The sequence below is a fragment of the Mustela putorius genome, unplaced genomic scaffold (assembly GCF_011764305.1).
Source record: "Mustela putorius furo isolate JIRA1106 unplaced genomic scaffold, ASM1176430v1.1 tig00000596_pilon_pilon_pilon, whole genome shotgun sequence".
In the NCBI taxonomy this organism is placed as follows: domain Eukaryota; kingdom Metazoa; phylum Chordata; class Mammalia; order Carnivora; family Mustelidae; genus Mustela; species Mustela putorius.
In genome coordinates, this window is record NW_025421428.1 from 9,535,224 (window position 1) to 9,636,963 (window position 101,740).

Genomic DNA, 101,740 nt, shown 5'->3' on the forward strand with positions numbered 1-101,740 from the left:
GGCAATTGGGTGATCTGGCGGGGCGGGAACGGAGCGCGATTGGCGGACGGGGCGTGGGGCGGGACTCGCGGGAAGCTAAGGCGGCTCAGGGCGCTTGGATTGGTGCGCCGCGCGGCTGGACCCGCCTCCTCGGTCCGGACAGAGCAGAGGGAAAGGGAGAGGGGCCCCGAGAAGGCAGTGGGAGGTCGCGGGGCGGGAAGCCGGGGCTGGTCCGGCAAGGAGGAGGGCGCGAGCAGAAGAAAGGAAGAAACAATGAAGAGAAGAAACGATATGAACACCGGCTATAACGGCCCTCCAGCGCACCCCCAGACGTGAGCTCGTTAGCCACTAAATCAAGGCCAGAGGCAGTGAGTCCCATTTTCCCAAAAACACCCAAAGAGGTGGCCAGGACCAGACCAAGCAGGTCTTTCGCTTGGGAATCTGTGGTTCTGCGCACGGAGAAGGAAGTGTCTGCAAAGGCTTCGCCCAGGGAGTGACTTGGAGAGCAGTTCATCACGCAATCTGTGCGAGACCCAGCTTCTCCCCCAAGCTGCTTTCCAAGCCTTTTGTTGTCGGTTAGCTTCTTAGCTAGTTATTACTGTTCTCTCTGACTACATTAACTGCCCTGGATAGAGACCGCTTCCAGAGCCTCGTACCTCCTAGGCCCTGGACACATTGTAGTTCATTCATTCAGTCTCCAAATGTTAGGGCGCAAACTGCTTGGAACCAGGCTCAGACCCAGTAGTGAGCTCCTGGTGGCCCTCCGGTCTCCAGCCTAAGCCCAAGATCAGATCCAGGACGGCGCGGCCAGGAGCACACGCAGCAACAAATTTGGTAGCTGAGAACTGTGACAGGCACTGGAGGAGCTCGGTTGAGGGAGGATGTATGCCCTGAGTTAGGCAGAGGCCATGCAGAGGGAGCCTCTAGAGGCCTGGAGGACAGAGATGGAGGTCCCCACAGAAGTTGTGAGGACTTCATCTGGCTGCATTACGATTTGAGAGAGGCAGGGGCAGGGGATGCGGCTAGAAGGCCTCCTGTAGTGGCTGCATCTCACTGGGTCTTGTCAACCAGAGTAAGGAGGGGGGCCACTGACACATTTTGAGCAGGAGAATGAGCCAAGCCTGTTTTTTGTTGCAAGAAGCTGGCTCTGGCAGCCTGCAGTGTGGAGGAGAAAATATGGGAAAGAGGGCTGAGGGGCCTCGTGTTGATCCAGGCAAGAAATGATGAAGGCAGAACCTCAGAGCTGAGAGAAGACGAGAGGATGGATTTGAGAGGCATTTGGGAGACAGAAATGGATTGGACTTGGGGCTGAGTCCGATCCAGATGTGTAACCGAGGGCTCAAGTTTCTGATTTCCTTAAAATGAGGCGGTGACCTCTACTTCCCTCCAGTTGATCCCGTAATTTAGAAAACACCATTGAGCCAGACAGGTGAAAAATGGCAAGAGCAGCTCCCACTGCTATTCTGTATCCCCATATACAGCCTGGGTAGTTGAGGCCTAGAAAGTTTAGATCACTGGAATGGGGTCTTAACCCTGGAGCACTAGAGGGCTAAACTATGCTACCCACTCTGTGGGGTGTGTTCTCCTTGCCGATCCTGGCTGGGCCCACTCCACGGGAAGAGCCTGTGCCCACCTGACCCCAGGAGGAGATTTCAGAGGAGAAGACCAGCCAAGGAGGTCTCAAGGCCTGCCTGGCTCTTCAGCTGTGACCACGAGTAACCCCAAACTGCTCTAACAGGAAGCAGGGTGGGCCCGGCCGCCAGACTTAGCTCGGGTCTGGTATTTATCTCTCTGAGGCCTCAGGGCTGGGAGCCCAGGAAGTTTCCCTTTCCTCATTTCCCAGATGGTGCCTGGGGAAGGGAGAGAACCTGGTGCTAGTTCAGGATGCTTCATTTGGGGTGAGACAAAGCCATATTGGAATCCTGGCTCTGCTGCACATGGGCAGTGTGGCCTTGGTTGGGGACACTGAGGCTTGGGGACTCCTCATGAGAGGGGGTTCAGTGTGATGTGGCTAGGACCACTTGCCCTGAAGCCATCAGAGCAGGATTTAAAATCTGGCTGACTTAACACTACCAGCTGTGTCACACAAGCTTTGGGTGTACTTTTGCATGCATAGAAAGGAATCTTGGGGCTCCTGGGTGGCTCAGTGGGTTGAGCCGCTGCCTTCGGCTCGGGTCATGATCTCAGGGTCCTGGGATCGAGTCCCGCATCGGGCTCTCTGCTCAGCAGGGAGTCTGCTCTCTCTCTCTCTCTCTCTGCCTGCCTCTCTGTCTACTTGTGATCTCTCTGTCAAATAAATAAATAAATAAATCTTTAAAAAAAAAAAAAAAGAAAGGAATCTTGAAGGATACACCCCCAAAACATTTTTTTTTTTTTAAATCTCTGAGTCATAGTTTTTCACCTGTAAAAGGGGACTAAGAATACCAACCTGGGGCGCCGGGCTGGCTCAGTCAGTAGAACATGCGACTCTTGATCTCAGGGCCATGAGTCCAAGCCCCACACTGGGTGTAGAGCTTACTTAAAAATTAAAAAATAGAAAACCAACCTTTTCAGAATGTTGGGAAGACTTCAAGAGGCCACACCTGTAAATGGCTTAGGCCTGAAGGGACATGGAGATCTGAGCAAGCAGTCAGACAGAGGCCCAGGCCAGCACCCCCAAATCCCCAAGCGTAGCCTGCCCTCCCTACCTGAGGCCCTGAGCAGACGTAAGGCAAGTAGAACCTCACAAGATAATTCAGACAAGTGGCCTGGAGAGGAAGACCCAGGAAAATGTGAGAGAGGATGTGAGGTTGGGGTCCCTGGCTTGTGTGAGGGATTATCTCAGCCTAGGCCTACATAATAAGGAGGACCCTTGGAATGCCTGGGTGGCTCAGTTGGTTAGGTATCTGCCTTCAGGTCAAGTCATGATCCCAGGGTCCTGGGATTGAGTCCCAGGCTCCTTGCTCAGCAGGGAGCCTGCTTCTCCCTCTGCCTGCTGCTCCCCTGCTTGTGCACTCTCTCTCTCTCTCTGACAAATAAATACATTTTTAAAAAATCTTTAAATAAAGTAATAATAAGAAGGAGGAGGAGGAGCACCCAAGCACAGGAAACTCTGCGGGCAGAAGCAGGGACTGGCGTGTTTGGGGAGCTGCGTGTGAGGGGACGGAAGTGGGTAGAAGGAAGGGAGAGAGGCATGGGGTCAGGCAGGAACCTGCTGACATGGGCTGCGTGAGCCTGGGAGTTTAGATTTTATTCTCAGCCCAAAGGGACACCCCTGGAGGATGTAAGCAGGTTAGTGACAAGATCCAAAATGCCTCTTTCAAAGTCCTTTCTGGCTCTGTTGGAGAATGGATTGGTTACCAGCGGGCAAGACCAAGCCAGGCACACAGGCGAGGAGTCTAGGACAGCCATGCCAGCAGGAGATGGGCAGCTTAGACTAGCAGGGTGCCAGGGCTCTCGGAAGGGAAAGGGGACACGTGGCAGAGGAAGAGCTCAGCACTTCCTGAGCAACACTGGCCGTTTCTCAGGTAGAGCTTTCGGAGTATCCCCAGGGTTTCGAACTTGACTCTGTGCCACCTGGTTTGCGAAGTCAGGATGTAAGTGAGCATAAACACTGGGGTGGGAATGGGGAAGGAGGAGGGAACGGAGGGATCTAGTGGGACTGCAACCTCGAGACTAGAATCACAGCTGCAGAAAACGGGAGGCCTGAGAGACTCCTCGCCCTTGTCTGACCTTGGACAAACTCTTGGGACGCTGTGGACCTCTCTCTCTCCCCTCGACTGCAGCACGCACTTCACAGGGTCAGACAGCTCATCCAGGTGGCTGGATGTCCATTTCAGGGCCTGCTACATGCAGACACTCCACAAATGACTGCCTAAGGGACAGATGCCCAGACACACACGTGACGTATGTGTGTATATGTGCACGGGCGCTTGGGTGGATGGGTAGACGGCTAGATGGGTGGGCGGATAACTGTAGATATAACCACACCACCTCCTACTCTAAAACTCAGTACTGCCAGTAACTAGCAAAATTCAGTGTGCATAATTCCTTTTTTTTTTTTTTTTAAGATTTATTTGTTTATTTGAGAGAGAGAGCATGTGCTCACACAGGTGCGTGAGCAGGGGAGGGACAGAGGAAGAGGGAGAGACGGTCGGTCTGCAGGCAGAATTCCCGCTGAGCGTGGAGCCCAAGGCAGGGCTCAACCCCAGGACCTGGAGATCATGACCTGAGTTGAAATCCAGTGTCGGCTGCTTAACTGACTGAGCCACCCAGGTGCTCAGAGCATATTTCCTTTTAAAGTAAGTTATCCAATAACAGCAGTCACACATGCAGGCGAAGATACACCTGCAAGATGGTCCCTGCACCCTTGTATATTACACAAAATTACTGAAGCAGCCTGATGTCTCCCAGTAGGAAGAGGGAAGCCTTGAGGGCAAAACTGCATTTTGTTCTTTGCCCCATACTCGGCACCCAGAACAGTGTCTGGTACACAATGGAGTTCAATCAGTGTTTGTCAAATGAAGGCAATTGTGGTCGATGAGATGCCGCATGGCCACCAAGAAGACTGTAGGAGATGTGTGTGTGCCGAGGGGGGAAATGTCCAGCCTGCCATGGCAAAGCAGGTCACAGACCAGGATGTAAAGAGTGAGATTATTTTCGTCTAGAAGAACAGATGCATTTATGTATGCATAGGAAAGAATCTTGAAGAATACGCCCTACACTGTTACCAGAGGCTTCCATCTGGGAAGAGAGTTTAGAGGGAAATTTTTCCTTTATTTATTTATTTATTTATTTAAGATTTATTTATTTATTTGACACAGAGAGAGAGAGACAGTGAGAGAGGGAACACAAGCAGGGGGAATGGGAGAGGGAGAAGCAGGCTTTCTGCCAAGCAGGGAGCCCGAGGCGGAGCTTGATTCCAGGACCCTGGGATCATGACTTGAGCCAAAGGCAGATGCTTAACAACTGAGCCACCCAAGCACCCCCTTTATTTTAATGGATATTTGGGGTATGTATGTTTTGGAGTGTGATGAGTTCGTTTTGTAATTTAGTAATATGTCCTTATAAGGATTATGTCCTTATAAAAATCTTGCTATGTTTCTCCGTCACACCTTGGATAAACTCAAAGGTCCTTAGCCTGCCATTCAAGATGCTCTTGGAGCAACTGCTCGGCCTCTCACTGCCCACCTCCCTACAGCCCTGCCCCAAGACTCTGGCCTTGTCCCCTGCCCACCTGGTAACATCGACCTCGTGTTAAACTTCAGCTCAGGCATCTTACCCCCCCCCCCGTGTCAGGCACAACACTCGCTCCCCGCTCTGCGCCCCCAAGTTACCGGCCATCTGTGTCCAGGGAAAACAAGGGTTCTGCCTTCTGTTTGCTGTCACATTAAGTGGTGCGCACTTGGCACTCAATGGAAAGGGACGGAGAGAGGGAGGAGAGAAGAGAGGAGAAAAAAAAAAAAGGAAAAGAGACAGGGAAAGAAAGGGGAAACTGAGGTGGGGTGGAGAATGACTCTTGACCAAATCACCCTCAGGGCAGCTACCCAGCTGGCCTGCTCTCTGTCACCTGACACGCAGTCCAGAGTGCCACGCCAAGCCGCCTTCCCGGCCCTGCTTGCCAAGGGCGGTCAGTGCTGATTCACCGGTGACTGGGCTCCAATTATTTGCAGAACTGGAAGGGCAGCTGAGCCACCACAGCAGCTGGCCAAGTGCGTATTGATCGGAGCTGGGCCCCTTGCTAATATCGGAGCCAGTCACACAAGCAGATAAAGGCTCCAAAGAACTCGCCCACGGGGATCCATCCTGCTTAAACCTCCCACAGCCAAGTCCACAAGTCTCCCCATTGACCAGTGATTCTGCCCTTTCCAACCTAAGCCTATCACTCATGGAGAATAGTCATGGCTCAGAGCACGAGACCCGGAGTCAGGCGGCCTTATGTTCCCGCTCAGGGATTACTGATTCAAAGAGAATTTACATATTTACCATTGAAAAATGTGGCCAAACAGCCTTCCAAAAAGGTTGGACCCATTTATACTTGGGTATATTCCCACCAAGGGTATAAGATAGCACCCATTCCCACATTTTCTCCATCTTTACCAATCTGTTTGACCAAAAGAAAAAAAGCTATACTGTAGACATTTCTTTCACTAGAATCTTTTTGGCAATTTTCATTTCTTCTGTAAATTGCCTGGCCTATCCTTGTCCTTTTTTCCAGTCAGTCGTCATCTTTTTGTTATTTATTTGTGGCAGCTTATTACATATTATGGATATTAACTTTGGTTATAATTCAACATTAAAGTATTACTTCTACTTAATCAATTGTCTTTAGACTTTTTTATGGTGGGTTTTGTTTGTTTGTTTTTTGTTTTTTGCCTCACAGAAGCCCCTTATGAAGCCCCAGCTAAGAGATAGGAGTCAACCTCCTTTGGTAGAGAGAGCCCAGGCTGGGAGTTGGGAGCCCAGGTTTTGAGTTCCACCCCTATCACTGACTCACTGTGTGACTTTGAACCAGTCTCTGATCTCTCTTTATGTGTTAAATAAGAGCATTGAATTAAATGGTCTCTGACGACCTAGCCACCTTCGCAGTCTAGACTGGCATTATTAGTAGAACTTTCTGCAGTGGTGGAAATGTCCAACACCTGCACTATCCAATATGATAACCACTAGCCACCAGGGGCTATTCAGCACTTAACATGTAGCTAGTGTGACCGAAGAACTGAATTTTAAACTCCATTTAATTGAAATTTAAAATTGAAATCACCAAGGTGGCTAGTGTGACCGTATGGGACAGGGCGTAGAAGATCTAGATGGTCTAGAAAGTGCTGACCTCTGAGTGAGACGCAGTGCAGAGCCACAACAAAGGCAGGGATAGAGAGTTCCTGTGTGACCTGGGGCAGTTCACTCCACCTCTCTGAACCTCAGTTTCCCCGTCTGTCCAGTGGGGCCCACAGCCATCGCTGTCTCCTGGGGTCACTGAGGAGATGCAATCAGCGAGTGTGGGAAGGCCGAGGCCTAGTGCCTGACCCGACAGGGTGTGAAATCAGGCCAGATGGCCAGGCTGAAACAAGGCCATGTGTCTACTCCATTTCCATCGTGTCCATTGTGTCCAGAGACCCGTAGGTGGCCTCCCCCAGACCCACCCATCTTCCCCTATGGCTTTAAGGACAGCCCTAACTGCTTAAACCATGGCTTCGGCTCCAACATGCCTTAAGCCCAGAACTCCAAATCACTAACCAGACAAAAAAGTACAGACTGCAGCCTATGTTCTGGATTCCGAGCACTGGCTGAACTCTGAGAGTCCTGCCTTAGTCAGGGCAGCCCAGCAGCCTCACCCCCTTGCTCTTCCTGTCTCTGAGGTCTCCAGCGTGCCAAGCAAGGTCTGCCAAGCATTTCATTCCCTCATGTTTCATTCACAGGTGTTTATCACACCATCTGCTCTGGGTCCAGGGCTGCAGGGGTGGGGGGCGGCGGGCGGGGGTGGAGAGCAGACAGGTGTTTTGGGCCCAAGTGATGAGAGCTGGAGTACATCTGGGGGCCAAGGAAAGTTCGGGGAGTGGTGGGAATGCAGGGTAGACCTGACCTGGTGTGTGTGACCTGGGCAGGCCTTCCTGACTGGGAAAGGCATGTAAGGCCAAGCCTGATGAATGTGCAGAAGTCAGCCAGGAGAGAAGGGAGTTGGTGGAAAGTCTAAGCCAAGAAGATGTAGGAGCCCAAAATCTGTGAGAGGCAAGGGCAGGGCTAGGAAAGTAGGCAGGCCCCACCCCACAGGAGGGCCTGGCAGGTGACGATAATGATGTCATGCTTTATCCTAAAGGCAATGGGGAGCCATGGAAGGTGTTAGAGAGAGGGTGATGTGATGATCCCAGGTCAGCTCTTTACATGGTCTTTGTCTCCCTGTGAGAGTCAGGAACTTAACTCCTTTCACTTTCCTTTTTCTGCCTGTCACTTGGATCTGAAGGTATTTCTTGAGCACACAGTTCCCGGAGCCTTCCTTCTGCCTAAAGGGACCTGGGTTCAAATGCCAGCCCTGCCACTCCCTGGCCCTGTCGCTTCAAGCAAGTTATTAACCTCTTTCACCTTCATTGTCCTCACCCATAAAATGGAGATAATGACTCCTTTGCACAGTTACATAAAGTATGAGGGGAAAGTGCATGGCATAGAGCCACTAACGAAAAAGGGTCCCGTTGAACTCTTGTGCAAAGTCAAACAAAAGCCAGGGAGGGGGCTCAAGGGGGATCCCAAAGAACAGGCAGCAGTCCCATTTCTGGAAAGTGGCCCTGTAGTCTGGCTGGGTCGGCTGAGGCTTTGTCCGGGCAGCTGACCATATGGGAGGTGAGCTCAAAGAAGAACTCCCCACCACCACCCGCCCAGGCCTGCCAACCCCCTGGAGCTCGACTTCTGGACTTTCTTAGACCCCACCCAGGGGGCCAGGAGTCGGCAGGTGAACACAGCTTACATAACTGGTCAGGAGTCCGACACCTTTCACCCAGTGATCAGGGTCATGTTTACCGAGAAGAGGTGTTCCCAGTCCTCCTCCCAGTCCTCCTAGGCACACACACAGCCCCTCAGCCCTGAATTTCAGAATTCTTAGTTACAATCCGAATGTTATTGTCAGCAACAGCTATGATTATTTATTTATTTATTTATTTATTTATTTATTTATCAGAGAGAGAGAGAGAGCACGCGCACGCGCACAAGCAGGGGGAACGGCAGGCAGAGGGAGAAGCAGGCTACCCGCTGAGCAAGCAGCCTGACTGGGACACAGTCCCAGGACCCCGGGGATCATGATTTGAGCTGAAGGCAGATGCTTAAGCGACTGAGCCACCCAGGCATCCCAACAGCTATGATTTTTGAATGTCAAAGTCATCAGTGGTGTCATTTAATGGTGAGGCATTGGAGGAGCAGTGGGGGGACAAGGCCTCCAGCAAGGACCAGAGAGCGGACCAGGGTATGCGTCCTAGACTCCTCCTCCTCTTAGCTCAATGACCTGGAGCCAGTCGCTAGGTAGGTCTCTTAGCCTCAGTTTTAAGAGCTATAAAATGGGTTTAGTGGCCGGACTTAACTCATGAAATTCTTTTGAGGATTCAAGGAGTGACATACCCAAAGCACTTTGCAAATTACCTCGCCCCTCAGAAGTGCTCCTCGAGGGTCAGCTACCAACATCACACCGTGTTTTGTAACCTGTCCTTTCTACTCAACTCATCATGAAGCTCTCTCCAGTGACAGTAGGAATCCCAAATTTCAATCTCCTGTTTAAAATCTGGGGTCCCACCTTCACAGACCTTAGTCCCCACTTCCCACTTATGGAACAAGGGGGGTGAGCGTGAAGACCAATGTGAGGTCAAAGCTGAGGCACAGAGCAAGGATACTGCACCCAGGGTCACATGGGTTGTCAGTCAGCGATAGACCTGACTCCATGTCCAGGCAGTATGGATCCCGAGGCTCTGCTCTCTGATTCTGCATTTCAGAACTACAGACACCAGAGTCCGCACATCACCCCCTCCTTCCTTCCTTCGACAAACATGGCCCAGGGTTCACATTCCGACTCTGCCGCTTTGTGGCTGTGTGACCTTGGGCAAGTTATAAAACCTCTCTGTGCCACACCTTCCTGATCTCTAAAAGGGGAATGTATTACCCACCTCCCAGAAATGTTATGAATAAAGAGTGAGTGGATATTTGTAAAGTGCTTAGAATAGTGTTTGTTTGACTAGAACAAAAACTGAGTACCCACACTGCCAGGCACCAACAGAAGCACCAGGACACAAGCGTGCACAACCAGACAGAGTTCTGACCTCAACGAGGAATCTGGAAGTGGGGGATTAGAAATCAATGCCAGGGATGAGCCCCAAGGCAAGGTGGTATTGGCCATTCTCCTGCAAGGGCATTGGCCTTAGAAAGGGCCTTGGTGGGGCGGCCTGGTTGACTCAGTCTATAGAGCATTCAACTCTTGATCTTGGGGTCATGAGTTTGAGCTCCCCAGAGGGCACAGGCCTCACTTTAAAAACTGGGGCACCTCTGTGGCTTAGTCAGTTAAGTGTCCCACCCTTGATTTCAGCTCAGGTCATGACCTCAGGGTGGTAAGACTGAGCCCTGCCTAGGTCTCCAAGCTCAGCCCAGAGCCTTGTTGTCCCTTTCACTCTGCTCCTCTCCGTACTTTCTCTCTATCTCTCTCTCAGGTAAATAAATAAAATCTTACAAAGATAGATAGATGATAGACAGATAGATAGATAAAGGGGCCTTGAATACTATGACTTTTCTTTCTAAACACTAGCTTCTGTTTGTTGACCTCACCCTGGGGGCCCATGCCCTGGGCTAAGCACTGCGTTCCCAAGATCCCCTCAAGTGCCCACAGCCTGCAGCCCGTGGTTATATCATTGCTAGAGACAGAACATGTCCCCCCCCAAATTCCTATGTTGATATCCTCACCACAAAGGTGATGGCATTACGGTTTGGGGGCCCCTCAGAAGTGATTAGGTCATGAGGGCATAGCCTCCGTGAATGGGAACAGTGCCCTTATGAAGGGACCCCAGGAGTCCCTCCCACATTGCGCCACAGGAGGACACCGCCCAAAGATGGCTGTCTGGGAACCAAGAAGCAGACTCTTGCCAGACACCCAATCTACTGTCTCCTTGACCTTGGACGTCCAGCCTCCAGAACTGTGAGATATAAATTTCTGTTGTTTATAAACAACCCAGTCCGTGGTATTTTGTGAAAACAGCCCAAGCAGGCTTAGATAATCATCATCCCCATTTCACAGAAGAGTTTACTTCTGTCCCCCTTCCCACCCCCATTGGCCCCAGGGCAATAGCACGTCAGGGAGGGGGACAGTAAGTGAGTGCTGAATGCAGGAGGGAAGGAACAAATGAACAGGGGCACAGACTGTCAGCAACCCTTCCACAGGTCAGGGCTTCAGGCCCATTAGGTCCTGCAGGGCAGTGAGCTCAAACGCACATGCTCGGGGCCATCACTCTGGGCTCAGCAGAGTCATCCCCAGACTGGGCAGCTGCTGGTGTCCTGACCTCTCCTTTTCCAACACCACAGGTGACAGATGTTTCCCTGAACGCTTACTGTATGTGCCCCAGGCACTGACCTTGGGTTTTCTTCATGTGAACTCTTTTAATCATCACAAGACCCCATGATGTATATCCATTTCACAGGTGAGGAAGCAGAGGCACAGACCAAGGATACCACACCCAGGGTCACATGGGTCGTCGGTCAGTGATGGAGTGTGACAACACCGTCCAGGCAGGGTGGATCCCACAGCCCGAGTTCCTACCCGCCGTGCTGCGTAGACATTTCTCCTCCACTCTTCACCCCTGCTCCTCCGACTTCACACATAACATGCGCCCTGCAAGGGGAAGACACTAGAAATCAATAGCAGAAGGAACACTGGAAAATTCACAAGTATGTGGGGATTATACAACACACTCTTAAGCAACCAATGAGTCAGGGAAGAAATCGCAAGGGAACTGAGTAAATGTCTTGAGAACAGATGAAAACAAATTCTCTGGGACACAGAAGTACACGCAAGTTTATGGCAGTAAATGCTTACATAGAAAAGATCTGAAAGCAAAAGTAAAAATTCAAGCATTGCATAATTTTATGCTATAGAAAGCAAAAGTTTAAAAAACGGAAGGACCCTGGGATGCTTGTCCCTGGGGATAACTTCTGTTTAACGGTGTGGTCTGGTGCTTTAAGATCGTTCTGTTTTGTTTTTTATTTGTCTTCTAACCTTGCAGGAATATTAACTTTAAAAAAAAAAAGGTGGGGGGGCGCACCTGGGTGGCTCAGTGGGTTAAGCCTCTGCCTTTGGCTCAGGTCATGATCTCAGGGTCCTGGGATCAAGCCCCTCTTTGGGCTCTCCGCTCAGCAGGGAGCCTGCTTCCCCCTCTCCGTCTGCCTGCTTCTCTGCCTACTTGTGATCTCTCTCTCTGTCAAATAAATAAATAAAATCTTTAAAAAAAAATAAAGACATAATTTTTTTAAAAAAGCAAAAATGAGATAATGCAATACACATTGTTTTGCCGCTTTTGTGGGTTTTTTGTTTGTTTGTTTTGCTGTACCTAACAGTGACTCTTAGAGGCTGCACCTGCTGGAACATTCTCTTCAGAGGCTGTAGTCTGGGATGAGGACTTCTGCACTGGATTCAGCCAGTTCCATCAGGATACGTCTGGGGTGTTGGCAGTTTTTAACTCTTTCCAGCCATTCTGCGGTGAGCGCCCTTGGAAATGGCCCTGTGTGCTGGTGGGAGGTATCTCGGCGAATAACTCCCAGAAGCAGAATCTCTGGGCCAAAGGACAAGAACATTTCAAATGTTCCCTCCTAGAAGGAGAAGCCAGCTTTGCCTAGAGAGTAGGAGAGAGTTGTGTCCCCTCCCCTCACTGTCCCTGCTGTCATCTTTGCCCAGCTGGCCAGTATGATCTCCAACCGTTATCTTGCCCAGCCAAGACGTGGCCCAGCCTCGAGAGTGAAACAGCCTCTCGTGGTGACACCCCCATTGCTGCCCATTAGGGTCCAGAAACTGACCGTTCTTGTCAAGACCATCCTTCAGATTGCTGAGACGGGAGCACTTTCTTAAAAACCCCAGAGTTTGCTTTTTCACTCATTTAGGAAAGCCGGCAGTGTCCAAAATAAGCCCTTGGAGAGAGGCCAGAACTGTTCGGCACAACCTGCCAGAACCCCGCTGTCCAGGCCAGTGGTACCTAGGCTGGCTTTTGATAAGCATCTCCACACGTGGGGAGCTGGGCTGGCTGAGTACCCGCCAGAGTCCGGCTAGTAGCATTTTCCCTGAATCATCATGACTCCCGAAACCTTATCACTCACGTGATCAGAGTCCTTCTGGGCCACCTGGTATCAAACATTTCCCCCCAAAATATTCATGGGTTCGTCCTACCGCCACCTCTGAGAGCTGCAGGCAGTCAACTATGATTGCCAGTGGAGCGGGGGGAGTGTGGGGGGTAGGACAGAGTCACAGAGAGCCTGGTCAGTCACCTGGAGGCCAGGGCAGGGTCCTTATCATGTCCTGTAACCTTTGCTGGGGTAACTTTCAGCAAAGCGCTTACCCAACATGGGGCACATGGTACATTCTGTTCCTTCTCACCTGGACATCTTCCTGCCCCACACACCCCCCCTCACTGCTTTGCCTGGCCCATTCCTTGTCACTCTGCAGACGTCAGCGTCAGCGTCACCTCGCTAGGGAAGACATTGCTGACCTCCAGGCAAGGACGGTCCCTTTCTAGTTACTCTTGGAGTTCCAAGCTTTGTAGCACTTAAAACAACAGTGACCGCTCATTATGTGGGTCATTGCTATTTATGTCTCTCCCCACCCAGGCAGTGAGGCCCACAAAGTAGGGTATGTGTCTCGGTCTATATCCCATTGCCCAGAATAGGTGCGTATCAGTGCCTGGTGGGCAGTGGTTACAGCTGTGACGTCAGAGCCAGGCTGCCCAGCTTTGAACTCTGCCTCTGTGAACTAGGACAAGTTACTGAACCTCTTTGTGCCTTAGCATAGCCATCTGTAAAATGGGGGATGATAGCACCTAAACCATTACACGAACAGATCTAAGTAAGGTCTGTTCTAAGTAAGGCTTGGAATGGGTGCCTGGTCTGTAGAAGATGCAAATCAGTGCTAATGTCAGCATTAAACACTAGCAGTTAGACAAGGTTCTCCAAGGTTCAATCTGGAGCAGGCACTGGTGTCTGCTACTCAGCACGGCCCTGCATGGAAACTGCTTAGTATGTTGCAGACGTGCCTTTTCTTGTGCCTTCGTGGTGGTGGCTGTGTCAGTGTTGAGCTACAGGACTGTAATTCTGGTGACGGTGGTGAAAGCCCCTCGGAGTCACCGTTATTTGGCCTCCTCTGCTCAATCCGTGTGTCTGTCTGTCTCCATCCCTGCTACTCCTGACAAAGCCTGACCTTCCTCCACAGAACCTGGTTCCGATTCCTCAAAGGACTTTGCTGAGACCTTGTCGGGGCTGAGCTCGGCTGCCCTGGGGCAGGGGTCTGAGCAGCTGTCTTCCGGGACAGTGCTATGGCAGAGGGTGCGGAACACCGCTATGGAGGGGGCTTGAACCAGGCTGGTTTTCTAGAGCTTGGGTCCCTCCGGAACAGCTGCATCACAGGGAGGCACCATGCTGTCTGGGGACTAAACCACGCAGTCAGATTTTCTCTGCTTGCAGGACAACGTGCACAGCTTTTAGGGAGCAGCCCTGCCCCTGCTTGCCCCTCCTCTGAGAAGCCCTTGTGAACCCCTTGGAAGACACTTTATTATATGGGGTCCCACCCCATTGGCTGACGGGCTTACTCACATGACCCAAGATAGACCAATCAGATTTTAGCTTGGCAAATCGACTCAGAACGGGTCTTCGCTGGCACGTGACCTACCTACCAAGGTGGAGCAGTCTGTCCCGAGAAACAGGGAACCGAACAGGTGGCCCTTGGCCCTAAGAACTGTGGATCGGCATGCTGGTTTCCCAGATCTCCATTCTGGTCCCCATTAAGCCAGGCAGCGCTGCTTCCCTTATACTACAGACCTTCTTACCCCTTAGAGCCAAGCGTGGGTGGGCGCCCCTTCCTTTGCCACCCCCCCCCCCCAGCTTGTATTTCCCGGCCACACTTGCCCTGCCTCTGCAGAGGAAACCCTGCGGCCCCTTCCGCCGCTGATTTACCGTCTAGCTCAGGCTGACCCCCGAGGCCTTCCGGGAAGCATCTGCAGGGCTGCTCTCGTCACTGCCCTTGGGGCCGCTGTGCGTGGGGACCAGTTCACAGGAAGCCCTGGAGTCTGGGTCAACGGGTGCCTCGGCTCCGGCTGGAGAGGACCAGGCGGGGGGGGGGGGGAGGAGCTAGGCCCTGCCCCTGCGTAGGGCTCTTGTTTGGTTTTCCTTTTGCGAAATGGAAATTGTTTTACTTATTATAAACATAAATTCAGACGTGTGGTTGTACGCAGACACAGAAGAGTTTAAAGAAAAGTCTACTTCACGTCCGATCTGTCACCCAGTAAATCACACACACAAAGGCTTTCCCCGCACATCCCCACGCCCCCGGAAAGGAAGTCAGACTGTATATACAGCTGGAACCTGATTTTTTTTTTTTTTTAAGAGGCCATCTTTCCTAAAGTATAGCTTTATTGGAGTATGATTGACATGCAATCAACTGTACATATTTAAGGCATATGGGTTTCAACATATGTGTACCCCCATCACCACATTCACAACGACAAGCTGATCTATCCCTCCTGAAAGTTTCCTTATGCCGTTTTGGAATCCCTCCTGCCACCCTCTCCCTCAAACACACACACACACACACACACACACACACACACACACACACCAGTAAACCCTGATCCTGCTTTTTTGTCCTACAGATTAGTTTGTATTTTCTAGAATGTTATATAAACGGAATCACACACTGTGTTTTCTTTTTTGTCTGGCTTCTTTTATTTTGAGATTCATCCCTATTGTGTGGATTGATAGTTCCTTTCTTTTTATTGGTAAGTAGTGTCCCATCGTGTGAATATACCGGTTTGTTTATCCATTCACCTGGTGATGGACCTTTGGGTTTGTTTCGTTTGGGGCTGTTAGAGATAAAGCTGCTGTAAACATTTATGTATCTGTTTTTGTATGGACCTGTGCTATTATTTCTCTTGGGTAAATACCCTGGAGTGGAATGGCTGAATCACATGGTAAGTGTATGTTTAACTTTTTAAGAAACTGTTGTCTAAAATCATTATCCCGCCCCACAAGCACTGTATGTGATTTCCAGTGACTCTACTTCTTTGGCAATATTTGATATGGTCTACTCTTTTTCATTAAGAGTATTCTAGTAGGTGTAGTGGCACTAATGATGGCTTTATTTTGTGATCCCTGGTGACTATGGAGTGGAACTTCCTTCATGGGCTGCTTTGAGGCTGTCTTTATATACAGGTAAATGGAGAGCTACATTATTCTTAATGACTATGTAGTACTCTCACACTGGATCCATTTTCTATTTCATCAAGACCCTACTGGTGGGCATCTTGGTTGGCTTTGATGTTTTGCTGTTCCACATAATGCCTTGGTACACCTTGTATATGCATTTCTGCATGTTTGTCTATTTCCATCATGCGGCATTGATGGGTAAAAGGAATGTGTGCTTTCAAGGCTTTTGAAATACATTGATAAATAGCTCCCCTGGAAATCAGGACCCGTTATAGCCCTCCCTCATCGGCAACATGGAGGAAACAGCCCCTGCTTCTAATTCAGGCAGAAGCCTCCAGAGTGATGACTTGCAGGGTTTGAGGAAGTCTTTCAAGTTTGACCCCATGACTTGTGGCCACAAGCCAGAAATAAGGGCTGATTTGCCACAGGACTCCCTTGGCGTGTCCTTGGAAAATCATTAAGATGGTCTTGGGAGGGGTGGCTGGTGGACCGTCTGAGAAGGAGGAGAAAAGCTGGGATCAGGCTTGGGTTTGAGCACAGCAATATTCACTCCTGACCTGTAACCTTGGGACAGCCACTTGACCTTTCTAACTACGGATCTCTCAGATGTGGAGTAAAACAAAGGATACCAACTCCCGGGAATGTGAAAGCCCTTTTACAAACTCAAAAACATTCACAGAGGTGTGTTGTGAGGAGCCTTTGTTTCCTTTCCAGAAATGTGGGCGGCACACACTTCCCCCTGGGTTCCTACCTGAATGACTGGCTGGACCTGGGGAGGGAGGACAAGTGTGGTGGGCAGAACAATGACTCCCCCCATCAGAGATGTCCACATCCACATCCAGGGATTAGTGTGAATGTGTCAGGTTATGTAGCAAAGGGGATTAAACCGGGAGGTGGGATTAAGATTGCTAATCAGCTGACCTTAAAATAGGGAGATTATCCAGGATTATCTAGGTGGGCTCAATGTAATTACAAGGGTCCCTCAGCGTGAAAAAGACTGAAGGAAAAACAGATGGCAGCATGAGAAGGACCGTGTTATGTGGTTGGCTTTGAAGATGGAGGAAGGGGCCACAAAGCAAGGAATGCAGGAAGCTTCTAGAATTTGGAAAAGATAAGGAAATGAATTCTTTCCTAGAGCCTCCTGAGGAATGCAGTCCTGGAGACACCTTGATTTTAGCCCACTGAGATCCAGTTCAGACTTCTTACCTCCAGAACTGTAAGATTAAAAGGTTTATGTTGGGCGCCTGGGTGGCTCAGTGGGTTAAGCCGCTACCTTTGGCTCAGGTCATGATCTCAGGGTCCTGGGATCGAGTCCCGCATCGGGCTCTCTGCTCGGCAGGGAGCCTACTTCCCTCTCTCTCTCTCTCTCTCTCTGCCTGCCTCTCCATCTACTTGTGATTTCTCTCTGTCAAATAAATAAATAAAATCTTTAAAAAAAATAAATAAAATAAAAGGTTTATGTTGTTTTAGGCTGCTAAGTTTATGGTGAGTTGTTACAGCAGCCATAGGAAACTAATCCCGGAGGACAGGTGGGCCCCATGGGGAGCAGAATGCCTGGAGAAGGGAATGGAGTGTCCCCACTTCCCGAATTCCTCAGTGGGGAGTGACACCAGCAAATGCATAGCAGCAGGCTTCCTTGTGTCCTCTGGGGAACATCGAACAGTATTTCTTGCTTTGGTGGGGATTAATGGCAGGTGACAGAGAGTGGTAGCCCCACACAGGAGGCCTTGAAGACCAGGCTGTAGGTATTCTGAAGGTAATGTGGGCCATTGAGGGTTTCAGTCGGGGCAAAGAGATGATAAGAACTTGCTAGGAATGGGGTGAAACAGGAGGCACTGGGCTGGGAGTCAGAGAGCTGGGTTCAAATACCAGCATTGCCTCCCCAGACAACCTTGGGGCAAGTTACTAATGATTTCTAGATTTGGATTACATTTCCTAAAAACACTGGGACTATTTCTGGAGTCCTTTCCAGTCAAAGAACACAGCTGGCCCAGACCGATCAGGGCCTCTTGGGATCAAAGGAATTCCCTGGCCTATTACCCAGAGGGTATAGAAAGTTTAAAAATAATAATAATAATAATAATAAAGCAACATGGATTGAGCACTAACCATGTTAAGAACTTTACATAATGAGGACACCTGGGTGGCTCAGTGGGTTAAGCCTCTGCCTTCGGCTCAGGTCATGATCTCAGCGTCCTGGGATCGAGTCCCGCATTGGGCTCTCTGCTTGGCAGGGAACCTGCTTCCTCCTCTCTCTCTCTCTCTCTCTGCCTGCCTCTCTGCCTACTTGTGATCTCTGTCAAATAAATAAAATATTTTTTTAAAAAGAACTTTACATAATGAATCTCATTTAATCTTCTTACCATCCTCTCCATGACTCCCTAGTGCTCTCAGGTCAAAGGTCACCACCGTGACCCACAAGGCCCTACAGGTGTGGTCCTTGCTGACCCCTGGGGCCTCATCTCAGGCCTCTCTCTCCTTCACCATGCCCTTGTTTCTCTGCCCCAGAAACGAATGGGATATGCACCTTGTACTTCAGGGTCTTTGTACGAGCCATGCCACCCACCAGGAATGCAGTTATCCTGCTCTCCAGCCTCGGGGCCCCTCCTTCCTCCCATCTCAAGACGGTCGCCTCGTTGCCCCACCTTCCAGCTAAATCAGATTCTTGTGTCCTTGCACTTGATTTCAGATGACAGGGCCCCGCATACAAGTACATAAAAGTACACACTTACGTAGTCACCCATTCTTCCCCCTGGACCATGGGGGCCAAAGGGCCAGAATGGTAAATGTTCGCTGAAGGAAGGAAGGAAGGAAAGAACAAATTAATAAATAAGTTTTCCTCAAAGGGATGAATGAATGAATGAGTAAAGATATCTGTTTCCTGAAGGAATAAATAAATAAATTACCACTTGCTGAAGGAATAAACAACAGAGCCCAAAGGTTGGTATGGTGATCAGCCTCATCAAGAGAAGATCAAGAGAAGATCAGGTCAGAAGATCAGAAGATCTACCCAAAGTCAAAAGGTGAACCTGGGGGTGCCTAGGCGGCTTAGTGGGCTAAGCCTCTCTGCCTTCGGCTCAGGTCATGGTCTCAGGGTCCTGGGATCGAGCCCCGCATCGGGCTTTCTGCTCAGCGGGGAGCCTGCTTCCTCCTCTCTCTCTGCCTGTCTCTCCGCTTACTTGTGATCTCTGTCAAATAAATAAATAAAAATCTTAAAAAAAAAAAATCTGGAAAAAATAAATGGTGAACCCGGAAGGCTCCTCTCTTTGCAGGAGGCCGGGGCTGGCGCCAGGACCCATCTGAGCCAAAGGGTCACTGCAAGAAGAGGTCAAGGCTGGAGGAACTTGGGCTTACCATGAGGTAGGTTTGCTGGGGAAGCGTCTTCAAGGGCAGCACTCAAAGAGGATGTGCTGAGCACAGCTGCCTCAGCAGAAGAGGAAGGAACTGGCGGGAGGCGGTGGGGGAAGGGGGTGTGGGCTGGGGCCCCAGGTTCTGCTGCCTGCAGCCACAGCAGATCCTCCCCACGGTCCGGACCTCCACCCCTACCCCCAGCCCCGCTACTTCTGTAAGACTCTCACACGCTCACTCTGTCTGCTTCTCTTTAGCTGACTTTTTAAGCTGGATCACCCCAGGTCTGGACAAGGGTTGGAGGCCTCACCCACTTAGCCACCGCTAGCTGGAATATAAATTGCTGTGACCACTTTGGAGGGTGACTTGAGCAGTACCTGTGCAAACTTCCAAATGTGTACCCTTTGACCCAGCAGCTCTACTTCTGGGAATTTATCCTACAGACACTCTAAAGTCCGTTGGCAGTGATCGTCACACAAGGAGGTAGCACTGTTTGTCATGGCCAAGAACGTCCATCAGTAGGAGACCAGTAAGAAAACTATGCGTCATGGACTCCCCCCATGGAAAGTTATGCAGTCACCAAAAAGAGGCCCTCATCTGTATGAACGGACATAGGAGGATGTTCGTGATATATGCGTGTATTAGGATTTTTTTTAAGTGTCTGTATTTCTTAATATAGTGTCTATTTTTAAGTGTCTATATTTAACAGTCTATATTTCCATTATCTATAACTGAGTAACACGCCCTCCAGAAACTAGCCATTTGCACCGAGCGTCAGCAGGACTCAATCATGGGGCTGCCTTCACCTGGGAGCTTGGCTAGGCTGGAGCTTCCAAGATGGCCTGTCCTCTACCAGGGCCGTCCATGTGTGGGGCCGCTAACCATTCTGCAGTCTCGCTGAGCTGCCAGACAGCATGGTGGCTGGATTCGGGGAGTATTTCAAGAGGCTAAGCTTCCAGGTGCGAGTACTTACCAAGCTCCAGCTGGCATCATGCTTGCTTACGTATCCTTGCCCAAGACAAGTCATGTGGTCCGTCCAAAGTCACTGTGATGGGGCTATACCAGGGCACGGATGCTGGGAGGGAAAATGCATTGGGGGCCATCCCAGTAACTGTCCAGCACTATACATGGAATTTGATAATATTTTATTAAGAAACTACGTATGAGAGGCGCCTGGGTGGCTTAGTGGGTTAAAGCCTCTACCTTCCGCTCAGGTCATGATCCCAGGCTACTGGGATCGAGCCCCACATCAGGTTCTCCGCTCCGCGGGGAGCCTGCTTCCTCCTCTCTCTCTGCCTGCCTCTCTGCCTACTTGTGATCTCTGTCTGTCAAATAAATAAATAAAATCTTTTAAAAAAAGAAAAAGAGGGGCGCCTGGGTGGCTCAGTGGGTTAAGCCGCTGCCTTCGGCTCAGGTCATGATCTCAGGGTCCTGGGATCGAGTCCCGCATCGGGCTCTCTGCTCAGCAGGGAGCCTGCTTCCTCCTCTCTCTCTACCTGCTTCTCTGCCTGCTTGTAATCTCTCTCTGTCAAATAAATAAATAAAAATCTTTAAAATAAATAAAAAAAAAAGAAAAGAAAAAGAAACTATGTATGTCCTTACTAAAATATCATCTCATGTATGTGTTGGATAATACACATGTGTATGTGTGTATGTTTAAATGTTTGTATGTGCACTGATGTACAACTGAAAGTTCAAAAAATGCTAGCAGTGTTTAACTTTCAGGAGTAGAAATGGGCAGATAAAGGGGGAACTTTTGGTTTTTCCTTTATACTTTTCTTTAGGATTTGAATATTTAAAAAGTGAGATGTATTGTTTTTTTTCCTTAAAGATTTCATTTATTTGAGAGAGAGAGAGAGAGCAAGAGCAGAGGGAGGGGCAGAGGCAGAGGGAGAAGCAGGCTCCCCACTGATCAGGGAACCCGATGCAGGACTCGATACCAGGACCCTGGGACCCTGACCTGAGCTGAAAGCAAACGATTAATTGACTGAGCCACCCAGGCACCCTGAGATGTATTACTTTTGCATTAAAATGTGTGTGAACGTGCTGTGAAAATCTTTGTGGTCCAGCAGCTTCCAGCCAACTCTTGCCAGAGCAGCGCTTGGTTGGCCGGTGCCGATACTGCCTCCCATTGTTCTCCTTGGTTCTGCTGAACGTCTTCCCGGCCAACTTCCTCACAAATCCTCAGTTATTAATTCAGGACAAGTTCTGAGGAAAGGAACTGCTGAGTTGAAGGTTAGGAACATCTGAAGGACGCAATACCTTCTGCCAGGTTGTCCTGCTGACGGACAGACGGATTCTCCCATTCCGCCAGCCAGCTCGGGGGGCACAGTGTGGGCTCGTCTGGTGTCCACCCTCCTAAGTACCCAGTACCCACTTCACAGACCCTGGCCCGAGGCCCACACCATCATAGGCAGTCCAGGAGGACCAGCTCAAGCAGGGGCTCCTCTGCTTCCCATGCCACCTCCAAGCTCCTTGCCAGGCACTGTCTCCCCTTCCTCCTCCCCCTCCAGGGAAAGACCAACCTCCTCAGGACAGTGAATGATCTGGACCCTGCTCGCCTGCCTACCCACCCGCCCTTGCCACTTCCTGCCTTCACCCTCTGACTTCCACCTGGATTAACCTGTTTTCAGTTCCCCGAAGGACTAGAACGCGGCCTCATCTCTGAACCTTTGTACATGCTGTCCCCTCTGCCTAAAACATTCCCTTGTCATAATCCCCGCTCCCACACTTCCTCCTGGAAGCCTTCCCTGATCACCTGAGGGGAAGTTCAGTAACGTGGTCACATGGGGACTGCCAGAGTTTCCGTTCGTTCAGGTCTTCGTGTGTTCATGTATTCACTAAATGGTTACAGAAACGCTTGTCTGTGCCAGGAACCAGACTGCACAGCGGGGATCCCAGAGTGAACGAACCTGCCCTGCCCTGCCCTGCCCAGCTCACATCCCAGTCTGATCGGGGGAGGAGAGGGAACTGGGAGCGGGCAGATGGTGCCAGTCCACGTGTGAACAGTGCTGGGCTGGGCGTGGACCACAGGCCGGTGGGAGCCCAGTGTTCCTCCAGCTAGAATCACAGAAACACCCATCTAAAAAGGGAAAATCCCTCAGAGCTCCAGAGGTGACGTAGATGATTACAATTCCTCTGTTTCCTAAATATGTATGAACTTGAACTTGATAACCATAGCGGTCCCCATTTATTGAGACCCTGCTTTCTGCATCTGACCTGTATTAACTCACTGAGGTCCCCTTTGGGGAGTATCATTATCCCCATTTTACAGAAGAGGAAACTGAGGCTCAGAGAGATGAGTTGCTTGCCCGCGGTCATCCAGCTGGGAAGTGGCAGAGCTGGGATTTAGACACACATAGTCAGGCTCCCGAAGCCCGTATGCTTGGCCACTACACCACACAGCTACAAATTAAGCACAAACCATTCTACAAGAACAACACTGAAACGGCTGCCCAAACTGCGTGTGACATGGTTGTTGACAGGCGATGATGTTTTGTGGGAATGAGGTTGCCCCCTGAACAGGGCTGAGTTCAGCCCGTGTGTTCCCCAGGGGACCTTGGACTGCCTACTACTATTCTCTTTCCAAACCACTGAGAAATCATCAGCTTTTGTCCTCCACTCAGCATAACAGCACCTTTTTTTCAGTTTTACTTGAACTTTTGGAACACAAACTACTTTCACGTTGTCCCAGAATTTTTTAAATATTAGAGAGATATTAGATAAATAGATGATAAAAATCTAGATACACTTCCTACTCTTCTTCTCTAGAAGTCAGCGTTAGGAGTTTCTTGTATGTCTTTTCAGAGAGTACATATTCAGTTTTCTCTCATGAAGAGGAAAGGCTCACACCACATTCGAGGCTCTGCTCCCTGCTAGTTCCACTTAACAAGGGATCTCGGAGGTCACTTCATACAGACGGGGAAAGGGCTTCCTCATTCCTGTTCACGTTGTATGAGCGCATGTTGTGTCCCAGCCTGTCCTCCGCCTGTGCACGTGAGGGCTGCTCTTGACCTTCACAGTTGTCCTGGCTGCCATTAGTCACGGCAGGAAGCAGCCTCAAAGATGGTGCCAGTGATGTCCGTCTCCTGGATTCAGGCTTCGCTATCATCCCCTCCCCCGAGAGTGGGCAGGGTCCAGGGTCAGCTTTTGACAAAGAGACCTAGTGAAATTCCCAGGACGGCTAAGACGGCCTAGAAGCAGTGACAGTCTAGCAGCAACAGGCCCCTAAGACCCAGCACCCCATGGGGCCCCCAAGTGACTCAGTTGGTTAAGCATCTGCCTTCCGCTCAGATCATGATCCCAGTGGGATTGAGCCCTGCGCTGGGCTTCCTGCTCAGTGGGGTCTGTTTCTCCCTCTCTGTTGCTGCTCCCCTGCTTGTGTTCTCTCTCTCTCTCTCTCTCTGTCAAATAAATAAATAATATCTTTAAAAAAAACAAAAAAAAAAAAACACAAAAAACAAAAACAAAAATCCAGTGCCCAGGTCTTGGTTCCTAAATACTATCCCTCAATTCAAGACATCGGGGCTCCTTCAAGAAACGGCTGATTACAAAGTTAAAACAGGGAAGATATGAGCCTGGGCACATTGTGGTGCCAAGAAAGCAAGGAAATGCTCGAAAACCCCAAAGAATAGGGGCAAGTTAAAGGGACACAGGAGCCATCCTGAAAGATTTTCCAACAGCCAAAGCTGGAATGATTTGAGTAACAAAATATACAACATAGTATTGTATTATAGCTCAAAGCATAAAATAAACATGCATGAGTCCACACCGACATAAGGAAATGATTGAACAAACACGTACGTGGGAGAGAAGAGACAGATTGTCCCTATAGAAGAATTCCAAATAATTTATGATATTCCTCCCAGGACGTGGACTTTTTCATTCCGTACCCCTTCCAGGATGGGTGGGCTCACCGACTCGTTTCCAAAGAATAAAGTGAGGGAAAGGAAAACATTATCCCCTTACAGTGGAGAAACCTATCCCACACTACCTTAATCAAGAGGTGAAAGTAAAGTAAAAAAAAAAAAAGAAGAAGAAGAGTCATCTTACAGGTGATGTCACACAGGTACCATGTGCCCCAATATAATGGAAGGAGTAGGGCACTTCGTCCATTCTGGGGTATCCTACCCCTACCTCCGTAACCTTAACACAATCTGTGAAAGACAGAGACAAACCCAAACTGAGGAACATTCTACAAGATCCTTGGTCTTTGTTCCGCAAAACTCAAAGTCATAAAGAGCAAGCAAAGACTGGGAAACTGTCAGAGACCGGGAAAAAATCAAGGGGACGTGACAGAACGCCATGCGGTATCCTCAGTCAGATCCTGCTACAGAGAAAAGATATTAGTACAGAGTTGTGTGAAACACAAACATTGGACTCCAGTCCATCAAGACATAGCCGACTGGTTTCTCTTGACAAAAATATTCCATGGTAAATGAAGATGGTAACGTTCAGGAAAACTGGGCAGGGTGGGGAAGTACAGAAACCCTCTGTATTCTCTCTCTCTTTGAAGTGTTTCTGTGAATCATAACATTATTCCAAAGAATTTTTTAAAAGCCTATTAAGACACAAGTGATGAGATGTCACTTCTGACATTAGGTACCAGAAGACGCCATCTTGCATCTTACGTGTGTCCCCTGGATTTCTTATTTGCTGGCTCTGGTGAAGATCCTGCTGCGTTGTGAGCTGCCCCGTGGCAAGGTCCATGAGGCGAGGGGCTGAGGAAGGCCTCTGGCCAACAGCCGTGGAGGAACCGAATGATGCTGCAGACGATCAGGTGAGTGAGCTTGGAGGCAAATCCTTCCCCATTTGAGCCTTGAGATGGGTCCCCAGCCCCGGCTGACGCGTTGATTGCAGTTCCGTGAGAGACCTTAAGCTTAAGGTTCCTGACCTCCAGACACTGTGGGATGGTAAATGTTTGTTATTTGGCAGTGCTGAGTTTGGGCAGTTAATACGTTAGACGTCAATAAATAACTAATATAGTTACCTTCTCTGTTATTTTCTTACTGGCCTAGGGTCCTTGACATAGCCCTACTTGGCTCGGCCACGAGCAGAAATGCTGACACAGCCCAGGCTCTATGTGGTCCAGTATGGAGGCTGACACTTTTAGTGGAACATTGAGATAGTTCAAAACTTGCAAATGCTCAAGACTGCAGTTTGGAAAATATCACCCCCTTGCTTCAATCCTCCAAGAGTGTCTCACTGTTCTTCAGGTAGAATCCAAAATCCTTACTGTGGCTTGCAAGGCCCTCAGGGTGTCCCCCACCCACACTCTGAGCTCACTTTCCATGTTTCCCCTTACCCTTGTTTTCTAGACCCCCTGATCATACCAGCTTCCCTGTCCCGGCCTGTGCCTGCCTCAGGGCATTTGCACATGCCTTGTTCACTGCCTGGTATATCTCTCCCCGCATCTTCCCTGCTGGCTCCTAATCATTCAGGCCTCAGTTCAAATGTCACCAACTGCTAGACACTGACCCTGATTACCCACATGGAGTAAGGATTAGAAATACTGGCTTTGGGGGGGCCTGGCTCACTCAATCAATAAACACTGATCTCGGCCTTCTGATCTTGGGTTCATGAGTTCAAGCCCCACATTGGGCATAGAACTTACTCAAAACAAAAAGAAAAAAGAAACAATGGCTTTGGAGTCAGGCAGACCTGCCTACACTCTCTTTCCAGCCTTACACCTTAGGAGCTATGAAAACTTGGGTAAATGATGTCATTTCTCTGAGCCTCAGTTTCCCCATCTAGGGGCTCCTCAAAGAGTAGCTTGGAGGTCCCACACCCCTCTGCGGGGCAGGCCTTCAGCACAATGCTTGGTGTAGGGCACAGCCCAGGAAACACCAGTCATTCTACCTCTTGACCTTGGCACTGCTGGCTTGCAAATTCACACAGATGCACACGGCAGTTTGCAAACAGCTCCTGGGGCTCTGTGACCCTGGGTTCATCCTCAGACAGCTCCACCCTACGTGATGGAGCCCTGCCCTTGGGAGGGGGCCCCGGGAGGGGCAGCAGGTCGAAGACTGTGTTCCTGACTGGCAGACCACACTGGACAGGCTAAGCCACCCTCAGCAGAGTTAACATTTCCAGAATGTGCTGCATCAGCGCTTCCTTCCTCTGGGTGGCCAGCAGCATCTGGAGGAGCCTGACCGCCTGGCCTTGACATTCCTGTGGCTAAGGCTCTCAGCTAGGGGGCGTCTGGCTGGCTCTGTCAGTAGTGTGTGACTTTTGACCTGAGGGTTATGAGTTCAAGCCCCCACACTGGGTGTAGAGATGCCTTAAAATCAAATCCTGGGGGGGAAGAAGGCTCTCAGGTAGGAGAACACAATGAAATGGACGGCCAGCCAGGGGCGGGGGGTGGCAGGTGGGCAGAGGTAGATAGACGGTCCTGAGGTCCTCAAGCAGGAGCCATGACCAGAGAGGGTGACAGAATTTGGGGCAAATGGAATGTGAGCAAATGTGACTGAGCATCATTTCAGACCCGTCCCGCCAAAAGCCTGTCACTTCATCCTCTATCCTCTCGCTTCAATGTCTGCCGGCTGGAGGTCTACCTGTGCCCTGGGCCTAGATCAGCCGAGGAAGCCCCATGTTAAGACAAGGCAAGAGCAAAGTCCCCATCGGCCAGATCCCCGGAGGATGCTGACTGAACGTCACAAGATGAAGAAATTAACTCCTAATCTGTTAAACACTGAGATTTCAAGGACTATTGGTTATTGAAGCCAACTTATTATGCTTTTCGGGGCACCTGGGTGGCTCAGTGGATTGAGCCTCTGCCTTAGGCTTGGGTCATGATCTCAGGGTCCTGGGATTCAGCCCCGCATCGGGCTCTCTGCCTAGCAGGGAGCCTGCTTCTCCCTCTCTCTCTGCCTGCCTCTCTGCCTGCTTGTGATCTCTCTTTCTGTCTGTCAAATAAATAAATTATAAAAAAATCTTTATTATGCTTTTCTATCAGGCCCATCTTAGGTAAATCTTTTGAAAGTTATTGTATTTTTCCACTGGTTTACCAAAGTAAGACATGGTAAAAAGTTCAAACATCACAGAAATTAATGAAGGTCCCCCGTGCCCCCTCCCTGCTCTTCAAGGAGAGATAACTACAATTAATAGTGAGACATATTCTTCCAGATTTTTTTTTTTTGCCACACCATAATAGCATCTTTTTATACAAAAAGCAGCATTTGATAGATATCGCTCTGCAAGATTTCCTTTCACTGAGCAGCATACCTTGGCTATCTTTCCATGTTTGGATAGAGAGATTTATCTTATTCTTTTTAACATTGGTCCGGCATTCCAGAACACATGTATAAATGTATTTAATGGGGCCCTGGATTCCTTATTTATTGCTGTTTAACAAATTACCCTGAAAGTTAGCAGCTGTGAACAACAAACATTTATCACATGAGAGATTCTGAGGGTCAGGATTCCGGGAATGGTTCAGCTGGGCCACTCTGGCTCCGGGTCTCTGGGGTCGCTGAAAGCCATTGGGTAAGGCCACTGTTTTCTGAAGGGACCAGAGAATCCTCATCCGGGCTCACTCCTGTGACCATCACAGGCCTCAGTGCCTCGCTGCTTGTAGTGGGAGACGCCAGTTCCGTGGGCCTCTCCATAGGCTGTCTGAGTGTCCCCAGGATGTGACAGCTGCTTCCCCAGAGTGAGTAATGAGAGAGCCCAAGATGGAAGTGGCAGTCTTTCATAACCCAGTCTCAGATGCGACATTTGCAACGGCAGGCCACTCCGCCACTGGTCATTCAGACCAGTGCTGGTACGTGTGCGAGGGGCTTTCCGAGACCATGAGTACCAGGCATAGAGGAGGACTGGGCTCTCTTGGGGGCTGCCACCGTCGGTGCCTACAGGGGAGCGAGGCAATTTCCCCTTTCCTTCACTGCAAATCCTGCTGCAGTGAACATCGTTGTTCACCTACCCGTGCACACTTGTGGGAGGGAGGTCTTCTGCCAGATGAGCTCACCTGGGCAATCTATGGGCCTCGCTCACTGAGTTCTCACTGCACTGCAGTGAGGTATATGCAGTTGTGGTGCCCACTTTGCAGATGAAAAAACTGAGGAACATAGGGACCCCTTGGCGGGGTCCCATGAAGATGCTTGGCACCCTCAGGAACAGAGAAGTCTTGGTATGAACTTTCTAGATGGGCTTTTCTTATGGGAGAAGAGGGTCAGTGAAGCTGACCGTGAACCACAGTAACGTCAGTCTCCCCTGGAACCTACTTTAAGTAAATGAAAGGTGGGTCAGAGCCACTGCCCCCATCATACAGACAAGAAAACCAAGGTGCAGAATCGCAGGGACTTGCCTCCAGTTGCACTGCTGCTCAGTGGCACAATCAGGGATCATATCCATGTCCCCTGACTCCCAGGCTCTCCTCCCAGACTCTCCCACGAGGCATAGTCCCAGGCACGGAACACACATCAGCTCATCCAATCTCCAAAGAACCCTATGAAGTCAGCTTTATTCTTCCTCTCATTTGACAGGAAAGGAAAGCAAGGCTCTGACACATGAGGTGTGGAAATGCTGCAAAAGTCACAGGCAAGCCATGGCCATGTGCAGGTTGGGGGCTGGGGAGAGAGGAAGGAAAGAGGAGGCAGGGTTGTACATGAGAGATTAGCTCCTCATGCCGCACTATCGAAAATTCATCTCTTTGAGGCCGAACCGGAGACAGGATGTGGGTTTCCCTTTAAGGGGCTGGTGCCCCAGATAGGTGTGAACTATCAGATGTAATCACTGGGAAAGAAGCGGTATTGCTGGGGGGGGACAGCACGGGCTCTGGGGTCAGAGAGGCTCCTGGCTGTGTGACTACAGATGCATGGCTTGATCTCTCGCGGTCTCTGTTAGGAGGGCGGGTTGAGACACTGTAAATGGGGGAGGCAAAGCCCATGGACCACCTGGCTAGCTTTACCCCCCACCCCTTCTTCCATCAAAATAAGTGCCAACAGCCTTTTGCCCCAGCCACCCCAAACAAAGACACCATTACGTAAAATAGTGAGCTCACTGGGCGAATATAGCTTCCAAACAAGCAGGGAGCCTACTTCTCCCTCTCCAGCTCCCCCATGCTTGTGTTCTCTCTCTCGCTATCTCTATCATAAATAAATAAAATCTTGAAAAAAGAATAAAGATTTTATCTATTTGAGAGAGAGAGAGAGAGAGAGCATGGAGGGGGGAGTGTCAGAGGGAGAAGCAGACTCCCTGCTGAGAAGGAAGCCCTATGTGGTACTTCCTCCCGGGACTCGGGGATCATGACCTGAGCTGAAGGCCGTCACCCAAACGACTGAGCCAGCCAGGAACCCCGATTGAACTCTTTCAAACTAATCAAAACAGAGGTGACATACCCAGGAATCAGACAGCCCCTAGTTTTTGACTTGTGTCTATCACTTGCTGGGTGACATTAAGGAAGTCACTTAACCTCTCTGAGCCCCTATTTCCTCTTCAAAAATTTGAGTTATAAGGCAGGGTTGTTTAGAATACTAAAAAATATCGACAGGAAGCACAGTGCTTGACCCACAAGAGGAGCTCAATAAACAAGAGCTGTTCCTACTGGCTCATATTTTCTTTTAAATAATTATTTTATGAAAAGAATGCCAGGCTGGCTTAGTCAGTAGAGCATGAGATTCTTGATCCTGGGGTCAGGAGTTTGAGCTCTATGCTGGGTATAGAAATTACCTAAAAATACAGACATAAATACATAAATAAATGAGAGGAAAAAGAACACCATACTTCAGGGAACCCAAGACATCACCCTTTGCGACGTGCACCATTTCTTATGCACCATCAAGAGAAATCACTGCCAGTTAAAGCTACCAGGAGCACACTGACTGTAAGAAGATGTACCTTGATTTTAAATATGTTAAAATGTGAATAAATGGGCATCAGCCTCGATGAGATACAGCATGTACACAGAAAGCAAAATCAGCGTGAGCCGAAGGGGGATAAGACACAGCGGTTTCCTGTCTGCCCCTCCCTCTCTCCCCAAAAACAACCACTACTGACTCTCTCAGATGATTTTTTTCCAGCACTTACACATCTCCTATTTCTACATTACAAGCACATATGGCTATCTTTTGATACATTAATTTTAACCATTAGCTACACCTACCCTGTCTCCCGTATGCTACCTACTGACCACCTGTTGGGATGGAGGACTTAGCTCCTCCTGCATCACCCCTCCCCCCATTTCCTCTCCTCTACTGTCCATTGTGGAAATAACGTTGCATTTACGGGTTAAATCACACCATACTTCAGATTTGTACACTTCTTTTTTTTTTTTTAAGTTTACTTATTTAAGTCATCTCTATACCCAACATGGAGCTCGAACTTACAACCCCAAGATCAAGAGTCACGCACTCTTCCGACTGAGCCAGCTAGACGCCCCAGATTTGTACACTTTTTTACACAACTCACTGAATAAATTTGGTTTTTGCCTGTTGTGAACAATGCTGCTATGAACATTCCTGAACAAGCCTTTGGGCAGACCTATGTTTTCATTCCTTTTGGGTAAATACCTAAGGGTAGATTTTCTGGGTGTGTAGGAAGTGTAGGTTTAATTTTATAAGAACTGCAAGTTTGTTTTCTAAAGTGGTGATCCAGGGAACCTGGGTGGCTCAGTTGGTTAAGCATCTACATTCCAGTCAGGTCATGATCCCGGGGTCCTGGGATCCCTGTGTTGGGCTCCACGTTCAGCAGGGAGTCTGCTTCTCCCTCTGCCCCTCCCCCACCCACACCCCAGCTTGGGCTCTCCCTCCTTTTTCTCGCAAATAAAAAAAATCTTCTAAAAAAATTTTTAGGGGCTCTGTCGTTAAGCTCAGCAGGAAGCCTGCTTCTCCCTCTCCCACTCCCCCTGCTTGTGTTCCCTCTCTCACTCTCTCTCTCTGTCAAATAAATAAATAAATAAATATTTTTAAAAATTTAATAAAGTGGTATTCCATTGTACATTTCTATCAGCAGGAGATGAGAGTCCCAGTTATTCCACACCCTCATCAACACCTGGACTTTTCGGTCTTTTTAAGCGTGGACCATCAAGTGGGCATTAGAGGTCTATCTCATTGTGGATTTAATTTGTTCTTCCCTTACGACGAATGACATTAAGTGTCTTCTTACATGCTTATTGGCCATTTATATATCTTCTTTTGTGAGGAAGCTGTTCAAATATTTTGCCCATTTTTAAGTTGAGTTGTACGTCTTATTATCGAGTTGTAAACGTTGTTTGTATATTCTAGGTGCAAGTTCTTTGTCAGGGATAGGTACTGGAAATATTTTTCTCCCAGTGTGTATCTTGCCTGTTCACTCTCTTGACGATGACTTTTGAAGAGCAAATTTTACATTGGGATAGAGTCTAATTTATTAAGCTCTCCTTTTTATACTTTGTGCTTTCTGTGTCCCTTTTGAGAAATTTTTAAAAAATCTTACTGTGGTTTTGGTAGGGAGACAAATTGGGTGTGTATGATGGATCCATCATCTTGCCAAAGAACTTCTCTTCGCTCCTTTGCTTGGTGGGAAACTCACCTTGCTTTGTATTCCCTTCTATCACGGGACATGAGACGGACACGGCAGAAGCAGCAAGCAGATCGAGCTTTCACTCCCGACTCCAACCACCCACAGTTCTCTAGTCTTGGGAAAGTCACTGAATCTTTTGTCCCAATCCAGGGAGAAGGGAAACATCGTGACCTCAGGGGAAAGTGGCAAGGTCAGACAAGGTGAGAGCTGTCCCAGGCTTTTGGTAGGTAAGCCAGTGGCAGCCTTTCAGCCACCGCAGACTTTTACTGTCTGGGCTCAGGTCTGGCAGGCTCTTAACATCCTCACTGCAGGGGAGGGAAACCGAGGCCACGAAGAGAAGCGGAAACAAAATCACATAACTTGTCCAGGCAGGGAAGGGTCCCCAATTTCTGTTGGTTCCTAAGCTCTCTCCACACCCAGAGCTTCCTCTGGGCTAGATGGGCTGGTAGAACTGGCTATGTTCTCTCCCCCGGGGTAGCAAGAGAGCCTGCTCCTTGCCAACAGGACACTCCTGAGGCCCAGCCTAGAACGCACTGGGCTGGGCCTGACTGTGGTCTCTAGCGCCACCTATAGGGCACATGGATATAACCACTCGCCGCCCGGCTTCTCAGAGCGCAGATTCCTCCAACTTCGGGCTGGGACGGCGCCTGGGAGCAGAGCGCCCCCAGTGGCCGCCTAGAGCCCTGCGCCCTCCTCTGGTCTCTCGGGGAATTGCCCCACAATCCCATCAAGGTAGGAAGCGGCAGTACTAAAATGATTCTGAGATGGCTTCAGTAGAAAGATTCAGCATTGATTTCTGTGCCACTATAAAAGAAAAAAGCACTAACAAGTAAAATATGACACAGCATTTATCACTTAGAAATTTCATTTTCTATTTATTGATGGCTTTCTTTTAAACGTAGGTTTTTTAAAAAATCATGTATCTAATATTGTACGTACACACGATTCAAATAATTTAGTGAAGATGTTCCTGAGACTTTTGCACAGGCAGAGTCTGACTTTTCTGCATCACCTTTTCCTTCAGAGTCATTGAAGTCTGTGTTGTTCCAGACATTATTGTCCTTGGTCGTTAAGAGCATGGGCAACACCGTTTTCTTCAGGGTATGCTACTCCTGTCTCAGGATGTCCTTGCAAGCGCCAAGCTTTGACACATAGGCATAGGTATTCATGAATATGTCACAGTTGCTATCTTGCAGTTAAAATATATTCGGACTTCAGAGATGTTTAAATGTGTGGGGAAACACATCTTAGAATGGATGAAGTCTGGTGTCTGCATTACATGTTCAACAAAACTACAGGGGTCCCTGCCCTATGCCACACCTGTGCAAGGGGCCCAAACAAGACTGTCTCGTTTCTGCTCTCAGGGAGCTCATAATGTCACTGGGAGACAGAAATCAGACAAATAATCATGCAGACATAATTGTTTAATGACCACAATTGTGTTATGAAAGGGATAAGCAGCAGGAGTGACTGTGTCTGGGGTCAGAGAGAGCTTCCCTTAGGAAGTGGCATCTGAGCTCTGATAAAAGAATAGGACCTAGCTGGGAAGAGAGGCCAAAGACATGCAAGGCAGAGGCATCAGTGTGTGTAAAGGCCCTGGGGTCAGAAGGAGTAGTTTAGGGGGCTCCAGTTTGTCTGCAGTGTGACAAATGATGGGGAGAGTCATGGGAACTGGAACTGAGAGGTGGGAAGGGGCAGATCATGAGGGCCTTTTCCCAAAACACAATAGGAAGATGCTATAGGGCTTTAAGTTGAGATAGAAACTGAGGTTCAAAGAGGCTAGTCACAAAGAGTTTTAGAAACGAACTCAGGTCTGGCTGGTTCTGGCACCCATGATTTCACTCCTGCTGGAGGGGCCAAAGGGGACTATCTGCTCTACCTCCTCACTGTCCGGCTGAGGAGACTGGGGCCTAGGAAGGGAAATAGTTTGGCTCTACCTGAGTGGCACAGTAGGATAGGGACTAATCTAGAACCCAGATCTCCAGCCCCCAGCTTCCTTCTCACACCCAGCTCTTCCTGTCCTGACCCAGCTTTAGCCAACGCCCCACCTTCACCCATCCCCGGGAAACTATTGGTGGTTGGAGAGCAAAGGTCTGTCTCTTCTTTGGCCCCAAGTAGCTATGTCAACCAAGTGTTCCTGTTTCCCAGTTTGTGCTGGCGGTGGTTGGTTAGAACCTGAATCCTGGAGCTTCCAAGGCCACCCCAGATCTCAGTAGACCAAGACTCCTGATGCAATCGAGTGAAACCTGCATTGCACTTTCCTCAGGCCACTCTGCCAGGGATGGGTCAAACTCCAGTCCTGCTGACCTCCCACCCAGGCTTGACAGCAAAAGGGCTCTGAGCACATTGGGGCACACACAGTTCCAAGATATGGGGCCGACCAGCCAGGCATGTCTGCAGCCCCACCTGTCAGCACAAACCCCGGACGGAAGGTCCTGGGACAACTTAGTGCTTTCGATTTTTTATTTTTTCCAGGAAAAATTTCTGGAACTGAACTTGCCAAGTTAAAGAAACCTGCATTTAAAGATGTGATGAATGATCAACAAATAGTCCACCTAGGATTTTGCACCAGTTTCCACTCTTTATAACAGAATAGGAAGAGTGTTGTCCATTATCCATCACCAGTAATGCCTGAGAGCTCTCTTTTTGATTTTTGCAAGTCGGACAGCTGAGCCCCTCTCGTTACTGTTTGAATTTTGTTACTGTTTGAATTTGTGCTGTTTGTCATGGAAGAGAGGTTCTCAGACTCCATGTTCTCAAAGTAACCTATGGCATGTGTTACGAGAAGATGAAAAGGCATGCACCGAGTGAGAGAAAATATTTGCAAAAACTGAGTTAGCAAAGAACTTGTATCTGGATATAAAAGAACTCTAGGGGTGCCTGGGTGGTTCAATTAGTTAAGCCTTCAGCTCTGGTCATAATCCCAGGGTCCTGGGATCGAGCCCCGCATCAGGCTCCCTGCTCAGTGGGGAGCCTGCTTCCCCCTCTCTCTCTGCCTGCTGCTCTGCCTACTTGTGACCTCTCTCTCTCTGTGAAAAATAAATAAATAAAATCTTAAAAAAATAATAAATAAAATCTTCTAAAAAAAGAATTCCAAACACTTATTAATAAGAAGACCATTTAAATAGAATAGATACCCCATCAAAGAAGATCTACAGATGGCAAGTAACCACACCATTGGTCTTCTTTCATGCAAATGAAACCCGCAACGAGATACCACTTCACACAAACTGGAATGGTTAAAATGAAAATGCCACCGAATGTTGGCAAGAATATGGAGCGCTGGAAACTGTCAGACACTGTTTGTGGGGATGTGAAATGAGGCATTCGCTTTGAAAAACAGCTTGACGGCTTCTTAAACCACGAAACACACACCAACCATATGATCCAGCCGTTCCACTCCTAGGGATTTATCCAAGGGAACGACAGCATTTGTATCTACAAAGACTTGTACACAAGGGTCTGCAGCAGCTTTCTTTGTGATACTCGAATATTGGAAACAACTAAATGTCCATTAGTATGTGATTAGATAGGTCAGTGACTGTATAGCCTAGTCAGCAGTAAAAGAGAGAGCTCTGGATAAACATGTCGATATGGATACATGCCCAAATAATTAGACTGAGGAAAAAAAAAAAAAGCCAGATAAAGGAAGGGTGAATGCTGTGTGATTTTGTTTGGGTAGAATTCTGGAAAATGCACACCATCTATAGTGGCAGAAAACTGACCAAGGGTTGCCTGGGGAAGTGGTGGGAGGAAGCAGGGAAGAAAGGATGATTATAAAGAGGAACCAAGAGACTTAGCGTTGATGGGGATTTTCATGGCAATTCTCATTGCCTTAATTATGGTGATGGTTTCACAGATACACATACATACTCATCAATTGTTAGGGGCGCCTGGCTGGCTCAGTGGGAAGAGCATTGTGACTCTTGGTCTCGGGGTCCTGAATTCGAGCCCCAGATTCAGTGTAGAGATTACTACAAAAAATAAATAAAAATAATTAAAGATAAACTTTAAAAATTGTTAAATATATGGAATTCATTGTCTATCAGTTATACCTCAAAAAATCTGTAAAAAAAAAAAATACAGATAATTGGGCCCTATCAGACCTACCTAGTGATCACAGATTGTACATGGGAGGGTCCAGGAATCTGCATTTTAGACAGATCCCAGATCATTTTGTTCCCCAGGTCTTTTCAATGCATACCAAAGTGTGAAAGGCACTGACTGCTATAGCAAAATCCTTCTACCACCTATACCTCATGTTACCAAGACCTCTCCTGTAGGAAAGAGTCGTTGAAGCAGGGCCTCTTTGGTGAGAACCTGCTCCATATGGAGAGAGGGTGTCCTGAATCACAAAATGTTGGTCATTTTACAGATAAGGAAACTGAGACCTTGGGAAGTAAGTGAATTCTCAGGTAAGGGTCTCTTGGCTCCAAGTAACAGACATCACCGAGTTAGTTACCCCAAAAGTCGAAGGGGCTATAAAAACACAGGGGCACTGCAGGCAATGGGCAAGGGGGACTCACGGAGCCGAGATCAGGATGAGGAACAGTACGAAACATTGGTAACTTAGGTCGGACGCTCCACCTTGACTCTTCTTGCTCCTTCTCTCCTTCCTCTCCCTCTGCTGAGCACCCTTTTCTAGATCCTGGAGTGGGAGGAGGAGCGAGGCTCAAACAGCCACAAAGACTGATTGGGTCCCTAAGTCTCAATTCCAAATTTAGGGGAAAGCAAGCTGATTGGCTCAGTTTGGACCACAGTGGGATCGCGTGGTTCAGCCGGCGCGGGAGGAGAGCCGAAACGAAGAGCAGGGGTAAGCAGGTGTTCTCAAACTGGAGACTTAATAAGAACCACCTGGGAGCTTGTTAAGAGACCTCACCCGCCCCACTCCTGGCTGACACCCCAAGGTCTGTTTCAGTTGGTCGGGATGGGGGCTCAGAAATGTGCATTAACAGCGAATGAATGAATGAAGTTCCTTGGGTCAGAACTTGAGAAACAGCTAGTCTAGGCGGAAGCTCTGAAGGTATTTTGACCTAGAATCTGAATCACAGACTCTTAGGGTGGGACCCCGAAGGGCTCTTAGCTGCTCTTGACAAACGACAGAAGCAAAACTGGAGATTTGCTTATACTGTGCCTGGAGCCTGGAAGATAGATGCGGTTTCAGGAACTGCTGGATCAAAGTACTGGAGCCCCAGCTGAAATCCTTCTCCAGAAATCCTTTCTGGGATTGGTTTCATTCGTAGGTAGGCTGTCTCGATGGGGTGACCTCCCCAGGGCAGACTCTCATAGGTCCAGCTGGGTCACGTGCACACCCTTACCCAATCACTGTGGCAGAGGCTTTGCTCTCGGGGACCGGACCTGGACAACAAGCGTTAAGGCTGAAGCCAGAACTGGGCTCATATTGCCCGAACTCAGAGTGGAAGAGGATTGGTTCATCAGGACCAGACTGGAGGAGCCCTGGGTGCTGAGCAGGCACTAAAACCAGCCAGAAGAGATTGTGGATGTCTCTTGGCCCAACCTCCCATCCGGACAGGACCCTCTTGGAGGCCTGCCTGGAAACTGTTTCTGCCAGCCTCACCCTCCGCAGCCGTTCCCTCCAATGGCCAGTACCCATTTGTGCTTGGTTCTTTTTCTTTTTCTTTTCTTTTCTTTTTTTTTTTTTTTTAAGATTGTATTTTTTTATTTGACAGGGAGAGAAAGAGCACAAGCAGGGGGAGCAGCTGGCAGAGGGAGACGCAGGCTCCCTGTTGAGCAAGGAGCCGATGTGGGGCTCTATCCCAGGACCCTGGGATCATGACCTGCACCAAAGGCAGATGCTTAATCAAATGAGCCACCCAAGCGCCCCTGAGCTTGGTTCTTGACAGGTGGGTGGCGTCTGCATATCATTGCCACAAATCAAGACTGACTCAGCTTCCAGCAAAGCAAAGAGCCCAACCCAGACCCTCCCAGTGAGTCAGGCCCGGCCTGGGTAAAGGAGGGGTGTCCACACCGGGGACCATTCCCCTAGGACTGGCAACCCCATCGTGTGGATGGGGAGACTGAGGCACGAGAGAAACAGGGACCTGGGACCTAGGCCTCCTGCTTACCAACCTCTGCCTCCAGCTGCCTTCCTCTGGCTTCTCCCACGGGGTACAAGCTGGCCCCTAAAGGGTTAAGTGCAGAGCTCACAGGCTGGTTTCCGTGGGCTGACTCTAGCCCACAGGTGTGTTTTGTTTGGCTTGTACAGGGTTTACAAATATTTAGTCGTCAATATGTTTAAACTGGGAGATTTCACATAAAAGCCCAGATTTCTGGCTGGTTTTGTAAAAAAGAAATCTCTGGCAGGATGGGCCTGCATTCCTGACTGTCGGGCTTGCCTGAAGCTGAGTTCAGCCTCCAGCCAGCCTTCTGCAGGCCGGGGACAGCTTATCTGAGCCAAGGGACTCTCTTCTGAGTGGCTATAGGCAGGAGTTCAAGAGCTCAGGATTAGCAGAATCTTGGAGAACATGTAGCAAGGGGTCCTCAGGTGGGCCCCTTCCTGCCTTCTCATTTCTTTATATTCTTTACCCCGCTGTAAGCCAGGCCCTGTGTGGAGCCCTGGGGCCTCCCTGTCACCAGGCACTGCCCTCCCTGATTCATCCACTTCATTCTCCTCACTGAATCCTCTCATTACCCCCAACAGGCAGGGGCTATGCTGGAGAGGAAGCCTCACTGCCAGGTGTGGTGATGCGACCCCGCCCCAGGTCACAGCCCTCAGGTGAGGCAGGGCCTCTGGGGCGGAGTTCCTGATATACCTGTCCCCAGCCCTGGGTCCAGGCCACAGCTCTGGAAGGCTGATTCACACTCACATGCTCACAGAACGTTGACTCACAAAGAGGACCCTGCATAGACAGGACGTCTGGGGTGACCTCCCAGCTCTGCCATCAGAGTGAGTCTGATGCCATCAGGTGAGTCTTGCTTCGGTGTCTTTATCCGTCCAATGAGGGAAATGAAAACATCTACACTACAATAACAAAGGTTATCAGGGGTGCCTGGGTGGCTCAGTGGGTTAAAGCCTCTGCCTTCGGCTCAGGTCATGATCCTAGGGTCCTGGGATCGAGCCCCGCATTGGGCTCTCTGCTCGGCGGGGAGCCTGCTTCCTCTTCTCTCTCTCTCTGCCTGCCTCTCTGCCTACCTGTGATCTCTATCTGTCAAATAAAAATAAATAAAATCTTAAAAAAAAAAAAAAGGATTATCAAATACCCACTGGGGGGCTGTGCCATGTGCTTGAAAAGTAACTACCAATAAGACTGGTGTTGTGGCTCTAGGACAATGGTTCTTACGGGGTGGGGGGCATTCTGCAATGTCTGGGCACAGTTCCAATCATCACCACTGGCTCAGATGTGACCCTGGCATCTAGCATGTACAGTCCGGGAAGCCGCAAACATCCTCCAGCACATAGGCCAGCCCCCTGCCCCGCCATCCAGAGGAATGATCCCGTCCAAAAAAATAATTGTGGTGAGGTTGAGAAACTCTCCAAAGGCAGGACCCAGACATTTAAACATGCTGTTGGAGTATGTGGGAAGCTCACTGTGTGACCCCAGACGACTGCCTGGAGGAGGTGACGCCCACACTAAATCTGAAGGATGAGTAGAAGTTAGGAAAGTGATGAGGAGGAAGATTGTTCTGGGTAAGAGGAACAGCAAATGTAAAGGTTCAGAGGGTAGAAAGAGCCTGACTGATTGATTGATTGATTGATTAATTGATTGATTTGAAGGAGTACAAGCAGGGAGAGCCTCAGGCAGCAGGAGTAGCAGGCTCCCTGCTGTGGGGCTCGATCCCAGGACCCCAAGATCATGACCTGAGCAGAAAGCAGAGGCTTAACTGACTGAGCCACCCAGGCATCCCCTATTTTTTTTTTTTTAAGATTCATTTAGGAGAGGGACGCCTGGGTGGCTCAGTTGGTTGGACGACTGCCTTCGGCTCAGGTCATGATCCTGGAGTCCCAGGATCGAGTCCTGCATTGGGCTCCCAGCTCCGTGGGGAGTCTGCTTCTCTCTCTGACCTTCTCCTCGTTCATGCTCTCTCTCACTGTCTCTCTCTCAAGTAAATAAATAAAATCCTTAAATTAAAAAAAAAATTAAAAAAAAAAAGATTCATTTAGGAGAGGGGTGCCTGGGTGGCTCAATGGGTTAAAGTCTCTGCCTTCAGCTCAGGTCATGATCCCAGGGTCCTGGGATCGAGCCCCGCATCAGGCTCTCTGCCTCCTTGTGATCTCTGTCAAATAAATAAATAAAATCTTAAAAAAAAAAAAAAGATTTATTAGGAGAAAGAAAGTGCATGCACACCCATATGAGCAGGGAAAGGGGCAGAGGGAGAGGGAGACAAGCAGACTCTGCACCAAGCGCAGAGCCTGCCGCCTCGGGGCTCCATCCCAGCACCCTGAGATCACGACCTAAGCCTAAACCAAGAGCCAGACACTTAATTGACCAAGCCACCCAGATGCCTTGAGCCTGACATTTTTAAGGAAGTCAACTTTTTTTCCCTTGCAGTTTATTGAGATATAATCAAATGATAAGGAAGTAAACTTTCACTGTGGCTGGAATGAAGTAGCATCAGGCCACAGAAGGTCCCCTGTAGGTCACATTCAGGAGCTTATACCAGCCCGAGAGTTGAGGGAAGTCACTGAAAAGATAGAACAGGGAGTGGCCTGGTTACGTTTTCTTTCCAAGACCCTCCTTGGAAGGACCTAGAGGCAGTGAGGCCACCTTGCGGGGGGTGGAGGGGGGCTGCTGTGGGTAATGCAGGTAAGAGAAAGGTGGATGGATTTGAGGGATATCAAGACTCTTAACACCTGGAGGATACAGGGGTGAGGCTGTGGGAAGAAACAAGGATGTCACCTGGGCTTCTAGCATGGGCATCTGGGGCATGGGGTGGGGGTCACTCTCAGAGGTGGGCTAGAGCCAGGAACACAGGGGATAAGGCTACAGAAACCACGTGGCTCCCAGTGAAGGGATCTGTTGAAAAGCAAGCAAGTCCACAAGAGTTAGGGGTACGGTGTGAGGAGCTGTGGGGGTGCACAGCAGGGGAGAGCCTACCCTGGTGCATGGGGGGCTGGAAAGGGCCCTGCTCAGACAGGTGACTGTCATTTTACGCTCTGACCACTTTCGACAAAGCTCCCGTTGTGATCTCAAGAGACCACTCACTAGTTACCCCTTTGGAGGATCAAGACACTGTCATAATGACGACGGCCGATGTCCGTTGAGCACATGTGAACATGGAATGTCATCGGCACATGTTAAGTGTTATGGACACGATCTCATAAAATGAGTTTATACATCAGTGCTGCTCATGGTCGGTACTCAGTAAACGGTAGCTATTTCCACTGAATAACACCTTGTGACACCCCTAGCAAGTATGGGCTGTTAGTTATCATCCCCATTTTTACTTTAAAAAAAAAATTTTAGGGGCACCTGGGTAGCTCAGTGGGTTGGGCCTCTGCTTTCAGCTCAGGTCATGATCTCAGGGTCCTGGGACTGAGTCCCGCATCAGGCTCTCTGCTCAGCGGGGAGACTGCTTCCCCTCTCTCTCTGCCTGCCTTTCTGCCTACTTGTGATCTGTCTGTCAAATAAATAAATAAAATATTTTTTAAAGATTTTATTTATTTATTTGTTAGAGAGAGAGAGGGAGAGAGAAAGAGCGCGAGCACAGGCAGACAGAGGCAGAGAGAGAGGCAGGTTCCCCGCCGAGCAAGGAGCCCCATATGGGACTCGATCTCAGGATGCTGGGATCATGACCTGAGCCGAAGGCAGCTGCTTAACCAACTGGGCACCCAGTTGGCTCAGTAACCAACTGAGCCACCCAGGCGTCCCAATAAAATATATATATTTTTAATTTTTTAAATTTCATTTTGGAGGGGTCCTGGGTGGCTCAGTCGGTTGGGCGTCTGACATGAGATCGAGCCCCATGCATCGGGCCCTGCACTCGACAGGGAGTCACCCTGCAATTCTCTCTCCCTCTGCTCTTCCCCCCTTGCTCTCTCTCTCTAAAATAAGTAAGTAAATCTTAAAAAAAGAAAAAATTTCTCATTTTTAAGTAATCTCTACCCCCAAAGTGGGGCTTGAACACAGAACCCCAAGATCAAGATTCACAAGCTCCACCGACCAAATCAGCCAGGTGCCCCTTTCACCCCTGCTTTAGAATTGAGAAAACTGAGGTCCAGCAAAGTTGAGACACAGTGTGTAAAGGATGGAACCCAGCTCAAGCCCAAACCTGCCTGAGCTCAGGGCCTTTCCCGGCCTCTCCATCCTTCTCAGCCAACTCTATATAGAGTAAGAAACAAAAGGATCCCTTTGTGAAAGATTTCCATCAAAGTGGTTTAAAATGTAAAAGGCTTCACTACCTGCCCTGGCTTGGAGGATCTCCTTTATGTAAGATCCCACATTTTAGGAAGAACTCCCAAAAAGGCATCCCAATGTAAGTGACAGCTCTCCAGTAGCACCAACAGGGAGAGGGGAGTTCAGTTCTGTTAAGCCACCCTTTTCCCTCTTAATAGGAATGTCCAAAGCCTAAGGAGAGTTGGAGAGGTCATTATTTCCATTTCATGTGTTTCCTGGGCCTCCTCATTCGACCCAGAAACTCCAGGCCAGGTTCAAGTGGTCACTAGGTGGTTTCACATCTGACTGATAGCAAGCTCAGCATTGTTAAAAACAGGAGTTAAGGGGCATCTGGGTGGCTCAGTCCGTTGGGCATCTGCCTTCAGCTGAGGTCAAGATCCCTGGGTCCTGGGATCGAGCCCTATATCAGGTTCATGCTCAACTGAAAGCCTGCTTTTCCCTTTCCCTCTGCCTGCTGCTCCTCCTGCTGTGCTCTCTGTTGAATAAATAAATGAAATCTTAAAAACAAAAACAGGAGCTAAGGGCATGGGCCACCCCAGAGAATAAGGTAGCTGTGTGGTTTTAAGCAAGTTGCTTAACCTCTCTGATCCTCAGTATCCTCACCTGCAAACCGAGAATAGCATTATTGCCTAATTCACGGGACTGTTGCAAGGAGTAAATGAGGTAATGCTTATAAGGCCTAGTCAGAGCAGGGGCTTGATAGTTCTCAGCTTTTATTATTACTAACTATGAGAGAGAGTCCTAACTATGTCCTAGAAGGTTAGGATCCCTCCAGAATGAAGGCCAATCTTACGTGAGACTCTTTGCTGGGCAGGACTTCTCAACCATCAGAAGCAGCTCCTGGGAACCAGCCTCAATGGGGCACGATCTGTATGCTTCCATGATCCATGATTCCAGCTGAGTTTGTCTTCCAGGCTCTAAGTCAAAGTTCATAACCCTCAGGAAATACCAGAATTACCCAGAGAACTTGTTTATGAAGCAGATTCTTAGAGCTCTTCCTCCAGGAGTCTCTTCTGGTTGGGTTTGGGATATGTTTACCAGCCCAGGTAACTTTCATCCAGATTCTCAGACATTACTCCAAACCAGAGATAGGCAGGCTTTTCTGTAAAGGGCCAGAGGTCTCTGCCACAATTACTTAACTTTACTACTGTAGCACAAAAACAGCCACAGACTTTAAGTAAATGAAGGGGTGTGACTGTTCCAATAAAACTTTATTTACAAAGACAGGTGGGGGGCCGGTTTTCACCCATGGGCCGTGCTCGCTTCGGCAGCACATATACTAAAATTGACCTGTGGGCCATCTTGTGCCAGCCCCTGGTCTCTGCCAGCCCATATCTCTTTTATATATATAACCAATAAGGACAAAGACGCAGACACAGATATGTGTAAAAAAAGTGATATAGTTTTAATTTAAAATTATGACCTGAAAGAAGCGGTGAGTTTAAGAGATCCAGGCCTCCTCTTTATACCCAATTGGAACCGATGCAGTAGTGGCTCAGAATGCCAACCCCAGAGAAAAGCCAAACCGAGCGGCAAAGCCTCAGGAAGGCCCCAGAGCTTCCCTGCCGGGGGATCAGGCTCCATGGAGGGAGGAAGCTCAGGCTGCCAGGGGCTCCTGCTTTCCAGCCCCACAGGGGAGCTTTCCTTCCATCACCCACCTCCTTACCGGCCGGATTCCTCTCCATTGCTCCCTAGCTGACGCGACACTTGTCCTCCACAGAGAGGCTGGCCATACGACAGTCACTTCCCAACCGTCTTTGGGGGCATCTTCCCGCAACGGCAACAGTGGAGTGAGCCACGATGCCCAGAAGGGCAGCACCTTGATCGTTCAGCTGAGCTCTGGAGCCTCGAGCTATCACCACTGGTCATGTGCAGCCAAGGCATCGGCAGCAAGATGGCAGTCCTGGGGAATGATCTGGGAAAATGCAAGGGTCTGAGTGATCCAGGGCGATTCGGAAAATGAACCGGATAAATGCCACCTGGGTAAACTCCCTCCAGAACGGGAGAGAGCGTCAAGACAGAACAGGGCACGATACCTCCTTCGGCATTCCGAGGTCAGTCTGCTCTTCCTCGAGCACAGAAGTCAAGGTCCTGCTTCTTAGGCCAGCTTCGGCTCTCCCACCTCAAACATTCGGGCCCAAGCAGGCCTGGAGACACACCTCGCCAGTCAGTGGGGGTCTCGCAAGAACATGAGGCGCCCAATAATGTGAGAGGGAATCCGGGGCATGATGCCTTTTCCCCCACTTTTTTTTTCTTTTTCCCCCACGCCGAGTGTCGGAATCGTGCAGTCAGTAGAGAGAAGAGGACGGGTGTGGCTGGAGCTGCACCCCTTCCCAGGAGGGGTAGGCGTACAGAAATACAACTGGCCTGAAGCAAGCTTTCTGGAAGAAGCCACGTGGTCACCTCAGACCCACTGCAGGGGAGCAACAGTGTTCCAAGCTGGTCTGTTTTCTCTCAGATTCACAGCACCCAGAGCCTAATGCTCGTCCTGAGTCAAAAGCTGTCAGGCTGCCCCAGGCGCAGTGGAAGACCGGATGGGGGCCAGGCCGTCCCCAGCACACCCAGCATCCCTGAGCCCAGCGGGCTGCATCCTGGGTGCAGCTGCAGAGCTAGCTGGGGGGGGGGGGGGACAGCGAGGGCCCCCCTGCGAGGCCCGGAGAGGTGTGGGGGGTGGAGAGAGCACAGATGGACCGGAGTCCCCTGAGAACGGAGGCACAGTGGGAAGGAGAAAAGGGGTGGAGCTTCCTGCTCAGGCCCAGTGACTCTGCCTCCCAAGGCAGGAAGAAGGTACTGGGCCACTACCCGCTCCACGGACATTATCACATTGATGACACTGTGGGGTGGGGGAGCCTTTCAGCACAGGACCCCCGCCCCCAACCCCCAGCTGTGAGACAGCTCCCAGTGAGAACCTCCCTTCCAGGCATTCTAGACAGAGTGGCTCCTGTCGCAAGCCCTGGCGTGTGACACCATGTGTAGAATCACCAGCGCCCAACCCCCACCTAGCCAACCTTCAGGCTCTTCGCCAGGCAGCTCAAGGGGTGGTGGGTGGGGGTAGGAACAGTTGGGGTCCCAGGAGCCCAACAAGTTCTTCTCAATCTCCTTCACTTCTCAGAAACCGTGGACCCCGAACAGGCCATCCAAGAGAGGGCTGGCCACATGGCCTAAGGCCAGTCACAAAACCCACTTCCAAGACCACAGTGGTGCCATCCAATCACAGCAGAAGGTCGTCGCAGCCCCTGCCCTCACTGGATGATGCTGTCGGGCTGCCCGTTCTGAGCCACCTGTCCGGGCTCCGAGGGGGGCGTGGGGTTGGGTGTGTTGCTCTGCAGGTAGCGGCGGAAATCTTTGATCATGGGCCGGAGGACCTGGATGAGGACGCTCAGCGCCGCCTGGGTGCCCTCCATGGCCTGGGCCTGGCGCTCCTGGGCGCAGGCCTGCACCTCCTGGGAGCGGCGGATCATCTGCAGCAGGTCATTCTGCTGCTCCAGGTGCTGCGCAATCTCCTTCACGTGCAGATTGGTGACCCGCTGCTCCTGGATCAGCTTGGCCGAGTTGAGGGCGATGCGGCTCTTGAGCGCTTGGGGTTTGACCGAGGTGTCAGCGTGCTGGGCCATCATCTCCACGGGGGCCTCGGCTGGCAGCGGTGGAGGGGCCTCCGCTGTGCAGTACTCTACCACTCCCTCCTCGAGCGTGTGATAGGTGGTCTCCGTGGGGACTGTGGGGAAGAGCAGAGGCAGTGGCAGGTCACCTTCTAGAATGAACGAAGCGGGCCACATGGGGGCCGGGGCAGGGGGAGAGGAGGCCATTAAGCCCTGTTCCGGGGAAATTCTGGTCTCCTCCGGCTTTATAGCCTTCCTCATATAAATCTAGAGCCTAAAGCATTTAGAATCTGCTTGGTAACCAAAGGGCCGGCCCCAGATCTGGCAAAAGCAAAGCTGCTAATAACAATACTAGCAAAAAATTGAGAGCACCCACTGTGTGTCAGGCACTGTGCTAAGCCCTTTGCACTCGTTAACTCCTCACAATGTCACCAAGAGGCAGGTACTGTCATGCTCATATTTGGAGGTGAGAAAACAAACTCAAAAACACGCAGTGACTTGCCTAACTAAGGTCAGTTTATTCAGCAGGTCCAGGAAGCAAACCCAGGTCTCCAGAACACCGGAGTCCCACTTGCTCGTCACCACCCCAGTGGGATGCTTCCAGCTAATTAAGGCAGGGCCACACGCTCCCTGCAGGGCTGGCACGCAGCTACCATCTTGGGTGGGACTCTCCCAGAACTGATGGTAGCCACACTAGTCCTATCTCCCTCCTTTTACGCCTAAACAGAAGAGGAGGCCGGAGTGAGACAGCAGTTGCGGAAGGGACCAGTAAATGCTTCCCGTCTGCTTGATACCTACAGGTCACAGGTCCTTCTTGTTCTAGAACAGCAAGACATTTAGACCAGTGTTTGATCCTCTTTCCCACCTGGATATCCTTAGAAAATACGACCGCAGGGGGACGGGATGGCACTCACTCATACACCCAGTTCTCCCAAGCCCCACTGAGAATCACTGACCGATGCGGGTCATAGCCCAGCACAAAAGAGCAGTTAACAGTCACTGGTACAAACCCTTGTCTGAACTAAAAAGGCCAACCAAACCATTGTCATTCATAACTGAGAAGCTTTGAAAGGAATTCTGGGTGGGCTGTTTGGGCCTCCGTGGTTGTTTTCTCTACCCTTCGGTGCCAACATCGGCTCTGAGTCCCCACCCCAGCCAGGAAGCCCCTTCCTCTCCTGAGCCCTTCGAGTCAACTGACAGTCCAGTTATTCGTGTGTGTGTCTTATCTGTCCTATTTTGAACACCTTGGTAATCCCAGTGCCAAGCACAGGGTCTGAGGAGTAAGAAATAAGCACGATTGTCTGAGGAGGAAGGAGGGACTAGATGAACCCAAGGAAGCATGAGGTTTCTGGGCAGGGCCCGATGAATGTTCCCCACACTAAAAACCCAGAATGTCTTTGTCCAGATTCGATGTCTTACTTGGGTATTAATACTCCCATCTGTCTAGTCATTCGACAAGTATGTCCTGACCGCCTACTATGTGCCAGGCCCTGCGGTAAGTCCTGTGGGGACACAGACAGGTCCCTGTCTTCAAGGACTATATCGTTCCGTCAGTCATGACACGAATGGCGGCAAAACAGGTGAGAGCAATCCAGCTCAGCAGAAGCCCAGACTGCGTGCTGAGGAAATCCCAAAGAGAACAGGATCGCTTCTGTCCGGCGAGCTCTCGGAAGGCCTCTCGGTCTTCCAAGACGCCCGTCTGACCTTTGACCCCTGGCAGCCAACCTTCCCCAGGCCGCCCCGGCTTGTGGCTGGCCCTTCCCATTTATGCACGACAGACTGGGTGAGAGAGGTCACTCACTCTGTGTCAGGGTGACCGTGGCTGCAGCTGCAGTGGCTGTGGGTCCGAGGGCCACGGGGTGAATCTCTGTGGTAGTGGGCAAGCTGATGATGGTGGCCTCGCCCAGCAGGTTGCAGATGCGCTGTTGCATGGGGGTGAGCAGGACGGGGGCTACGGCTGGGCCACCGCCACCACTGCCACCACCTGTCCCAGGCCCGCCTGCTCCATCCTCCTCAGTGGGCCCTGGGGCCTCGCCACCCTCCACCGCTGCCCGGACCTGGGCAACCTTGCGACGGACCTCGGTCTTGAGGTCAGACCACTTCTTCTTGACCTCAGGCAACTCCCTGCGGCAGGTGGCCACAGCGTTGACCCTTCTCAAGATGCCGTGCCAGGCGGCACTCTTGGCAGCCAGAGGGACCCCGGCATTGAAGTGGTTCACCAGCAGGTGCTTCTTCAGTTCCAGCTCTTCCACGATGATCTCCACCTCTCGCTCAGAGAAGTTCATCTTCCTCTTCTTGGCTGGGACGGCCATGGCCTCTCCCCACCCCCCTTTTTAAAGAAATTATAATCCCTTCAAACGCCCCAATTCCCCGTCTCTTCCTCCCCAGCCTCTCCCCTCATCCACCACCCCCAACAGGGGATAGGCCGGGCTTGCCCCAGGCCAAGCACCAGGCCTTTGGTAACCCCCCTCGCTACGCAAAGTGCGTAGGGCCCAGCCCCGACCGGCCCGGCCGCTGCCAGCCAGCTGCGTAATGGCTTCCTGAATCTGCCTCTTCCGCCGGGGTGTGCGGAGATCCGCCCACTTCCCCTCTTCCCGCCTCCCAGAGCTTCTCCGGAGTAACCCGCCCTCCTGGTTGGTCGGGGCTCAAACGTCACTTAGATCACTGGTTCTTTTGATCTGTCTTTCAACCGAAGAGCACGCCTACTTACTGGAATTGGCCTCGTCATTGGTCTAAAAGTGTGTCTGTCGCTACAGAGCGCTCCGCCCACCTGCCTTTATTCACTTCCATTGGAAAATCATTCTGTCCTTCAATCGTCAGCATTACGGCTATTACGCCGTTAAATTCAGCTATTTTATTGGTGGTTTAGGGAGTTAGAGTACCAAAACCCGGCCTCCGGAGGATACCTGAGTGCTTTCGGCCTTGAGCCACTAGCCAATTTTTAATTCCACTCACGGAAGCAAACTCTGCTTTCGCAGCCGCAGCTCACGGTTGCTCCTCACACAAACCCTATTTCCCACCGGAGACTACGAGGTCTCTGTACACGACCGCTCCTCCCATCCTCACGATTGCCTGAGTCCAAACAGCGTTTCTCAATGGAAATTGGACACGGGGCCTTCCGCCGGCTAATCACAGAACTTCTGCCTATCGCAGCTTGATTTCCTCTCACGGGCCTGCTCAGCCAATCCCCGCCTCCTTCAGTTTGAATCGGCAGCCGGCTGAGCGGGGATCGCTCCGCCTTCCCCATTGATCCAGGCTGTCCGGCGCGGCGTGGGCGGTCCTCCAGGAGGCTCCGCCCCGGCCGAGTGGCCGTCCGGGCCTGTGACTGGCCCCCGCCCCGCCTGGGGGCGTGGCCAACGAGGCGGCGGGCGGTGGGGCGGGGCTCCCGGAAGCGGCCCCTCCCGCCAGCTTGCCGGCTTCTAGCAGCCCGCGCTCGCCGTCTGGGGACTCCCGCGTGTCTTCCGTGTTCTCCCCGCCGGCCAGCCGCCTCCGCTCCGCGCCCGGCGCCCCTGCCTCGCGCCCGATGGTGAGCAGTGTGTTGTGCCGCTGCGTGGCCTCCCCGCCGCCGGACGCCGCCTCGTCGCCCGCCTCGTCGCCGGCGTCCGTGGACCCGTGCGGCGGCGCCGTCTGCGGGGGCCCGGACCACCGGCTGCGCCTGTGGAGCCTGTTCCAGACTCTCGACGTCAACCGCGACGGCGGCCTGTGTGTCAACGACTTGGCCGTGGGGCTGCGGCGCCTGGGACTGCACCGCACGGAGGGCGAGCTCCGGGTAGGCGGCGCGCACAGTCCGCGCGAGCTGGGAGGGGGCCCCTTCGCGCCCCAGTTCCTCCCGGCGCGGTCGGGGTGACAGGTCTGGGCTGCTTGGTGGTAGGTGTGAACGACCCGGCTTCTTGAGCAGCACCTGGAGCGTGGCAGGTGTGGTGGACGGCCCCTTGGGCTGGGAGGGACCACCCCCCCCCCATGTATATACCCTGGTGGAAGTGGAGCTGCCTTTTGACCTCTGTGGGCACTTGGTCTGGGGGAAAACGCTCTTCCTAGGCACAGGTGGGCGCTCTCTGGGGCTATCTGATGAACGAATAGCTTTTTTGCTCAGTCTTTCCCCAGAGTAGAAGGCCAAGTCTCGGCAGTCCGCCTTTTGTCACCTCCTGACCCCAAGAAGCTAAGCTTAGTGCCCCCGCATTGACTATTTCATCCATCCTCTAGCGGCACCGCTCCCTTCCCTTCTCATTTCCATGCCAGCCGTGGGCCCTGATCTGGTTGCTCTCACAAGCATGTGGGAGTAGAAAAAATGGGAACTGGGGTTTCAGGCAGATCTGTGAGGAGGTGGCTGAGGACTGACAGTTCTCCTGGTTTAGGCTCATCCCCACCAACAGGCTTATCCAGAAGATGGGATCGTGATCTAAAGTGAAAGAATCCAAGGCAGGGGAATTCTTGCTAAACGTGGAAGTATTGCACACCTAGAAAGGGATATTGTTACTCCTGGAATGGGGTTTGGCCAGGAGGTATGGGGAGACAGAAGGGCCATCTGGGCCTGCTAGAAAGGGAAGTGCTGTCCTTTTTTTTTCTTTCTTTCTTTTTTTTTAAGGATTTTATTTATTTATTTGACAGATAGAGATCGCAAGTAGGCAGAGGCAGGCAGAGAGAAAGTAGGAAGCAGGCTCCCTGCTGAGCCAAGAGCCAGTGTCGGGGCTGGATCCCAGCACCCTGGGATCAGGACCTGAACCAAAGGCAGAGGCTTTAGCCCACTGAACCACCCAGGTGCCCCAGTGCTGTCCTTTCTTTATAAGAACCTGAAGCAGAGGCTCATCCCTTCGCCTTCTGTCTCTCCTGGTGTTTCTCCAGCCTGGTTTGGTAGCCGCAGGTACCCTTCCCAGATATTTCATTTATTGTGGCCTAACCTGATTTCCAGCCAGGGCTAGAACTTCCAAATAGTTGACCTTGTGACCTGTTTCTCTTCTGTGTTTGTTTGGTTCATTTGTGCATACAACAGAGAATCTCTCATAGCCTAGTATGAAAAGAATCTGATCAAACACCAGTGAATTTGAACTCATTTGTTGGTCAGGTGGGTGTATCTCAGGTGTTCTTAACTCCTGCCCACAGTATATTTGATCAACATCTAAAGTATTTAACTTACTTGGGATCAGCCTAGAAGACAGAGAGGAACACTATGTAAGACAGAATCTTTGGCCAAGTCCAAGAGGCTTAGAGACAAGTTTTTTCTCCTGCATTTTACACAAAACAGTGTTGTGAGCTAGATATATATATATGTTTTAAGATTTTATTCATTTGAGAGAGAGCATGAACAGAGGGGAGAGAAAGAAGGAAAAGCAGACTCCCCACTGAGCAGGGAGCCCAATGCAGGGCTCGATCCCAGGACCCAGAGATCGTGACCTGAGTGGAAGGCAGACACTTAACTATCTGAGCCACTCAGGCACCCCTAGATATTTTTCCATACATATCTGATGAATGTCGCCTGAAAAGATAGAATGGCTAAACTCAGAGGGTCTGTTGCTTTCAGGGCTCGGGGAAGTGTGAGCCTAGGTGAACCTTTCTGCGTCTGTGAACCCACCACCTGACATGCTGCCAGGCATATCAAAGGCATCTGGCTGCAGGCGTTATTCAATATTTATGCATGCTTTGTGCCTCAACTGTGATTCATGATACATGTAATACTGATGCTAATCCTTTTTTTTTTGGCAGTAAATCTGTAAGGGCAGATCAGGAGAAAGTGCTCATTTTTCTTTCCAGCGTTAAAAGGAAGTTTTTTTAAATTAAACCAAAGGGAGCTTTGCCCCTTTGGGTCACATTGTCACATTGGCTCTAAAGTCCTCCACTCTGTGACTGATCTCAGTTCTGTGATATGAAACCATTCTTCATCATTCTTTTGGTGTGTGGATTTCATGTGGATTCTGTTTCTACAACTCGGCTTTTAAATAAGTTAAATTATTGTGCAGCTTGAGAGAAATTGGGGATAATCCATTGTATTCATTTATACACAAGTTAGCCCTTGTGGCAAATGGTTGAAGTATTAGAGAACCTGCCTTTTTGTAAATAACTGGGCCACAGGAAGACAGCCCCCCTCATAAACCCCCCCCATACCACTTCCTGTTGAAATTCTGTCAGTATGAGCTACACATAGAAAAAGCAGTGCTGGAGTTGAGCGGAACTAGCAAAGCCAAAAGGGAATGGGGGGGCCCTTTGGTTTGAAATGGGTCATCCGCCGTAGGACTAGGCATTGAAAAACACAACATCAAACTTTGGTAGCTGTTTCGTGAGACCCAGAGGACCAGTCCGAGATGCCAGGGTTTGCGCAGGAACCCACTGTGAGTGCTGCTCAGTGGGTGGTGTGAACCCAGGCCATGTGACCACACAAAGCCTCTGGCCAGCCTACAAGTCAAGTTTTCTTTAGACATGAACCAGCTGTTTGGGGCACCTGCCTTTATTTCGGAAGAAATTGGAACAGTTGAGGAAAAATTACTTAAAATGGAAATGGGCAGAGAAACCATGGCAGCCAGCCAGGGAAATTTTCTTTGTGAAGGGCATGTGAGCCAGAAGCCCGTCCTGGGACAAAAGAGGGGCAGGGCTTATTAAAGAAAGAAAAGAGATGACGACACCGGTAGTGACTTTGGAGTTGAGGCTTCAGCTGGAGCTAATTTTAGATTGCCTATTTAAGGCAGTTTCATGTGACCAAACACAATCTTTGTTTTTTTTTTTTTTTTTTTTTTTTAAAGATTTTATTTATTTATTTGACAGAGAGAAACCACAAGTAGTCGGAGAGGCAGGCAGAGAGAGAGAGGGAAGCAGGCTCCCTGCTGAGCAGAGAGCCCGATACGGGACTCGATCCCAGGACCCTGAGATCATGACCCGAGCGCTTGTTTTAAAACAAATTTAAAACCTAGGCTAGAACTCAGGCAACCGACCGGAGAAAGAACACAAGCTGTGTGACACGCAAACAGTTGTCCCTTTAGCTGAGGCTCACGGGCCCTCATAAAGACTGGTATTTAATGCAGGTGAGGATTCTAGAAGATGGTCGAGTTTGCTTCCTCAGAGATTTGTCCATGTGCCATTGAGTCTGAGCTCCATAGTAACTTAGTGAAGGAAGCAAGACTATTTTCATGCCCATTTTACAGAGGAAGGAGCAGAGGTCCCGACAGACTGTGAAACAACCTCAAAACGGATTGGGCCACTAGGGAATCACACCAGAGAAGCAACCAGAACTGCCTTCTGATTCCTGCTCGACTCCGTAATTATACCAGGTGTTTATGAGGGACACGTGAAGAGTTCCAGCCCGGGGCTTTGGGAAGAACTCGAGAAAGATCCAGTTAGAACCACATCTGTTATTCCCAAAATAGATTTCAAGATTATCTGGAGATTATCTTATCAAAGATTGGGAATCCTCCCTGCCCTAATTCTCTCCTTGACCTGGACGGGAGGCAATCTCTGTTGACTTGAAAGAACAAAATAACTGAAAGACCATTAATGTCAAGTTGGTGTTGCTTAATCAGACAGTGCTGTTGAACTGTATACTTTGTAAATTTCTGGCCATTTATGGGGATGGTGCTCACCTACATAGCCAGACTTAGGTAAGAGCATCTGCAGAACAAGGGATAGGCAACATTTGGTGAAATATAATGGCCCATTAGAAAAAGAAAAATGCTACTCACAGTTTGGATTGAGTTCACAGATGAAAGTAATTGTGTTGTATGGTTGAGAAATTGGTTCCTGGCTTGAAGTAATTGTCAAGTCAAGGAGAAGGGTTTTTTCCATTAAGATATTTGGAATGGCAGAATCCGGTATCCAATCCTAAGACCAAACGATAAGTGGGAGTAGACCAGAACAGGCCTCGTTTGGAGCTTCTGCGGGACGAATTCCTGTGATGTTCAGGGGGTCCTTAACTGTTGAAGCCTCACAGGAACCACAGGGGATTGAGAGAAACAAAAGCTTTGCTCATTCTCAAAAACAAAAACAAAACCAAAACAAACAAGCTTTGCTCATTCTCATTTTCAGTCCTGCTGAGTACAGCTCCAGGATGAGTTTAATTAACAAAATTGTACTTATCCATATTGGACTAGTCTCATTAAACTTAAGTCTGAGTAGACTTTTCATTTTTAACCCTTTCTTATACTAATGTGAACTTGGCAAAATCAAAGAATTTAGTCTTGGGAAAGGTCACCGGCCATCATAGGCCAGCTTCACACCCAGTGTGGGGAGCTTTCCTCCTGTGGCATCCTTCACAGTTGGCCATCCACCCCATTCCGTGATCTGAAAACTGCTATCGGATCTTCCTGTGATCTCTGCGGCTGCTCGAACCAGGTTTCATCATGAATTTCTCATGTGATACGCTGTCCATACCTTTTGAGGTCCCTCATCTGAAGCAGGATATCCTGGGAGTACAGACTCCCATAGAAACATGACACTAAGTCAAAGAAGCCAGTCACAAAGACCATGTATTACATGATCCATTTTTATGGAAGCCCAGCGTAGGGAAAGCTGTAAAGACAGAAAGTAGACTAGTGGTTGGTTGCCTAGACTTGGGAGGGGAGAGGGGGAGATAGGCAGGTGATAATAGGAAGGGCTTGGGGGTTCTTTTTGAGGCGAGAAAATGTTCTACAGCTGACCATGGTGATGGTCGCATGTATCTGTGACTATACTAAAAACCATTGAGTTCTATAAATGAGTGATTTGTACAGTGTGTGGATTTTATCTCAGTCAAAATCCCAGTGCAGGGGTGCGGGGCTGGCTCAGTCAGAAGACAGCAGGCGACCCTTGATCTTGGGCTCTTGAGTTGGAGTGCCCTGTTGGGTGTAGAGATTACTTAAATAAATTAACTTTAAAATAACAACAAAACACCCAGTACAAGATCTGTGGTCTACATCTGGATTTGAATACTGTTTCTTCTGCAGCTTGCCAGCCCTGTGACCTTGAGCCCATTACTCAACCCCTCCACGCCCCAGTTTCCTAATCAGAAACGTGGCATAGGAAGACCTGCCTCATACAGTGGCTGTGGGATGAAATTAGACAGAGTATGTAACGAACCTGGCACCATTTCTGGCACCCAGGCGTTCAACAAAAGTGACTTTTGCACCCAGTCTTTGGAAATAAGATGACCAGAATTGGTTCTAACCACCTGCAGTTTTTCCCAGATGGTTTGGGTGAAGAGTGGGACAGAAGGAAGGAGAATGTGTGGCGGACCTCAGGGGTCAAGGTTGTGTAGTACCCAGGTGCGGGGGTGGGGGTGTCTCCCACCAGCTGGGAGGGCCTTTAGCAGTTGGGGAGCACAAGTGTAGGTTGTGGGAAGTCTCTCCCCTAAAGACATTAGGAAGATGGAAACAAACCCTGTAGCCGCAGATCCCTAGAGTCTCTGAAGGGGTAGAGTCACTGTATGCCGGAGCAGGTCTTTGTGTCTTCAGCCCTGGGACACCTGTGCAGCTCAGTTAGTTAATTGTCCTAATTGTCCGACCTTTTTTTTTTTTTTTTTTTTTTTTAAGATTTTACCCATTTATTTGCGAGATGGGGCATGAGAGGGGGAGGGTCAGAGGGAGAAGCCCACCCCCTGCTAAGCAGGCAGCTGGATCCTAAGCTCAATCCTAGGATGTCCCAGGATCATGACCAAAGGCAGTTGCTCAACCAACTGAGCCACCTTGATTCCGGTTCAGGTGATCTCAGGGTCTTGGGAGCCAACCGCCATCTCGCCCCCACCCCCACCCCTAAGGGTCTCTGTGCTCAGCGCAGAGTCAGCTTGTCCCTCTCCCTCTGCTCCTCTTCTCTCTCTCTCACTAATAAATAAATAAAATCTTTAAAAAGGAGGTCTTTGGCCCAAATGTTTCCCTGGATGGGACTGGGCCCTTATGTTCTCTCAAGAGCCTGTTGCCCGTATCCTGAGCCCTGGATGGCCTTTTCTCAAATCTGAAAGTTAACTATGAAGTTGTAAAACTGGAAGCTTCCAGTGGAGCTGCCTTCATACCTTCGAGGATGAGCTCACCAACCTCGTTATTTTGCAGAAGCAGGACTGAGACCCAGAAGTTGGGCTGGTTAGAGGCAAAGGCAGTCTCGGAGCCCAGGATATCAACTCGGCCCAATTTCGCTCTGCCTGCCCTGCCCCCTCGCTTCTGCGGCTGTATATACTTCAGCCCTCAAAGACTTTGCAACTTTTATTTTCACAGTTTCTGACATTGACACCAGCTCAGCATTTTAGGGCCCCCAATGGTGCTCAGGATGCAGAGACTCAAGTGATAGGCACAGTCTTCCTAAATACGGGATATAAAAGACCCAACACAATACTTAAGACAGGGGCACCTGGGTGGCTCAGTGGTTTAAGCCTCTGCCTTCAGCTCAGGTCATGATCTCAGGGTCCTGGGATCGAGCCCCACATCGGGCTCTCTGCTCAGTGGGGAGCCTGCTTCCCCCTCTCTCTCTGCCTGCCTCTCTGCCTACTTGTGATCTCTCTCTATCAAATAAATAAATAAAAATCTTTAAAAAAAAAAAATACTTAAGACAGACGAACAAAAAGTTGTCTTAAAGGTGCACCTTTCTTTAAAGTACATAAATGGAGAACAAAACTAGAACCCAAGGAGCTTCTTATCTCCTTTAAACTCTAGGCCCGGAAGCTTGAAAAGGAGGTGGAGTCATGACTCATTTTCTAGGGCCAAAGGGGAAACTGGAGATGGTGGCTGTCCCTGCTCCTGCTGCGGCATTGGGAAGCCTTTCAAGCTGTTACCGTCCACCTCGTGCCTCCTCTGCCCCAGCCCTCCCTCCTAGGCTGGAATCAGACATGAGACTTCTTACCAAAACACAAAGAAAACCACCTGTATTGTGTGGGAAAACTCTCAAAAGCTATTGAAATGCCATTGGTGAAAACGGGGGGGGGGGGCAGGCAGAGGAGAGTTTAGAATGGGCACAGACTGCGTCCTGCAGACACACTGGGAGTAGCGGGGGAGGTAATGCCCTTGGAGCACCCTTAGTGATGCATTTATGGACTCAATTAACTTTCCCTTTTTTCATTCACGTGGTGGGAGGGGGGTGTAGTCTTTTGCTGGAGGCTCTTTAACCTGTATAAAGAGTAAAGATAGCATCTGATAAATCTGTAGCTTTTAAAAAAAAAAAAGGCCTTTCTGAATTGTTTTTAAGATAGAAACCAGTTATGCTCCACAGGATTCTGGGCCGCCCTTCACACCCACAGCACCTCTGACGGGCCTGTGCCGAAGGCAGCATTCGGGTGGGTTTCCCACCCCTGTCCTGGCACTTCTCTGAAGTCCGTCCCCTCCGCACAGAGCAGACAGCTGGGGAGAGCTATTTTTGCACTGTTCCTTCGATCTCAGTTTTAGACTGTGTTCCTGAAACCGGCTTTAAGAAACTGAAAACATTTAGTGTTGCTTTAATAATAAATCTGCTGGTTTGCCTTTTCGAGGGGGAGAACGGAAAGTGTGAATGAAGATAAAGTGGGTGCAGAAGTGGGCTCAGCATGTGCGCTGGGTTTGGCTCCCACTGGTCCCTTTTGGATTGGTCGAGAAATTTCTGATCATTTCAAGTGATTGAGTTTAAACCTGCTGGGCTCAATACCACCATACTCATTCTGCCCCTCCCCCTTATCGCTGGGCACACATCTGATCTGAAGGAGAATCAGGCTCCTTCCTGCCTGTGCGAGCGCACACACAAAATCGTGCGTGGTTCCATGTGGCCTAGTGCTTCTGTAGACCCTTTAGGTGTCACATCTCAAAATCCTGTGCTTAAAATTGGATTAATTTTGTATGCCCCTGACTTTCTTTTAGAGAAAAGAGAAAGGCATCTAAGTAGGCATTGACCTTGAACCTGGTCCTCTATGGGGACTGGCTGGTCACCAGGAGTAGACAGAAGCCTCCCCAGGAGTTTTCTCCAGAGTGCACTTCTCTTTCCCACGGTCAAAGGAGTTTCCTTTGGGGACTTGTGGCCAAAGCTAGAATTTCTTTTTTTGGTTCTGGTTCCAAAAATGGAAATAAACTAGGGGATTTCACCTTCCTCATCACTGCAGAATGCTTATCGATGCCCTGGTTTCACTGAGGCCAGCCAATGTGCCTGGCTCCGTCTCCTTGCCTCCATATAACCTACTTGGCCCAGCCAGTCCTCATTTCAAAGCGAATCAGTCTGGCTTTCTGTCACAGAAAATCTGGCTTCATTTTTCAATGTAAAAAAAAAAAAAAAGATGTTGGGGCACTTGGGTGGCTCAGTTGCTTAAACGTCTTCCAGCTCTTGGTTTGGGCCCGGGTCATGATCTCACAACGGGCTCTGCACTGAGCTTGGAGTCTGCTTGAGATCCTCTCTCCCTCACTGCCCTGCCCACTCTGAATGAATGAATGAATGAATGAATGAATGAATGAATAAAATTTTTTTTTTAAGTGTTAATATTCTTCCCTATGACTACAGCTCTTCCGAATGGTAATAATTCTAAGACAGGTAGGAGGTAGGTAGACCCGTAGACATGAGACATGGGTCCTCACCTTGGACTCAGTCCTGGGAGATCTCGCCACCTTGTTGTTGTATGACTCTTCAGGAATGTCCGGCTGTCCTTCTGTGCCCTGCCCCGGGGCTTTTGCACTCTGGGCAGTTCCTCAGGGTAATTTGGAGTGGGTTCCTGCGGGGGCAGCCATTCCCTTAGAATCGCGCATTTTCTGTGCAGAGGACCAGAGATCCTGTTTTATCCGGCAAGTCTTGTTTCCTGGATTCTGGGAAGAGTGGGTAACTTCTGCTGGCAATTAGCCTTATCCTACCCAGGTTCTGTTCTGTGTATAAGCAGCAGCTACGGAAGGGTTACACTTGCCAGCCCTGTCTCTGGCCCTGGGTGATTTCTCGTATGCCAGAAAGCTAAGTGTGGGAGCGTTGTATTATAGGAATTGCTTGTAACCCAAAAGAAAGCAATGTTTCCCCAGATAACCACTGGTTTCGGTGATGCTGTGATACAAGGAAAGGGAGGTACTGCATTAAGCCACAGGGAAATCTAAGATACAAAAGAAGGTACTTCAGAATAACAATATCGACAAAGTATGCTATTGAACAAGTTTCCGTGTGTCTCTGTCTTTTTGATGCAGATTTTAAGATTAATAAGATTTGGTTACTTCTTTCGTCTCCTTAATTTCCTTTCTTCTGCCTAGTCTGGGTTTACAGATTTACATTGTTTTCTGCTTTCTTGAAGGGGAAGTTGATGGCAGAAGCTACTTGCCACAACTTTTCATGCGTTCTGCTTTCACACCATTGGAAATACTTTCTGATTTCTCTTTTGATTTCCTCTTTGACGCGTGGATTATTTTTGAGTTGGGTTATTTAGTTTCCAGAGTTTAGGTGTTTTCCAGGTATTGTTCTGTCATTGATTTTTAATTTAATTCCATTGTGGTCAAAAGCCAGATTCTGGGGACACCTGGGTGGCTCAGTCGGTTAAGCATCTACCTTTGGCTCAGGTCATGATCCCAGGGTCCTGGGATTGAGCCCCATGTTGGGCTCTCTGCTCAGCAGGGAGTCTGCTTCTCCCTCTCCCTCTGCTCTTCTACTTGCTTGTGCTCACTCTCATTCTCTCTCTTTCAAATAAATAAATATTAAGAAAAAAAAAAAACAGATTCTGCACATGTTGAATCCTTTGAAATTTAGTGAGACCTGTTTTGTGAGCTAGAATCTGTTCTATGTGTACTTGAAAAGAATGCATCTGCTGGTTCACACGGATAGTGGCTTAGAAGTGCCAGTTAGGGGGCCGCCTGGGTGGCTTAGTTGGTTAAGCCTCTGCTTTCAGCTCGGGTCGTGATCTCAGGGTTCTGGGATCGAGCCCAGCATCAGGCTCTCTGCTCAGCAGGGAGCCTGCTTCTCCCTCTCTCTCTGCCTGCTGCTCTGCCTACTTGTGATCTCTGTTTCTTTTTTGTTTTTTTCCCAAAGATTTTATTTATTTATTTGACAGACAGATTACAGGTAGGCAGAGAGGCAGTCAGAGGAGGAAGCAGGCTCCCTGTTGAGCAGAGAGCCCAATGTGGGGCTCGATCCCAGGACCCTGGGATCATGACCTGAGCCGAAGGCAGAGGCTTTAACCCACTGAGCCACCCAGGTGCCCCGTGATCTCTGTTTCTCAAATAAATAAATAAAATCTTTAAAAAAAAAAAAAAAAAGAAGTGCCAGTTAGATCAAGGTGGTTGATAGTGTTGCCCAAGTCTTCTGTATCCTTACTGACTTTCTGTCTTCGTGTCCTACCAGTTATTCAGAAAAGGGCTTGTCTCCTTTTCCTGGCAGTGTTGTTGGTTTTGCTTTGCGTATTTTTGAGGCTCTGTAATGTGGTACAGAAACATTTAAGATTATGTCCTCTTTCTGCATTGACCCTTTTATTATTATGAAATGCCCATGATAACATTCTTTGCTCTGAAATCTACTTTGTGTAATGTCATATAGCTGCTCTACTTTTCTTTGGATTAATATGATGAACATGGATCTTTGTCCTTTCTTTCATTTTTTTTTTTTTTTTTTTTTTTTGTGATTTTATTTATTTATTTATTTGAATGAGAGAGGAGAAGGTCAGAGGGAGAGGCAGACTCTTTGCTCTTTGCTGAGCAGGGAGCAGGTTGTGGGACTCAATCCCAAGGCTCTGGGATCATGACCTGAGCCAAAGACAGTCGGTTAATCAACTGAGCCACGCAGGCACCCCATCCTTTCTTTAATTTTTAACTTATTTGTATCTCTCCATTTAAAATAAGTTTCTTATAGACAACATAGGGCTATATTTTGCCTTTTTAATCCAATCTGATGTTCTCTACCTTTTATTATTTTTATTTTTTTAATAGTTTATTTATTCATTTGATAGAGATCACAAGTAGGCAGCGAGACACACAGGGTGGGTGGGAAGCAGGCTCCCCACTGAGCAGAGAGCCCAATGTGGGACTCGATCCCAGGACTCCCGGATCATGACCTGAGCTGGAGGCAGAGGCTTTAACCACTGAGCCACCCAGGCGCCCCCTACCTTTTATTTTTAATTTTTTAATTTTTTTTAAAGATCTTATTTATTTATTTATTTGACAGAGAGACAGCAGGAGAGGGAACACAAGCAGGAGAAGCAGGTGAGGGAGAAGCAGGCTTCCTGCCAAGCAGGGAGACCTGATGCAGGACTCAACCCAAGACCCTGGGATCATGACCTGAGAAAAAGGCAGACACTTAAAGTCTGAGCCACCCATTCTCTACCTTTTAAATGGGATGTTTAGGCCACTTATATCTACTGTTGTTACTGATATGGTTGGGTTTGAATCTACCATCTTGCTGTGTGTGTGTGTGTGTGTTGTGTTTTTGTTTTTTGGGGTTTTGTTTTTTTTTTTTTTTGGTCCGCTGCTTTGCTCTGTTTGTCTCATCTGTTCTTTGTTCCTTTTCTTTCTCCCTTCTTTTTGGTCAGTTGAGTATGATCTATGATTCCATTTTGTCTCTTTCCTTAGCTTACAAGCCAACTCTCTCTTTCCTACAGTAGCTTTAGAGATTATAATAACGTATACCTCTTTAACATATCACGCCGACCTTAACTGATACTCTCTTAATAGTTTAAGAATCTTAGTATACAGCTGAGCCTCAAACAAGGTGGGTTTGAATTGCACAGGTCCACTTCTATGTGGATTTTCTTGAAAAAAATAAATATAGCATAGTACTTTGAATGTATTATCTCTTCCTTATGATTTTCTTTCTTTTTTTTTTTTTAAGATTTTATTCATTCATTTGAGAGAGAGAGAGAGAGAGAGAGAGCGCACACAGGAGAGGGAGAGGGAGAAGTAGGCTCCCTGCAGAGCCAGCCAGGAGCCCCACATGGGGCTCAATCCCAGAACCCAGAGATCATGACCCAGAACTGAAGGCAGACGCCCAACCATCTTAGCCATCCAGGCACCCCTTATGATTTTCTTAATATGCTTTTCTCTAGCTTTATTGTAGGACTACAGTATATAATATATATAACAAACAAAATATGTGTTAATCAGCTGTTGATGTTATCAGTAAGGGTTCTGGTCAACAGTAGGCTGTTAAGTTTTGGGGGAGTCAGAAGTAGATTTTTGACTGTGCCAGGGTCGGTGCCTCAACCTGCTGCATTGTTCAAGGACCAACTGTATTTTCTTTTTAAAATATTTTTAGGGGTTCCTGGATGGCTCAGCGGGTTAAGCCTCTGCCTTCGGCTCAGGTCATGATCTCAGGCTCCTGGGATCGAGCCCCACATCGGGCTCTGCTCGGCAGGGAGCCTGCTTCCCTTTCTCCCTCTCTGCGTGTATCTCTGCCTACTTGTGATCTCTCTCTGTGTCAAATAAATAAATAAAATCTTCAAAAATAAAATATTTTTGAAGATTTTATTTTTTCATTTGAGCGAGAGAGACAAAGAGCACCAGCAGTGGGGAGAGGCAGAGGGAGAAGCAGCCTCCCCGCTGAACAGCGAGCCCCATATGGGGCTTACCCAGGGAGCTGGAGATCATGACCTGAGCCCAAGGCAGACGCTTAACCATCTGAGCCACCAAGGCACCTTCCCGCAAACTGTACTTTCGTTTCTATTCTTTCTCTCTATTTTTTTTAAAGATCTTATTTATTTATTTGTCAGCACAGGCAGGGGGAACGGCAGGCAGAGGGAGAAGCAGTCTCCCCGCTGAGCAAGGAGTCGGACACGGGACTCGATCCCAGGACCCTGGGATCATGACCTGAGCCAAAGATAGAGGCCTAACCAACTAAGCCACCCAGGCGTCCAGTGCATGTCAGTTCTGGGCCAGTTCCAGCTGCTTGATCTCTGTCCTCATAGTGGCTCATTTCCTGCTAGTTTGCATTCCTGTTCATTTTTTTTAGTGGACTTTATCTTGTTGCGTGCTAGACACACTCGTATTCCTATGAATATTCTTGAGCTTTTTTCTGGAATGCAGCTATTTGGAAACCGTCTGACCTCACGGTTCTCTGCTTAAAGCTTTATTCATGGGGCTGGAACAGCACGTAGCTGAGGGCCAGTTTTGCCCCAGTACAGAGGTGAAGTCCTCTACAAACCCTTCCTGACCCTCCCTAGATTATGAGGTTTTTCCTCTCTGGCTGGTGGGAACAGGATGCCTTTGGATAATTCTTCTGCCACCTTTGATCAGTGTCCTCACATACCTGCGTCATGACTGTAGGGCGCAGAGCTTGCTGTCTGTGCATTCCTTCCTCCCCAGTAGCTGTCCTGCTCTGGCTGCTGAGGGGGGACTGCTGGGCTCTGCCCGGGTACCCGCTCCCTGCGCTGTAGCCTGGAAACTCCAGCCAGGAAGCTGGGACGGTTGCAGGGCCTGCCTTATCTGATCTGTGTGGGGCTCTCTCAGGAGTCATGTCTCTGGTTGCCTGTGGGCAGAAAGGTGACTCCTCCATCCCTGTTACTCCATCTTGGCTGGAAGCCCCCGAGATTTTTACTCAGTTCTGTGGGGTGAAAGAGTCCGTTAAATGAAATGCCAATAATTTCCTACGAAAGGGATTTCTCTTGTGTTAGCAGGTGGGGGCCCAAAACACCACCATGTCCAATTCACCAGGTCTTCAGTGCCTAAAAACAAGATCCATCTACATGAAAGGATTACTTGTTTAGGGTTTGGGGCTCTGGGCTGACTCTTCTTTGGTATTAAAATGACATAATTGCATAATTATGTATAATTAAAACTACAAAATGAACTCACAGTCATTTTCTGGGTAATAAAATAGCTAGTATGGAGGCACTGGTTGACTCAGTCAATAGAGCATGCTACTCTTGATCTCTGGGTTGTGAGTTCGAGCCCTATGTTGGGTGTAGAGATGACTTAAAAATAAAAATCTTTTAAAAAATAAAATAGGGGCACCTGGGCCTACTTGTGATCTCTCTCTGTCAAGTAAATAAATAAAGTCTTAATAAAAATCTTTAAAGGGGCACCTGGGTGGCTCAGTGGGTTAAAGCCTCTACCTTCGGCTCAGGTCATGATCCCAGGGTCCTGGGATCGAGCCCCACATCAGGCTCTCTGTAAAGCGGAGAGCCTGCTTCCCTTCCTCTTTCTCTGCCTGCCTCTCTGCCTACTTGTGTCTCTGTCAAATAAATAAATAAAATCTTTAAAAAAAATTTTTTTAAATCTTTAAAAAAATAAAAAAGCTAGTATGTACTGTTTTTTAAGATTTATGGGGGGCAGAGGGAGAGAATTACCTAATTTAGGCTTTAACCAATTCTGTGAAGTAACAATACAGTTCTTTTACTATCCCCATCTTGCAAATACAGATATTAAAGCACAGAGAATTAAAGTAACATGACCAAGGTCATTCACACAAGGAGTAAGTGATGGCCAGGATTTAAACCTGGGCTCTGGCTCCAAAGACTATATATGCAGGCAATGCACAGAACTACTTTGAGATGACGTCATTCTATGTCCATGATGGGGCAGTTGACACTGGCCCCTCAGTTTTCAGACCAAGCTTCACCATCTTACTTTCACTTCTGTTTTCTTTTTAAGTAACTGTATGAATGTTCATATGTATGCATCCCTGGTCATACATGCGTGTGATTCAGTTTCACAAGATCTAAGGCTGTTCACTGAAAATAAATATCCCACCTGACTTTCTCCCCTCAAACCCACAAGGGCCCCAGACTGTCTCTTCAATTTTTAGTGTGTCTTTGCAGAGATGATTGTTAAATACACATTGAGAAATCAATGGTAGCTTTTATCCCCTTTTTTCTGCACCTTGCTTTTCTCATTTAAAAAGATATACATACATTTTTAAAGATTTTATTTACTTATTTATCAGTGAGAGAGAGCAAGCCCATGCACAAGCAGAGACAGAAGCAGGCGGCAGGCAGAGGGAGAAGCAGGCTCCCCACCGAGCAAGGAACCGGGTGTGGGACTTGATCCCAGGACTCTGGCAGGATCATGACCTGAGCCTAAGGACTCAGATGCTTAACCGACTGTGCCACCCAGGTGCCCCTGGTGTTTGTGTTTTTAAAATAATGGTTGTGAACACCGTATCAAAGAGTGACTTTTGTGAAGGATACTGGTCCCTGCATTTGTCAGCTGGTAAATTAAGAAACAGATGCCCAAAGATGAAGTCCCTTTTATTCATGAACATCGACTCAGTCCAGTCTACAGACTGCATCTGTGCCTGGTTCTGGGTCCTAGGGGTAGAATGATGTGGGACTCAGTCCCCCAAGCAGCTCATGGTGCAGAGGAAGACACGGGAGAAGGAGTAGCTGGTTTGGCGTGCATTGTGTTCCGCACAGTTGGAGAGAAAGGGATAATGGAGCCGAGAAGAGTGTCGCTAGATGGGTCAGGAAGTGTTGCCAGGGTCTCCTGATCCGGTTAATCAAGGGTGAATGTCGTGGGAGAGGAGGGAGGGGGGCTCCTGAGGGGCGCCAGCGCAGGGAGGACTCTGCGAGCTAGGAGGCTCGGCGGCTGGAGGTTGCCATCGGCACCTCCCTGCAGAACCGCCGGCCGCATGCAGGGAATCGGCGGCCCGTGATTGGAGGGACGTTGCCGGTGGGAGAATGAACTCGGCAGTGTCGGCCGAGGCGATTGGCCGCGCCCCGCTGCAGTGAGAATGCGGACGGGGTGCTCGGGTCCCCGCAGGGGTGATGATCATTAGTGGAGCGAGGACTGCTGCATAATTGGGAGCTCCAAGTTGCTGCTGCCTCCAGGAGAGATCAGTGGGGCTATTGCTTTTTCCTTTTGGAAAAAAAGCCACACATTTGATCACCATCTACCTGCAAAGGGGAGTTTTTATTGAAGAAGCTCGCGCTCGTTGCCAGCAGCCTGGTGGCGGGGCTCTCGCAGAGTGAGTGACTTCTCAGGCCAGGCAGGACAGCCGTGCTAGCAAATTTGAAAGAGCAGGAAACAGCCACTGCATGCAGAGCTTTCAGCCATACAGCTCCCCAGGCTAGCCTTCCAAGCAGCCGTGTAGCCAGAGATCTTTGGTATTGTGATCACATCCCTCCTCCAAAGTGGACAGTCACCGCCGGCGACACTGGGAGGAAGCCGTGATGCTGCAGCTGCTGTGGCATTTTCTGTCTAGCTTTCTCCCTAGCGCTGGGTGCCAAGGCTCCAGAGAGGGGACCAGTAATGAAGTCAGAGGCACCCCGGCTCCAGCTCGGGGAGACCAGATGTCGAGCTTTTTGGGGAAACAGGACGGAAGGGCTGAGGCCACGGAAAAGAGACCCACCATTTTGCTGGTGGTCGGACCCGCAGAGCAGTTTCCTAAGGTAATGGCAACCTCGAGGACCTCCTACTTTAGGGGCTGGTCCAGGATCGGTTTCCTGGAGAAAACTGGAGTGTGGGGAGGAAGAGAAGAATTAGAGATCAATCAGTTTGGTATCCGAGGCTGGGCAGAAGTATTAGACAATGAAGAAGCCTAAGTCTTCAGTCTAGAATTTTCCTGTGGCTACGGTAAAAGCTCTATCACCCTACCATGACTGCTTTGGTGTGGCCATTTGGGGAAGGAAGGCTGAAGGCAGTAGAGGATTTACGCTGGGATTTGTCACTTTGGCCCCAGAGAGCCATTTGAAAGGAAGGGACCAGCTAGGACAGTGTGTCTTACACGTCTTAGCCTGTCTGAACAATGCAGGGAGGATCTTCAGAGTTAGCCCAACTGGGAGGAGGAGTCAGAGGAAAGGCGGGAGTCTCAGGGTACCGAGGCCAGTGCCCCCATTCTGCGGGTCCACTGAGTGCTAGAACCTCCCGTTCATCTCACGCTCTGAGCGTGGGTTATCTCACCTCATCTCCCCAAGAGCCGAGGTAAGTAGTAAACACCCCTGTTTCATGGATGAGGAGACAGGTGCGGAAAGGTTGGGTAGTTTGCCCAGGATTAAACAGTTACAGAGGGGGTAGGGAGATGTCACCCCTGATCTGTGTGGGACTTTGCCCTGTACCTGCCTCACTTCACTTTAAGAAAGCAGTCTTAACGGGACCAGTAGCGTTCTCGGGATTAGACTGGGAAGTGCGATTTGCCCTGGATTTCTCCTGCCTGCATTAGGAGCGACCTTGCTGACCTCCTGAGTTCTGGTTATTTTGAATCTGTTCTCCTTAGGACAAAAATGAACTAGAAGAGGGAAAGAGGTTCTTCCCTGTGTCTGGCACATTGTAGATTTCCCCAAAATGTTGGCTTGAATTGAATTGTTATCCTTTGCTCAGCGGGACGGACTTTGGATGCCACAGCTTCTGTGGTCGTTTAGGTGTGAGCTTAGAGGAGAAGCCTCGGTGTCCGTGTGTCTCTGTGTCCCTGTCCGTCCGCTGTCCTTGTCGCTGCTCCCCTCCACCCACCTCCTCCCGATCAGCATGGGTCTCAGAGCCTGTGTTCTCCCTGACGTGTGCTTCGAACCCTGTCACTTTCTACCTTTCCGTCATCCTGGAACGAGCTCAGAAATGGCAGTGGTGCTCTCCTCTGTAAGGAGCTTTTATATTTCCAGACCTCCTTGCCTCCTGGCCGAGGGATCAAGGGATTGGCTGGCTCCCTTCTAAATTCGCCTATTCTGGACTTTGGGACTGCTCCATTTCCCAAACTCATCCTGGCATCTCTTGCCAGCCCTCCCCTGGGGTGGCCTCACATCAGGACTTGGTGTTCTGAACAGCTTCACAATCCTGGCCCGCCAGTCAAGGGCCCTGGGGCTGAGCCAGAAACCTACACCTTTCACTAACCCACTCTCCCCACAAGAGAGATGGATCAGCTTGGGGAGCGGGGGGGACGGCGACAGATCAGCAATTTGGTTTGAAGCAAGAAAGTAGGCACCTCTGGGCAATGTGGACTCTTGAAAAGCGGATAGACCGAGACCTGGGGTAGCGGGAGCCTTTTGCGGATAAACTGACAGTCAGACTAGCATGTCCCTGCAGTGTGTGGCCTTGCCCGCCGGCTGCAGTGACTCTGAACGGTGGGCTTGGGGGTTTTGATCACTGGCCAAGGGGACCTGGCCTCGCTGTCTCCTTCAGGAGAACACTGCGGAAACCGTATAGACACGTCCCCCTGGGTTCTCAGCTTCCCCTCTCCAACGGCGCTACTTTGTTTTGCCCTCACTTCCCCCTTTGAAATCTGTCTGCTGGTGAGTCAGGTTCCTGCAGGCTTTTATTCTAGGAACTGTTCCAGTTTTCCCCCTTTATCTTTGTCTTACAGTTAATCTGCAGTTGGAGAAGAAAGCCATTAGTGTGGAGCGAGAGGCGCCCTCAGCGGCATTCAAGCTTGCAAATCCTGAGGGGCTGTCTTCTCAGGAGCTCCGAGAGTTTTGCTCATTGTGCATCTAATTGCCAAGTGTAGGCAGGTTTCATTGGAAACTGGCTACCCTGGGCTGTCATGGCAACCCCATCATCAAATGACACTCCCGCGGCACTGGCCAGTGAGGTTCGAGAGCCTTATGGGTGGGTGGGGCTCCAAAAGCCAGAGCCTGGCAGGGCTCCCTCCCATATTAATATTTTTGGCTTGGTCTGAGTCATTGCAGGGGAGGGAGAAGATACCTTATGACCTAATGCCACACTCCCAAAGGTACTCTACCTGCCCTGTTCTTACTCATGGTGCTTTGCACGGACAGGAAGCACCTGTTTTGGCGCCTGAACCAGCGTGGTAGAACAGGGACGACTTGTAGTGGCATTGGTGGATTCAAGGGGGACAGGATGCCAGGCAGGGGACTTCTGTCTTAACAGAGGACATGGAACCTGATAGCACTGGATCCTCAGGGACTGCTTCTGTATGTTAGTTGTTACAGGAATGGACATCAGCAGAGACCAGCGAAAGTAGATCTGGGTCACAAAATTAGAATAAGCAAAAAGAGCAGAAAAGCCGGCAGGACGAGGACAGGGACGACACAGGGCGCTGTGAGCTGGCATTAATCGGGAGGAACCGAACTCGAGCCTTGCTTTAATCTTTCATATTGGTATTTTCCCTCTGTGCGGTCAGAAGCTGTGACACTGATGGGCTCTTGTGTTGTTTGCTAGCTAAGCCTAAGCCTGAACCTACTCCGGTCACACCTTTCCCACATACCTGCCACCTTCCGGTATGACCTTTGCGTACTTACTGTAATTCTCCGCGTCAGGCTTACAGGCTTTCTTTGGAAACCGACTTCGAAAATCTTTTTGCAGTATCGGGTTTGGGCGCCGTTTTACATGGACGTAACAAGAGCTGGGTCCTGCGTGAGCCAGGTCACCTCTCCGAGTCTGTTTGCTCATCTCAGCTTAAGGGGCGACCCAAGGACCCCCTGTGGGCCCCGCTGTCTATAACCTCAGGAATACAGCATTCACCATGGATCCCAGGTACCTAGAGATTGGCTCACTTGGGCAGAATTTCCAGAATTTCTGTGTGCAAGTGGAATTCTGCGTGACCTGTGAGACTCAGGAGGAGGGGTGGTTTAAATAAATAAGCAAACACCAATTCACGTTTGTCCAATGAAGACCGTCTGTTGGACTCCGTCTCAGTTGCACAATGAAAATATGTTTGCACCCTTAAAATTAACGTTGGAGTAGAATTAACGTTAGCATTGTAAAATAACATTTTGACAAGCACACACAGAGCTTTGCGTAGGACATTTCTTGACCCCATGATGCCATTGGTCTGTGGCGTAATGAGCTTTATTACAATCAGGGTTTCATCCTGGTTTTTTCCCCCCGCTAGAAAACAGGTGCTCTTATTTGATAATGCTTTAGTAAGTTTCTCCCAAAGTACAGAATATAGGTTTCACTTTTATTTGGTATTGTGATCTCTGTCTGTCAAATAAATAAAAATCTTTAAAAAAAGAAAGAAAGAAAGCTCAGTAATACACAAAGAAAAATTCAGCGTTGCAGTTCTGTTTACCAGAATGATTTCAAAAATACAGTTTATTAAGAAACAAGCATCTCCAAGTTGAAACAACTTTTCAGTCAGAATGCTTGCCGTATTGTGTTGGAATGACTGTAGTCATCAGTAAAATGAGATACCTTCAGCATCTCTCTAGCTTATTTTATTTATTTATTTATTTATTTGACAGACAGAGATCACAAGTAGGCAGAGAGGCAGGCAGAGAGAGAGAGGAGAAAACAGGCTCCCCACAGAGCAGAGAGCCCGATGCGGGGCTCGATCCCAGGACCCTGGGATCATGACCTGAGCCGAAGGCAGAGGCTTTAACCCACTGAGCCACCCAGGTACCCTCTCTAGCTTATTTTTGTTTCAGAGGCAAACACAAATAATTTAACAAAGGAAGATCCGCATTTCAAAATGTAGCTCTTTTATTTTTAAATGTGACCCTCCTTTTTTCTTTAATTTTATTTTTAAGTAATCTCTCCACCCAACATGGGGCTCAAACTCAAGACCCTGAGATCAAGAGTCACATGCTCTGCCAACCCAGCCAGCCAGCCCTATAAATGTGAACCTCCTTTTTTCCCCGCTTTGATTTATTTGAGAGAGGGAGAGAGCGAAGCAGGCTCCCCACTGAGCAGAGAGCCCAGTGTGGGGCTCAATCCCAGGACCAAGAACAATACATGATCTTGTTGAGGTGGATAAAATGCCCCGGCAACTGCAGACACTCAGAAAAACACACTTTAGGTCTTCACCGTGGGCGGTCAAGTTTGTTTCCTGGGGTCTTAAAGACCTGCCACTGGCTTCACTCATTCAGAAGCTCTTTCTCAGCACCCTCCATGAGCAAGTCAAGGTACAGAGGTTCAAAACCATAGCCTTCTGCCTTCAAGGACCCCCCCAGTAGCAGAGATAAGTTGTACATGAATATAGCCCTGAACCAGAAGTTCTGGATGGGGTAGTTGAAGAGATAGCAGAGTGCCATGGACTTGGGTGGAGGCTGAGCAGAGATGGGGATTACCCCAGCTGTCTCCAGATTCCTCACTGGCCCCTCCCTGTGCAGCCCAAGACCTTTCTTTACAAACTCATCATCAGATCTCTTTCAGAAGGGCTGGCATGTCATGTACGTTACTCAGATGTTTCATAATGCTGCATTTAAGCATCAACATCTTGTTTTTTTACGTTTTATTTATTTAATCTCTACACCCAGCGTGGGGCTTGAATTCAGCAACTCAGAGATCAGTAGTCACCTGCTTTTCCCACTGAGCCAGCCAGGCGCCCCAATATATATATATATATTTTTTTTTTCTTTTTTAATTTGAGAATGAGCACGAGCAGGAGGAGAGGCAGAGGGAGAGAGAAAGGGAGAAGCAGACTCTCCGCTGAGTAAGGAGCCCCTTGCAAGGATCCCAGGACCCTGGGATCATGACCTGAACTGAAGGCAGACACTTAATCAAAACCAACTGAGCCACCGAGGTGCCCCATCCAACATCTTATTTTAAAATCCTTTTCTCTAGTTCTTAACGAGAAGCTTTTGAGCAAATTAAGAAGTTCCTTTTACTTTGGTGATTTCCAAATTATAACCATCCATTTTTATCCATGGTAGTGAGATTTAGTCTATATTAGGAAGTGGTTCACATAGAAGGAACATCTCTGTGACGCGGTCTGCCTCCGCAGCACAGATCTCCTGACATCTTCCGTGGGGAAGGGGTGATGTAGAGCTGGTAGGCTGGCTTGGAGAGGATCACCCTTAAGTGATATCCCAAACGTGACTTTCCAGGACCTGAGATTTTTTTCTCTTATCCTTACATCAAAGGGGTATTCTAGAGCCGTGTTGCCTAATAGAACTTTCTGTGTGGTGGAGATGCTCAGTGAGTCCATGTGCTGCGGATTACCTGAAATGTGGTCACACAACTCAGGACTGGATTTTTAATTTCATTTAATTAATTTGAAATTTACAACTTCCCTCCTGAATAGCAGAAGACCAAGGCCAGAAAGCTTGGACTGTACTGAACTTAGAAATGTTCTGAGAGCGGGCTCTGAAGGTGTCTGGAGTCTTACAGGAGGGCCCGGCTGCCCCCAGATCAGTGCTTCTAGGGAGTCCCTTCACACAACCACCTTTGGTGAGGGGCCGTTCTGCCCTCATCATGTCAGCTCCTGGGTGCTTGCAGGACCCCAGAGAAAACCTGCAGGGGAATCGGTTGCTTCCAAGGTGCTCACATTGCAGAGTGGCCTGGAAAAGGTCTCTCGAATCAGCTAGAAGGCTGGTGGCCCACGCAGTCCAAGTCCAGGGCTCAGCCGGCTCTGGGGCAGCTCTCCTGCAGATGAATGGGCCCAAGGCCCCCGTGGGGCCACTTGCAGGATTACTGGGGCCCCAGGTCCCACGCAGCCACCGCTGGCTTCTACCTTCACAGCTAAACTGGGCCCCTTTCCAGTGATCGTTGACTCCGTCAGTACTTCCACTAATTTTTCTGCTGGGAATGATTGACAAAGGGGAGAAAACCATTGTGTTGTGTGACGCGTTTGGGGACCTTGTGGAAAAACAGTCTGAGGGCTGTTTGTTCATCTGGAGGGCTTGGCAGCGGAGGGTGAAGGTTCGTTGGGTCCGAACTCCAACTCTCCCTCCGCCTGGCCTGTTTCCGAAGAGTTAACTTGGGGCACCCGTGACGTCAGTCCTGATCTTTACACCCTCCGCTTGAGCAATCGCCGCCTCCTCGCGGGGCCGGCGCTCATTGGCTGCGGGCAGGACTTCCCCCAGGCCGGCTTTTCTCAATTAAGTAAAAGGGCAGGGCCCGAGTAGCTTATGACAGCTGCGGCCCCGGCTTCCCTGGAGCAGGTGTGCGGCCCGGGCTGCGTTCCCCGGCTCCCCTTGGCCCCGCGCGCCCGGCTCCCGGTCAGCATGCTCTGCCTGTGCCTGTACGTGCCGCTCATCGGGGAGACCCAGACTGAGTTCCAGTACTTCGAGTCCAAGGGGCTCCCCGCCGAGCTGAAATCTATCTTCAAACTCAGCGTCTTCATCCCCTCCCAGGAGTTCTCCACCTACCGCCAGTGGAAGCAGGTCTGGGGCAGCGGCGGGCGCCTGCCGGGGAGGGCCGCGTGCATGCTGGAGTGGTGGTCGAGTGCGCGTGCGCGAACTGCACCCCTCCCCAACTCTGCCAAAGGGAAAGAATGTCTGAAATGTGCAAGTCCTTTCCCCAGTTGTCATGTGGCTGTAGCCGGGAAGGGGTTATGTCACGTCACCTCACGTGAATGACTGGCTTTCATATGACTTCCAAGGAAGGCCGGAATTACTGGGAAGAAACCTGTGGGAGATGGAAAGGAATTCTAACGCCGGGGTTTGGGGTTGGGGGGAGGTTGATGGGAGTTCCAGAGAAATGCAGGGCTGCGAAGTGGGGCACAGCCCAGCCACCGTGGGGCCCTTTCTCAGCAGTGGGGGAGGGAGAGGCAGAGAAGCTCCTGTTGGAGGCCCAGGCCTTGAAACCGGAGCCATGGAGGCTGGAGCTGGCCTGGCTGGACTGTGTCCTGGGGAGGGGGAAGCTTTGCCAGACTAACTTTCTGCGCAGGGGTGGGCAGCAGAAATCAGGACATTTTAAAGATGAGGAAATGGTTCGGAGAGGGGGGTCCTCTTGCCTCCGAAAGAGTCACCCTGACTTATCTGTTAATCAAATCTTGTGCTGTCCACCACTGCTCGTCATGGCAGTGGAGGTCAGATGGTGTGCCGGGGATGGTGGTTTGCATATCCTAGGAAGAAGACAGAAAGTAGGCCAGGTGGTTCTGAGGTAGAAGCAAGGACTTTGAGAATGTCTTGAAGTCAGCTGCAGTGAACGCATCCTTGGGTTCTCTGCATACAGGATACCCACCCCCACAAAGGCACGTGGATCGCGTTGGTGGCAGAGCAGCCCAGATACCAAAGAGCTCTGTGCCTAACATTCGCCTCCTGGATTCTATTTCCACTCCTGCCATAAATCTAGAACGATAACCCTATATGTAATTTGTACCATTCTTGGTGGAGAGCACAGATGTCGGCAGGAAGTTAACTCCAGATAGCAGATAAAATATGTGCCAGCCTCTGTCTCACATTCCAGCCACACCCCTGGCATTGTTCTTTGGATCATGTTAGGTGACATGGTGTCTGTCCAGGCCTCCTCCTCGTACCCTTAGTGGCTGAGCAGTCACACAGGGCCATCAGGTGGTTCAGAGAGTAACCATGATCATAGTCCTTGGAGAGCACCAGCTCACCAATGGTCCATCCATTTCCAAACCCCCTGGCTCAGACACTTTTAAAGCCATACTGGTTTGTGACTAGTGAGCCCGTTTCTCACCGAAAGAATTGGGCAACACAGGAAAACTATGACCATTTTCCTTCGGAGGTTCTCAGTCCAGATTTTAGGGTGTTGCTAGGTTGCAGTGACTCATGTGTGTCCCCCACCTTCTTGAGATTAACTTTTAGGGTGGCAGCAGGATCTCCAGGGAGGTGGCTCTGGAGTCCCAACAGGCCCAGCTTGAACCCTGCCTACCACCCTGGCTGTGTAACCTTGGATAAATTACTTAACCTCTCTGAGCTTGTTTCCTTCTCTGTGAAAATAGGGGGAATGACAGTATCTGCCTCCTAGAGCTGCTTGAGAGGATTCAGCAGTGTATTAGGGGTCACGCCTTTATTTAGCAGGCCCTGTGGCACAGGCCAAGGGCTTACTGGTTTGGGGAGAATTTCCAGGGGCTGAGAATACAAAACGGCAGCCACTGTACCAAGCTCGCCTCTAAGAGTAGGTACAGAGTACTGTCCAAGGGGTCTCTTCAAGCCTTCTTGGGTCTGGAAACTACTAAGAGTTGGCCTGCTTTTTGGTACCTGCTCAAGGAAGCTGGGTCGGTTATGTCATCTGGCTCCCCCGTGATCAGAGGTCGGCAGTGCCCATAAGCCCATACCCAAGAATAGTCTCCCTTAGCTCCTACTGGGGTCCTCTGGCAGTGTTTCTGCCACGCAGGCATTGGCAGGGGCCAGCCCTGCCCCCGTACCTTTATCCTGGTCACCCATTTGTTCTTGGGCCGGTACCACATTGGGGATAAAAAGCAAGCTGCAGCATTCCTGATGGCGTCTGGAGCGCCCAAGGCTGTCCCCACATTTGGGCAGGGAGCATGCAGGCTGAGGCCGGTTGCCAGGGACACGGTTGCAGGGGAGCCACACGGCTGACTTGGTTGTACAGTAAGTTAGTCTTCAGGACACCTGGGATGAGAACATGCCAAGCTGGCCACTGCTGGCCTGTGTCTGAAGGGCACCTCCCAGGGGTGCCTTTTTCCTCTTTGCTTATGAGGGAAGCAAGGTGGACTTCTGCCTTGGGTTCTGGTCAGGCCTTGGGGATCCAAATGGTGGCTTGGGGAATAGAGCAGAGGAAGCGCCTCAGGTCCTTGGGGCCACCTCTGTTCCCAAGTTGGCACAATTGTTTCCTGGGGATGGGGCACCCTGAGGAAGAAGGAACAGCTGAGGCACAAACTCAAGGACGAAACCTTTAACTTTTGTTTCGTAGAAAATTGTGCAAGCTGGAGATAAAGACCTCGATGGGCAGCTCGACTTTGAAGAGTTTGTCCATTATCTCCAGGATCATGAGAAGAAGCTGAGACTGGTGTTCAAGAGTTTGGACAAGAAGAATGATGGTGAGGGGCGCCTGGGGGGCTCAGTGGGTTAAGCCTCTGTCTTCAGCTCAGGTCATGATCTCAGGGTCCTGGGATCAAGCCCCGCGTCTGGCTCTCTGCTCAGCAGGGAGCCTGTTTCCTTCTCTCTCTCTCTCTGCCTGCTTTTCTGCCTACTTGTGATCTCTGTCTGTCAAATAAATAACATCTTTTTTTTTAAAAAAAAAAAAAAAAAAAAGGGCAAGAATGATGGTGAGCGCTGCCTTCAGGGCCAGCGGCATTGCGGGCTCGGGCCTTGGGCGGGCCTGGCCCCTGGCTGAAGCCTTTCTTGTCAGCAGGCCGGATCGATGCCCAGGAGATCATGCAGTCCCTGCGGGACCTGGGAGTCAAGATATCCGAACAGCAGGCCGAGAAGATTCTCAAGAGGTAAGAGCTTCGTCAGCCTCTATCTGGTTTAACAAACGTGTGATGAAAGAGACGTTCTTGGACCAGCTGCGTGGTGCTATTCACTGTGTTGACCCAGTTGCTGTGAACTTTGGCTTCCAGTGGTTTGACGCCATGAGCAGGCAGCCCCTCCCCAGAAGCAGCTGCTCCCTGAGTCCCAGGCCAGAGTCACAGGTCACCTGGAAGTGTGCCCGCTCACCGGTGACCCGTGAAGAGAAAAGACTAGTTGGGGGGATTTCAAGTGGGTGAAAGGCAAACAAGGAGCAGCCTCCCCTGGTGGGGAAGGGGAGGGGCTAGGTTCAGCACCCGCACAGGGCCGACTTCTCCCCGGGAATGCGGACTTTTTTCTCCACCCTGTAGTCAGGTGTGCTGTCCCCCAGACAGCTCCCCCTGGTCCCCCGGGAGAGCAGAGTGGCTCAGCCAGGAAATCAGTGCAGATTTGCTTTCAGAGGGCTGCTGCCTGCATCTTTCCGGCTCCCTGGGGCCGGAAGCGGCTGGTCGGGGACAGCTGCCTCTTGGCCGGCTCCCTGGGCGCTGGGCCGCGGTGTGTGCCTGCTTCACTAACATCTGCTCCGAGCACTTATCTGTGTTTTTCCTCTCTCCTCTGCATCCTCCTTTGTCTGTCTGTCAGAATACGAACGGGCCACTTCTGGGGCCCTGTCACCTAGTAAGTATCCGTGTCACCCCGGTGACTCCCTCCCTCCTTGACCTCTGTGCCTGACCACAATGGGGTTCTCGTGGGCCAGGGTAGTCCCGCTTTCGCTTCAGTGCGAAGTGGGATGTGGAGTCACCTCGCCTCTTCACTGGGGCAGAGGCACCTCCCGTGCTTTCCTCGGTGGCCCAGCGCCTGCCCTGGGCTCGTCTGGGCTGGGGGACATGCAGCTGACACACAGGCCTGTTACCCCGAGGCAACCGAGCGTGCACTTGTCTTGCAGCATGGATAAAAACGGCACGATGACCATCGACTGGAATGAGTGGCGAGACTACCACCTTCTGCACCCTGTGGAAAACATCCCCGAGATCATCCTGTACTGGAAGCATTCCACGGTGAGGCCCGGGGTCCGGGGTGTGGAGGCGCTTTCTTCCTCCTCCGATCACACGTCTGCTTTCTGGGCATCAGCCCCCTTACCTCCTCTTCAGAAGGGGACTCGGCTCCTCCGCCAGCCCCCCAGGAGCCCTCCAGGTGTGCCCTCTGCGCCCACACGCCTGGCAGCCTGACCACTTCCCAGATATGGGGTTCCCTCTGCCCCGGAGGCCCTCCTGTCCTGCTGCCCATCCTTCAGGGTCCACTCCAAATCCTCCTTCCCCAGTCCTGCCCCTTCCCCACTCCTGCTTACTCTCCCAAAGCCCACATGCGCAGAGGCAGCGGGGACACTCTACTAGGACTAACAGAGCCATTAAGTCTCTTCCCCCAGCACCCCATTTTTGGTGTCCCCTCTCTCTGTTAAAATGTCCCCACAGTCCCGCACATGCTCTCTCACCCCTGTCAGCGGTGCTGTTCAGAAAGGCCCATAAGCACCTCCCTGGTCATGGCTGTGTTGACCCCCTGCCAGCGAGCCCCTTCACTCAGGGTACGCGCACCCCGTTTTGCTATCTTCACCACCCCAGACTGCCCGCTCTGGGAGGAGAGGCCGGCGGCGCGCCTCTGGTCTGTCTGCCACGGTGCCCGGGGCAGGGGCTCACCCCAGGCCACCCCTGGCTCTCCAGGTGGCTGCAGCTCGGCGCATGTCCCAGCCTCGGAGCAGAGCAGGCTCTGACCAGGCGGGATGCCACCCAGGAGAGCAGCTGTTACGTAGGCCTCACGGCCCTCTGATATTTGCCGAGGCCTTATGCAATGTTCTGCCAGCATGATCTGGTTACACATCGGGTTTCAGAATTTTTACCCCTGACTTGACCCTTTCAGCGCAGGCAGCCTGTGATCCTGGGCTGAAAAGCCTTTGTAAGCCATTCCTACAGGGGCCGTATCTGAAAGGCAGGCCAAATGGTTTTATAACCGCTTTCTTCCAGCTGCGCTTTCACATCCTCTCCCTGGGCCCCTGCAGGGCTCACGCAGGGATCGCGGATCACACCTCCATGTAGTCTCCCCCTGCCCCCCACCCTGGGCCCCAGGGCACTGTCAGTATCAGCCTGGCCCCTGGGGCCCGCTCTTCTGGTCGGTGCCAGGTTCCAGACCTGGCTGGCTGCCAGCAGCCTGGCCACAGGCGTCAGGAGCCTGCTTGTTTTATCTCTGCGGGTCTTCCTTGCAGATCTTTGATGTGGGTGAGAATCTGACAGTCCCTGATGAATTCACAGTGGAGGAGAGGCAGACGGGGATGTGGTGGAGACACCTGGTGGCCGGAGGCGGGGCGGGGGCCGTATCCAGAACTTGCACGGCGCCCCTGGACAGGCTGAAGGTGCTCATGCAGGTACGGAGCAAAACAGGCCTCGGACCACCCAGTTCCTACCCCGTGGGTCCTCAGTGGGTTGGTTTCCTTTTCCTTTGTCTTGCGCTCTTGGGGCTCCTCCTTTTCTAATCCAGTAAGTTCGATTGGAATTACTGCTCAGATGAGGGCAACAGGAGATCCGGGTCCAAGTACTCTTTTGCACGTGGTACATTTCATTGTATCTGGGGCAGGAAAGCCAGGGGTCACATTACAGGGCTGAAATGTGGACAGGTGAAGCCAGTGAGAACCGGAGTGGCAGGAACCTGTTTCCTTGGGCATATCTTGCGTAGGCAGCACGCAGGGTGGGTGCGAGCAGACCCCTGCCTGGCCCAGACACCTTTACCCTGGCCAGGCGCCCACCTCCACGTCCACAGGGCAGAGATAAGCTAGGCCCACGTCAGGGACAGGCTTGCGAAATTGGCCTGCATGAGGACACCCTGTTGGACTTCAGTGTCACCTAAACATGTCTCGTCACCCCCCTTGGTCCCTTGATTGTGCGCCAGTGCTGGTGTTACTGAGCCCTGTTTGGAAAAGGTGTGGTCCTCCTGGATGGCGAGCACTGGGTCTTGTAGGGAAGTCATGAATCACTAAGTTCTCCAGAAACCACGATTGCGTTATAGGTTGACTACCTTAAAAAAAAAATTTTTTTTTTTTTTTAAGATTTTGTTTGTTTATTTGTCAGAGCATGCACAAGCAGGGGGAGCAGCAGGCAGAGGGAGAAGCAGGCCCCCTCCCAGGATCCTGGGATCAGGGCCAGAGCCAAAGACAGATGCTTAACTGACTGACCCGCCCAGGCATCCCACTATCTAAAATTGTTTAAAAAAAGAAAAGAAAGGAAGTAAGAAAAGGTGCCACCCTTTCTTCTCCCTCTTGCCCTCCTGAGCCTATTAAACATGAACCCCCTTCTTTTGCAGAAGTGGGGAGGCAGAATGGTTTGGGGAGAAGAGCTTTAGGTGATAGGACCTGACGGGGGTCTTGGCCTCACAGCTGTGTGACCTTGGGCCAGTCACTTCAGTGCCGGGACTTCGTTCCTCTGTAAAAGCCAAGGGGCTTGACCAGATTGCCTCCTGGGTTGGTTTTTCTTCACCAAATTCCTGGGAATGCGGTAGGAGATGCAAAGCAGCCCGTGGGTGGGTGACCGTACCAGGGATGGGCCTGAAAGTGATCGTAGTTTTAGGATTAGTGAAGCTGGTTGTGGGTTCGTGAAAGCCCATTATGTATCTCAGCACTTTTGTACGGGTTTGAAATCTTTCCATAATAAAAAGCTCTGTTAAGGGGCACCTGGGTGGCTCAGTGGGATAAGCCTCTGCCTTCAGCTCAGGTCATGATCCCAGGGTCCTGCGGTCAAGTCCCGCATCGGGCTCCCTGCTCCACAGGGAGTCTGCTTCTCCCTCACCCCTCCTGTGCTCCCTCTCACTTGCTCGCCCGCTCGCTCCCTCTTTCAAATAAATAAATAAAATCTTAAAAAAAAAAAAAGCTCCATTGGATAAAATGGGTTTAAAGTAGTGGCCGCATGGGTTTCTGGCCCAGTGTCTGCACACAGTACACCATGAAGACCTAGGGTATCCTTGTCGGCGTCTCCTGGTGCCAAGTTACCCTTCAGAACCCCGACAGGCGAGAGCTGCCTGCTGGCCCCAGTGTGCAGACCTGCAGAGGCTCTCTGTCCCATGATGGCCACCACCGCCCGGCTCTGGGGTTCTTTCTGACCGCTAATCCTTCCCTCCCCAGGTCCACGCCTCCCGCAGCAACAACATGTGCATCGTGGGCGGGTTCACGCAGATGATTCGAGAAGGTGGAGCCAAATCGCTCTGGCGAGGCAACGGCATCAATGTCCTCAAAATTGCCCCCGAGTCGGCCATCAAATTTATGGCCTACGAGCAGGTGAGGACCCGGCTTCCCCAGGCGAGTCTCCTGTTGTCAGCTGCTTCCTGAGCTACCCTGGCCCGAGGTCCCTGTCCTGCTGATGGCTTAGAAGCTGGAGCCAGCCCCTGTACCCAGGGGACACTGGGGTGAGGCAGGCAGCTGGGTCCAGCCCCCACTCTGCTGCCAGCCCCAGTGTGGGCCAGTTCCTTCTATTTCTGGCCAGGGCCAGACATGCCAGGGACACCAGGTCTTGGCTCTGGGAGGAACCCTGGGGTTGGGGCAGCTGTGCTGGTCTCTGGGGTAGAGCCATTCATTTGCTCTCTGCTCTAGATCAAGCGTCTCGTGGGGAGCGACCAGGAGGCTCTGAGGATTCACGAGAGACTTGTGGCTGGGTCCTTGGCGGGGGCCATCGCCCAGAGCAGCATCTACCCGATGGAGGTGAGACCGTCTTGGTCCTAGAGTGGGCAGTGCGCATGGGGCTAAGGGTGAGGAGGAGGGGGCCGTGCTCACGCTCCTGTTGCTCCTTTTTCTGTCCTCCAGGTTCTGAAGACCCGGATGGCCCTGCGCAAGACAGGCCAGTACTCGGGCATGCTGGACTGCGCCAGGAAGATCCTAGCCAGAGAGGGGGTGGCCGCCTTCTACAAAGGCTATGTTCCCAACATGCTGGGCATCATCCCCTATGCTGGCATAGACCTAGCCGTCTACGAGGTGAGGCCCCAGCGGGCTCAGGCCCCTTGCCCCAGTAGCAGGGATTCAGAAACCCCTCCTAGCTGCCGCCCCCCAACCTGTTCTCACTCCCTGCTGGACACTGGGGGATGGATACAGACCCCTCTGTTCTCTGCTGCGGTCTCCTGCCACACACCCTGCCCCAGCAGCCCGCAGGTTCTGCACCCTCGGGGACTCAAGTGGGCAGACCACCAGACTGCGATGCTAGGAGGGCTCACTGGGCCCCCAGCAGACCTCAGACCACAGAAGTCAGGCTCTCTGGGTGGGGAATGGGGTGTTGCCCTGCCGCATGCCCGCTCCTTGTCCTATCCAGGAATCCCCAGTGACAGCAGAAACAAAAGGCGAGCAGGCCAAGTGAATCAGGTTACAGTGGCCTCGAGGATCCCATGTGACAAGGAAATGTGCCCTGTGCGGATCCAATGACTCTGCCCCACCCCCAGACCCCTGGCTCGTTGTGCCTCATAAGCTCTTTCGGAGCTCACAGGCCGTTCAGCTCATCCCCGGCCCCTGGGCCCCGGCCCCCCTTCCCTTCCAGACGCTCAAGAACGCCTGGCTGCAGCGCTACGCGGTCAACAGCGCGGATCCTGGCGTGTTCGTGCTCCTGGCCTGTGGCACCATGTCCAGCACCTGCGGCCAGCTGGCCAGCTACCCACTGGCCCTGGTCAGGACCCGGATGCAAGCCCAAGGTAATGCTGCCTCTGGGCCAGTCCCCAGGGGCCCATCTCCCCTGGCGAGGCAGGTGGTGCTCTGGGGAGGAGCTGGCCTGCCCTGATGCGTGCGTCTCTCACAACAGCCTCCATCGAGGGCGCTCCAGAGGTGACCATGAGCAGCCTCTTCAGACAGATCCTGCGGACCGAGGGGGCCTTTGGCCTGTACCGGGGGCTGGCCCCCAACTTCATGAAGGTGATCCCAGCCGTGAGCATCAGCTACGTGGTCTACGAGAACCTGAAGATCACCCTGGGTGTGCAGTCGCGGTGATAGGCCAGGGGCAGCCGCGCCTTGCTCGACGGACTCACGGATCCCGGGCCTGCAGCCCTGGGGTGCGCAGCCATCCATTCTGTGAATGTGCCAACACTAAGCGGACTGAAGCCAAGCTGTGAAAAGCCTGGGATGCGCCTGCGAGGGAGTGGGGGAGGGCCCGGCATGCCCACCGGCTGCGTCCTGCTGACCCCGGCCGGCCGGCACATCTGTCCCAGGGGCCAGCAGGACACGGGCATGTGCACGCAGGGACGCGACGTCTCCAGTGGTGCCTGCCGGATGGCAGGGCCCGGAGCTGGCCTCGTTCTTCTTCCATCGCGCAGCCAGACCACCAGCCGCGGGCCCTGCCCTTTGGCCTGCCGGGCGCCCACCCCGTGCCCGTCTTGCTTCCATGTTCGCGCTCGCCCCTCCCCCCTCGGTCCGAGGGGGCCTGGCTTCCTGGCCTGCAGGGTCCCCTCTGGCCAGGTTGTGCCAGCCAGAGGGAGGAGGAGTCTGGCTTTGTGCTCACCCTCATCTGAGCCCTGCTGTTGGCTTCTGAGCTCCCCGACAGACGGGCCCCTGGATGTGCGTGTGCATTCAGGGGACAGGGCCCAGCACCTCCACTGGCCACCTGGCATCCTGGCGCGTGGCTTCCCGGAAGGTGCATGCTGGCCCCTTGCTGCTCCTGCTGCCGGCGGGTGGGGAGGCGGTTGGCAGGGCGTATCTTGGTGCTCTGAGCTGGCCCCAGACTCTGTCAGAAGGAACAAAAAGCTGGAATGAGACAGACATCCCAGGATAGGGGGCAGCCGCTTCTGTGCTTCCACAGGGAAGACAAAGAGGGTAGAGAGCCTGGCCGACTGCATTAAAAAGTCTGTTTCCGAGCCCCTGGGGATTCGTGTCCAATCCCAGTCGGGGCAGAGTGGGACCAGCCTCACATTCCACTGATGCAGGGGGTCACACTGCTTGGAGCCTATTTATTTCGTATTTATTTGAACAGAGTTATGTCCTAACTATTTTTATAGATTTGTTTAATTAATAGCCTGTCATTTTCAAGTTCATTTTGTATTCATATTTATGTTCATGGTTGATGGTACCTTCCCAACCCCCTCCAGGCCGGGTGGGAAGAGGAAGGAGGGCCCGTGAGAGTGACCTTTCCCACCACTGGCCACACTGACGTCACGTCTGTCCAAAGAAATTCCACGGAACTGGCGACAGATAAAAGGTCAGGTGGGGAGGGGCCCTGGTCAAGGGGAGATGACCTTGGGCAGGTTGGGACAGGGCTCACACCCAGGAAGCCTTAGGATCTGAGGGTTCGAGAAGGGGCAGGAAGAGTGGCAGAAATTTCAGTTCCATTGAAGATGGAAGTCCGAATCATTTCTTGGGCTGGGAGGATCCCTTCATTTCATCCCTTCGAATGATAAGGCGCTGAGGGGCCTATCACTGTGAGTTTGGGGCGGGGGCCCCAGGAGAGGGCGGCCAGTATCCCGCCCTGCCTGTGCAGTGGGCTCCCTCCCGGGACCCCTCTCCCCACCACCCCCCAGCCGCTGCCACCCCTGCTCAGCATGCCGGTCAGCCTGCGACTTGGGTCGCACTTCCATTCCACCAGAATGGCCTGGTGAGGACAATTCAAATAAGACGCAAAGATCAATGCAAAAATTATTGTTCTATATAAATCTAGCGATAACTGGAATTTGTGAAAAAGCAAATTAAGAAAGAATTGGACATTGTCATTTAAAACCGCCTTCTAATAAAGTTGTTTCAAAGCGGAGGACGGAGCCATGATCTTTCTGCTATGGGCTTAGGTGATGGGGGAGGGAGTCGGTTGCACGGTGGAAGATGAATCCACATTTGCCATCAGAGAAAATGAGAAAGCTAGCCCATCTGGGCTTCTCAGAGGCACTCCCTCCTGAGTTGGTATCTGTAGGATTTGGGGTGCTCTACCCCGGTCACCAGAGCCCAACTCAGCCCTTCTCTGATTGAGTCTGTCTTGGGCTGAGCTGATCCCTCCTGGCCAGTAAAACCTCTGTGGAGGCTGCACGCTGCCCGCGCTGTCTGTTCCCAGGCTGCCCTCCCCAGCCTCACCGGTGCACATGCACACTTAGGGATGTTACAGGGTCCCTCCGGTCTTTTTTTGTTTTGTTTTTAAAGATTTTATTTATTTACTTGAGAGAGCAAGAGTGCATGAGTCCAGGGAGGGCCAGAGAGAGAGAGAAGCAGGCTCCCCGCGGAGCAAGGAGCCCAATGGTGGGGCTCCATCCTGGGATCCTGGGATCATGAACTGAGCCGAAGGCAGATGCCCAACCGACTGAGCCACCCAGGCACCCCCAACCTGCATTCTTGATTTGCTTTCTGCCTGTCTCCCCAGGAGAGGGTGAGGCCTCTGGGGCAGCAAATGCGTTTGCAGTGTCTCTCCAGCACTTAACAACGGCGCAGGGTGCCTTTTCATTAACTGTCTACACTCTGTCCACTGATGGCCCCAAGTACAATGGGTCAGGGCAGCCAGGGGTGTTAGGAAGCAGCTTGGGGAACCCACCAGGGGGCTGTGGCACTCAGAAGCTGTGGGGAGGCCCAGAAGTGTGCTCAGGTTGAAACTGGTACGTACACCACTTGTGCTGGGTCAAAGAGCGTCCCCTCAAAATTCATGTTCCCTGGGAACCTCAGAATGTGGGCTCCACTTGGAAAGAAGCTTTTGCAGATGTAATCAAGTTAAAGTGAGGTCACACTGGATTACTGTGAGCCCCAAGTCCAATAGGTGGTGTCCTAGAACAGGGGACTTTGGACCAACATGCCCGGAAGAGAGAGACAGGAAAGGCCATGTGACCACAGGGCCAAGAAACGCCAGGGATTGCAGGGGGCCGCCCAAAGCAAGGGGAGTGGCAAAAAGTTTCTCCCTCAGGTTGTTCAGAAAGACCCAATGCCACCAACACCTGGATTTCAGACTCAGGCTCTCTCAAACGATGAGAGTGAAATTTTGTCTTTCAGGGTCACCTAAGTTTATGGTGATTTGTTAATGGCCGCCTGGGCCACCACCCCCGCCTCCCCCGCCCTGGAAACTAACATGCCACCTGCTTGAGCTGTTCATTGCCAGGGTAACAGGCAGAAACCATTTCCCAATGATCAGGGCTTGCCAAGTAGACCCCCTTACCCCGAGCCAACTCTCCCAACTGTCCGTAGTACCGCAAGCAGAGTTATGCCCCCTCCCAAAGATGTCCCTGTCCTAATCCCCAGAGCCTGTGAATTAGGTTAGGCACAGGGCAACAGGGCAAGGAAGCTTGCTAATCAGCTGACCCTAAAATAGGGAGATTATCCTGGATTATCCCAATGGGCCCCAGGAAATCACATGGGTCAGTCAGTGGGGGAGATGGAGCAGGGCGAGCCAAGCAGAAGGCAGGGAAGGGCTCAGCCCGAGAAGGGCTCAGCCTGAGGTCACTGGCTTTGTAGATGGGAGGACTGTGGGTGGCCCCTAGAAGCTGGAAGAGATGAATGGATTCTCTACCGAGAGTCTCCAGGAGGAACACAGTGCTGCTGACATCTTGATTTTAGCCTAGTAAGATGCACGTGAGGCGTCCAACCTCCAGAATTATAAGGTAGTAATTTCATATTGGTTAGGTCACGACGTCTGTGATTTCATACCTGGTTAGCTCCGCGATTCCTTCACCTTGGCTGAGAGGAGCCTCTGCCCCAGTTGGGGTTGGCGGCTAGCTAGCACTTTGCAGGGCAGGAGCTCCTCTCAGGCACTCAGTCAGATCTTTGCAGATGGTGTCCAGCCTCCTGTGAGGTTGGGGCCGGGGGAGCCGGGTGCAGTCTGGGGAACGGGGGATGTGAGAGCTGCAGAAAGCCTGGCTGACTTTCTGTGGATAGACGCTGGGACCCTGGAAGTCCCTGCCCCAGCGCAGCTGAGGTGTGACCTTGGGCAACTCACACCACCTCTCTGAGCCTGGTTGTCCATTAGACGAAGAAAAGAAGACTTGGCTGGGAGCACTGTTAGTGGGAATGAAGGGCACCTGGCCGGTTCGGGTGACAGAGCCTAGGACTCTGGATCTTGGGGTAGTGAGTTCATTGGGTGTAAAGATCACTTAAAAATAAAATCTTTGGGGCACCTGGGTGGCTCAGTGGGTTAAAGCCTTTGCCTTCAGCTCAGGTCATGATCCGGGGGTCCTGGAATCGAGCCCCGCATCGGGCTCTCTGCTGTGCGGGGAGCCTGCTTCCCGCCCTCTCTCTCTGCCTGCCTCTCTGCGTACTTGTGATCTCTGTCAAATAAATAAATAAAATCTTTTTTTTAAATCTTTTTTTTTTAAAGATTATTTATTTATTTATTTATTTGACAGAGAGAGATGACAAGCAGGCAGAGAGGCAGGCAGAGAGAGGGGAGGAAGCAGGCTCCCTGCTGAGCAGAGAGCCCGATGCGGGGCTCGATCCCAGGACCCTGGGATCATGACCTGAGCCAAAGGCAGCGGCTTAACCCACTGAGCCACCCAGGCGCCCCTAAATCTTTTTTTTATAAAGATTTTATTTATTTATTTGACAGAGAGAGAGACAGCAAACGGGGGAACACAAGCCAGGGGAGTGGGAGAGGGAGAAGCAGGCTTCCCACTGAGCAGGGTCCCAGGACCCTGGAATCATGACCTGAGCGAAGGCAGATGCTTAACGACTGAGCTACCTAGGCACCCCTTAAAAATAAAATCTTTAAAAGAAGAAGAATGTGGGGTGCCTGCGTGGCTCGGTCTGTTAAGCATCCAGTTCTTGATTTCAGCTCAGGTCATGGTCTCGGGGATGTGAGATCGAGCCCCGCATCGGGCTCTGAGCTCAGTGTGGGTCTGCTTGTCCCTCCCCCACTCCCATGTGCACACTCTCTCTCAAAAAAAAATGTGAGGCATAAATTATTTTTTAAAAAGTTGGAATGAAATACAACATTGTGTGTCCACTATACTAAAAAAAAATTTTTTTTTTAAAGATTTCATTCATCCATCTGACAGACAGAGATCACAAGCAGGCAGAGAGGCAGGCAGAGAGAGAGGGGGTGGGGGGGAAGCAGGCTTCCCGCGGAGCAGAGAGCCCGACGCCGGGCTCGATCCCAGGACCCTGAGATCATGACCCGAGCTGAAGGCAGCAGCCCAAACCACTGAGCCACCCAGGCGCCCCCACTATACTCAAATTTAAAAGATGGAAAGTTTGGGTGCCTGGGTGGCTCAGTGGGTTAAGCCTCTGCCTTCGGCTCAGGTCACAATCTCAGGGTTCTGGGATCGAGTCCCGCATCGGGCTCTCTGCTCAGCAGGGAGCCTGCTTCCCCTCTCTCTCTGCCTGCCTCTCTGCCTACTTGTGATCTCTCTCTCTCTGTGTCAAATAAATAAATAAAATCGTTTTAAAAAATAGTAAGTTTTTTAAAACGTCGAAATGAGACAGGAAATTAAAAGGACTGGTCCTTAAAAACCGGCTCTCCTTCCCCCAACCAGGCAGGATTGCGAACACACAGGAATTTCACTGTCAGTGCTTGTCATTCTAGCCTCCAGTTTGAGGAAGCTTGTGCAGCCGGGGTTCTCCAACCTGGGGTTTGGGGTGGGGGAGCCCTTTGTGCTGCACGATCTTTGTGTCTCTTTCTTTGTGTCTCTTTCCTGAAGCTAGGCCCTTCCATTTCTAATCCTGAGGCCACCGGCTGGGGCACTGCACACACGAAACTTAGCTTAGCCCTCAGAAGATGAAGGATGGGTTCCTGCCACTGTGACCCCATTTTTCAAGTGAGGAAACTGAGGTGGGGGGCGGGGGAAGTGACTTGCCCAGGGCCTCACCGTGAGTAGGTGTGGGGCCCTGAAATGCAGACCAGCAGACATCTGGGCTTTGTTGGTGTCGCCCACCAGGAGGCCCAGGAGACAGGGACCAGGCTTCCACCCACCCGTCAGGACTTTCACCTGGGAGTAGGAGCTTTTTGCCTTGCCCCGGGCAGGTGGCACCTGGTGCCTGGCTACTCTCCTGGGCCGGGAGGCCACAGAGAGCCTGGGAAGCATTGGGCTGGCCTGTGCTTGAATCCTGGCATCTGGCTGTGTGATTCTGGGCAAATCTGCCTCTCGGAGCCTCCTCAAGACGGGCACAGTACCTTCCTGACGGACTTAGCAGGGAAGGCACTTGTCTGGGTTCATACAAAGGCTAAGTAAATGTTGAACTGAGATTCAAACCAGCTTTGTTGACTCTGAAGCCATGTTCTCAACCTTGGCTCCCAGCTGCCCCCTAGGGCCTCCCTCCGCCCCGGCCACCGGTCCTGATCTCACTGGTCTGAGCAGATTGGAATGTAGGGGAAGGGAATGGGGAGCCCCTGTGTGTGGGGCCCAAAGGCCTAGCCGTGAACCTTGGTCCCTGCCCTCCATGCTGACGAGGAAACTGAAGCAAACCAGCAAGGACCGGTCACACCAGCTACAAGGACTGGCCAGGGCCAGCTACAATGGGGTAGGCCAGGCAAGAAGCCAGGATCAGTAAACTGAGGACAGAGAGGACCAGAGGCCTATCCCCTGAGGGCGTGGGACAGACCTGGGCCACCTGCTGGCAGTTTCCTGGAACAGCTGGCCGGGGCAGCCACCAGCCATCTCTTTTGGCCATTGGCTGTGGCCAATCCACAGGGCCCTTTATCTCCCGGCAGCAGTTGTGGATGCTGAGGAGAGAGGGATCTGGCCCCGCCCTCACTGGCCAGGGTGGGGCACCCCCTCTGTACCAAAGAGCCCAGCCCCACCCCTCAATTTCCAGAGGAGGAAACTGACAGAACAAGGGACTCACCAGAAGTCACTAGACCCCCTATCTCGGATTCTCTTTCATCAGAGGTCACTAGACCCCTGGCTTCAGTCATGTGTGTTGGTGTCCTATGACTGCTGTCCCACAAACGTGGTATCTTTTTTTTTTTATTTGAGAGAGAGACAGAATGAGAGAGAGAGAAAGCATGAGAAGAGAGAGGTCAGTGGGAGAAGCAGACTCCCTACTGAGCAGGGAGCCCCATGTGGGACTGGATCCTAGGACTCCAGGATCATGACCTTCGTGGAAGGCAGCTGCTTAACCAACTGAGCCACCCAGGCACCCACAAACGTGGTATCTTAAGACATAACTATTCCCTTCCAGTGCTAGAGGCTGGAGGTCTGAATTCAGTTTCATTGAGCTGAGATCAAGGTGTCCTCTGGGCTGGTTCCTTCCAGAGGCCCCTGAGGAGAGGCCATCTCCTTGCCCCTCTGGGTTCTGGAGGCATCAGTATTTCTGGGACCTTTCTCGAACCTCCCAGGCCCTGCTTCTCATCTTCTCATCTGGAATCATCTCTCCCTCTTACAAGGGATTGTGATTATGTTGGGCTTTTTAATTTTATTTTATTTATTTACAGGTACCTGGGTGGCTCAGTCATTAAGCGTCTGCCTTTGGCTCAGGTCATGATCCCAGGGTCCTGGGACCGAGCCCCATATCCGGCTCCCTGCTCAGCAGGAAGCCTGCTTCTCCCTCTCCCACTTCTCTCTCACTGTGTCTCTTTCCATCAAATAAATAAATAAAATCCCTAAAAAAATATTTTATTTATTTATTTGAGAGACAGAGCATGAGCAGGGGGAGAGAGAGAAGCAGGCTCCCTACTGAGCAGGGAATCCAACGTGGGGCTCAGTCCCAGAACCCTAGGATCATGACCTGAGCCCAAGGCAGACGCTCAGCCAACTGAGCCACCCAGACATCCCACACAATCTAAATTTTTACTTAAAAAAAGGGAAAACTTACCTAGAGAGAGGGAGGAGCAATAAGACACTGTTAAGACAGTGGATACCAAGCATGCCTGGGTGGCTCAGTCGGTTGGGCATCTGCCTTTGGCTTGGGTCATGATTCCAGGGTCCTGGGATCGAGTCCCAGATCAGGCTCCCTGCTTAGTGGAGAGCTTGCTTCTCCCTCTCTGCCCCTGCTTGTATTCTTTCTCTCTGTCAAATAAATAAAACAAACATTTTTTTTAAAAATACATATATGCACTATAATATGCATAAAAAAGAATCTGCAAGGCTGTACTCCAAAAACCTTTAAGTGATCGTATCTCTAGGTTGGTGAGGTTGTAAATAATTGGCATCATCTTTTTGCTTATCTGAAAGTTTTATTCATGTACAATAAATAATTATTGGCATAATCAAAGTGAAGCTTTAAAATTTAACAATCTAACAAACAGAAAAAAGCAAACCAGAATCTTCCCAATTCTTGAAGCCCCAGCTTTGTCTTGCCCTCCCCAGGGAGACCTCCCTGACTCCCAGGGCAGAAGAAGACTCTCGCTGTTCTCACAACTGCTGTCTTCTTGCTGCTTGGAGCTCTTGACCATGAGCTCTGGGATCCTCTTTGGGAACAGAGCAGGAAGTGTGTGTGAGGACAGCAGACCCCACCAGCTGCCTAAGATACCCAACACATGTCAACCGTGCACATCGACTCTGTGCATCTTTCCATCACTGACCACACAACCCACTAAGGTTATCTGACTTCCAAGAGCTTGCCCAGGGATGAGCAAAGATAGGGATTGCCCAAGGTCACAGAAGGTATGGGCATGGTTCTCACCTCCCGCCTTCCACTGTCATCAAGGCCACAGGCACATGCCCTGATCTGAGAATGACCAAAAATGGGGCAGAGGTTCTTGCCTTTAAGCCTAGAGGTGTGGCTTTTCCTGCCTGCCCATTTTTGGACCCTTACCTGCTAAACCCATTTTACTGATGGGCAATTAGAGTCCCTAAAGATTGTCCAGACAAGCTGCAATACTGAAGTTGGTCACAAGGTGGCAACATGAGGCCTTGTTTAGCGGTCCCTACTGCCCTCTCGTGGTTATGGGAAAATACACCCAGGGGCTGGCCCAGCAACATTTGGGGAAACTGAGGCAGGGTTGTCTCCTGGGATGGAGGAGGGGGAAGCACACTCAGTCGGTGTCCCATGGTGGCCTTGGGTTGACTAGCCATTCTCCAGCCCCAGACCTGGGAGCAGCCGGTCTAGCTAGCACAGTTCTTGGGCTTTTCATCACAGTGACCGTTCAGTGGAGGAGGGTGAGGAGGGTGCGGCTGGGTGCCTTTCTGCCTCCAACAGCCCAAGAGAAAAAGCCCCAGTCAGGAGTCAGGTCCCTGTCCCCTGGCATGGCTCAGCCACCAACAGTTCTTCCTCTGCAAAATGCAGAGACAGAAGAAAACCTCAGCCGGTGAACACAGGGAGACGGTAGGTGGCTGGGAGCTGGGGCCTGGCTGCACCTGGACCTCCTTAGCCAGAACAGGCCTCAGCAGGGAAGGCCAGAGGCTGAGAGCCACAGTCGCTGGGCTGGGCAGAAGGAGCCTCGTGTTTGGAAGTGGTGGTCTTGGTTTCTCCTGCCCTCAGGTCTTAAGTCCTGAAAGGCTTTTGCTCCAGGGGCCTGGAGCGGCCTGTGGCCCAGTTCCTATCCTGCTGAGGGAGGCTGTGGGACCAGGACTTGAGGCCTGATTCAGGGGGACTGCAATCTGGACATGCTGGTGCTCCCCCTGGCCAGGCCACTGGGCTGTGGCTCATCCATGCGTCTCAGGAGGAATGAGACGGCGCAGACAGAAGCCGGTGATGGGAATGAGAACAAGCAGGCAGCGGGCTGGCTCTACGGGAGAAACTGAGGCCGCTGCTTCCAAATGTGAGGCCGTCGGCCTCCAGAGTGCTCACCAGGCCTCTACCTTATTTGAATGTTTGCCATCACAGGAGCATGAATTATTTTTATGTCTTAAAAAAAAAATGAAGTAATATTTTAAGACTCTCGAGAGGTCTGGGGGAATGGGAGAGCCCGGCGAGGAGAGTTCAGCCCACTGGCCACCGGCTGGGCCTCTGGAGGCCATCTAAGGCAGCCAGGGGAATGGGGACCCCCGACGCTGGGTGCTCGGCTCGGGAGAGCTCCACTCATAGCCGCCGCCTCGCTCCCAGAGCTGGCTTTTCCCTGTTCCAGAGTCTCCATCCCCAGGCCTGGGACTGAAGCCCAAATGGCCACCTGCTTCCCAGGTTCCGAGGTTCTGGGAACCCTGCTCCCCCGGCCCAGGAGCAGGACTGGAGCCAGTCCAGCCCCTGCTCTGAGCTGGGCGTCCTTCTCCGTACTTGACCCGCATCTCACGCTCAAACCCTCACGCTCTCCCCTTGAGGTAGAGGCTATCATTATGCCCATCTCGCGGAGGAGGATGCAGAGGCTCAGAGAGGGGCACAAGTGGGCCTGCGTCCTGGGATATCTCGGGCTTCCCGGCTGCTTATCCTGTGGGGGTGTCCCAGGGTCCCTGTGACACAAAGCCTGCCAAGTCCTTCGCCCCAGGTCCGACACCCAGTTAGCACCGGACAAACTAGTTACCACCAGGGTGGGGCGGGGGCCTCAGTCTGAAGCCTTGCTCACCAGCAGTCCCGCACGGCACCCTCCACGCCCTACCACAGCACCACGAATGGAGCAGCAAACCTTTTCTTTATTGCGAACGTGACACACAATCCCAGGGGCACCTGGGAAGAGCCGGGACCAGGAGGAGCCAGAGATGAAATCCTTTGTAAACCAGACTATTCCTCCTTCCCCTGTCCAGGGCAGAAGCCTGAGCCGATTGCCACCCCAAGGTGCGGACATAGCAGGGCACAGAAAGTCCCAGAGAAGGGCAGGCTTCTGGGCCCCTCAGGGGACTGTGGGCAGATACCAAGGCTGGCTTTTGTCCCCCATCGTCCCAGGGCTGCAGCAGGTGCTCTGTGCTAGAAGCCAGGGAGCTGGGGGGTGGGGGGGAGGCACGAATATCCCATCCCCCACCCACCGCACAGCATCAGTTGCTGACCCAGTGGTCCTGGTCCCCGGCAGCCAGCGTCTTCTGCTGTGTCTCACCACTCCAGGGACACTCAGGTCACTGGGGGGCCTCAGCAATGGCTTTCTCCATCCGCAGGTACCAGGGCTTGATGCGGGTGTGACACATCAGGTCGTCGAAAGCCTCCAGGCCCTCCATCACGCGCAGCACACCATACACTGCCTGGGGGAGGCGACAGAGGGACATCCACATCTGCCCTCCACCAGCTGTGCGCCCTGGGGCCTGTCACCTCCCCTCTCTGAGAGGGCTCACTAAACCGCCAATTTTGCACATGGTGCTCGGAGTGAAATGTGGGGGATTTCTGTAGGTTTTGTCTGCCCTGCATCCACTCCCCCTATCTGGGCAACAAACCCCACCTCTAGAATTTCCTTTGGGAAAATGTCCTGCCCCACTCTCGGGTCCTAAAATCTGAGGAGAGAGGACCCCACCATCCAGCTCTAAGACCCAGATCTGGCAATCAACATATTCCATCCCAGCTCGAAGGACTGCTTCGGGGCTTGGCACTCAAGCCAGGCCAACAAGACACTGTCCCAGGACTTCTGGTGGGTGCAAGCAGCTCCAAGGAGTTGAGATGCAAGAGGTGAGGCCCAGCCCTGGTAATACCACTTGGGTCCCTGGATCCAGCTGGGCCTAAAGCCAGCCCCTCCCCTGAACCTGTCAGTGATGTGAAGCAAGACAGTTCCTTGGATGGAGCCAGGTGCCTCCAGAGCAGGAGAGCTGTGAGACTAGGTATTGCCTCCAGATGGGCTTCCTCTGCCCAGATAGGCCCCTCTCGTCTGGGCATCCCCTGCCACCACCAGACTCACCAGATCAGCCAGGTTTGGCTTCTGGCCCCCCATGAAGGGCCGGTCTTTGCCCACGGCTGCCACCCACTTGTTGGCAGCCTCATAGAGGTCCTCACGAACATCATCTTGAAGGTGGTGCCTAGTGAGGAAGGGAAGTCCATCAGGGAAACTCCAACCCTTGGCCCAGGTGGGGAAAACGGGAAGGCTAGGGGCCGGGGCCACCCCCCTAAGGGGCATCACACCTGCAAAAATCAGTTCTCATCCGCCCCAGTCAGGGAGGCCATGACCCAAGGAGGACCCAAGAGACCCAACCCCAGAGAAAGCAACAGAAGGAGGCACAGAGCAGACCCCCAGGCCGGTCTGCTTCCCCTGGGGAGGCGGAGGCAATTGGGAGTTCTGGCTGAGGGTCCCGGCGTGGCATAGACCAGGGGCTCGGGGACAGCAGGCCCCCCCAGGCACACATGCGCACCCGTGAGCCCCATCACCTGCTCTTGAGCCGCTTGCTGATGAGGTACATGGCCGCCGCACCCATGTACTTGGCCACAGCACCCTCCACTGCCCCGAACTTGCCCTCCCTGACGATGTAGTCGAAAGAGGCCAGGGCCTCGGCAGGAGTGCGGTACACGTTGGGGGAGATCAGGTGCACCAGCCAGTCATCCGCCCACTGCCGCCACTTCATCTCCTCCCTGTGGGCAAGACGGGGCGGACAGAGGGCAGGCCGGGTGGGCTGCTGAAGCCGGGGCCTGGGAGGCGTGGGAGCAGGTGCACTGTCTAGATCGAGCAGCGTATGGATGGGAAGCCGAGGCCGGAGCAGGATTTCCAGAAGGAGACTTAGCCCTGGCCATGGCCGCAGCCCTCCTGGCCTCCCACCCTGCTCCCCCATCTCAGTGTCTCACTCAGCCTGTCCCCCCTCGTCCCCACCTCCAGAAGACCCCGCCCCCGCCTCACTTACGTCCTGGCCTCCTTCCCACCGTACATGCGCTGGGCCTCCTTCTCATCCAGCATGAGCCAATACTTGTTACAGAATTCCGTCACCTCCTTCCCCTGGTCGTTCACAGCCTTCATGGGTGGATAGTAGGTGATGATGTCTTCCAGGGGCTGCCTTTGGGAAACAGCCAGAGTCTCATCCCAACCAGTTCTTCCTCTCAGAGGCCGGGTCATTGTCTGCTCAGCGTGGAGATCTACCCCAACCTGAGCCGGTGCCGAAGGGGAACCTGGACCAACCCCCCAAAGCTTTCGGCCCTCTTCTGGGAGCCAGAGGGGGTCCTGCAGCAAGAGGGCCTTGGGGCAAATAAAGGAGCATCTCCCTGATGTGCAGAGCTGGGGGGGGATGGCTCAGAGTAGAATGCCTACCCTGCTCCCCTGGAGGAACCCGGGTGAGGCCTCCTGGGAGATAAAATGGACGAAATGCAACGCCAGCCCAGGCCTCTGAGGGGCTCCTTACCCCGACACCAGGTAGGTCTTGAGAGCGCTGATGATGACAGAGGAATCATTCAGTTGTTGCTGGAGGATGAGAGGTTAAGTTGGGGGAGTGGGTCCTGGAGCCACCAGCAGGGTCACCAGGGCTCTTTTAAAATAAACACGCAGGCATTCCAGGAAACTGGTCCAGGAGAACCCGGAATTGTTTGTCCAACCCTGGGGGTTCATCCCCAAAATCAATGCCCATGGAGCTTTCCCCGCCCCACAGGACATAGTCCCCTCCCCACCCTGCCCACCGCTGCCCAGGCCCATCCTGAGTAAGAGAGGCCCAAGTGTGGCTAATAGGAAGGAGGGTGTGGCGAGGACCGAAAGTCTGGGCCCTGACCACTCACCCGCCTGGCCTCCCACGCGCTGCGGGGCAGGATGGGCTCTAGAAGCTATAAGCTAGGAGCCAAGCACTGGCCAAGCATTTCCTGCCACCTGAGAGTATGGCCTTCTGTTGATTAATGAAGAAGCAAGCCCAGAGAGGCTAAGTGACCTGCCCCAAGTCATGTAACCAGAGAGTGGCAGAGCCCCACCTTGAGCCCGGAGCACCCTGATTTCAGAGCTCACACAGTTGAGCTCTGGAACACTCCGCCTCCCTTGGGCCCAGCTGGTTCATAACCCACAGCAAGGTCCAAAGAGACCACACTGTTCCAGAGTTGCAGAGCAGGGCCTGCCTAGGGGGTACTCCAGGACAACGCAGGCTGTGGGGGGCTGCTCCCTGAGGCTCACCAAACTCTCTCCTTCCTGGGCCAGCAGGATGGGCACCTTCCTGTAGGAAGAGAACTTGATCTCGGCCCTGCGCACGGGGTTCACTTCTACCACCTGGTAGGGCAGGGCGTGGAAGTCGAGGAAGGCGCGGACCTTGCTGCAGAAGGGACACGTTTTGTACTGGTAGAGGGTCAGCTGCAGGCGGCTGGACAAGGAGAGCTGCAGGGGGAGCAAAGGGAGGGGCTTCTGAGGCCTGGTGCCCAAGCCCCACCTGCAAGCAAATTTCTCCCAAGGGAGACTTGTCGGAGGAGGCTGGGAACATCAGGAGGAATGGGGATAGGTGGCAGAGAGAAAGGGAGACACAGGGAGGTGGGGAGCAGACCCGGGCAGTGGACAGTCCATCCTCAAGCACCCATACAGCACCCTCCTCAGGCAGGAAGTACAGGTAGGATGAATCTTCTGGTCTCCGATCAATATCAGACAGACCCCTCTCCTCTCCCTCCTGGCCCAAGAGGACAGACATCACACACACACACACACACACACACACCTGCCGGCGCCAGGTGGGCTACCCAAGATGCAGAGCAATTGTTTCAACTTGGAGTGAGCACTCAAACTCCCTCAACCCAAGGGACCCTCTGGATGAAGGACTGGAGCCCAGCCTTTGCCAGAGTGGGATCAACCTCAAATCTCCAAGGATGGGGAGGGCCTGAATCTGCATGTTCAGCAGATGAATAAGCCCTAGGGACGCTCACTGCATATTAAAAGCCAGAGCAGCAGCCCCCTCCCTCACTGTTCAGATGGGACACTGAGGCTGGACCACATAGGGTGGGCAGAGAGATACAGAGAACTCCACTCTCTCCTACCATCCTGTTTCCCTGAGCCCAGGAAAGGGGCACTCGCACAGCCCAGCTAAGGGAACCTTCCTGCACCTCTCCATCTCAGGGCCTGGAATCTAAGGGTTATCGGTTCTCTAAAAATGCTGCAACTAATAAACAAATGCATAACCTTATGATCTGAAGATGGTGGGAGGGTTTGGGGAAAGTTTATTACTTTCCAAACGACAAAATGTTTAGAAAGTAATGAAGGAGGCTTGCTTTCCCTTTCCTGTAATCTCCAAATCTTTCCATTAAAAAGTCTAACAACACGTTAGAAAATGACTTTACGACGAAGACAACAATTCTAGTTGGCAGACAACAGTGGCGACCCCATTGCACAGATGAGGACGCTAAGTGCTCATATTTAAATCCGAGTCACTTGCCCAAGGTCACAAACGGACAGAAGAGGTGATACCTGACCCCGCCAGAAGTCCCCAAGTTCGGCGCAGACCGCAACACCCCTACCCGCGGTTCGGTGCGTCCCGGGCTTACCTGCGCCGCAGAGCGCTGGGCTCGGAGGTCCTGGGCGCGCAGGTGCCACCGCGCCGTGTGGTACAGCCCCAGGACGCCCCCCAGGGCCAGCGCCGCCGCCCCCAGCAGCCGCGGGCTGCCCTTGCGGGCTGTGGCCGCGGGGCCCGGGCCTCCCGCCGCTCCCGCGAAGCCAGCCCGACTCTGCGCGGGGAGTCCCGACGGAAGGCGACTACCCAGCCTCCAGGCCAAAGCGTGCCCGACCGGCCACAGCGCCCGTGCAGCCTGGGCCATGTTCTCTTCGCCGGCGCCGCGGGCGGGCGCGCAAAACGAAGACGGCCGGGAATCAGGCTTCCCTTAAAGGGGCGGGTCTCCATCATCGGAGGGTTGCTAGGGGTGACAGTGACGCCGAGCGGGGAAGAACAGCCCCGGAGGAACTGAGCGTGCATCCCGGGCGCCCGGTTTCCACGCACTCGTGAGAACCACAGAAACACACTCTGGGATGTTTGGGAGTCGCTAAATGCCCGGCTTCTGAACATGAGTTATAACCCTTCTCGGTGGTGACCCGGGGCCGAACGCAGGAACTCGTCGTGAGGACTTTGGGTCCCAGCGTCGTCCGGGACCTTCTACCTCATGTAAGAAATTGAATCCTGAAGGGTGTCACAAAAAGGGTCACAGCTCTGGGTCCAGGAGGTCCAGGAGGGCCGCGGAAACGCCAGACCACACCTGGTGCCCACGACTCGGGCTCTTTCTGCCCTCCCGCGCCGCTGCACCGTTTCTTCTGTGTCCCGAACCATAAAATTTTCCATACACACTAGGGGCCTTAGAGACCACGTGTCTCAGATTTCAACCAGGCGGAGGCGCTGGTTCGCTGACCAGCAGGTGACCAGCGGCAGGAATGGGCAGAGTGGAGCTGTCAGGCTGCCCCGCCCCTCTGCCGGGCTTGCTCGCCGTAGCTGAGGGCCCGGGTCCCCAGCACCTAGGCTTCGCGGCGGGCAGTCCCGGATGGCCCCTCCCGGAGGCCCGGAAAGGAGCTGGGCTCGGATAGTAGGCGGAGATCCAAAGACCGGTCAGGATGTGGGCAGGGAGGGGCGGAGTCCGACGACGGGGTGGGGCGGGGACAGAGCTGGGCTCGCGGTAGAGAGCGCGAGAGCTGGGCTGCCTTAGGGACAGAGCTCGGGGCCTGGTGGGCGGAGCCTGACGGGGCTGGGCGGGGCTTGAGTCGGGTGGATCCCGCGTTGCGGTGGCTTTCCTCCTCCAGGTTCCCCTCGGAGCGCGCCGCGGGCTCTCCGCAGCCTCCACTTTCCGCCCGACGCCAGTTGTCAGTGCGACGGTCGCCGCGGTCCACCGTCGCGCGGACATCGCAGCACCCGAGACCGCAAAGTCGGACCCTAACAGGGACCTGGGCATGCCGGTGGAGGCGGGCGCGGAAGGCAAGGACAACGGCTTCGGGGGAACAGGTGGCCCGGGGGATGGAAGGAGGGGGTGCTGCTGAAGCGACCTTTTCTTTTTCAGGGCTGCCCCCCTGGAAAGGGGAAGCGGGGCCGGGCTGGGGGCTCGGAACCCTCCCACCCCTCGCCCCCGGTAGTTTGCAGCTGCAGGTGACGGCCGGTGGTTCAGGGCGAGCACCTCCGAATGGATCCCTGGAAACCGCAACCGGCCCCGTTTTGCAGATGGGGAAACTGAGGCCGCTTCAAGATCACTCGCCCTTTTGGCATTTGCTCCAGCCACTTACTGCAGCCCCTGTGGAGACGGAGGCTCCTGAGGGGATGGGACGGGTGAACCGTCTTGGCTCAGCAGGAGGGCCTGTCTGGGTGGGCGAAGCCGCCCTGCCCAGTCAGCATCTCCAGCCACCTTTGCCGGTGTGACCCGGAGCCTTGGCGAATGCGACCTGCTTACAGAGTAGCCTGTTGCCTGCCCAGCACTGCGGGGGAGGGTGGGGAGTGTAGGGAGGGATGTGGACAGAGAACCATCAGCTGTTTTTCACCTTTTCCAGCCCGTTCCATATCTGTAAGATAAGACTAAAGATTAGTATCTCCTGCATTGCGACGTCAGGATTTAATGGGAAAATGAATGAATGGAGAGAAGCCGGAGGCTAGAGAGGCTTGTACCCTAGAGACTCATATTTTTTGCACACGGGGCACCTGCTCCACCTCTCCCAAATAGAGAATGGAAACCCAGTGACCAGCACCTCCACCAAAATACTTGGCAGAATTTTCCTTTGTTCCTCTTGGTCAAGATTAGGCAGGATGTTAGGGCAGGCTCACTGCCCTTGACCCTGACACTGCTGCTTTCTTCATGCATTTATTACAGCCCCCTGTTTCTGGATAGCATTGAGCAAAGAGCCCTGCCTGCTTAATGCCCAGGGGACCTCAGCGTTTGGCTTTGATATTCCTTTTCTATCTTTGTTTCTATTTTCTTAATTTCTGCTCTCCATGTTCTCGTTCTGGTGGCGTTTTTTTTTGTTTTTTTTGGTTTTTGTGGGTTTTTTTTGTTTTGTTTTGTTTTTGGTTATTTTGTTTTGTTTTGGGGGGTTTTTTTGCATTTATTTTATGGTTCCTTTTCTAAACCTTTACTCAGGACACTTCACTCATTCCTTTGCAGCCTTTCCCTGTGCTAAAGCACAGGCTTAAGACTACGCACGTGCCATGTTTGTTGTGACCCCAGCGAGGGATTCAAGCTCAGCTTCATGCTACATCTGGCTGACAGAGGGAGCACTCTTCAAAATGTCCAGGCTGCTGTTCAGCCAGGATTGCTTTTTTTCTTTTTTTTTTTTAAGACTTTATTTATTCATTTGAGAGAGAGGGAGAGCACAGAGGGAGAGTGAGAGGAAGAAGCAGACTTCTAATGAGCAGAGAACCCAACGTGGGACTGGATCCCAGGACGATCCCAGGACCCCAGGATGTTGAGATCACGACCTGAGCCATCCAGGCACCCCACAAGATTGCTTTGTTTCTTTTTTACTACTTTTTAAAAATGTCTTAATGGTTAATATACTAATGTCTGATTTTCAAAGTGTATAAATTAAATGTGTACATTAGGGGCACCTGGGTGGCTCAGTGGGTTGGGCCTCTGCCTTTGGCTCGGGTGGTGATCTCGGGGTCCTGAGATCAAGCCCCACACGGGGCTCTCTGCTTGGCGGGGAGCCTGCTTCCCCTTCTCTCTCTGCCTGCTTCTCTGCCTCCTTGTGTATCTCTCTCTGTCAAATAAATAAAATCTTTAAAAAAGTAAAAGTAAAAATAAATAAATGTGTACATTACTCTTCAAAAGCAAACAAAACAAATCTTGATATAGCCCAGATTTTTTCCTTTCTTGAAGACTGACAGCGTTCTAATTCCTGATTCATAATCTGACACAGTGCATTCGGTTTTCAACTTTCTATGAGAAGAAGAAAATTATTCTCACAACTCACCAGCTTTTTAATAGTATAAGGCAAATATTCAAAACTAATGATTGGTCTTTCCCTTCATTTTCTTCTCCTTTTTTTTTTTTTTGTCTTGTTTTTGCCTCTTCTTATTGGACCTTTTATTTTTTGTTTTAATTTTATTTATTTATTTGAGAGAGACAGTGAGAGAGAGCATGAGCGAGGAGAAGGTCAGAGAGAGGAGCAGACTCCCCGTGGAGCTGGGAGCCCGATGCGGGACTCGATCCCGGGACTCCAGGATCATGACCTGAGCCGAAGGCAGTCGTCCAACCAACTGAGCCACCCAGGCATCCCTTCTTATTGGACCTTTTAAATGAGTTGGGATTTGGGGGCGCCTGGGTGGCTCAGTGGGTTAAAGCCTCTGCTTTCCGCTCAGGTCATGATCCCAAGGTCCTGGCTTTCTGCTCGGCAGGGAGCCTGCTTTCTCCTCCCTCTCTGCCTGCCTCTCTGCCTACTTGTGATGTGTCTGTCAAATAAATAAATAAAATCTTTTTTAAAAATATGAGTTGGGATTTGGACAGAGGAGGTCATCCCAGATTATCCAGATGGGCTGTGCATGTCATCTCAAGGGTGCTCCTTAGAGAGGCAAGTGAGATCACACACATAGAGAAGGGGATGTGAAGACAGGCAGGTTGGAGCAGAGGGGCCACAAGCCAAGAAATGCCAGTAACCAGCAAAAGCTGGAAGAGGCGAGGAACAATCACCTAGAACATCTGTAGGGAGAGTGACCTTTCCCACACCTCGATTTTGGCACAGTGAACTTCTCATTTTTGACTTTGGGCCTTCCGAATGCATTAATTTCAGCCAAAAAGTTTGTAGTGATTTGTTGCAGTAATTTGATGATTTGGGAAATAGTCTATTCAGAAGATGCTAAAAGTAGGAAATTCACTGTTCACAGAGGTGCTCTGGAGAGAAGGGCAAGGGTGTGGCTGATCAGGGGACCTACGGATGTGGAGGACGAGGTGGGCCAAGACAGAAGTCTCCAGGGAGGTATGGAGGAGGCAGCCCAAGATGGTGAGATCCAGCAGTCTGGGAAGGTAGCTATCTCAGCCCGTAACAGAATACCACAGACTAAATGGCTTATAAACAACAGAAATTTGTTTCTCATGCATTATAGGGAATTTTGTCCATGATACAGCATGAGACAGAAGGAAGCTACACTTGGGGCAAAGCATAACCAGAAGCTGAGTCACTGTGTTGTACACCTGAAACTCATGGAACATGGCGTATCGACTGTACTCAAATAGAAGAAGTTGTTTTAATTTATTTCTCACAGTTCTGGAGGCTGGGAAGTCCAAGGTCAAGGCGCTGGCAGATTCAGTCTCTGGCGAGCGCCCGATTCCTGGTTCATAGGTGTCTGTCGTCTCGCTGTCCTCACAAGGTGGGGGGACGGGTGAGAGGGGTCTCCAGGGTCTCTTATAAAGGCACTAATTCCATTCATGAGGGCTGCACTCTTATTATCTAATCACCTCCAAAAGATACCCCCTCCTGCAAATACTACTGCCCTGAGAATTAGCTTCCAACATAGGAGTGAGGGTGGGTGGGTATGACACGAGCTTCAGTCCAGGACTCAGGGACCCAAGAGCAAGGGAGAGAACAAGGAGCCATGGGACAGTCCAGTCCTGGCAGACCTGGCTGAGCAATTAGGGAGGGACACCTGCAGCTGCACTGACCTGGGGGGAGAGGCCGGTGTCCACCCAAGACCTAAAGGACTCTGGGCACAGAGAGAGGTACCCAGACCTGTGCCCTGTGTCCTCTGGTCTCTGTAGAGGGCTT

The 101,740-nt window shown here is 51.4% G+C and overlaps 3 protein-coding genes across 14 annotated transcripts; 1 reads left to right on the top strand and 2 right to left on the bottom strand.

The window, feature by feature from the left end:
- Positions 1-43,459: 43,459 nt before the first annotated feature.
- NAIF1 (nuclear apoptosis inducing factor 1) lies at positions 43,460-48,902 on the bottom strand. 2 transcript variants are annotated; one of them, XR_001180230.2, is made up of 3 exons: positions 47,478-48,902; positions 44,114-45,792; positions 43,460-43,992 (listed from the first exon to the last, which is right to left on the bottom strand). XR_001180230.2 is itself a non-coding variant. In XM_013058718.2 (2 exons), the coding sequence occupies exons 1-2, from the start codon at positions 47,986-47,988 to the stop codon at positions 45,320-45,322; spliced, it is 984 nt and encodes a 327-aa protein (XP_012914172.1). In that variant the 5' UTR covers positions 47,989-48,902; the 3' UTR covers positions 43,460-45,319. The 2 variants fall into 2 exon arrangements, 1 of the variants encoding a protein (XP_012914172.1); XM_013058718.2 differs by having other exon boundaries at positions 43,460-45,792.
- A 160-nt stretch (positions 48,903-49,062) lies between these two features.
- Positions 49,063-82,187, top strand: SLC25A25 (solute carrier family 25 member 25). 11 transcript variants are annotated; one of them, XM_045082461.1, is made up of 11 exons: positions 49,063-49,445; positions 74,920-75,046; positions 75,358-75,448; positions 76,098-76,133; positions 76,402-76,513; positions 77,713-77,871; positions 79,618-79,770; positions 80,083-80,190; positions 80,293-80,460; positions 81,014-81,164; positions 81,272-82,187. In XM_045082461.1, exons 1-11 carry the CDS (start codon positions 49,200-49,202, stop codon positions 81,454-81,456), a joined length of 1,536 nt encoding a protein of 511 aa, XP_044938396.1. In that variant the 5' UTR covers positions 49,063-49,199; the 3' UTR covers positions 81,457-82,187. The 11 variants fall into 11 exon arrangements, with proteins under 11 accessions (XP_044938396.1, XP_044938397.1, XP_044938402.1 ...); XM_045082462.1 differs by having other exon boundaries at positions 49,064-49,445; positions 75,361-75,448; XM_045082464.1 differs by lacking the exon at positions 49,063-49,445 and adding an exon at positions 64,617-65,852.
- Positions 82,188-91,839: 9,652 nt separating this feature from the next.
- Positions 91,840-96,874, bottom strand: PTGES2 (prostaglandin E synthase 2). Its single transcript, XM_004757232.3, has 7 exons — positions 96,565-96,874; positions 95,216-95,413; positions 94,467-94,525; positions 93,975-94,124; positions 93,508-93,708; positions 93,044-93,161; positions 91,840-92,399 (listed from the first exon to the last, which is right to left on the bottom strand). Exons 1-7 carry the CDS (start codon positions 96,832-96,834, stop codon positions 92,277-92,279), a joined length of 1,119 nt encoding a protein of 372 aa, XP_004757289.1. The 5' UTR covers positions 96,835-96,874; the 3' UTR covers positions 91,840-92,276.
- Between the last annotated feature and the right edge of the window lie 4,866 nt (positions 96,875-101,740).

Coding starts and splice junctions, on each gene's coding strand:
- SLC25A25 (XM_045082458.1), top strand. CDS start 72,201: ATGACAGCTGCGGCCCCGGCTTCCCTGGAGCAGGTGTGCGGCCCGGGC. Junction 75,449..76,097: donor GCCGAGAAGATTCTCAAGAG/GTAAGAGCTTCG, acceptor TCTGTCTGTCAG/AATACGAACGGGCCACTTCT. Junction 81,165..81,271: donor GACCCGGATGCAAGCCCAAG/GTAATGCTGCCT, acceptor CTCTCACAACAG/CCTCCATCGAGGGCGCTCCA.
- PTGES2 (XM_004757232.3), bottom strand. CDS start 96,834: ATGGCCCAGGCTGCACGGGCGCTGTGGCCGGTCGGGCACGCTTTGGCC. Junction 95,414..96,564: donor CCCAGCGCTCTGCGGCGCAG/GTAAGCCCGGGA, acceptor CTCCCCCTGCAG/CTCTCCTTGTCCAGCCGCCT. Junction 93,709..93,974: donor GGTGGGAAGGAGGCCAGGAC/GTAAGTGAGGCG, acceptor TCTTGCCCACAG/GGAGGAGATGAAGTGGCGGC.
- NAIF1 (XM_013058718.2), bottom strand. CDS start 47,988: ATGGCCGTCCCAGCCAAGAAGAGGAAGATGAACTTCTCTGAGCGAGAG. Junction 45,793..47,477: donor CACGGTCACCCTGACACAGA/GTGAGTGACCTC, acceptor TCTTCCCCACAG/TCCCCACGGAGACCACCTAT.